Raw genomic sequence first — 144,179 nt, forward strand, 5'->3', positions numbered from 1 at the left:
TATATAGTATGCACGGGATCAAAATATGCATTAATATAATGTTTAGTGTAAATAATTAACGTGTCGAAATTTGACAAATGATAAGTCACTTACTCTTTATCATGCACCTCTTTCCATTCATTTAGAGAAGCACCCCTTCCCTTTTGTCTTCATTGTTATAGAAAATTTTGTGCCTGGCAGCATCGGGCATGAATTGTCAATAATCCAAGGGATCCAAAGTCCCTAAACATGATGTTCCTACCCCTAGAGGAACAAGGTCAACAAACCAACAGCTCTCAGATCAGTTCTCCACCTGAAAACACTCAAAAACAAGCAATCCTGAAATCAAAGCAGGTGCTCCACTAGGCTTCTGCGCTGAAACTCAACTCCTCCATGGTGTACCTGCGTTGCAAAGCAGGTAGAACAAAGACCACCTGCGCTGAGCGAGATGGGACAAGTGGCACACTGAGTCATTGCTCTGGAATCTTCCAAAAATGACACTTGGATCAGGGATTTCGCCTTGTGATGAGTCAGAGGCTCTGTTTCTCCAAGTGGAAGCAAGGTTCTCGAAGTGGACTCAAGAACTGAAGAGAGAGAGGACACAAGGCAGCTACACACCAGTTGCAAGCTGACTCATCCTTTCTCAATTCATCTATATATTGAGCTCTCTCCTATGAGCTCAGGAGGCTGGAATCTTGTGCAAAGTAATGATATGCTGTTGGTTTCACTATAGAACTATTGGGTGATTGCTTGAAGGAGGTGAAGAGGAGAAATTCTTTCTGCTGGGAGGTGTTGCTGGGTTGGGGCCTTCAATGGTTGTAACACTCTCAGAACTTTACTTCTTCCATTAATAAAAGCTATTGAGGTTCTTCTATATGCACTTGTTTCAATGATGTATTGTGATAATTGTATATTTGATTTATGCTAATCCTTGAATCAGTTATGATTGCATGCTTCTTGTAGTTTCCTTCTTGGTTATTTTGCAGGATCTCATTGTAGCTGGGCCAGCAAAAGAGCAAAGAGCTAGGAGCAAGCAGCAAAGAGAAGAGATTGGAGCAAATATTAAGCGCAAGGCAAAGGTTAGTGCATTTCTTCATTCTCTCTTGCTTTCATAAAGAAGTAAACCTTAAGTAGTTTTCTTTACAGTTGTTGCTGAGGTACTATCACCCTTAGAGTGGGATAGGGTCATCCGAGTCGGATACTTTTCCCTACAACAAACTGGCGACTCCGCTAGGGATCGTATCTGTTTGATTGTTTGTAGTATTTTTCTATTCATTTCCTGAACAAAAGAGTACCAAATCGAAAAGCTTTTGACTATATCAAAAGCGAAGTAGAGGGCAACTACTCTAGCTCATTTCTGAGCATGTTCATGATTTGAAGAGCTGATCTACAAGGATCCTTGTAAGCTCTTAGTGATAGCTTTTCATGTTCCTTGTCATCCCTTAGTGTGTGCTTGACTGATAGCTTCTGATTTGAGCAAAAACTGTGAATTTTTGAGAAAATTGTGACCCGGAAACTGAGAAAACGCAACTTTCGTTTTCCAAAGCAGGTAGTACACAGGCTACCTGCTTTGCAACGCAGGTCCCGAAGGGGTTACCTACGCTGAGAGCCAGACTGGCTGTGCAGCACCTGCGTTGGCCCAATTTTGCCTTCTGCATTTGGGGTTTCCTCCCTTTTTCTTGCCTGTTTTCAATATAGATTTTGCAGCCAGTTACCAGTCTTGTACCTATTCTGAAACCAACCTTACATTGCCATCATTCCGCCTCTGTTATATAACGAAATTATACTTGTTCTTTTGTATTTCTTACATCATTTACAATTTCCCATAACGAAAGTGAACTAGTCTTGCTTTGGCCTCTTAGATCTGAACCTGTGTTAGGCATTTTGCTGGTCTAAAGAGTTAGCTTGTTTGCTGTCCATAGCTAATTAGTCTTTTTACTTTCGTCATTATGGTTTGATTTCATGCATTTCCAGTGTTTAAACAAGTAAATCTTAAGGTGTCTTTTGATTTTGGACCAGCTTGTTTACTTTCGCTTGAAATCGAAATCAAAGTTATATAACAACTTTCTTTTTGTAATACATCAACATTAAGAAAGGGAAAAGAAAATACATGCATTGTGCATTTTGCATTTGAAAAAGTTTGCATGATGATTTAGGAGAAAATGCATTAGTTTGTGTTGTATGAACTGTGTGAAAAGATATGCCTTTCTTCTCCCTCAGTAGTTAAGATTTTCATCAGTCAAAAAGATTTGAAAAAGCTTGCTTCTCATCTTAGACTGCATTTAGGAATTTGTATCAAACATCTCGTGGTGAACCTTGAAAGGCAAACTTTAAAAAAGATCAACTTAAAATATATTGAATGAACCTAACAACGCTTTGAAACATAACGCAAGCACATAGAGGTCTAAGTTAGAGACGTGTTCAGGCGTCGTTAAACATAGTGACTGTCGATCTCGACGAAGGTGGGTGATTCCTCCTGAGAGTCGGTGGCACTAATACGGACTTGTGCTCCCACGTACCGTCGCGTATATATTGGGAGACCCCTATAGGCATATATCTTTTATCCATAGGAAGCCATGTCGACCGCCCTACTGATCACAATGCAGTGAACACAGCATTCACGAAGATCGACCATCCGTACCGTAAAACGTATTCTGTGGTTTTGTGAAAGGTTTGGCACACCCTCTGCCTAGATCTCCAGAGCAGTTTCTTTTGGCCTTTTTCAAACTCTATAACTGAAAAAGTCCATCTGAGCATTTGTCACTTCGGGCTCGTTAAAACATCGAAGGAGACTAGAGTCATCTTTAGCTTTTTCTCGACTCTTTAAAACTGAAAAAGCAAGTTGTGTCTAAAGCGTCGTTATAAAATTTATTTTAAGCGGAATAATCATCACCCTTCCCTCGTTGATCTCCGAAGTTAGTCCACCACAAGTGGAAGTTCCTGTAGAATCGCTAAGAAATCTTTTGGATAGACTAGATATGTCTGAACAACCGTCGACATCTAGGACTGTGTCGTCCGACACAACAGCAGCAGAGCCTCCTGCTGCTACTCCAACGATGTTCGCTGGTATACCATCTGTCCCGGCAAATTGTCAACAACAAGCCGGAGTCCCATCAGGGACGATGACATGGTTAGTTCCTATTTCTTCGTCCGGATTATCATCTGGTATTTCTTATGTTGAAACTCAACAAATCAATCCAACGTGTCTTCAAAGGCCAATCTACCCTTTAAGTACTGGATTGCCACCATATGGAGGACAGTATGCCTTTTCATTGTTCCCCTGGAGAACAACCATATGGGAGTTTACAACAAAATTCAGGTCAAACTGGAATTACATCCAGCGGTTGGGTACCAATACTGCCTCAACAACCAAGAGTTGCATATTCAATGCAACCAGTACACCCTGTGTCGAATGTTGCCACTATACCTGGTATGGTGATTGCGTCGCAAGTACAAGCGCTGCCTACTGTATGTCAACCCCAAGTTTCTCAGGTTGCCATACAACAGCCTCTTGTCTCGACATCTCAATCGCAACCTCAGGTCAGTGCCTCCTTATCCGGAGCGACTCAGGATCAAACAAGTACTGTGACTCCTCATCTTGGTCAATCATCTAGTATTGGGCATCAGCAAATGGTCCAACAACCAGAGCTGGTTCAAACTCAACAACCGCCATTCCAGCAATCATGTCAAGGACCTGAGCAACAAGTCTTTGTAAGTAATGGGCAACCATACTATAATGGTTATGCCCATCAACCTTGTCAAAGTTGCCAACATTATGCTGGTATGCAAAGACCCACTGCTCAGGCGATTCCATCTTATCCTGGATATGCTTCGCCTAACCTGAATCAACAGTTGCCCTTTGTAGCAACTCTAGAATTACCAGATCTAAAACGGCTGACGAATGATCCAATTGCTTATGCCCCTTGGTGGCCAGCGATTCCGCATAAACTTCCATCAGACATTCCTAAATTTAATGGAAATCCGGGTGAAGATCCGTCAAATCATGTGATGACATTCCATCTATGGTGTTCATCGAACACCCTAAATGATGATTCGATAAGACTTCGTCTCTTTCAGAGGAAGTTAACGGGTCCAGCGGCAAAATGGTACATTGAATTGCCTAGAGCTTCGTTCGACAACTTCAGTACCTTAGCCACAACCTTTTTAACCCATTTTCAATTACCGATAAGGTATGAAACGGGAACAGAACTCCTTACCAATTTCAAACAGACGACTGCCACCCACATATCTGATCATATACATGAGTGGCGACGTCGTCGTAGGATGGTAAAAACGTACGTTCCTGATCAGCTATTAGCTGAATGGTTTATCAAGTCGTTACTTCCCGCTATAACGGAAGACGTGGCAAAGGGAGGAGTCGTAACAGAAGAGCAAGTTATCGCTCGTGCGCAATATCTAGACTTGGTCTATACTCAGTCTGGCACGCTCTACGACAAAATACCTGACGCCCCTAGACCGGAATTCTCTATTCCTCCTCCTCCTAAATCAAACAATGACACTCGCGCCGGTAATGGCGTGATTGGAAAGCACAAAATTTCTAGTCAAAATGCAAATGAAGAACTTCTTGCCTCAGAAGTAAATGCCATGTCGACCGACAAGGGCAAAAAACTGAAGCAACCAGGGGGCAAGAAGAAAAAGACAGGGAGAAAAAGGAAACCCCCGGCAGGGTGTCATATATGCGATGAGGATCATTGGACGAAATATTGTCCACATATAGCTGAAGTTAAGAAACTCTTCAAGAGTTCAGAAACCCCAGCAGTATTGACTGATCCGTTTCCTAATCCAGGTCAAAATCTGGTTGCTAATCAAAATGCTTCCGGATCCCAAGTGCTTATGTTGTCTACCTAAAAGCAACAGAATAATGCTTTGACAAGGAGTAAAGATTACGGGAATCCAAAGCTGTCGAACAACAAGGTTAATGAACGACCTAGTAGTTCAACAACAACTTTGACCGAAGTTGTGCCACCCATCGTTCCTGAGCCAATGATAAAGTCGCCAAAGGGAGTAGTACACAAATCGACATTTAATCCTCGTGCCAAAGGAGCACAGAATTATAATATAGTAAAGGACCTGGCCCAATCGCCGTCCACTATGTCGACACTTGAGGTACCACAAAATTGCCCCTCCCAAGAGCAAGCTTTATCATCAGCAATAGGTGGGATTGGCCCAATGGATTCCAATCTTGTGGCCTTTGATCATAAAGGATATGACCCTCAGTTACCAGCTCAACTAGCTTTCCTTATTCAAGTGAAAGCCCTCAACAAAACTGTTCATCGAACAATTATTGATGAGGGGGCATCTACATGTCTTATGTCGATGAGTTGCTGGAAAGATTTAGGCTCACCACCCTTGTCGAAATCGTCAACGACGTTAAAAGCATTTGATGGACGATCATATACTCCATACGGGATTTTAAGTAACTTGCAAGTTGAACTGGGGGGCAAAACAGTAGGAATTGATGTTGAAGTAATTGATGGAAACCTCGATTACAACATCCTACTTGGAAGACCATGGATCTATGCCATGGCCGCAGTTGTGTCGACCTACTTCAGGAAGATTGCATTTCCCTTCCAAGGAGGAATTACAATCGTCGACCAACAAACTTTTCTCCCCGGCAGTCCACAAGTTACAGGAAGCATTCCAATGATCCATGGAAGGAATCATTCGCTCCAAAATATCGGAGTAGGCCTCCTAAAAGACCCTGCCTTAATGGGTACTTTCGCCCTACCGCCTCCAAATAATCTGGCGAGAGTGGCCACGGTGGAAACCTACAAAATGAAATCTAATCCAATCTTCTGGTTGGATTCGGAAGATTCCTAAATATTTTTTCGGCATGGATCATCGCCCTAATAGAAATACTGTAAATACAGTGGGCTCCGAGGACGGTTCTTATCTTGTGTCAACCTCGTTAAAAAATGAAACAAGGAGCCGAGGACGATTCTTATCTTGTGTCAACCTCGTTAAAAAATGAAACAAGGAGTCGAGGATAGTTCCTATCTTGTATCAACCTCATTAAAAAACGAAACAAATCCCCGAGATAAACCTTCATTCCAACCACCGAGTTGGATGCAATGAAGCTTGGGGGGCATGCACCTCGATTTGCATTATTATACTGGGGGCATGCAAACTTATCTTCGAGCAGTTTTAGCACATAGTTCATGCTCGTTAAAAAATAAACATAAGTTGTGAGCAATCTTCCCCTAGAGTTCAAGCTCACCCAGAAAAAATGAACCGGTAAATAACCTTGGTAAATGTAACCTTTGACAGCCATATTAAAGCCCTTGGTCATGTTCTTGCAGTCTCACCTCCATCCGTTCATTTGGCCAATCGTTCATCTCCATATGTTTGTTTACCCATTTTGAGGAACAGTTGCGAAGAGTGATTTCACTAAGCCATCCTTGTGACACTGCCGTGATTGGAATATTCCAACCTGTACCTGGAATCTGCTGCTGCCCTGTTCATCACTCGTTCCTCAAGAGACGAGTCTTCTTTGAGCTCTTTTTCACTGACTCGTAAAATATGAAAAGTTTGCCGAGTTTTGGCCTTCCAGCTCGTTAAAGCAACCGAAAGAGCTATCCCCCCTCTAGATTTTAATCTTTTTGGACCTGAGGGATTATTGCACAAAAAGATCGAGCGCTTGTTTTGTTCGGCTCGTTAAAGAAATCGAAAATTCATCCCTTTTGTATTGTTTTATACTTTTTCGGACTTAAGGGATTAGATGAAGAAAAAGGAATTCTGGAGTTGACTTTATGTACCTTTTCAGACTCTCTAAAAATGAAAAGGACCGAGTCATCCTTGTCGTTAGACTCGTTAAATTCATTAAATAGCGACAAACTTGTCTTTAGACGAGAACGAGTTTCCCTATCGCTAGGCTCGTTAAAACATAGCGATGGGCTTGCCCGAAGGGCAGGTTATAGAACAAGCATATGTTATCCTCCTCAAGCTTGACAAAAATAAAGAGGTACTGGTCAGCAATGACTGGGGAAAAATTGGGAGAACCTCACAGCTTTAATGGTAGCAAGTCGCTCTTGAACATGACACTTTGTCCTCCGTATCACATCGGGTTGGGTTGTTTCATTCACCGGTCTCATCACCATGGTCCTCGCCACACCATCCACATTTGGGGTAATGCTACCGATCCATCACATCAGTGTCGTTATATGTTCAAGAGATGTTGTTCTGCAAAGAGTCAACAGTGTCCCATCCACTGCCATACATTGTCCTTCATCCATTTCATGACCGCCACCCTGAATCATACATCACAGTTTGTTTTCACCTCATCACAATCACTAGCTCCGTTCCGTGTCACTGATGTGGGATTCATTAAGGCCCTCCTTTGACGGATCGCTCCTTGTCGACATCAGCTCATTATCCAAGGAGTTGATCTAGGAACAACCCCTTCAGTACTTTGAAGCTTGCATGCCTCAATGGCAAGTTTCTCACTTCCGGCGACAGGTATACATCAATGACCTTCGACCAGAAGATTTTGCATGGTGGTCGACGCCAAGTCCTTTATTCCCACCATGTGAATTGTACTGCCGTACCTTGAGGGTCATCATCCTTATCGGTGATTCCTCTCGCGCTTGTTAACGGTTTACATCATTGACCGGTAATCAAGCGATGTCTTTCCATGTTCGACTTCAAGAAATTCTCACATGGATCGACTTGTACATCGAGTGAAGATCGGAAGAGATTGAAGACCCCGGATCTAGTTTCATCCATCCGGGCTGCGATATATATTCAGGATATAAAGACATTTGATATGTACATCATTGCAGCAGATGATCATCCTTCTCAAAGGATGATAATTTCAGCAGAGAATTATCAGTCTATCATCAGACGATCGTCTGTGCTATGTACCAAAATGAATTTATAAAGCTGAGCATGGGAATGCCCGCCTCAGCTAGATCATGAAAAAGAATGAAAAATAATGTATTGTATTGTATCTTATTACAGGACACTTCTCAGCAGATTGAATGAACTTCAGATCCTCCTAATAAAGCATTTCACCCGATAAACGACCTCATACTTTAGGGGGCATCTGTTATAGACAATTTTGTGCCTGGCAGCATCGGGCATGAATTGTCAATAATCCAAGGGATCCAAAGTCCCTAAACATGATGTTCCTACCCTAGAGGAACAAGGTCAGCAAACCAACAGCTCTCAGATCAGTTCTCCACCTGAAAACACTCAAAAACAAGCAATCCTGAAATCAAAGCAGGTGCTCCACTAGGCTTCTGTGCTGAAACTCAACTCCTCCATGGTGTACCTGCGTTGCAAAGCAGGTAGAACAAAGACCACCTGCGCTGAGCGAGATGGGACAAGTGGCACACTGAGTCATTGCTCTGGAATCTTCCAAAAATGACACTTGGATCAGGGATTTCGCCTTGTGATGAGTCAGAGGCTCTGTTTCTCCAAGTGGAAGCAAGGTTCTCGAAGTGAACTCAAGAACTGAAGATCAACTGAAGAGAGAGAGGACACAAGGCAGCTACACACCAGTTGCAAGCTGACTCATCCTTTCTCAATTCATCTATATATTGAGCTCTCTCCTATGAGCTCAGGAGGCTGGAATCTTGTGCAAAGTAATGATATGTTGTTGGTTTCACTATAGAACTATTGGGTGATTGCTTGAAGGAGGTGAAGAGGAGAAATTCTTTCTGCTGGGAGGTGTTGCTGGATTGGGGCCTTCAATGGTTGTAACACTCTCAGAACTTTACTTCTTCCATTAATAAAAGCTATTGAGGTTCTTCTATATGCACTTGTTTCAATGATGTATTGTGATAATTGTATATTTGATTTATGATAATCCTTGAATCAGTTATGATTGCATGCTTCTTGTAGTTTCCTTCTTGGTTATTTTGCAGGATCTCATTGTAGCTGGGCCAGCAAAAGAGCAAAGAGCTAGGAGCAAGCAGCAAAGAGAAGAGATTGGAGCAAATATTAAGCGCAAGGCAAAGGTTAGTGCATTTCTTCATTCTCTCTTGCTTTCATAAAGAAGTAAACCTTAAGTAGTTTTCTTTACAGTTGTTGCTGAGGTACTATCACCCTTAGAGTGGGATAGGGTCATCCGAGTCGGATACTTTTCCCTACAACATTCATCCCTTTCGTCGTCCCAAATTGTCGCACCTGGTGTGTTTTCAATCTCCTTGATGGAATCACTGACATAATAGAAAGACTCGTATGATATATACCCCTCTGTCATAGACCCCTTAAGTTTTGCATTTTTTCGAACAAAACCTTTCAATTTCTTCATGTACCTCTCTAAGAAGAACATCCAATGACAAGAAACCACGCCAACTAATTCAACCTCATTTACTAGGTGAATTAAAAGATGAACCACGAGTCCATGAAACTTGTCGACTGTTCCTTCTTAAATATATAAACAATCTCAGCTATCTCTTAATGCCAATGTGGAATGCTATCCATATGAATCTCCTTTGATGTGATCCAACATACAAATGCGGATAATTTAGATATGGTACATCGCAGATCTTGGGGAAAGTCATGGTTCACACACCCACGCACGAGCAGAATATAATTACATGTTAACGGTGCTGGACCCGCCAACATCGGGGGATCTCCCCGATATGAAGTCCCAACTAGACCTCACACTATTTGGTGTAGGAGTCCTATCCGGTACAATGGCCCGATTGCCATTATCTTAAAGATTTGCCTCAACTCTTACTTGTCAGCACATGAGAATGGTTTGCTTTGTCTTATGAGAAGTGAGGTTCATGTGCCTGGTGAGTGTAAGTGTCACTTATATCAGTGGTTCTTTCACCATAGAGGGAGAGGGTGGGAGTGAGTCCTAAGTTGGTTGGGAGAAGTCCCAACTCTGCTAGGCACACACAACATAACAGGACATCCACAGCTTCCAACTGAACAATCCACATGGATGTGGTAGTCACAAAACACAAGGGAAGATAACACGTATAACACTCAATAGATTAGTCCGCGCAAGGACAACGATTGTTATAGCAAGTTCCATCTGAAAGGTTTGTCTGATGTCTGGGAGAGTATTCTGCACAGGTGAGACAATGTTAACAACATATACAACACATTTTCATTAACACATGTGTATTACAACAAGTGAATTAGTTCAAGTGTTAAACACAGGTTCAAGAAACATGCATTACAAGTGTTAAATATTAGTCTTACAACATATACAATACATATGTGACAACGTGCTAGCCTATTAGTAGGCTTATGAATTGAGCGAAAGTTCCAAGACACATCGTTACACCATACATGACTAACCCCGTGTGTGGGGCATTGGAGCCACTACTTACTCCTCAAAGAAACGATTATAGACTCTCTTGGCTATGTGGGAGGAGTTGAGGTGAAAATTCCTTTGCATGTACAAATGAGGGCGTATTTATAGCCAAGGGCGAAACTGACCCTTCTAGCTGTTCGACTACTCTCATGACTGTTTGACTTCCATGACTCTTTATACAACAAGTGGGTCTCTTGGACTTCCATGTTACGCTAAATTGTTTGACAACATGGGCCATAGTAGATATGTGGGTGACATGAATCATGACATGACTCAACATGACAGTGATGGTACATTCCTGCTACTGCTGGAGTGCATGTCGAGATGCAGTGCTATTGGGTGATGGATGTCTTCATGGTGTGTCATAGCTTCACCTCCGGATGGCAAGGTGCACGGAGCCTTCGATGCTCGTTGGTTCACTTGATGTTTCTTTGGCACATTGCTACTTGCTTGTATGTTGGAAGGCTTGATAGGTTCGTCTACTCGCGAAAGGCGCATGTTTGTCCGTTTGTCTGTCCATGAACACATCTTGCATGTTTTCTTGTCTGTCTGTCAGCGAACACATATTTGCATGATCATCCGTTCATGAGCACATATCTTCGCATGCATTATTCATTCGTTTGTTGGTGGACCTATCCTTCTGCATGCGCTCCCTTCATTCATCCCATTTGTCGTCGTGCCATGTTTTTTATTATACCTGTACCTGTAGTCACTCATGATGAGATGACATCAAATCCAAAAACCTCTTAGTCTACCATGACACATGATCATTTCGGATGTAGGTGATCGAGAGAAGCAGCAAGGTTGCAAGGCAGGATGATGGCTCCATGTACTGCTCATGAAAAATATGCAAGAGTCACTGGGTGATGAAGACGGACAATTTGAGTCGACAATGATTTTCTTCGAGGTCTGGCTCAGCTGGAAGGAAAAACTATGCAAATTTTGGGAGGGACAGTCCGGGCTATAGGGAGGCAAGGAAGAAAGAATTTGCACATTTTCAGGAACGAGTGGGTAGTCGAGGCTTGAAAAAAAAATTTGCACAATTTTTAGAGGAACAAGCCGAGCTGCATGGAGTATCAATATGCAGAAATTGCATAGTTTTTTGGAGGAACTGGCTGGGAGCCTGGCAGAGGAAATTGCCCAATTCCCAAGGGGAATTGGTAGTCAGCTGGTCAGGTCACTGATAGCATAAACTGTGCAATTCCCAAGGAGAATTGGTAGTCAACTGGTCAGGTGCTTGGCAGCAGAAACTGCACAATTCCTGGAGGGAACTAACAGTCTGCTGCTGGTGAGAGAAACTGCACTGAGGCTGGGACGTCGGCATGCTGATCATCTCCGCACAATTTTTGAGTTGAGCGGACTGTTGGGAAACAGAGGGCCTGCTCATGAAAATTACGTAATTTTTTGGATGAGTAATCAGTTCACTGTCGGGAGGACTGACTAGAAAAACTGAGCAATTTTCTGAAGGAGACAGGGATGTGCACTGGTTGTTTGTCTGACCTGTTTGCGCAATTTTCCCAGCCATCAGAGCGGTCAAGGTCTACAGCTTCTATGCAAATTTTGAGGGGAATGTGTCCCAGGGTTGCTGTTGGGTCAATCCTCCGATCGACCAAATTGAAGGCTGATTGATATGCTTGCGGGCAACGTAGCTTGAAATGAATTTCTTGATGCTTCTGCACTGTTCTGGGTGACAATCGATCAAGTCGATAGCGGGGTGATGGTTTGGTTGTGAGAGGGGAGTTCGTTCGCCGAAACTTTAGCAAAATGACTAAGTGTGTGAATGAGTGAAAGATGCACATGTGATCTTTCAAACACACACCAACATGACTTGATGACCCAAACCATTCAGACACACATGCTCAACATGACTGGCTGATGGTGTGAGCGATAAGCCCGACACTTATGATTGATCGTTGATTGACCGTGAAAACGCTTGTGCAACAGTGAGTGTGACTCCGTGTGTGAGTGCGACAGATGATTTCATAGTGAACACAACATGTACACATGAAGCAAAGACCTTGAGCATGACGTGAACATGGCCACAAGCATGACTTCGATACCAACATGAAAAAACTTGGATGAAATAAACAAGCAAGGTTGCTGAAAATACTCACACGAGCTCATGGAGTGAACCCGAGTGTGTGTAGTCATCAAGTGAAACTCTCAAGGGAGGCTTTGAATATGGGTGCAGGCAAAAATTTTGGAGGGTGGTTGTAGCTATTACAACACTTGGCGACACACTAGTAGAACTCCAACTTCTCTGTTTTGGTTCATTGATAGAATAGGGCCTTAGTCTTTTGGGGAGTATTGAATCGCTGTGCGGGTTACTTCGGTTTCCCCACTTACCCCATGGACATACATGGTTCACCTTTAGCCAACCCAATCAAACATAAACAAAAGTTCAATTTGATCGTAGTGTTTTGAATCCGGGAAGGGTAGTTTAGCGCACGAGTCGAAGTTTTTTAGAGCATAAGTTTTCATCTCTGGTGTTGCTCCACTGCCAGCAGGCCTGGAAAGTACCCCAGCGGAGTCACGCAGGAACACACACATTGCTCCACTACCAGCAAGCCTGGTCGGTACCTTGGTGGAGTTGCATGCTTCACCTCTCTTCATAGGAATCCTTTCTCTTCTTTTTCCTTTGTATTTTTTAAAGAGGATTGTGCATAGGCACTTATTTATTTTTGGGGAAAAAGAGGGATCCCGACTTATTAAGAGAAGAAGAGGTTGTTCCTTCAGAGAAGCATGTAAGTCCTATGACATAGGTTTGCCCATTTATATTTCCCCTTCTCCATTTCTACTAGTTGGATGAGTTTGAATATACAAAGTAGAAAGTTGAGTACATGCATGAGGCTTCCTAGTGTGGACACAAGTTCATGGTTGGACCAAAAATTCCCTTGCAGATGGATCGTACTTTCCATTAAGACTTTATCAGCCGAAGGTTACAACCAAGCACAAAGAAGATGAATACAAGACAGGTCAAGTGCTGCAGTGTCACACGTCTATTCAAATCTCAGCCACGTACTCTATTCAAAAGCCAGAACGTAGTAGTTGGCAACACTTATTTCTGGAAAAAAAAATAGTAAGGTATTAAACAAACCAAATAAACGAAAACAAAAATAGTAAGCAAATCAAACAAAGTGAAAACAACAACAAGCAATCACCAAGTCAACAAGTAAAAAATCATGCAAACCAGAAAGAAAAGACAAGCGAAAAAGAAAACACTACTCCTACTCCTATGTTAAATGGTCGAGGTTACGTGAAATGAAATTTCCAATAAAGTCACCGTAGGTGTACCTGACTTGGAGTCGCAAAGATACGAGCGATTAAAATAGATAAAAAATAGTGTGCAATAGAAAATGAAAAAACTTGCAAAACTTGCACACGAGAGAGAATGTCTCGCCCGTGGGCGGAAGAATGTGTCACAACCACCCAACACACATGCTTACCTCTTCCGTGACTACTGTTTTTCAACAAATCTCGGAGGCCTCTTGCGAGTGTGTGCTGTTCTGCACCAAGTTTCTCAGCGAGTACGAAGAAGGACTGAAGCTTGTTACCTGCAACACGACTCACCAAGTAAGATTGTTCTAGCCATTCAACTATTGGATCATAAAATTCATGATTCAAGAGAGGAGATCATGATGGGAATGTGATACGGATAGATAGATCTGGTCATTCTCATCAGTCATGTCAAGATAGTGAGGAATACCATAGCCATTAGTGCAGGTCGAAGTGCCTCACCTGCTTGATAGAAGTCTAAGAGGAAAGATGTTACATAGTTAAGATCACAGTGTGCGAAGTGACTGTCATTGGATGTATTGTTGGGAAAATGATAAACTGCATGACAGCCACCCAAGATAGAAGAGAAATCAGACTAGTCAATCGAGATGTTGGATTCCCAGTTTGACATGAAAAAAGAAACCTTTTGAACAATCGTGCGAATGCTCTGAATGAGGGAACTAAGTTCGTTGTGTGCTAGGCATGATAGAACACCCACTTGCAACTGGTGAAAAAGTTCATAGGCATCATAGTAATCACATAAATGTAGAAAGGATGCCAACACTATGAATGTGTGAAACCGGTTGGGATGTGGCGAAATGAGAGTAACTTGATTCACGCGATAGGTTGTGCACTCGTCATCACACAGGGATATTTCTGGTGTGATGAGTGGGCAGATTTGACGTGCAAAATTTGCAAAAATACCAAGGAGCTGATTACAAGAGAGAACATATGATAAGTGTGATTCTAGATAGAGATATTCTTTGAGATGATCAACTTCACTGTCCCATGATTGGATGAGGGATAGACACTCCCAACCTGAATTGGATGTAAGAGAGGTGCATGAAGATGAACATGTAGTGACAGACTCATGGATTCGATCATTAGCGAAAATATGAAATTTTGAAATATCATACCCTGAATAGTAAATATTCCTTACACGGGGATCCACATCGAGTGCAACCATGCAGATAGATGGATTGTGTGTGAGAAACAATATCTAATTATGTTTGATGGGCTTACGAGAGTTGTGAGGTCCTGACATAACTATCAACAGATGTTGAAGTGCCTCGACTCCCTCGCATGTCCCGGAACTTTCCAGAATTGAAAAATTGTATTTTACGATGTGAACCAGATCATGCATGGATTGAGGATGGATGTTGTGACTAATTTCAAAACTTCTCTTAGGATGACAACCATCTATGTCATAGGCTTCATCAAAATTTTCAGCAAGCTGACTTGACGAGTTGTCTTCATGCAACACATAAGATGATGACGAGTGGGAAAAGTCCTGTTTGTTGAGATTATTTTCATCATGGAAAACCTCATTGCCTTGTGTTGGTCGAGGAGATAACTCATAAGGTGAAGAAGCAAGAGAATGCGGAGTGTCTCCAATGCATGTTGATGCACTGTGAATGATAGGACACACAGGAAAGTGAGGTGCAGAGGAAGCTTTGATATGGATGTATTCTTTGACTGGCGCACATTCCAGATTTGAGTTAGAGTGTACATGAGATGACAATAGATCATATGATGTGCTTGGGCATTCATCATAACATACGAAAGCATGGGAGTGATGAAAATCCAAGACTGGAGGTTGATCGAAAGAATTGATTGTGCATGATGTTTCACCAAGATTCGCGGATCGAGGATCGATCAAGAATGGAAGCTGAATGTTTTGAGAGGAATTGATTATGCCTTCACCATCTTTATTCTCACCTTGTATGATAAGACTGCCTTGCACATGACTCCAACTTGAGCCAGCAGCTTGAGAATCAAGAGAGTGCACATAGCTAGCATGTGAAGTAGATTGCTCAAGCGAGTCATGGTGCAAGGAGTCATGTCTTGTATATGATGGAGGATGGCAGAGATGAATATTAGACTCAAGACTTGGGTTATGAATGGTGATGTCCTCTTGTGAATTGAGGGATGATTTTTTCCCATAGGCTTTCTGAACCATTCTAGAATTTCCTCCATTGGGCGAGAGACAGTCAAGCATATGTGTTGGGAATATGCTAAGAATATTTCTCATCTTTGCAACTGCTGCGAGGGGGCACCCTCTTCGGGACATGAGGTGTCTCATGATCCACAAGAGTTGAGGAAGAAGGAAAATCAGGAATTTCACTGTTTCGGGAGACATGAACCAAGTGTTTTAGCTCTTGGCTCATGAAGTCAAGGTCCACAAACTACTCAGGAATTTCGTGACATAGGTGAAAGAAGTGTGTAGAAAATTCCTCAACTGATTCACCAGGCTTCATTCTTAAATGAGAGATTCTTTCATAGATATCTTGGTGGTCATACTCATCGAAGGCTTGATGGATCTCCTTGAGAAAAGTGAGAAGGGAATGGATGGAAGCAGGTGGCATGGTATGACACCACCGATTAGCACAACATTCAAGGGTGAGGAATAAGAGTATGCAAACAAGCTCATCACTATCAATTTCACGAGATTCACAGAAATGAAGAAAATCAGAAATGTGCTTGGTTACAGACGTTCTGTCCTCATCGTCAAACTTTAACAAGGCTAAGTAATCGAGAAGCTCATCGAGGATTGATAACTGAATAAGGGAGAAATAAGAGAAACACCCCAGGATCACGAATTGTGTATTATTCATGGGTAAGATATTCAAACCAGATGTATGGAATCAGCTTGTCATCTAGCCCTCCTTCCAGTGCCAAAATGTTGACGGTGTTGGACCCGCCAACATCAGGGGATCTCCCTGGTATGAAATCCCAACTAGACCTCACACTATTTGGTGTAGGAGTCCCATCCGGTACGATGGACTGGTTGCCATTATCTTAAATATTTTCCTCAACTCTTACTTATCATCATAGGAGAGTGGTCTGCTTTGTCTTCCGAGAAGTGAGGTTCGCGTGCTTGGTGAGTGTAAGTGTCACTTATGTCAATGGTTCTTTCACCATAGAGGGAGAGGGTGGGAGTGAGTCCTAAGTTAGTTGGGAGAATTCCCAACTCTACTAGGAACACACAAAACAATAGGACATCTGCAGCTTCCGGCAGAACAACCCACACAGATGCGGCAGTCAAAACACACAAGGGAAGATAACACATATAACACTTAGTGGATTAGTCCACGTGAATACAACAATTGTTATAACAATTTCCATGTGAAAGGTCTGTCTGATGTCTGAGAGAGTAGTCTACACAGGTGACACAACGTTAACAACATATACAACACAATTTAATTAACATGTGCATTACAACAAGTGAATTAGTTCAAGTGTTAAACACAGTTTCAAGCAACATGCATTACAAGTGTTAAAGATTAGTCTTACAACAAATACAATACATGTGTGAAAACATGCTGTCCTGTTAGCAGGCTTCTGAATTAAGTGAAAGTTCCAAAACACATCGTTACACCATGCATCACTAATCTCGTGCGCAGGGTGTTGGAGCCACTACTTACTCCTCAAAGAAAAGATTACAGACTCTCTTGGCTATGTGGGAGGAGATGAGGTGAAAAGTACTTTGCATATACAAATGAGGGGGTATTTATAGCCAAGGGTGAAACTGACCCTTGTCGCTGTTTGACTACCCTCATGACTATTTGAATTCCATGACTCTTTGTACAACAAGTGGGTCTCTTGGACTTCCACATTACATTACATTGTTTGAAATCATGACCCATAATAGAGATGTGGGTGACATGACTCAACATGACAGTGCTAGTACATTCGTGCTATTGCTGGAGTGCATGTCGAGTTGCAGTGCTGTTGGGTGATGGATGACTTCATGGTGTGTCATAGATTCACCTCCGCATGGAAAGGTGCGCAGAGTCTTCGATGGTCGTTGGTTCGCTTGATGTTGCTTTGGCACATTTCTACTTACTTGTACGTTGAAAGGCTTGACAAGTTTGTCTACTCGCGCAAGGTGCATGTTCGTCCGTTTGTCCATCCGTGAGCACATCTTGCATGTTTTCTCGTTCGTCTGCCCGTGAACACATATTTGCATGATCATCTGTTCACGAGCACATCTCTTCTCATGGATCATTCATTCTTCCGTTGGTGAACCTTTCCTTCTACATGTGCTCCCTTCATTCATCCCGTTTGTCATCGTGCCATGTTTGTTAGTATACATGTACCTATAATCACTCATGACGAGATTCCATCAAATCCAAAAATCTCCTAGTTTACCATGACACATGATCATTTCGGATGTAGGTGACAGGGAGAAGAAGCAAGGTTGCAAAGCGGGATGATGGCTCCAGGTACTATTGATGAAAAGTGTGCAAGAGTCACTAGGTGATGAAGATGGGAAATCTGAGTCGACAGTGACTGTCTGCAAGGTCTGGTTCAGCTAGAAAGCAAAAATGCGCAAAGTTTGGGAGGGACATTCCAGGCTGCAGGGAGGCAAGGCAGACAAAATCTACACTTTTTTTGGAACGAGCGGGTAGCTAGGGCTTGACAACAAAATTTTCACAATTTTCTAGAGGAACAACCCGCGCTGCATGGAGGATCAACATGCAGAAATTGCGTAGTTTTTTTGGAGGAACTGAATGGGTGTCTGGAAGCAGAAACTACACAATTCCAGTTATATGGCTGGGTCACTGGTAGTAGAAACTACACAATTTCCAAGGGGAACTGACAGTCAGCTGGCTGGGTGCTTGGCAGTAGAAATTGCATAATTCCTGGAGGGAACTGGCAGTCTGCTGCTGGGAGATGTTGGTGAGAGAAACTACATTGAGGCTGGGAGGCTAGCTTGATAATCATCTCTGCGCAATTTTTGAGCTAAGCGGACTGCTGGGTAGCAGAGGACCTACTCATGAAAACTCCACAATGTTCTGGATGAGCAGCCAGTCGACTTTCAGGAGGACTAGTTGGAAAAACTGCACAATTTTCTGAGGGAGACAAGGATGGGCACTGGGTGTCTATCTGGCATGTCTATGTAATTTTCCCAGCCAACGGAGGGGGCAAGGTCTACATCTTCTATGCAAATTTTGATTGGAATGAGTCTTAGCATAGTTGCCGGGTCAAATCCTCCAATTGACAGCTTGAAGGATGATTGATATGCTTGCGGGCAACGTAGCTTGAAATGACTTGCTTGATGCTTTTGCACTGTTCTGGGTGACAGTTGATCGAGTTGATGGTGGGGTGATGGTACGACTATCAGAGGGGAGGCCAGTCGTCGAAACTTCTGCAAAATGACTAAGTGTGTGAATGCGTGAAAGATGCACATGTGATATTGACAACACACACCAACATGACTTGACGATGAGATGACCCAAACCATATAGACACACATGCTCAACATGACTGACCGACAGTGTGAGCGATAAGCGTGACACTTGTGATTGATCATTTATCAACTGTGAAAACACTTGTGCGACAGTGAGTGTGACTCCATGTGTGAGTGTGAGAGATGCTTTCATAGTGAACACAACATGTACACACGAAGCGAAGACCTTGAGCTTGACCAGAACATGGTTGCAAGCATGACCTTGATACCAACATGCAAAAAATTGAATGAAATGAAAAATAAAGGCAGATACAAAGACTCACACGGGCTCACAGAGTGAACCTGAGTGTGTGTAGTCATCTAGTGAAACTCTCAAGGGAGGCTATGAAATTGGGTGCAGGCCAAAATTTTGGAGGGTGGTTGTAGCGAAACAACATGACACAACAAAGTAAATAGTACATTACACAAAGAATAATTATAAAATATCCCATTGCATAAAAATAATAACAAAAAATAAAATCATGTTTTTGACATATGTACTCTTAGAAGGTTGAAATGATCATGCAATTTCAACTCTGACAAATGGTATTCCACAGTAAATCAATGTCGTAGTGAAGACCCATATAAAAAAGACAGAATCACACCCATTATAAATTCCTTTTCCAAATAAATGTCATCTTTCTTTAAAATCCATGGGACATCACCTCTTTGAAAGACCAAAAGGGACCAACCTCTCGTCTATTTTCTTGCCTTGACCAATATTTCTTTTTAGTTTTTGAAGAAATAAGATCTCTCCTAACAACCAATGTGTCATTTTATTTCAATCATATGTGCCTCCATAAAGAATATGAAACATTTTTAGATATATGCATGGGATATATTAAGTGGACAATCTTAAGATGCTCGTAACATGGGAGCTCATAAAAGACAAATTTCCTTTTCATCCCAATGGGAAATTTCTCAACATAGGTGTCGAAGAATTCTAGATCATCAAACATAGGCTCCCCATTTGAATTAGACATTTATGCAAACTCCTTCTCTCGCTCATATTCTCTAGGCGATTCAGCTAGTGTCATTATTGTAGGCCTTTGGGTTCTCTTTGGTTTACCATTAAAAGGAGATGTTTCTCTTTTGTAAGGGCATTCTTCTAGGTGAAATACCTTGGAGCAATAATACACTGCATTTCATAGGTGTTCAGACCACCTAGCCTTTAGATAAGGTCCACAACATTTATATCCATGATACCCTTTTGTTACAAGATCTGCGAAAATATTATATATAGGACACGTTAGTGATCACGAAGATCAGAACAACTATAGAGAATTAAATTAATATGTGAAACAATATTGTTACGTATATAAACAAATCAATAAAAATGTAATTTACTAGAGCAAACTCCTAAGCTTGGATAATCATGTATGGTGTAAGTACATATGCCATACAATGTAAAACTCCTCTCTATTGCGATGGGTCTTGATACATCATAGACATGTATCTCTTCCCATAATTCCTTCAATTCATCTACCAATGGTTATAAGTAGACATCAATATTATTCACTTGTCTTCTACTAAGGACTCTGAGAGCCAACATAAGATGTTCATTCTTCATGGGAAACCATGGGGGGATATTGTTATTGATCACTACTACATGACAAATAGAATAGTTATTATTTTGGAGGGAATATGGGTTGACACCATCCATGGCTATGCCAAGTCATAGAATTCGTACTTCATATTTGAATTTTTCAGGCCATGTATCCTCTATATGCTTCATGGCTATTGAATATATTGGGATTTTCATAACTCATGACTCACTTCTATGTGAGGCATGCCATCTTTATAACACACCTAATTCTTTGTAAGAAAGAGCCTTTGAATCCTTGCGATTATAGGCATGTTCCTCAATATCTTATGAGAAGGACCATGTGATTTACTTGTTTTTAATTATTTATGGTACCTATCATGCCCACATTTCAAGCATATCTCTTTGTCTGCATATTCTCCTCTATATAAAATGCAATCATTCAAACATGCATAATATGATATGCACTCAACACCAATGTCAATATTTAATGTTCACAAAATCGACCATTTTTAATGTTGATTGTGTGACATGTTTTCTCAAAATATAAGGGACTTGATTGATCATGTAGGTCAATTACCTCAATATTTATGAGAAACATGCATTCGACATGTTAAAATTTGCTTTCAAGTTGTACATTAACATCTTTGTCTCCGTATGAGTAGAATTTGACTTGCTGCTAAGTCCAAGGAGAGGGTTGGTGGAAGCAGATTTCAGGTTTTAAAATAAGGCATTAGTGATATGAAAATTATTCCCTAGCTTGTTGCCTTGGAATGCATCTAGCAAAATTGCCTCCATGTCAATCATATCCCATAAGTAATCATCCATACCAACCTCTATTTGATTGCCTCCATTACCAACTTGTGATGAAGAACTACTATTGTTGTATTCATCCTAATTGGTTAATATGGACATAGTGGGAATTGAATAAATCGTTGATTCAACCATTATTTGTATGCTCCCTCTCCGAGTCTTGCTCTTAATGCACCGTTCTCGCAATTTTATGTTGTAGTGGGGTGCATCAGAAGATGGTAGGGGGGTCTCTCATCATCACTAGAATCCTAATTTCAAAAAATATTGAACATTAGTACATCAATGCTATTAGTAAGCATGTTAATACAATTGATTTATTGAAATTACATTATACCAAACAATTATTACCATTGTTGGTCTAGGATTCCAGCTAGAAGATTCCATGTTCCAATTGGTAGGGTGAAGCAACTGTCCATTTCATATACCAATTTATTGCGATATGCTGCTCCTGATAAGAGCTTCCAGCATTTTTGAAATGGAGGATTATTTTCTTCATTTGAACTCGATTTCAAATCAAGATCCTGCAAATTTGGATACATTTATATTCAAATTGACATGGATAAAAAAAATTCAATTCAATTAGATAATCAAAATATAAATAAAATTTGAAATTTCTCGAAGAACTTTGAAAAATATGGAACATGCTAGAATTTGAAGAATTGAGTATGGAATATGCCATTTTATGTAAAAATAAAATTTCAGATAACTTTTAAACCCTATTGTTTCTCTTATCATGAATGACCACACCGATGCATTTAAATAATAGCCACACTGGGGCGTTAAATTAATAATCGCACCAATTTTTGGATTTTGAAAATAAGAAAATACTTTATTATATCATTTTTTTTTAAAAATAACACCGTTTCGTTTAAATAAAAACAACATCAATCCACACCTATTTCCAAGATTTTGAAAATGAAGAGGAATCATACCATGTCAGAGATCTTATAATAATTACAACATTGATGCATTTAAATTTAAACCGCACCGTTGCGTTAAAATGTTAACTACACCGTTTTGAGATTTCAAAAATAAAAATAAAAATTCCATCATGTCGGTGCATTTAAAAAAATTGACGCACTAGTAATTTATTGTAGTCGTTTCACTTTACTTGTAAATACAACAGTGCTCCTTACTATCAAACGCATGGATGTTCAGATTAAGTAAAAAAAAATCTCAAGTTTTTTTTTTTTTAATTGAAAAATGAGCGGCAATTGGTTTTTTGAAATCTAATTTCATAAAGTCTTATCAATAGTAATAATTTATTCACTGTTTCATTATTTTTCGCAAAATTTCAAGGGAGAGATTTACAGGAGAGACATACTGGGAGAATTATGCAGAAAAATAATATTGTGGAGCAACAAAATTGTTCAAAAGATCAGAAGTTGAAAGGTATGGTGATTCACTCAAAACCATAGTAAAAAATTTAAATTATATTGTTGATTTTACTAATAATTTTTGTTTACAATTTCTGTTAGGGTTTAATTAAAAGAGAGATCCTATGCAAAAGAAAAATACTAGGGGCACTATGGAGAAACAATTTTGGAACTGCAAAAAGATCAAAATTTGAAAGGTATGGCGATTCACTCAAAACCCTACATAGATTTTTTTTGAATTTTACTGTTACAAAATTTTACAATTTTTGTTAGATTTATTCAGAATTGAGAAAAAAAATTAAAAACCCTACATAATAAAAAAATTACTATTGATTTTACTAGTAAAAATCTTTACGATCTCTGTTCCTATTTAAATTTAATTAAAATTCAAAATAAAAATAGAAAATTCAATACTTACCTTAAACCTTTCTTTTGCTTATGTGACTGCAAAATTTCACCTTAGGGTTTAACTCCCTCTACCACTTCACAATTGAAGTATTTCATTTTAGGTATTTTAGATTTAATGGGTTTGTGTACTTACTATATATAGAGAATCTGACATGTAAAGTAGGAGGGTCACTTATTGAATTAGATCCAAACCCTGTCACCCCTATTTGTTTTTTCTAAAATGTTTGTTGCACGATGCGCCTTGTGTAATCTAACACACAGGTGTTGGAAATACTTCTATTGCACCGAATCCTGTCGGCCCTATCCATTTTTACAAAATAGGGCCTGCTTATCGATGCACCTGGTGTAATATAACACACCGACTTGCCTCTACGAAATATCACCATTAAGTGGCTTGTATTTAATTTTTTATGTGTTTGTTTTTTAATATGATGATAGTGCTTTTATTGTCACAAATCACATCGTCATAATTTAAATTTGTTTTAAACAATTAATTTTCGTTGTCAATGTTAAACAATTAAACCCCCAGTGTGTTTAATAAATTAAATGCACCAAGGCATTTTATTAAACTCACCAGGGCGTTTGGTTCAAAGAACCGCACCAGTTAACAAACCTCTCTTTGGCTGAAAATTATTTAATTTATGTATAAAATATATTTAATGGATCTATATCGAATGACATAAGTTGTATATTGATAAAAAATTCTGAGAAGTTGTCAAGTAGCAAAAATATTTCTTGACACATTTATAGCGCATAAAAAAAAAACAGAAAAGACAAGTTCTTTGTAAATTCTTTACAAAATTAATATGTTTGAACTATATGTAAGTTTATATAATATGTATTGGTTGGTGTGTATCATGCAAAGCCACAAAATGATGAAGTTCAATAAGATTATTTCTAATCTAAGTGCAGAAGAGCATAAAATCCTGATAGAAAAATTGCGAAGGCCGATGAATAAGGTGAATGAAAAAATACTATTCAATATGAGTTTTTTTTTTTTTTTTTGAATTTTCATTAATAATGTACTTAATAATATTAGATAACATGTTTCAAACAATCTATTACTACATATATGTTTAATGTTGTACAAGGAGCAACAACGAAGAAAAAGATCAATGTTGTTATAGGAAAAGAAAAATGATAGAACATGTAAATGACGATGAATTGGTCCTTAGCTCATTTGGAGCAGTGCTGGAGGTTAATGAAAGGGTTTTTTTTTTTTTTTACAAAACTATGAGGGATATAGTGGAATGAGTATAGACGTACTTTATACTTACGATACAAAAATCAATCCAATGATTACAAGAACCAAATTATATCAAAACTATAGGAAGCATTTCCAGAGAAATTATTGATGTGACTTGTTAGACTTGCAATAGCAAAAACATACAACAACAAAAATAAATAATTCAAAATGTAATTATCCTAATTAAAATGATTTTATAGAATTATATGTACATATTATTACAAACCATTCATTTATTAATATTAATTTTGTTATATTTAGTTTTCACATATCAATATAAAAATAGTTTATTACTTTTTAAAGAAGATTATGAAAAAAACCAAAGGATCAATGAGTTGATATGCAAAACATGCCAGTGGGAATGTCCAAAAAAATGTACAAGGATATGGTGAAAGAAATGGACATAATTGCATCACAAGAGGAGCCATCTCAACAACGACATTCGTTAAATGTATGAAATCATGATTGAGTTTATGATGATGATGACGATGATGATAATGATAGTGGTTAACGTCCACTAAGACCAAATTGGTCTATCAGACCTATAATTTTCTTAGTTTTTAATTGTATGACTCCTCGTCTTTCTTGGCGAGATTGGTGTTGTAGCTTTCTTTTTTTTCTCTAGTCTTCCAACTTCCTTTATCTTGCATCTCCTTCATCTCTTCTGGTTCTTGGGACATTGGTGTCTTAGATTTGCGATCTAATGTGTTCGTCCTTTTGAAGATAGTCAGAGAAGAAGTCTGGTCTAGGAGATCTACTTTGCTGTTAAATGAAGATTTATTTTGTGTGGTATTCGAATCCTCATAACTATTTATGCTTGAGGGGTTGTCGAGTTCACTTTTTTGTTGTTGGGCGGGGCTTTCTCCTTGCTTGTCTTGAAAGTTGTTTCTTTCTTGCCCGATTTCTTGTGATTCAGAGTTTTCTCTAGAGTATTCTTCTTTGATGACAGTGTAGTGTTCTTTTTGTGCTCCTTCCCACCATGTAGATCTGTGGTGGTTTTTTCTAGCATAATTTTTCTGGGAGGCTTTTGGGCAATTTTTGGCTAGATGGCCTGTCTCAAAGCAGGATCAACATCTGAAGAGGACACTTTCATAATTGAGTTTTTGGTTCCACACATAGTCTTTACTTGTTAGGTTTATTTTAGCTGGGAATCCAACACTGAAGTCCATTTCCACACAAATGCGTGCATAGGTGGTTCTGGCATATTCCTCTGTTTCTGGGCACCTGCAGTAAAATTTCCCAATTGCATTTCCAATGGATTTTAGCGAGGAGAGATTCCAAAGATACAAGGGTAGGCTTGGAAACCTCACCCAAATTGGTGCTGAGGTTATGACTGCTGTTGAGGGATCGAATGATGGGTTCCATGGCTTCATGAATAGGCCTGAGTTTTCCCAAAACCAAGGGCGAGAATCTAGAATACATTATCTGCTTTCAAGATTTTCAAAATCTACTATAATGAAACCCCTAGCACAGGGGTAAATATTAATTTCATCAGAAATGATAAGCTTCCATACCTCCAAGATCCTATTGTGGAGAGCTATCAGCTGCGGCCAAAAACCATTGAACCGACAGATTAGGGCACTTTCAAAAAACTTCAAAACCTCATCGAGTGAGGCATGGACCACCTGGACAATGGGAGCTGGGGCTTCATTGATGATATGGGCAGGAGCTTGCTCTCCAGAAGCGGACGGAACTGAGCTAGCAGCTATTTTCACGAAGCTGGGAGCCATATTTTCTCGTAGAATTAGAGAAATAAGGCAGAACATTAGATCTAGATCTAGCCGCAGAAGATTGAATAGGTGGTTTGTCTATGAAATTGGTTGTTTCCTTTGACAACCCCACAATGTGAGACAACGGAGAGTGCCAAAACAAATAATTATCATTAAATATCAATTTTCAAGTATTTTCTTACAGAAAAGAAAAACAAAATGGAACTCATTTAGCACATAAAACAAGACGACAGGGAAGAAAAGGGTTGATATCAAAGTTTGTGAGTAATTGATAATATTTCCTTATAACAATTCAAGATTTCATTTTTGTCCATTTTAAGTTGTTTTACAATAACCATCCCTGAATGTCTTCAAATAGGCGCCAACATACAAAGAAGGTCCATCAGAAGAATTGATTGACATTGGGTTAAATATTGGTTGTGAATATATGTTGGAATATAAAAAGTTAATTGTGGAATTTGTAAGTATCTATGTTGTTTTACTTCTCTAAGTTTATAATTAATAGAATAAAAAAACCCTTTATATTAAATCGATGATTTTTAATGGGGTAAAAAACTTGCAGAAAACAAAGTATGGAACTATGCCAATAAAAGACTTGTTGCAACAAGACATGAGACTTGGCTTTGAAACTATGTGTACATTTCACGAGTCACTTCATGCTATGGTATATTGCTATTTGATTTACATTGATGTATATTATTTAATTCAATTTTAATTATTATCACCAATGTAGATACACTCATTACACTTTATTTTTATGTTTGTAGATGGAACATGATCAAGAAGAGGAAAACAATTGATGCAATCAACAAAATATTCGTCCAAATAACCCAAGTCATGGATGTAGCTCAAGCAGTGACAATAGTTCCAATGAAGAATGATGATCTATTTGGATATCAATGCAAGCTGTTGTATTTTTTGAAATATTTGTTTTTAAAAATCATAAACATTCTTTAATGTAATGGACATAGTGTCAATTGAAAGACAAGGAGTTACCAATAACTATCCCATTTTGTATGAAAAAGAGCATCTTATTGATATATAATAAAATACATTTTAAGTTATTCTATTGCATTATCCAATGTCACTGTGAAATGTTACACCACTGATTAAATATATGGATGATTAAATATTATAATGAAGAGATGCGAAATCTGATGATATAACAAATTAATCCAAACATAATATATAAATGAACTAATCAAAATTTAATTTATATGAATATTGTTATAAGATATATGTTGATTTTCCGATGAATAAGAATTAAAAAAATCACAATAATTTCACTATCACAGGTCGATGTTTCTAAAAAAAAAAAAATCTCATACAAAATACTGGTGTGTCTATAACATAAACACGCACTGATGTGTTACTTTATCTAAAAACACCGTTACTTCAAGATTTTTGCATGGACGGTGCCTTTTCTGAAAATGACAACACTGGGGCATCATATTCTTCAAGCATGATTGTTGTTTGCATTTAATGCCCTAGTGCACTATAATTCTTAAAGCAACAATGCTTTCATATAACTAACGATCCAATGCTACATAATATTATTTGCAGACTCGGTGCATGATTCAAATTGACAACACTGGTCTTGTTATACGAATAGCATGCCGATGTTTTTATTTAAATCATATGCATTGGAGATGAGAGTTTAAATTAAAGCGTGAGGTCTATAATAATTTTTGCATGCCCCGGAGTCGTTCCTGAAAAGAGCATCTCGAAGCGTTTTGTTAATGTATATGCATCTGGGTGGTATACATTTTAGGCACTAATGTTATTTTCTTTTTGTTATGCATACATCCCGATGCTTTTATTTATTTAGTGCACTAGCGCTATTATTTCCATGAAATGCACTGTTAAGAAAACATCTACTAAAACCTCTTAACGCCCAATTTTTTTCAGTTGTGATGAAGTTTCGTTATCATCTCTGCTAAAAAATTCGCTATTGCAACTGTAGATTTTTTTTTGGACAAATTTTGCTTTTATAACGCTAAAAGCCTCCATTATAACCTCCACTAGAAGGTCGTTTCCTTATAGTGTGAGGATTAACTTTTTCACATTGTCTCAGATTCAGAGCTTGAGATTGTTGGGGCAAGGAAGAATTTTCCTCTGCCGCCAACCATTTAATTCATTTTTCATTTGTATATATATATATATATATATATATATATATATATATATATATATATATATAATGAATGGTGAAAACCCATTTGGGGAATGGTTAAATAGGTTTCAAGTGAAAACAAACTTGGTAGTAATTGATACATCACATCTTTTTGTCTGTAGTATACTTTAACAGTAACAACTTCACAATTTTAGGTGTTATTACATTTGTTATTGTTACATTTTATTATGATATATTTGTTGATACTAAATACCATATACTACTATTGATACTGATATTGAAGGCCATGAAAAACTGTTATTACTGCCATTGAGGACTAGTTTTTGTTACATTTTCTATTACATTTTTTCGTTACTACACTAGACACTACTGATATTGAAGAAGTACGACTGCTAATGCCACTTCAACTGCATAAGGGGACCCACTGAAGATTCCTACCACAAGCTTTTCTAGTGTGTGATCCTTGCTGAGTCAACGCCATCCTAACCAATTGTTGCATCATCATAGCCGATAAGTACCCAAAAGATATACCTCTCTCATTGATTGTATTACTACATTTTGTGTGACATGATCCACCCTTCAACAATGGCTGATGATGACCTCCATCTCAGTTGGGAGGGGGATTTCACATCATGCTATCATATGATATACCATCAATTTTGGCATTTATATCTCTATTTCCAATACTATTCATCATTTAACACTTTTTATCATTATTACTCTGATTTGATTTTCAAAATATGTTTGTATATCCTAGATCACTTGTCAATTATGACAACCTATGTACTAATTAAATATCCTGTTACAACTAAATTTTCCATATTCTCCAAACTTGACATTCTTCTACCAACAAACAATTGCATGTCACGATTGTTGGACCTATAACAACACTTGTACCAATAATTGAAGCTATGTGGGGGAGCTATTGTGCGTGATGATCCCAACTCAAATGATTCACTAAATGACTATCCAAGAGTATATAGAATTTTCCAAAGTCAAGAATGACTGGTGTATTTTAATAAGTTAAGGGGATTCAATGAGGAAGTTTCCTTGGAATTCACATAAAACATGACAGAACAAGGCTTAACTATGGGAGGAGTTCAATTCACATTTAAAGAAGAGGTAATTAATAGAGTGACAGTCTTGCTAAAAATAGGGGTGTGTTGGTTTAGCAAGAAGACTTTAGTTCTAATAGCGAAAGCTAATTTTCTTCAATAAGGGGAATGTATTAGGAATAAAGGAAAAGGGGCATACATAACTTCACTCCCACATTCATGGGAGGATGTGGCCTAATCCATTCAAAAGTACCTTACCTATGAAGGTTATTTTGGAGTGACCTTTAATTATTATTTTCAACTATTAGCCCATTTTTCTAAGGGAAACTGATTAATATGTTATATTTTCTCATGGAATCACTAAAACATACATCCAATTCCATTCTACAGACGAAGTATCCAGAGACTTGTGTGACAAGCCATGGGATAATTAAGTTCATTATCATTGACACATTGGAGCGATAAGGGAGAACTTGGGCAATATTTTTGGCCACTACAAGAGGGACAACTCGAGAGGAAGTAGAGAATGAGTATGAAGAATAGAGTGAGGATGTTGATATGGAGGAAGTATGACCAAGCAAAAGGAGTGACACTAAAAGTTCCTCTACTGACACACATGTCCATGAACCTTATCCTAATACCCCCAAGGAAGGTTTCCCTGCTAACACATCTTCTAAAGACTCTCATGTTGATAACTTTCTTCATGTTGACATACTAGTCAACATAACTAGTGGACAGTCAGAGAGTTCATAATGTGGTGTCTACTCTACTGTAGAGGAACAACCCTTGCAAGAAATAATCAATAAAAGTTTGTTGAAAATTCTTGTAGGTGGAAAGTTTTCGAAAAATGAGGGTTAGGACTACTATAAAAACAATGTCTACTCAATCATTTAAAATGCCAATTGATACAGATGATCTAAAGGAACAACCGAACAAGGAGAAATAGTAGGAATCCAGGCAGAAAAAAGGATGACATCTCTCCTTCTAGTAAGTCTGAATTTGACCCCCTATTTCAACAAGTTGATAGTTTAAAGAAAGAAAATGAATTAAGAAAACAACTTTCAATAATAAAAGAGAAAATTTTGACTGAGAAACCCTTAGGTTTAGACACCTTAGTGAGGTTGTTGAAATGGTGAATGCATTTTTTCTCCCCTTTGAAACTAAATACACTGAGAAAATGATGTATAAAGTTTGTGGGGAAATTTTCGACGAGGACGGCTATACATGTGAAGAGTTACAAAATCTAGATTCTATCTCAGTGGGAGTTAAAATAGAGTTTGAAGAAGAGGATATGGAGTTATAGGCTGCTACATAATAACCTACCGAAAATACTACTTTCACACAAGAACCAACATTGGAGGCATAGCAACCTATGGAAGATCAACATGATAGTACACAAGAAGCTATTGACGATATTGTTGTTACACAAGAACCAGTAGCTGAGGTAAAGTAGCTTGAGGAGAATCAAATTACTGGTACACAAGAACCTTCCAATGATACTAATGACACACAAGAATTAGTAACTGAGGAAGTAAAGTTGGAGGATGAAAAGAAAATTGAAATCCAAGAGGAATAAAAAAAATATGTCAAAGACAATGCTATAAAAGTAGTTGAGATAGTGTGACCTAAAATAGGAAAGGGTGATCATTTAAAGAAAATGTTTTTATTTGCAAAATTGAATAATTGAAGGACAATTTAGCTATATCATTACAAAAAGGGGTATTCCCAATGAGTGAGCATAGGAGGATTATTTATAATCTTAAAGAGGCTTGGGATAAATAATTAATGATCCAAAGACTCATAGGGGGGAAGGTGAAAGAGTAAAGGGAGAAAGAAAGGAGACAAGTGTTGGAATTGTAAGAGAATGTCTGGTAGTTATAGGAGGAAAAAGTGCAAATATGAAACACTGTACATGAAACACTGAGCTGTAGGAATATACGCCTTATTTATTCAGGAGAAACTTCTTCTTTTTTGATTGATAGCTATCAAATAATGGAGGCCATATAAAATAATCACCATTATGCATTTTCTTGAGGTGTTCAAGAAAAGTAACTTTCATTTGTTGACGTGTTTTGAACCAACTAGTGTGGTTCATCGTCAGGACAAGTTGTCCTGACGATGAACCACAATAGTTGGTTCGAAACGCGTCGACAAATAATAGATCTTGTGATTTTCACCGAAAAATCTTTCGTAAACCTGATATGGATCACATAAGCCTCAATTCAATAAAAGTAACTTTGTAGAAATTTTTTTGTTGTGGGAGCTGTATTTGCACGAGTTTGTCTATTATGGAGAAAATAGCTTCAATTTCTCACCTTATATGAGAAATATCTAGCTAACAATATTTGCCTCATTTGTGCAAAATCAGATAAGCTGGAAATTAGCCTATAAAGTTGTAACAACAAACCAGGAGAATAGAATGTTGTGCATCCGAGAAGAAGTAGGATTTTTTGCAACTATTGTGAGAACATATGGAAACTTTTTTTAGTCCATAGATAGAAGGGATAAAGTAAGTTAGGTCCACAATAAAGTTTTAGACCTTTATTCTAGGAGAATTGAGCAATTAAGATAGAGTGCACTAGATGGTATCAAGTTAAGGTGGGAAGTGTGTGACACTAAATAAGGATATTAATACCCATACTCCTACTTAAACTTCATACATGAATTTTAAATAATACATGTGTATGCTATTGCATCATATGATGTGGGCATAATTGGCTTGGGTTGAAGTTTAGATTTCCTTTGATTTGGATTCCAAAACTCATGTATGATTCAAAATTATTTCTAGTTGAAACATGCAGAGGAAGAGACCTAGTGGTTGGATTTGATTTTTTTTGAGGGATACATAACTATCCCTGAGGATGCAACAAAGGCCTATAATTTTATTGAGTTGCATTCACAACATGCATTGAAGGCTTATTGAGGGGTTTACATGAGGGCATGAAGTTGCTTGATTTGGGGGGAGATGTTGGGTCTAGGAATTGGCATATTTTATTATTATTATTTCCATACCTTTTCGATCACTTTCACGTTTACAATTGCATCCTTTTACTCCTTTAATTACTTTTTTGACCAAAGTAGTGGCTATTCTCTCATGTCACCTTAACTCCTACAGTTTTTCTTGTATTTGATGAGATGATAACTATTTTGGTGTAACTTTACTAACAAAGTGAGGGCATGTTTACAGGGATGGCCCAACTTATTAGGATTCCACTACTCTCCTTTTCCTAGATGATGTTATGCTCCTCTTCTAGGAATTTTGCAACAATGTCACACTAGGATAGACTTTTTTTGGTTTCTACTTTATTCCATGCCAATGTACAAAATGTTTTCTCAGTGCCATTTTTGAGGGTTGATATGGATGCTTCTACTTAGCTATGTCAACTATGATTGTTGTGTGAAAAAGGATTTGACTTCCCTTGAAAATTCAATGAATTCAGTTGTAATAGTTACAATCCTCCATTTTAGTCACTCATTAAAATGAGATACCATTATGGATTTACTTTTATTTCTATTAAATTTTTTTAATTTGGTAAGAAATGACTGTTAGTTTGAAAAATATGAGAAACAAGAGATTCTCATGGATAATTTTGGCACCAAGATTACATAGGAAGAAAAACTATAAGACACAAACCCTTTATCTTGTGTGAGGGGTGGCGCCATCATTTTTGAGAACTGTGCATCTTGTATGCTATTTCTCAGAATTAACAAAATCTTTTATGGTTTCATCGTTTATTCATGGTTTGTTGTGCTAGTCAACGGGTTGTGATTACCAACTCCATGCTAAGGAGGAAGGGCCCTCCTCTTTAGTAAGGATCACTATGTTAAAGAGGTAACATATTCATTTTACTTTAAATTAATTGCAAGCTATGTTAATTCAATTTTTGTTATACTTTTAGTTATCACTATTATAGATTCTTGTTGTCAATACATTTTCATTAGTATTGGTTGAACTAGTTTCCAAAATATATGATATAGATTTCTTGCATCATCAATCCTTACTAACAATATGATGTCACTGTTAAATCGCTGCTGCAACTTTATAATTCAATGCTGATGCAAAATGTTATTTGGTTGTTGTTACATTTGTTATAGTGTGTTATTTAGTCAATGAATGGTTGATTCTTATTTGATTGATGGTTGTGCAATTTAGATTTAATTGTTTTATGCAATTGATTCAAGAGTTGCTAGTTCCTTTCTTGCAAGAGTGATCTAAAATATGTGTCATTTTATTCTGCAAGTTTGTTTTCATTTCTAGTATTGCGTCAAGTTTTATTTTTATGCAACTGATGTTTTACAATGATGTTTTTGTTGAATTATTTTCTATTCCTACAAGAGTAACTGTAACAACCACAATTTAAAAGTTCATGTAATAAAATTTAATAAAGGAAAAGTAAGACCATGGGCAAAGGGAGACTTATTCCAAGCTGAATGTTGGGCAAAATATCCTAGTGGGAATCACTTGTTGTGTTTTATGGCTAAGGGGAAAATGACAAAGGCAATGGATAAGGCTTTGGAAAGGCAAAAAGGTACTTATGGCACATTATTTATGAAAATAATGGAAATTAGGAGAAAAGGAAGGTGAAAGGTCACAGGTTTCATGTGAGAAGGAAAATAAAGGAAATAATGGAAAATTGAAGAAATTAAAGGCTTCATCAATAAAAATATTTCAGAGCATCAGTTGGTAGCTTTTGTCAGCCTTTTTTCAGTTAGTGTTAGAATTTGTCTGATAGAGGAGAAAGCACTAAGGGGAGAAAGAAAGTAAGCAAGAAAGGAAAGGAAAGGAAAAACAAAGAAGGACAAGGAAATCAAAGGAAGACAAGGATCAAGAAACTTCAATGGGAATATTTGTAGGTAACAAATTGCATGTGTGATTTCCTTGCTGGTTTTGACATGCATGGTATGTGCATGTTGGTATTTGGTCCTTTTGTTTTCATTGGCATGGATTTTGTCGAAATTGGACAATAGATTTTACCCTAGCCTTGCTATTTCCGAATAGCCATGGTGTGATGGGATTATTTACCGGTTTGAGCTTTGGATTGCTGGACATTTGTCAAAATATGGAGTAAGGTGGTCTTTGGAAAATTCCCAAAGGCCTAGGAATCCCTTGAACGGTAATGGTGGGATACATAAAAAAGACTGAGGGTAGAGATGGGAAAATTCTTCAAGGATGGTGAAGAAATTTTGAGGCATCCAAGATTAGTTTTGGTTTTTTGATCTCGAGACCAGTTTAGGTGAGATCACGGTATGGTGAGGGTGGAGGTGGTTTAACCTATTGATTCCCTTGGTTGTTTAAAAATTGGTTTATCCCATGAGATCCCACATTCATTCTTGGAATATGACACAGGGGTAACTGGATGAAAGAAAGATCTGGTTCAACCAATCTATGGTCGAGTGGAATGTGGAAGTCCTGAACCCAGTTGGTAATTGTCTATGGTTAAAAACAGTTAATTTCTCTTTCTTTTGGTAAGGAAATGTACTGGTTATTATGTGGCTTTAGTGACTATTATCTTATGGTTATTTGTTTGGTTATATGCTGGTTATAAGCATGGTTTTATGATAGATCCTAGTCATGTCCCTTTTCATGTTTTCACTCATAACTAAATAAATAATGAATGCAAGACCTAATTGATGTTATGGAAGCTAATGTGAGAAGGTAGAGACACTTCTAGTTAAACCTTAGTTAAGTTTTTAGTCCCTTACATTCAGAATTACATTCATGACCTGTAGGTGGCATATCTACCAAGTGTTTGACAGAATTTCAGTCACGGTTAGGGATGGTCAGGTCAAGTGCTAGTTCCAGTTTTTGGTTTACAATCATTGTATTCATGTATTTTATGAGTTCTGAAAGTTTCATAGCTTCCTGGGTAGAGGCTAAGTTCCAACCTTGGAAAGTAGCCTTAATTCTCACAGTCACTAGGGTTGGAAGAAAAAGGCCAAAGTTTCACTGATGCAAGCCTATGGGAGCGAATGTAAACCCATAGTCACATGGAGGCCTTGGAAAGGGAGAGACTAGGGCTCTAGGTAAAAGAAAAGGTGAGTTGTCTCAGGGGTTATACACCTGGAGGGTTTGGGTTACTCCTAAAGGTCCTGTGACACCTTAGGGAGGTCAGTAAGTTCTTGTTGTATAAACTCCATTTCCTTAACGTCATCTAGGAGGTTTAGTTGTATCATAGTAATCCCTAATATCATGTTTAACCTGGGTAAGCTGGTGAAAGTGGGTATATGTGATAGGAGGCGATGTAGCATGGTGGTATTAGAACAGGTTGTGCTCTCTTTGGGTCATATTTGATACGACAGAGTTGTATCAGAGTACCACAAGGTGGTATCAGGGCATGTTTTAGCTCTCTTTGTGTAAGTATGATGTTGTCAAGGTTATGCTTGTTATGCATGCGATTCGGGTATACAATTGATATGATCATGCATGATGCTGTCGTGATGTTATGTTATTACATGTATATGGTAATGATTATACATGTAAATGCTAATATGGACTGATCTTGTAGATGAGATAAGCATCCCCTCAACATAACTAAGGTATGGATTTGGTTTTGGTATCTATTTTGTATATCTGACATGGTATAACTGTAGGAAGAAGAGAATTTAGGATGACAATAAAAATGGTAGACTATAGTTCCCATGACTCTCCCTTCAAATCAGTTGGACAACAAGGAGACGAGTATTCTTCCGATATAGCAGATACATTAAGGAGCTTGAGGGAAAACATTAGAAGTTGCAAAGTAGACAATGACAGGTTGGTTGAGGCTCAGGAAAGACTTGGAATGTCTTAGGAGAAGAAGGTAGAGGTTAATGCAACAATCCTTTGGAGTTTGTCAAAGTTATAGAGACAGGGAAGAATAAGGATCGGTCAAGAGCAAGAAGAGAAAAATAATGGAGCCTATGGTAGTAGGTCTCGATCCAGATACAGGTTGGATAGGGGGGACAAAGTTAGAGGTGGCAGATCCTTGAATAGACATGACAAGAGGAATGGTATGTATGGGCATCATTCTAGTTCCTCATCCAGGAGACATCATCACAGTCATCACCATCATCATTTGTTATGCAACCAACTCACAAAAAGATGGAAAAGAGAGATCAACGACTTCAAAATCAACCTCTTTGAGAGGGAAAACTCCTTTACATTACACAAATGGAAAATTCTTGGATGATTCAAATGACAAAACCTCCTTTATATATATAGGAATCTAAGGGTTCACAATATAATCAGAGCCGATATAACAATAATAATGTAAGGGCACAACAATAAAAATAGTGGGCTTCTATGGGGCACAACAATAACAATATGGGGACTACATGGGCACAACAATAACAATAAGGGGGCTACACTAATAATAATTAGGGAATACACTAGTGTTGTAGGGACCTAACATGCCCCTCTCCTTCAAAAGTGTTGTCCTCAATGCTTGAGTAGTTCTGAATGCTTCAGTATAAAATTATCATCCTCCCATGTGGAATCTTCCGCAGGTAAGTTCTTCCACTTGATGAGATACTCTAAAATTAATTGATTCCGTAGCTGTCGAGGTATTGTTTCCATGACTTCTTCAGGTTCCAATATTTTTTTCCTTCCTCGTCAAGTTCTGGAAATATTGATTGAACTGGAAGCTTGTCACCTATAACCTTCTTTAAGCATTAAACATGGAAAACTGGGTGCACTCGGGAAGATGTAGGAAGCTCCAATTTGTATGCCATAGTACCAATATTTTTCAACACCTTGTAAGGACCATAATACTTTGGTTATAATTTATTATCATTCTTAGCTTTCTTCAGGGAATTTTTTTTGTATGGTTGTAGCCGTAAAAATACCTAGTCACCTACATCAAAACTTATTTCACTACGATGTTGATATGCCTATTGTTTCATTCGATTCTGTGCTAAAGTGAGGTTATCCTTTAAAAGTTGTAGAACTTGTTGTTGATGCTCGATGCGATATTTAACCCCATTTATGGCACTGTATGGATATCATACACCATCCATCACATCATATTTAAGAGAAGTAAGAAATGAACCATATCTTGTAGTGCATTGGCAGGAATTACCACTTGTCACCAAGTCATTTTTCACGAAGGAAGTGATAGCACATTATGAGGATACAAAAAGAAACACCTTCTTTAGCCAATTGATAAATCTCAAACAAAAGGGTTCAATGGAAGAGAACATTAAGGACTTCCAGAAATTGAATATTACGGTAATTGATTCCATAGGAGCACATGATTGATGTCTTTATAGGGACCTAACATCATCCTTGTAGGAGGAGGGAGTATTTACCTGAGGAGTTCAAGAAAGTCAAGCCTCCTACATTTGATGGAGAGATGAAGAAACCAGAATATGCAGAGGCATGGTTGCTTGGAATGAAGAAATTCTTCAGATTGCATAGCTATTCAGAGAACATGAAATCTAAGATAGCAACTTTCAGTCTTAAAGGGAAGGAAAATATCTGGTGGGAAGATGTAAAGAATGTCAAAGGTATTCTGGAAGAAGACTTTATTTTGGATGAGTTTGATAGGATCTTCAAGAAGAAGTACTTATCATAGAGATACTATGTTGATAGAGTTAAGGCATTTTATGAGTTGTAGATGGGTTGTATGATAGATGATAAGTACACTAGCAGATTCTTGGAGTTGTTGAGGTATGTGTCATATCTCAAGGAGGAGAAGGCTAAGATTCAGAGATTCATCAATGGATTTCCAACAACATATAGAGAAAATATCGAGTTTGATGAGCCTAGGTCGTTAAAGGAAGCCATCCATAAATTGAAGCATTGTTATGAGTAGTCAAAGCGAAAAACTGAGCCTAAATGTGACTTGAAGGGAAATGAGAAAGTAAAATGAAAATGGCCACCGAAGTGGGGAAGACCTCAAGATGCAGGTGAGAAAGAAAATGTTTCTCCTTACAAGAAGTTCAATGCAGTTGAGAAGGGGCATGTGTCACAGCCTGGTGATAGTAGAGCACCGTTGAAGTGTTGGATTTGTGGCAGAGATAATCATAAGAAGGATTGTCCATTGTACCAGGAAGGTAGGCCTCAAATCTATAATTCTCGGGAGGCATAAACAACTGGGGATGTTGGTCATAGTATTCCTCGGATTTATGTGGCTGTAGACAATAGGTAGGTGGATCACCAAACATCTATCATTGAGATGAACGGTAAGCTTTGTGATCAAGTTATTTCTATTTTGATTGATCCTAGATCCAATTATAGTTATGTTAATCCTGACTTGGTGGATAATTGTGGCTTGAGAAAAGAAGTGCATGTAGAGTTTTGGTTGGTGCAGTTGGATACATGTACAAAGAAGAGAGTTCATCACTTAGTAAGAGATTATGCATTTGAGTTGAATGGTATGCCTACATCATCACATTTGAATGTACTTCCATGGGGATCATATAGTATGATTTTGGGTATGGATTGATTGTATCTTCATAGGACCAAGGTAGATTTCTATGATAAGACTATTGAGTGCCTGCGTGATAATGGAGAGAAGAGAATCTTGCAGGGGAAGAAGAAGCCTACATCAGGAGGATGGTCACAACTATGTAGGATAAGCGCAATTTCATAAAAGGGTGTTTGATGTTTGTAATTCATATTTCTAGTGATGAGGGTAAGGATATTGAGGATGCATAAATATTCAAGAGTTATCCTATATTGCAACAGTTTCAGGATGTGTTTCCAGCAAAGATTCCAGAGTTTCCTCCGCACAAGGAAGTAGACTTTTTTATTAAGTTAGTACTAGGGGAAACACCAGCATCAAAGGCACCCTAGGATGATATTTCCAGAGTTCGTAGATTTGAATTTGTAGTTGAAGGAAATTCTTGACAAGGGATACATTAGGCCAAATGTATCGCATTGAGGTGCACTATTATTATTCGTAAAGAAGAAAGATGGTACTCTCAAGTTGGGCATTGATTATAGGTAGCTTAACAAGGTGACGATCAAGAACATGCATCCATTAACGAGGATCTATGACTTGTTTGATCATTTGAAGGGAGAAACAATTTTCTCAAAGATAGATTTGTGATTAGGCTACCATTAGGTACACATCAAAGAAGAGGACATCTACAAGAATACCTTCAAGGCTAGGTATGGGAATTATGAGTTGTTGTAGTTCCATTTGGTTTGACTAATGCTCCAACTACTTTTATGTGTTTGATGAATAGTGTGTTGCGTCCTTATTTGGACAAGTTTATTATTGTATCCATTGACGATATCTTGATATATTCTAAGAATGAGGAAAAGTACGTCGAGCATTTAGCAACAGTGTTGAGATTTCTAAGAGAGAATCAGTTGTATGATAAGCTTAGCAAGTGCAATTTATTTTAGATACGAGTACACTACTTGGGACATGTTATTTCCAAGAATGGCATAATAGTAGATCCAAAGAAGATAAAGGATATCATGGAGTGGGAATCTCTTAGAAATGTGGAGGAGGACATATCAATCATGGGCTTAACAGGTTACTACAAGAGGTTCGTCAAGAAATTCTCACACATTGCATATCCTATGACATCATTGCAGAGGAAAGGTAAGAAGTTTGAATGGAAAAAGGAGTGTGCAACCAATTTTGAGCAGTTGAAGCAGTTGTTGACAAATGCTCCAGTGTTAAAGATTGTAGATCCATATTAAAGAGTTTGTATTATGTACAGATGCTTGCAAGAGAGGGCTTGGTGGAGTCCTTATGAAGGAGAGACAAGTGACATTCTATGATTCTAGGAAACTGAATGAGCACGAGAAGAACTACGTGACTCATGATATTGAGTTGAAAGCTATTATTCATGCCTTGAAGATGTGGAGACATTATCTTCTTGGCAGGAAGTTTGTGTTGATGAGCGATCATAGTGGACTAAGATATCTATTTGACCAACCAAATCTGAACAATAGACAAGCTAGATTGTTGGCTACCCTTTGTGAGTTTTACTTTGAGATCATGTAAATTAAAGGAAAGGAGAACAAGGTTGCAGATTCTCTCAGCTGGAAGGTGCAGTTGAACCATGTTGTAGAAGTGAGATCATATAGGACATATTTAAAGGATTGAATCTTATAGGCATGACACCATGATGACAGGTACAATGAGCTTATACTTAGGTTACAATAGAGTACATGTGGTCAAGATGTGTATTATCATCTTATAGCAGATGGCTTCGTGAGATTTAGGGATAGGATCTATGTGTCAAATGACAATGAACTCATGAATCTTATCTTAGGGAGTTTCATGTAAAACCATGTTCAGGCCACCCAGGATATTAGAAGAAGTTGATAGCAATAAAGAAGTTCTTCTATTGGTTGAATATGAAGAATGAAGTGGTAGAGTTCGTGGAAAGATGTTTGGACTATCAGAAGGTCAAAGTAGAGTGTGATGCAGGAGCATTCACCCAAGAGAAAATCGTTGTAATTAAGTAGACATAGGGGGTCATGTATTTTTAGGAAGTTGGATTCCTAAGTGATGAATTAATGTAATTTAGGATTTTTAGTGCATAGAATAGGAATAAATCAGATAATGTGAGGATTTTGTAAATGCTCTCAAATAAATGAGAACATGAGTGGGAGTAATGACAAAAGAGTTCAAAATCAAATATATCTTAAACAATTCCATGATTCGAGGAACTAAGGAGAACCCTTAGGAATTAAATAGGAGATTAGAAGTGGATATAATGGACAAAGGATTTAGGAGTTAGTTCAGTAGATATAGGAGTCGAACTAGGATTAGTTCAACAGAACTCTTTGGCATATATGTAAGCCTATGGGCAAAGTCAAAGACAGAGGCCACTGATAGTAGAAGATCAGGCTTGTGCGAGACAGAGAAGTCTCGAGTGTAATCTTTTGTTTTTACATATATATACAGAGTTTATTCCTGATTGTGTCAGATTGTGTGAATTAGGTATTTCATGGATGAATTATTGGTGAATTCGTAGGCTTTGCAACAGGTTGCAGGCAGAATTCTGAAGGACGCAGAGGAACATAGTTGATTCAGAGGAATCGTAAAAGGATCCCTGAATCAAATTGAGGAAAAGAGTGAAGCTTTGGGGTGGAAGCGAAGTGAGATTCGCAGAAGAGTAAAGCTTAGGAGGAATCGCACAATAAAACTGCAAGAAGGCCGAAACCTTTGAAGAGGAGCAAACCATAGAAGAATTGAAGACTAGCACAAAAACTAAGTGAAAAAGGAAGAACAGAGAAGTGAAGTGCGATGCTCAACAGCTGTTGGATCTAGAAGATCCATGGTCTAGATGATTTTGCTAAGGAGCAAGGTGAAATATTTCATCGGCAGAGTTTAATTCATAGTCTAAGTCTCGCAAGCCTCAAAACTGATTTACATTGGAAATCGGCACAAAACATAGTCCGAGTCTAGAAACTGGACTTGAAATATTATGAAGGTTGGTCTGAACCCTTATCGGGTCCAGAAGTTTGATCGGATCGACGATTTTTAGGTGAAGGGTTCCGACCATGGAGGGAGCATTTGTGATAGTGCAATAGATCCTGGACCATCGAATCGAGAGTCTAGATCGACAATCCAGATCTAATTGCTTATCGCATATCGGGAGGACAAAGGGCTAACAATTTATGAATGTTGCGATAGTGCGATGCAATGGAACGTCGATACGCCGATAGTGATAAAGTTGATTAGCAATTGGAGATCGGCGTGATCGCTTATCGAAGTTCGGAGGATTGGCGTAGCGGAAGGTTAACATAGAAGGTGGACCCGACGACATATCGTGGCAAATGTATAAGATTTGAAATCCGTCTATGTATGAGTCAGAGTGGGATTTCAATGTATTTCTTTGTATTTGCGTTCAAGTGGTGCGGCCCGGTATTAAAGGAAAAGGCATATTGGAGTCAGAAGGTGGTGAGGCTTATATGCATATCTGATCGCTGAAGAACCCGATTACGATTGTGATGAAGGTGCAACATCGAGAAATGTGCAAAAACCATACAAAGGGTGGAAAGGTATGTTTTGTGTGTATTTTCCTTTATAAAAGGGTTATAATGTACAAAGAGCACCAATAGTGTATTCATGTGTTAAACCCATATGTAACCAATGTTATAAAGGGGGATGGTTATATATATTTGAATTATGGGTTATATAAAGGTTCTGAAGGGTTTCTTATGTCCTGATAAGAAGGAATAACGAAAAGACTTTAATCAAAGTCTTATACGAAGGATCAAGGGTTGATATAGTCCCGATAGGAGGTTTAGGCAAGGCCTTACCCACTTATGGTTTGAAGATTTGACTCCTTTGAGAGTCAAATACCTGGGACAGTTGTGTTTATGCATTTTATGCATACTGTGGGTATGTGCGGGGGTAACCCTGCATCATTAGTGGTATCAGAGCAAAATTGCTCTCAGATCATGTTTGTAATCAGAGCAGAATTGAAATCAGAGTGGGGAAGATTTCTGCGAAAAGGAGTTTGCACACAGAAGAAGGTCATGTGCATAAGTTAATGAATGAATGGTAGAAAATGTAGCTGAAGACTGTAAGGGGAACTTTTGGAGTTCTTGGGAGACTGTAGCAGTTCCAGTAGAGGATTGGAGTAGACAAGAATAGAGGATTCCTTGAAGGAAAGAAAAAGGAAGATTGCTTAATGCAAGTTCCGAAGGAAAGAGGACTTGGAGACAAAATAAAGGACAATCTATTCAAAGTACATGTGGAATGGTGAAACAATATCATGCTGAGATCTTGAAGGTGAGACAATATGTTCTGTTTTAAATTGAGAATGTTTTTTTTTATACTAATGCATGGGTGATAGCAAGAGAAGCTATGAGAGGAAGAACCAGATGTGTTCTTGAAGACAGAGTAAGGAAAACACTCTAAAGTGGCAGTGAGGATATCTGAAGTGTTCTCAAGAGAGAGTGAAAGATTGCAGAAGCCTAGAAGGAGCAAAGGTGTTGCTCAAGAGGAGGTTACAGATAGAGGACCGTGCTTACCAAAATACTAAGTGAGGAGAGCTTATTGACGTAAGATTGCAACAAGGTGGACTAGCTGTTGCAGAGGCTTGTTGCAGATAAGTGAGGAACTCATGAAGAAAGAGAAGAAGATGACTACTAATAGTCATAGTAGAGGTTCAGACAGAAGCCACAACAAAAGAAAGATGAGGAAAGAGGATGCCAAGGCAAATGGCAAGAGGATGAGTCAAGAGGAGATTGAAAAAGAGATTGCCGAGTTAAAAGAACAACTCGATACATTAAGGAAAATACTAGAGGAAAGCTAGAGACTAGGTTGGGTCTTGAGGAAGAAGCCAGTAAAGTGGCATGAGATGCAGATAAGGCTACAAAAAAATAAAGTGAAGTGGCTGATGGAAAAACTCAAGGAAGTTGAGTTAGAAATGGAAGAGTCCATTTGTGAACTAGAACAAGGAGAAATTCTGGGAGAAAGTGAAGATGAAGACTTGAAGACTGAAACTTCAAGTGAGGCCAAAGGGTCACATGGTTTTAAATTTTACAAGTTGTGTATGTTCGCAGGTGAAACATGTAAAGAGGGACAATTTGCTGATATTGTCATGAAGAAGGGAGAAGACAAGCAGAATTCAAATTCTGTTTTGGAAGAAGATGAGATAGATAGGTCTCATATACAGTTGGAGAAGGATATCAAGCAACCAAGTGAAGAGCTTCAGGATATTGAAGAAGAGACCATCAAAGAATTTCTAAATCATATGAAGGATTTGGAACAGCAAGGAGATATGATGGCTGAAGCATCAAGTGAGATCACAAGGTCTTATGTTTTTAAAACTGATAGTTTGTGTATTATAACAGGTATTGCAAGAGAAAAATAGCCTCTTGAAGATATCTTCAGAGGAGATAAAGAACTAGAAGCAAAAGGTAACAAAGAAAACTTTTTAGAGGAAGAAGAATTTGACTGCATAAAGAAGAAAAGGTCTATGGATAAGTCTATAGAAACTGTCATGGAGATGAGGAATCAGGATCTTATTTTGATGAAGAATGAAGAAATATTGTCTCAGAAAGGTAATCAAATGAGTTTGATTAATGTTATTGATGAAAAAAACGTTTAGGAGAATGTTAATGAAGATGGTGAGACAAGGATAACTATGGGAGAAGAGTTACAGAGGGACAACAAGATAAAACATAGTGAAGAAGAAGGACATCTACTAAAAGATGTTGGGGAAGAAGAATTCTATGCAAAAGACTCAGCAAAGGGAAAAAGGACATCTGATGATCCATCCATAACAAAGGAAGGTATGGATAATTATGTAAAATTTCCAAAATCCACTCCAATTGAAGTTATTGAGTTATATAGAAAATTATATTTTCAAAGAAGGGAGTTGGAAAAATAGAGAATGGATGTTCAAGATAGACTGCTGAAAAGGGAAGACAAAAGAATTGTCATGAATGATAATTACAAGAAAAAGGAGATGATAATGAGAGTTTAGCAAATTGACACTGCAAGAGAAGGAGTTTACTATGGTGGACAAGAGCAGGAAGGCATCACTAGGACTGATGGTGTGGAAGAGAGGCTAATGAATAGTCTCATGAATTCTTTTGAGAGTTCAGAACAACATACTAATGTGCTAACAAAGGAGAAAGAAACAAAGCAACAAACTGAATTGTTGCCAAAGAAAGATAAGGCACAACAACCTTATGTTTTTTATTTTAACAAGTGTTTTGTGGGTGCAGGTTTTGTTGCAATTGTTGGAGGAGATTTGGTACAAGTGAATAGCCAAATAAAGGTGAAAGAAGAGAATTCTATGGAAGAACTCAATCCATGGAATAGAGAAGTTAATTTGCTGGATAGAGTGCTAGACAAACATGATTCAATGCAAGAGGGTAAGGATGATAGGGAGGCAGCAAGAAAAGCAAGAGTTAGAATAGAAGTCAGCATAGCAAGCAGAGCAAAAGTTGGAACAAGAGCAAACGAAGAAGAAAAAGTAAACCAACAGTAGTTTAAAGAATTAGGAAATAGCACCAACAACTTGAAACAAAGAGAAGGAGGTAGAAGTAAGCAACAAAATATGAACCAGTCTAAAGATTTACTGGAAACAGAGATTGAAGAAATGTGGCAGCTGATGATGAAGCAGTCCAAATGTTGGAAAATGGTAGCAGTAGGAAGCAAGATCAATTAGAGTTTGAATCTGATTAACAAGAAGAAGAACATGGAGCAAAAAACATCATAAGTACAACAACGACAAGGGAACAAAGCATGTGGACAGTTACAAAACAAAGTGTGGGATCTAGGAAGACCAAGATCAGAAGACACATGATCAGGAGATCATGAATATTTTCTACTTCTGGAGTCTGATGCAGGAAAATTCACCCAAGAGAAAATCATTGTAATTAAGTAGACATAGGGGGTCATGTATTTTTACGAAGTTGGATTCCTAAGTGATGAATTAATGTAATTTAGGATTTTAAGTGCATAGAATAGGAATAAATCAGATAATATGAGGATGTTGTAAATGCTCCCAAATAAATGAGAACATGAGTGGGAGTAATGATAAGAGAGTTCAAAATCAAATATAACTCTTAAACAGTACCATGATTCGAGGAACTAAGGAGAACCCTTAGGAATTAAATAGGAGATTAGAAGCGGATATAGTGGACAGAGGATTTAGGAGTCAGTTCAGTAGATATAGGAGTCGAACAAGGATTCTTTCAATAGAACTCCCTGGAATATATGTAAGCCTACGGGCAAAGTCAAAGATAGAGGCCACTGATAGCAGAAGATTAGGCTTGTGCGAGACAGAGAAGTCTCGAGTGTAATCTTTTTTTTTACATATATATATATATATATATATATATATATATATATATATAGATATATATATATATATATATATATATATATATATATATATATATATATATATATATATATATATATATATATAGAGTTTATTCCTGACCGTGTCAGATTGTGTGAATTGGGTATTTCATGGATGAATTACTAGTGAATTCGTAGGCTCTGCAACAGGTTGCAAGTAGAATTCTGAAGGACGCAGAGGAATGGAGTTGATTAAGAGGAAGCGTAAAAGGATCCTTGAATCAAATTGAGGAAAAGAGTGAAGCTCTGGGGTGGAAGCGAAGTGAGATTCGTAGAAGAGTAAATCTCAGGAAGAATTGCGCAATAAAACAGTAAGAACGCCGAAACCTTTGAAGAGGAGCAAACCACAGAAGAATTGAAGACTAGCACAAAAACTAAGTGAAAAAGGAAGAACGAAGAAGTGGAGTTCGATGCTCAGCAGCCGTTGGATTTGGAAGATCCACGATCCAGATGATTTCACTAAGGAGCGAGGCAAAATATCACATTGACAGAGTTTAATTCATAGTCTAAGTCCCACAAGCCTAAAAACCGATTTACATTGGAAATTAGCGCAAAACATAGTATGAGTCTGGAAACCGGACTTGAAATATTATGAAGGTTGGTCTAAACCCTTATCGGGTCTGGAAGTTTGATCAGATCGGCGATTTGTAGGTGAAGGGTTCCAACCATAGAGGGAGCGATTGCGATAGTGCGATAGATCCTGGACCGTCGGATCGAGAGTCCAGATTGACGGCCCAAATTAGATAGCTTATCGTATATTGGGAGGTCAAAGGGCTAAAAATTTATGAATGTTGCGATAGCGTGATGTGATGGAACGCCAATATGCCAATAGCGATAAAGCAGATCGACGATTGTAGATCGGTGTGATCGCTTATCAGAGTTCGGAGGATTGGTGCAGCGGAAGGTTAACATAGAAGACGGACCCAATGACACAAATAGTGGCGAATGTATAATATTTGAAATCCGGTTATGTATGAGTCGGAGTAGGATTTCAATATATTTCTTTGTGTTTGCGTTCAAGTGGTGCGGCCCGGTATTAAAGGAAAAGGCATATCAAAGTCAGTAGGTGGTGAGGCTTATATGCATATATGATCCGTGAAGAACCCGATTACGATTGCAATGAAGGTGTAGCATCGGGAAATGCGCAGAAACCATAAAAAGGGCAGAAAGGTATGTTTTGTGCATATTTTCCTTTATAAAAGGGTTATAATGTACAAAGAGCGCCGATAGTGTATTCATGTGTTAAACCCATACGTAACCAATTTTATAAAGGAGGATGGTTATATATATGTGAATTATGGGTTATGTAAAGGTTTTGAAGGGTTTCTTATGTCCCGATAAGAAGGATTAATGAAAATAATTTAATCAAAGTCTTATATGAAGGCTCGAGGGTTGATATAGTCCTGATAGGAGGTTTAGTCGGGGTGATTGGGTTCCGATAAAAAGGAACCGAGGATAAAGGGGCCTTACCCACTTATGGTTTGAAGATTTGACTCCTTAAAGAGTCAAATACCTGGGACAGTTGTGTTTATGCATTTTATGCATACTATGGGTATGTGTGGGGGTAACCCTACATCAGAGTAAAAGCATCCTGGTGGGTTTCTTTAGCCGATTCCGATTTGAGAGTGGAAATGGGAGGTCATTTCCATGGATTTCATTACAGGTCTTCTGAGGACATCGGGTAGCATGATTCTCTCATGGTTGTGGTAGACAGGTTCAACAAGGTAGCTCACTTCATTCCAGCGAAGACTACTTATTCAGCTAGTGAGGTAGCACAAATCTTCATCAGGGAGATCATGAGATTGCATGGTGTTCCAAACAATATTGTGTCAGACAGGGATGCCAAGTTCACTTGCAAGTTTTGGAAGGATTTGTTTTCATTATTTGCGATAGATTTTGCCTTCAACATAAATTATCGTCAACAGACAAATGGACAGACAAAGAGGGTCAACAGGATATTAGAGGACATGTTGAGGATGTATTTCATGCATCAAAAGAGGATATGGGAGGAGTACTTTCCATTGGTTGAGTTTTCATAAAAAAACGGTTATCAAGAGTCACTGAGGATGAGTCCATTTGAGGCACTGTATAGACTAATTTGTAACACTCCCATCAACTGGAGTGATCCAGTGAACATGGTACTTATTGGAACGAACATGCTAGCAGATATGGAATGAGAAATGTAGGTTATAAAGAAGAATCTAAAGGCAACACAAGACGAGAAAAAAATTTATGTGGACCAACACAAGGCATTTAAGGAGTTTCAGGTTGGGGATCATGTGTATTTGCGCATCAAGCCCAAGAAGAGTTCCTTGAGGATCGGATCATGTACTAAGTTGGCACCACAGTATTGCAAGCCTTTTGAGATCCTTGAGAGGATTGTGCCAGTGACCTACAGACTTGCACTACCTCCGATAGTGAAAGTCCATGATGTTTTTCATGTTTCATTGCTTAAAAGATATGTAAAGGATGTTGATCATGTTATTGATTGGCCTGTATTGTAGGTGGATCAAGAAGGAGAATTCCAGACAGAACCCTAATGCATATTGCAACAGAAACATCTTGTGCTCCGGAACAGAGCACTTGAGCAGGTTAAAGTGTAGTGGAAGAAATTTGGGTCTGATGAAGCTACATGGGAGATGGATGATCAGATGCAGGCTATGTATCCTTTATTGTTTTCCAATGAAGTAAAATTAGTCTTGGTATTTGTAGATATTTATTTTTTGTTTCTGTTGTAAATTCCACAATAACCTCAGTTATAAAGCTCCAATAAGAAGTATGGTTGTCATGTTGTCATGTTTTACATGATGATTTTTCTTTTGAGCAGGATGTTATTGTAAATACTGCAACGAGCTAGGTTATAAGCTCCATAGGAAGTATGTTTTTTCTCTTCCACGGTTTTTTTGGGTCTAGGTGTGGTTTAATACCGAGGTCAATGTTACCCTAAGGGGGAGGAGTTTGTAAGAACCCCGGGTTAAAATTTCATGTAATAAAAGTTAATAAAGGTAAAATAAGACCACGGGAAAGGGACACTTATTCCAAGCTTAATGTTGGGCAAAATATCCTAGTGGGAATCACTACTTGTGTTTTATGGCTAAGGGAAAATTGGCAAAGGAAATGGCCAAGGCGTTGGAAAGGCAAAATATATTTTAGGCACATTATTTATGAAAATAATGGAAATTAGGAGAAAAGGAAGGTGAAAGGTCACAAGTTTCATGTGAGGAGGAAAATGAAGGAAAATAATGGAAAATTGAAGAAATTAGAAGCCTCATCAATAATAAAAAGGCCTCAGAGCATTAGTTGGTAGATTTTATCAACCTTTTGTCAGTTAGTGTCATAATTTGTCTTAGAGAGGAGAAAGCACCAAGAGGAGAAAGAAAGTAAGAAATCAAGGAAAGGAAAGGAAAAGTAAGGAAATGAAAGGAAAAGAAAAGAAGGACAAGGAAAGCAAAGGAAGGTAAGGATCAAGCAACTTCAACGGTAATACTTGTAGGTAACAAATTGCATGTGTGATTTCCTAGTTGGTTTTGACATGCATGGTATGTGCATGATGGTATTTTGTCCTTTTGATGTCATTGACATGGATTTTGCTGGGATTCAACAGTGGGTTTAGCCTATCCTTTCCATTTATGGCTAGCCATGGTGTGATGCGATTGTTTATCAATTTGAGCTTTGGATTTCTAGATGGTTTTAGAATCCAGGGTGAGGTGGTCTCTAGAAAATTCCCAAAGACCTTGGAATCCCCTGATCGGTAATGGAGGGGTACACGGTAAAGCCTGAGGGTGGATATATGGAAATTCCTCAAGGATGGTGAAGAAATTCTGAGGCTCCAAAGCTCGGTTTGGTTTTTGTGATCTTGGGACTGGTTTAGGTGAGATCACAATATGGTGAGGATGGAGGTGGTTTAACCTCTAGATTCCCTTGGTTGTTTACAAATTGGTTTATCCAATGAGATCCCACATTCATGCTTGGAATATGGCGTGGGGGTGATTGGCTTAAAGAAAGATCTCGTTCAACCAATCTATGGTTGGGTGGAACGTGGAAGTCCTGAACTTGGCTGGTAATTGCCTATGGTTAATAAAAGCTAAGTTTCCCTTGCTTTTGGTAAGGAAATGTATTGGTTATTATGTGGCTTTAGTGGTTGTTCTCTTATGGTTAGTTTGGTTATATGGTTGTTATAAACATGGCTTTATGACAGATCTTAGTCATGTCTTTTTCATGTTTTCAATCATAACTGAATAAATAATGAATGTAAGACCTTATTGATGTTATGTGAGCTAATGTGAGAAGGTAAAGACCATTCTTGTTAAATCTCAGTTAATTTTTTAGTCCCTTATGTTCAGAGTTTCATTCATGACCTATAGGTGGCATATCTACAAGTGTTTGAAAAATGTCACTCCTATTTGGGGATGGTCAGGTCAAGTCCTGGTTCCAGTTTTTGGTTTACAATCATTGTCTTCATATCTTTTATGAGTTCTGGAAGTTTCATATCTTTTTGGGTAGAGGCGAAGCCCCAACCCTGGAAAGTAGCCTTAATTATCACAGTCGCTGGCACAACACTAGCAGAAAAAGGGCACAATCACACTGATGTAGGCCTATGGGAGTGACTGGGAACCCATAGTCACATGGATGCATTTGTAAGGGAGAAAATGGGGTTCTGGGTTAGGGAAAAGGTGAGTTGTCTCAGGGGTTTGACATCTGGAGGGGTTGGTTTACTCTTAGAGGTCCCGTGGCACCTTAGGGAAGTCAGTAAGGTCTTGTTTTGTCGACTCCATTTCATTAAGGTCATATAGGAGGTTTATTTATATCATAGTAACCCCTCATCTCATGATTACCATCGGTAAGCTAGTGAAAGTGGGTAGATGTGAGAGGAGGCGACATTACAAGTGAACAATTATAATTTTTTTTGTTTGATTGAGTGCCATTTTCTCATGAATAATTAGGTATTAATCAATGTTAGATATCAATTGTTTCATGTATATATAGTTCTTAATAACCTTGAAATAAACATACCTTCCTTGGTTGACAATTTATGTGCAAGCAATTAATTTGTTTTATTAAAGACAATTAGTTTTTGCAACACCCCAATGATACCTTCTCCTCACAATGCCCCTTGCCTCTAGTTTCCTTCCTCACTGATATTTTTGAGGTCCAACAACCCAATGAAATGTCTTCATGTTCTAGGGAGAAAAATAAACTATCAATTCACTCAAATCCATTTGTTGTTCTTTTGAGTTTTGCGCATAAGGAGTCACATGTAATAAATGTCAGACAACACACCACCCACAAAAGCAAGCATACCATGACTAAAGTTAGTGTTAAAATTTATTCCATAAAAAATATCCCAATAATAAATTTATTACATTAGACATATTTATACACAATCTGTCTATGCTAACCAAAAATCCCCAAGCTCAAATAATGATATAGATTGGACATATACATACATTGAAATATACAGTGATTTGAGGCATTTCATTGTAAGAATTATTATGAACATTAAATAATGGCATAACATATGGGTGATATTGTGTTCTCTCAAGGAGTTAAAGTCTAGTATAAGTGAAGTCAGATACGTGACATCAAAATTTATATATTTCTTTTAAATTTTCATTTCTATGAATCTCCCTTGGTATTATATTTTAAGGTATATCAAGTTTAATGTCTAGTATTGTTGATATATAATGATCTGAGGCATTCCATTATAAGAATTATTATGAGCATTAAATAGTGGCATAGCATATTGGTGAGATTGTGTTCTCTCAAGAAGTTAAAGTTTAGCATAATTAAAGTAAGATAAGTGGCATCAAAGTTTCTATATCTCTTTTAAACTTGCATTTCTATAAGTATCCCCTATTATCATATTTTAAGGAGTATCAACTTCAATGAATAATATTGTTGATATATATTTCTATTTATGGTAAACAATGTGTAATATTTCTAATTGGAAAAGTAACAATAATGACCAAAACATGAACTAATAATAGAAGATAAATTTTTTCCATGCAAGCACCAATCAGTACACCAAAGAAATAAGACAAAAGTGTTGAGGCATTTTAATTAAGCATAAGGGACATACTACATATAAGTGAGAACGAAAGAACTTAGTCTTGCTTCTACAAGCACTGCAAAACCAATGTGAAAAGGTGAAGACCCAAGTGTTGGAAATGACCCAAATAGGTAGCACGCACTACCCAAAAAATACTTCTTCTACCGCTGTAGAAGAATTGGTGTTTCTACCCTCAAAACTGCTAAGAAATGTCTAAAAATTTAATCCAAATCTTCTCACACCAAACCCATAAAATATCACAAATGGTTTGGCTTAAATCCAAGCCAAGATGAAGCCCACTAGTTGGCATGAATAACTTAGCTTACCAATAAAATGTACTGTTGAAGAAATGTTGATTTCTAGCTCGAATACTACCCAAAAAATTATGAAATTTTAACCACAGACTCCTCTCACAAAACCCAAAAAATCTTAGAATAGTCTTGGGTAAATTCCAACTAACTCGGAAAACCCCAAGTAGTGCGAATTCCCGTGTATGCCCAACCCTGTGCACTACTCCAAATAAGATAAATTCATACCATAATGCTCCAATTATTCTGTCCTACAAGCCCACTTCAAAATCACCATATCAAATGAGAGAAATTTCCTGCAAAATCTCTTGTACTCCTTCTGTAGTTGTTTCTCAAATGGATACTTCGAATTGCTTATGCGAACAGAAAATGCACAAAACTAGGTAAACACCTGCAAAAAGCTCTATGGAAGCCTGAAAATGGACTCCCCAACTTCCTCACTAGGGATACACTCGACGTTCTATGAAATTAGGGTGGAATTCTGTAATATCCCTAAGGTAAAATTAACAATAAATAATCAAAGAAAAATAGACAACACATCACAAAAGTCGAAACAGACAATGAGACCACAGAAATTCTTCCACAACAACGATATCTACTCATTTTATTAAATGGGAAAGGTGTACAATCAAGGTATTGGAATGTGTGCACCTAGGCTTGCTTTTAGCAAGCTAACAAAGTCTTCAATGATCGCCGAGTCACCCTCCTTCAAGCTCTGTCAACTCGGCCCAACTGTTGCACTGTAAAACCCAGTGTTGGTATCATCCTAAGACACTTTTTCCTTCCCAAAAACATATCATTTATCCATACATTTTCATCATATATTCCTCAAAACCCTTGAATATTGATTATTAATCGTTTTATAGTTATTAAATTGCATAGAAATTAATTTAGGGGTTTTATGTTCCAGAATTAGAGGTTTTTGATGACATGGTTACAGGAAGTACCCACATCCTGTAATGAGCTTACCGTTTGACATGTGGCACAGCAGAAGAGCTAGAACGAAAGGCATGGGCGAAAAGCAGAATGTCCAAGCATGGACAAACACCTATCTCCCAGCCAAATCGAGCCTCCTATGCATGCGGTCAACTTAAGTCAAAGCAGGGTACTCTGGCAAATAAAAGCAGTAACAACATCGTTCTATTTTTCATTTTTGATTTTTGTTCTTTTTGAAACATATAGCATGGAAACATTTTGAAAAGGCTATGTAATAAAAGCGGCAACAACACTATGTACATTCATTGTATCGATGACATGGCTGTGCGTACGCATAGGTAAATACAGTTAGTTTAATGTTTGAAGGTTAATCGTTGAATCGTTTTCTCAGAACAGAGTTTTAGTTTTAATACAAGGACATATTTACAGTCACAAAGTGTGTATACCCTTTGCATTGGTTTGATTGTTGAACGGTGATAGCCAGTATATCCTTAGGACGCGGACGGGCCCTGCGTTCTTCGATTGGTATACTGTCCATTCGTTTTGTTACATTTCAGTTCTTATATGTTGCACAGCGTTTGTATTGGATTCGATTTATATATATCATATGGTTTGCATCACAGTTTCGATTTACATAGCTGTTGATTTACATAGCATACGGGTTGCATAACATTTATATAAGCTTTCGATTCCTCTATCCTTTGAATTTCATTACATGTATATGGTGTGCGCCTATGAAGGGTTTATGGTTATGTTGAATGGTCAGCACTAGGATCTGGAACGGGAGTCTTGTAAGGGATTCGGTCCCTGTGTGACTTATAGATGCATTCTCATAAACTCTGCTTCATTTCACAGTCCATTTATGTTCTCTTTATATAGTTTAATAGTGTAAATATCTTGCATGCTGTGTGTGTTTACCAAGCAAGGGTTTTCTGAGTGATACCTCTGTACGGAGGTTAAAATCATTGCCACAGTCATACAGAGTACTTAGATTCATGATTTGATTTGATAGATGCATCTCATACCAGCATTGTAATCAAGTATAGCAGTAGAGTAATCTAGGTGTGTGAATGATAGGCTGCATACTCCGGTCTTCTGTAAGGAAGCCTTGTAACCTACCTCATAATCACCTGTAATTCTTTATGTCTATATATTTTAGACCACGCCTCTAAGATTACGCACCTCGGTCGATATTAAATATAGAGTCCAGTCTAGTACCCTAGCTGGGACCACTACATTTTGGCGCCGTTGCCGGGGAGGCGTACGTAAAGGATTCAAAAAAAAAAAAAAAAAATTCAATACACAAAAACAACCAAAAACACAGTTAGAAATCATGTTCATTTATGCCTAGACTTAGAGACAATCAAGGGAGATTTGTAAGAACCCCCCACCATCTCAACACTAACCCATCATCATTAAGAGAAGACTCTCCAGGGAATACAACACCAACTGAGGAGGATATTCAAACAATAGCTGAGGAATTTTATTCAGGACAACACATTACTCTTGCTGAGAGGGAAACTCTGTTTGCACATAAATCACAGCAACAACCCTTTCCTAAATCTTCTACACAAGGGAAAAGTAGCACCATTACCAAACAATATTCCTTTCCCTCTTTTCCACCAAGAGACACTAAGAGACCAAGTAGAATGGTTGAGGAGGGATCTGGATCAGTTCCCCATCAAGAGGAGGAGGAATCAACTTTTAAATTCCCTATACAAGAACCACAGGAGGATGAGGAGATCAAAATGAAAAATATACCTCCATCCGTGCTACCCAATTTCTATGGTATGGCTTCAGAGGATCCGGACTCATTCTTATTCGAGTTCGATATTGTGTGTCGAACTTATGGCTATACTGATGATGCTCACAGACTGAGATTGTTTCCAGCCACATTAAAGGCAGCAGCCTTGAAATGGTTTATGGGGCTAGGTGAGCATGCCATAGTGGATTGGGATGGCATGAGGAGAATATTTCTGAGGAAATATCAGCCTTATTGCAGATCCAAAGACTCTAAAGATGACATCTTTAGAATGAGTCAGCAGGAGGATGAAACCTTAGAAGAATATCTAGAACGGTTTGTCTATAACTTGCAAAAATCTAAACACTGAACAATGCCTCCTGATCTAGTCCGCACAATATTTTTGAAAGGTATCCGGGAAGAATACATGGATGATCTCAACTTAATGGGAAAAGGTGATATCTCTGCCTTACCCTTTGAAGAAATAGCTGAATTGTGTGAAAAATATTCAAGAAGTAAAGCCAAAATGGGAAAGAGAACCTTGTCATCTAGGGTCACAAAAACTGCCTCTGCTAGTGTCACTCTTGCTGAAATTGGTAATCTTTTAGAAGAATTCAAAATAGATTTGTTGATTACTCTAGGAAACCAAATTGATACCTTAAAAGCCAAAAAGAAACAGGAGGAAGAAGACAATATCATGGCTATTTTCTGCCCCAAGTGTTGCAAGAAGCATGCATTAAAAGACTGTCCTCTAGAGAATATCCAAGTATGTGCTTTCTGTACTGAGCATCATGATATGTTTAACTGTCCTAAAGTTAAAATTGTGCAGAACTGTAACATGGCAGCCAGCACAGAGATGGAGAACGTGTACTACATGGGTGCAAAGCGACCATGGCAGCCAAGGCAAGCACCCTAAGGTATGTTTCCTAATCAAAATATGCAATTTCCTATGAATGATCAGATGTATGCACAAAACTCATGGAATATACCTATGCCATGGTAGCATGGAAACCAATCACAAAATCAATGGAGACCGTCTCAACAGTATTCCCAATCCTACCATCAGTATCCTCAATCATACCCACCTTACTCACAGCCATATCAGCAGTACCAACATCCATATCCATCACATTCACAGTCATATCAGCAGCACCCTCAGCCAGTTGTTTATCAGCCCCAACCTTCTCAACAAACTCTGCCTGCTCCTCCACAAATAAATGTACCACAACTTCAATTTCCAACTAATCCACAACCTCCCAGACCCACACAAATACCTGCTCAAACTGTCCCAAATCCGAACAATAGAGCAGAGAGGCCAGCCTATAATGTAGAGGAAGGAACTTCCTACTCCACACTGCCTTTACAAAACATTAATCTGAGGTCTGGTAGGGTACTCCAAAAAGATTCTCCAATAACAGACCAACAAGAAGAAAACTTAGAAAAAGAAAATGAAATGACAACTCAAACAAAACCAAGCAGTGAAACCAAAGACAAACAGATGCAATCACTGCAACCACCTTTTCCAGACCGTTTGGTCCAAGTAAAACCACCATTGCCTCCACAACAATTTGATGTCTTGGATGAACTTAAAAATGTTTACATAAAAATCCCTTTGCTGCAAGCTATAAAGGACATTCCTATTTACACCAAAGCCATCAAAGACATGTGTCTCAAGAAACCTTCTAGAAAGAGGATTGATCCTCAGACCATTCATGTTTTAGGAAATTTAGCAGGCCTTATGACCAATACCATCTCCATGGAGAAGTATGTTGATCCAGGCATTCCAAAAGTTACCACCATCATTAACAACATACGGATCCCAAACACTTTGATAGATCTTGGAGCTGCAATCAATGTCATGACCCTTGAAACTATGAGAACACTCCAACTCATGAATTTGCAACATACCACAATTGTTCTTGAACTAGCTGATAGGTCCAAAGTCATTCCTGAGGGGATTTTGGAAGATATCATCGTCTCACTGGACTCTTGGGAGTATCCGGTGGATTTCCTAGTTCTTCAACCCAAATCCAATCTAGGAGGACATCCTATCATTCTAGGTAGACCATGGTTAGCGACTGCTGATGCATTTATTGGATGCCGATCAGGTAACATGATTATCTCTAGAGGGACCGAAAGGAAACAACTCACCCTCTATCCATCGACACAATCACCTGCAGTAACACATAACTTGTGGCTTGATGACAAATTTAATGACAAAGAGGAGGTACAATCTGTTTTTAGCATTGACCAGATCTATGATTTCCACGAAGACAATACTGATTTGGTAGAATTATTTCTTTCACAACCTGATATATCTGAAAATTTGAGAAATGAACAATATAATGCTGCAGATGTACTTCTAGCTCAAAACTTTCAAGAAACATGCACTATCCATTCCTTGCAATCTACATTTCATGACATCTTTCCAGTTCAATCCATCACCAATACACAGAGTCAAGTCATAGAGATCAGTCCAGGCAAAACTTTGAACATAGGCAACCACCTAGACTCATCTCAACAAGAAAAATTGATTAGGCTCTTGACGAAGTACCAAAAAGCCTTTTCTTGGGATTACACTGACATGCATGGGATTCACCTCGACACATGCACTCACCACATTTACACTGATAGCACCATTAAACCGGTGAGGCAACCACAAAGAAGAATGAACCCCATGCTCCAAGACATTGTCAGAGAGGAGTTGCAAAAACTTTTGAGAGTCAACTTTATATATCCTATTTCTGATAGTCAATGGGTATCCCCATTGGTTATTGTGCCTAAGAAGAATGGCAAGTGGCATATATGTGTTGACTACAGACAGCTGAACAAAGCCACGCTCAAAGACTACTTCCCACTGCCATTCATCGACCAAGTGTTAGACACCCTAGCTGGCAAATCATCATTTTCCTTTCTTGACGGTTTCAGTGGCTACAACCAGATCTGGATTGCCTCTGAAGACCAGGACAAAACCACCTTTTCCTGTCCTTTGGGCACCTATGCCTATAATGTTTTGCCATTTGGACTTTGTAACGCTCCAACTACATTTCAACGAGCTGTGTTAGCTATCTTTGCTGATTTGATTCATGATTGTGTTGAAGTGTATATGGATGATTTTTAAGTATATGGCAATTCTTTTGAACATGCATTAGAAAATCTAGAGAGAGTTTTGAAAAGGTGTATTGAAGCTAACCTGTCCCTTAGCAACGAAAAGTGTTTCATGATGCTAAATGAAGGGATAGTGTTGGGCCATTATATCTCTTTTCAAGGCATCCAGGTTGACCCAGCCAAGATATAGATTATTGCCGATTTGCCTATTCCACAGAACCAGAGAGAGGTAAGAAGTTTTCTCGGGTATGCTAGCTATTACTGCAGATTCATTGAACATTTTAGCAAGATAGCCTTACCTTTGTTTAAACTTCTAGCCAAAGATGTATTTTTCAATTGGACTGAGAACTGCCAACATGCATTTGAACAACTCAAGAAGAAACTATCTACTGCACCAGTCCTGAGAGGGCCTAATTGGAGCTTACCATTTCATATTTTTATCGATGCATCTGACACTGCCATAGGTGCATGCTTAGGCCAAAAAGAAGAATCTTGTACATATGCAATTTATTTCATTAGTAAAAATCTCACACCTGCCGAGCTAAACTATACAATTACAGAGAAGGAAACACTTGCCATCATTTATGCTGTGAATAAATTTCGCCATTACATAACTGGTTATGAAGTCTTTGTACATACTGATCACTCTGCCATTCGACATCTCATGAATAAATCAATAACTTGTGGCAGAGTTACCAGATGGTTACTATTGTTACAGGAATTTAACATCACAGTGTTAGATAGACCAGGCAAAGAAAACCAGGTGGCAGATTTCCTATCTAGACTGCAAAATCTAGGTGAGATTGTTCCTGTTGAGGATTCTTTTCCGGATGAGCACTTATTTGCAATTTCCATAGTAACTCCTTGGTTTGCTGATTTAGCTAATTACTTGTCTACAGGTAGGACACCTCCACATTTCACTGCAAAGGAAAGGAAAAGACTGATCAAACAAAGTGTTAGATATTCATGGCTCAATGGCGATCTCTTTTACACTGGTTTTGATATGATCATTAGGAGATGTGTACGAAATGATGAGGTAATTTACATTTTAAAATCTTGCCATGATGAACCGTGTGGTGGGCATTTTGCAGCGAAGCGGACAACCTTCAAATTTCTTACTCTTGGATACTATTGGTCATCCATTTTCAAGCATGCCAAGAAGTATGTAAAGAGTTGTGATAGCTGCCAACGGATGGGCAGACCCACAGCTACCGATTAGATGCCCCTTCAGCCCCAAGTTCACTTGGAACCATTTGATAAGTGGGCTCTGGACTTCATAGGACCTATCAACCCAGCCTCTAATGGTAAGAAGTACATCTTAGTATGTACTGATTATGTCACAAAGTGGGCAGAAGCAAAAGCACTGGTAAGAGCAACCGAGCACACAGTAGTCAATTTCCTTTTTGAGGAGATCTTTGTGAGGTATGGAGTGCCAAGAGAAATTGTCACTGATCAAGGTACCCAATTCACCTCAAAGCTCATGAAGGACATCACAGACAAGTACCAAATAAAGCATAGGAAAAGTACCCCCTACCATCCACAGGCCAATGGGCAGGTGGAATCCACCAACAAGACTTTGGAGGGGATCATTACCAAAACTGTTGCAATGAACCGCAAAAACTGGGAAGAAAAGCTCAAGGAGGCACTCTGGGCTTACTGGATTACTTGGAAAGATACCACCGGATTTACACCATACCAATTGGTGTACGGTAAGGATGTCATGCTTCCTATTGAATTCCAAATTCACACTTTTAAATTAGCTGCAGATTTACTAATTGATTTGGATCAAGCACAAAAAGAGAGAATCCAGCAGTTGAACCAGCTGGATGAGATGAGGCAGCAAGCAAAACAAACCACCACCCTCATGCAAAAGCACAGGAAGCAATGGCATGATTCACACATTAAGAAGAAGCACTTCAAGGAAGGTGACTGGGCTCTGCTTTTTGATTCAAAATTCAAGGATCATAAAGCTAAGTTCACCACCCATTGGATGGGGCCCTTATGAAATTGTTCAGGCTTATGACAATGGTTCAGTAAAACTCCAAACTATTGATGGCAAAGGTCATTCTTTCACAGTCAATGGTCATCGCCTGAAGCTGTACAACAAGCCCATCAGCAAGCAAGATTTTTTGCATACACTATCTCAGCAAGAAGAGGTTGAGGTACTGCAGCCCTCAGCTGCAGTATCACTGCCTTAGTTTTATTTCCTTTCAATTTCAAAATCAAGAAGAAAAATACAAAAAAAAAATAAATAATAATAATAATAAATAAATAAATAAAACAAAAACTAAAAAAAAATAATAATGGGTTAGATGTGAAAACCAGTATCTGGCACAATCTAACCCCAAATTCCTACCTGAAAACCAATTTATTGGCGGGTATGAATTCTATTTCTGTTGTTCATTGTTTCATTTCTCAGTTGCATCATGACTTGAGGACAAGTCAAACTTTCAGTCGGGGAGAGGGAGACATCTGTTCTGTTACTTTTATCTCTCCCTTGTAAATTCTTCAGATTTATTATTCTATATTTCACTGTAAATTTCCAACAGCAGCTTGTTACCAGCATTCCAGACTTTAACAAATAAGTTGTTCTGTCATGATTTTCAGAGGGACCTGGTTATAAATATTTTGCAGGGGGACCTGTTCTGTTCAAGACATCTATGCTATTAACACCAGCAGCAATGGGACCTGTTTAAAACATTCAGTTGGGACCTGTTAAAAAAAAAAAATCTTGACATCAAAGGCTACTTCAACAGACTTCCACCAAGCTTTTACAAGGATTTGGGCACCAAGACTTCCAGCAAATTGCAAGCTCAGTGAACCTGTAACAATACAAAGAGCTGCATGAACATCTTCAGTTTTTCCAAGGGACCTGTATCTTCAAATTTTCTTAAGGGACCTATTGCATCTTCAGTTTTCCAAGGGACCGATTACATTTTCAGTCTTCAAAAAGGGACCTGTACATTCCAATTTTTCAAAGGGACCTGTTACATCTTCAAAACTTTTCTCAAAGGACCTGTGTATTCAACCTCCCTCAGAGGACCTGTCAAAAAGAACAGTCAAAAGGATTAGCAACTCAGCATGTCAAATGATCAACAAAAGAGTAATGTATTTCTGTTCTTGGGCATTTAATTTCCTAGATTAGTTTTTAATGTAATTTTGGTGACTATAAGCTGTTGTAATTGATTTCAAGGACACCTTCATACATCCACTTATCACCCTTATCCCACCAAGTTTCATCATTTCCCTACATCAACCTATCCCTAAAACCCATCACCAACACATTCACCATGTCATATACCCTACAGGCATACCAACATTCTCTACATGACCGAGTATAATTGAAAAGGGCACGTGGTGAGCTGTGTGTTTGTTTTTAAAAAAAAATACAAAGGATGAGATAGAAGCGGCCTATATATATATTCTTCACCCCATACAGTCAAATCATAACAAGCGGCCTATATGTTTTACACCACACACACCCGAATCATAACCTCGCCACCCAGCATTATAGCTCAGCACTATGGGTACGCTCTCAGCGTTCTTATGCTAACATGCATACAAGCGTACAACACTCTGTTTTTAAATGAATGATTACATTGTAAGGCGAGTACAGGTTATTTCACATCCTTTCCACCCTCGGTTCCCATAACTTACAAAGTGAAAGAGTGAAGCAAGGAACGCGAGGAGATTGTTATCATTTGAGTAGAGTTACAAAGTGAAAGAGTGAAGCAAGGAACGCCGAGGAGATTGTTATCATTTGAGTGGGGTTAAAAAGTGAAAATCTGAACAAGGAGCGCCGAGGAGAGTATCACTGTTTGGGGTCGGTTTACACAGTGAAACCGGTGAGCGCCAAAAAGGGAAGCATCACCATTCTATCTCTAACTCCCACCACAGTCACATCGACCAGCCAAGCACCATAATTGAAGACTGAAGGAAGCGATATATGCCAGGTAACCAACTTGACATTTATGTGTTAAAATTTTAAGGGTATAGACAGAGAAGGGTTAGAGGCACAACCCTCTGCCATCACCATAACTAATAGGGTCGAACCCAGTACATTCGATAGCTCACAATACCATCAGGACTGTATTGAGATTCTTAGAGAAACACATTGGCTACCTTTTCTAGAAAAATTCCATGGGAGTAATGAAGAAGTCACAAAATAATTTGCCTTTACCTTTAATGGAGAAAAGGCCCTAATAGGCAACTTCTCCTTCATAATCTCAGAGGATACTATAGCTCAGGCAATTGGAATCATTCCTGAAGGAGAGAAGTACTTCAAAACCAAGCAATTCAAGGAGAAATCATGGACACAGTGCATTTCCAGATCTAGAGTTTCCTCAGTAAACTGGAAGAAGGGAGTTCCAAGAAGCTGGTTAGTTCATCCTTGGGATGAAATGGTTTACATTCTTCAGAAGTTTATAACCTGTGAAGGTAGATACAACATTGTTTATCTATACCACATCAAGCTACTCCTCCATTTAAAGAAACAATGTGTAATCAGTGTGCCATATTTTCTGCTGCAAAGTTTAACAAAGATGGCCAAAACTATCTAGAAACAAAAAGGGAATGAGGACAAAAGCCTGTACCATTTTGGCCTGATTAAAATCCTCATTGAACATGAGTTGCAGAAGTGAGGGAAGCCATGGAAATAATTCCTAGCTGTCAACCAAATCAGAGATGAGGAGGAAAAAGAAGAAGTGCAAGAAGATTCTGGGTTTATGAAGGACATAGATGAGGAAATTCCAGTGTCCAAGGCCAGCAGAGCACCTCAACCTGTGGGCAGCATAAGGACCAGGAACATGCAAAAAGAGGATGCCAAGAGGGCTGAGGAAGACAAAATTTTTACCACCTACTCCCGAAGAACAAGGAGGACACCAAAAACTCAGCTGCAAGAAGACCAATTTGAATCTCATGCCCCTGCATAAATGGATGTTGAAAGTGGTGATCATTCACCACCAGCACCAGAAGTTGACATAGAGGTGGAAAGCCATAACAAACAGGAAAAATGTTCACCACCTCCCACCAAAAGACAGAAGAAGTTAGAAAAACAAATTGAAGAATTGAAAGAAGAGCTCATGGAAGCTAACATGTTGGAAAAGGTTATTAAAATAGAAAATGAAATGCTCAGGGCGCAAAGCAAAGAAACACAGAAGACAAATGAAAAGCTAAAGGAAAGAATTAGTGAGTTAGAGACTGAGCAATCTGAGATTTCCAACTGGGCCACTAAGTGGTACAATCAGAAGAAGGCTCTTAAAGAGAAATATAAAAAGTTAAAGCAGGAGCTCAAGGGACAGAAGGATCACCAGGTGAAGAAGAATGTAGATACCTTGCTCAAGGCAGTAGAGATCCATGCAGGCACAGAGTTCAAGGGGAGTACTTCTGGGGTAGCATGAGGACATGCTAAGTCCTTAAGTCGGGGAGAGATGTTGGTATCATCCTAAGACCCTTTTTCCTTCCCAAAAACATATCATTTATCCATACATTTTCATCATATATTCCTCAAAACCCTTGAATATTGATTATTAATCGTTTTATAGTTATTAAATTGCATAGAAATTAATTTAGGGGTTTTATGTTCCAGAATTAGAGGTTTTTGATGACATGGTTACAGGAAGTACCCACATCCTGTAATGAGCTTACCGTTTGACATGTGGCGCAGCAGAAGAGCTAGAACGAAAGGCATGGGCGAAAAGCAGAATGTCCAAGCATGGACAAACACCTATCTCCCAGCCAAATCGAGCCTCCTATGCATGCGGTCAACTTAAGTCAAAGCAGGGTACTCTGGCAAATAAAAGCAGCAACAACATCGTTCTATTTTTCATTTTTGATTTTTTTTCTTTTTGAAACATATAGCATGGAAACATTTTGAAAAGGCTATGTAATAAAAGCGGCAACAACACTATGTACATTCATTGTATCGATGACATGGCTGTGCGTACGCATATGTAAATACAGTTAGTTTAATGTTTGAAGGTTAATCGTTGAATCGTTTTCTCAGAACAGAGTTTTAGTTTTAATACAAGGACATATTTACAGTCACGAAGTGTGTATACCCTTTGCATTGGTTTGATTGCTGAACGGTGATAGCCAGTATATCCTTAGGACGCGGACGGGCCCTGCGTTCTTCGATTGGTATACTGTCCATTCATTTTGTTACATTTCAGTTCTTATATGTTGCACAACGTTTGTATTAGATTCGATTTATATATGTCACATGGTTTGCATCACATTTTCGATTTACATAGTTGTTGATTTACATAGCATACGGGTTGCATAACATTTATATAAGCTTTCGATTCCTCCATCCTTTGAATTTCATTACATGTATATGGTGTGCGCCTATGAAGGGTTTATCGTTATGTTGAATGGTCAGCACTAGGATCTGGAACGGGAGTCTTGTAAGGGATTCGGTCCCTGTGTGACTTATAGATGCATTCTCATAAACTCTGCTTCATTTCACCGTCCATTTATGTTCTCTTTATATAGTTTAATAGTGTAAATATCTTGCATGTTGTGTGTGTTTACCAAGCAAGGGTTTTCTGAGTGATACCTCTGTAAGGAGGTTAAAATCATTGCCACAGTCATACACAGTACTTAGATTCATGATTTCATTTGATAGATGCATCTCATACCAACATTGTAATCAAGTATAGCAGTAGAGTAATCTAGGTGTGTGAATGATAGGCTGCATACTCCGGTCTTCTGTAAGGAAGCCTTGTAACCTACCTCATAATCACCTGTAATTTTTTATGTCTATATATTTTAGACCACGCCTCTAAGCTTACGCACCTCGGTCGATATTAAATATAGAGTCCAGTCTAGTACCCTAGCTGGGACCACTACACCCAGAAAATGGTGTTATTGCCTGAAATGAAGAGCTGCTAGAGCTCTCTCTACTGCTCAAAAAATAATGGAAATTTAATCCTGCCCTCTACTCAAGAAACCCAGAATAACCCACGAAGGGTTTGGCCAAATCTTGACCTTGGAATTTTGACCCCCTTGAGCTTGACTAGCGAGTTGGGAAATTCAGCCTCCTGAATGATTTTATATTGAAATTCCTCCAAAATACCTGCAAACCTTGTTAGAAGGCTTCCCAAGCCTTCCCACCAATTCTCCACCTCAAATTACCTTATCTCCCCACACTCTTGGAATGCCCCTATCAATGACTACGTAGTCCCTGCGCTGCTGTGGCTTTCCCTACTATTGCAAATCGACCTCTTTTTGCTGGTGTGGATTATGTTGAAGAAAAAATTCCTCCTTGGGTTGGCACTCGAAGTCCACTGAAGTAAGGTTTAGGAATTTCGCTTAGAAACACCTGGTGTGCTGAACAACACATGTAGACTTGGCTCACTGCTCAAGAGTGCTCTTGTCGAAGACAAATTCGAAAATGATGAATGATAACAAAAAATGAGAGCTCTTCCCTCTTTTATCAAAATGCCTCCAAGGCTTCCCATGTGGGCCCACATACTCTTCCACCCACCTTCTTCGAGCCAATGAAAGCATATTCTCCTTGTGGGCAAAAAATTGTTGGGTGTGGAGCCTGATTATCTTCTTTATTCAGAGGTATCACTGCATTGGACCCTAGTTCGTAATGTGGCAAAAATTCTGCCTGTAATATTTGTGTTGCAAGGGGGGTCCAGGGGAGGGCAACTGCGATCTTTGGGAGCCCCCCCTGGAGAGGGATCGGGGGTAGTGCCCCCGAAGCTAAAAATAGATGTAAAATTGCCTTGTAAAATGTTGTAATTTCGTAGCCAATCTGGGCCGTTCATTAGGAGGAGATTTGACAGTAGAAGTTATGTTTAGTTTAGGGTTTTCTTTCCTAGAAGGAAACCCCTCACTATATATGAGGGAATTATATTGTGTCTACGTAGATATGTATTCTGAGTGAGAAAGAGAGAGGAGATTGTGTGAGAGCGAAGAAGGAATTACAGTGGATCTACTATAGGTTGTATCTCTTCAGTTTGCTAGATAATATAAAATGAAGGACTGGTTGTTTCCCGTGGATGTAGCCCAAATTGGGTGAACCACGTATATCTGTGTCTCTCTTGTTTTATGTATTTTACGTGTTTATATTTCTGCAATATATTTTATGTGTTCCATTGTTCTGTAATATATAATTTTCTAACAAAAATGCCTTCGTGGTGGCCCCCACATTCCACCAAAGCCACAATTTTTCACTTAGCCTATAGTTGGTGTGCCTCTTAGGTCAAAAATCATATATGGGTCCCCTATACCTCCTTTTTCCTAAGTGAGATAATGTGAGTGCCAAAATTGATCAAAATTTTGATATTCCCTTAGTGAAACACTAAGCAGGAATATCGTGATAGTCCTCCCCACCAAAAAGTTGCTTGTCCTCAAGCAACTGCAAAGAAGGATGTTATAGTATCTGTTCCCCCTCCTAGCTGGCATCCTCATCGGGTAGATTCCTCCATTGAATCAGAAATTTCCTGATGATCCCATTACACATGTGCCTCTATTTGGAATCCAAAATGGCCTCTGGTTCCAGCACCAAATGGCCTTCATCATCCATATGGGGTAACTCTGTAGCAGTTGTGATCTACTGCCCTAGTGCCTTGCAGAGGCAAGACACATGAAAAAAGTTGTGCACCCAGCACCCTAGTGGTAGCTCCAACTCATATGCTAACTCCCCCAACTTTCGAGCGACATGATAGGGCCCATAGAAGCGGTTCTTGAGTTTTTCATCCCCCTTATGCTTGAATGTAGAATACCAGTACAGTTGGAGCCTAAAAAAGACCAAGTTCCCAACTTCAAACTTCCTCCCAACTCTACCCTTGTCTGCATAAATCTTCTATTAATTCTGGGCCATTTGCAGATTCTCTTTTAGAGCCCTTAATATGTCTTAGCTATCTTGTATCTAATTCCTGGCCCTTGGGGTGCTGCTGTCTCCAAACATAACGTTAGCAAAAGATAATGCATCATAACCATGTATGGCTCAAAATGGCGACATACGTATAGACTTGTGATGCATAGTGTTGTAGTAGTATTACCCCAAATGCAACCATCGTATCCATGCCTTCTACTACCCTGTCACATAGTTATGCAAGTAGCCCTCCAACCACTTGTTAACTATCTCCATTTGGCCATCTGTTTGTTAGTGGTGACTGGTACTCAGGGTGAGTTCCATACCCACCAATATAAACAACTCCTCCCAAAACCCACCCATGAACCTGTTGAACCGATAACTGAATTTTGTCTTGGGGACACTATTAGGATATTCCGACACATAGGAAATAGTTAAGTATAACTTGGTCTACTATAGAGTTAGATAAAGTGTGTTTCTTTACTATGTACTTTTGTAACTTACAATCTGACAGTCACGATATGTAGTGATCCGACGGTTCATTCTCTCCTCGTTATTACCGACACTTGATCCGTGGCTTAACAATCGATTGGTCCATGATCTCTATTTAAAGAGCATGGAGGGTCATTTGTAAGGTGACCGTTCATGAGAGAATCTTATGTAAATTTTCATTCTTTTATTAATAAATTTCCTAAAGTGGTTGCGTTGGCTCAAGCCGTGGACTGTTTCCCTCTTTGAGGGTTTTAACCACGTCAAGAATACTAGTGGATTGATCTGTGATCTGTTTGTGAGCGATGTCCTTTGGTTTTCTATCTGAGGAACTTACCTTGTAAATTCCTACATGGTATCAGAGATATTTGAGGGCCGCATCCATTGGTGATCCAAATCGGAAGACGGTACAACTCCATCCAACTGTCATTTCCTAGACCTACTATTTCTGATTGCTTTCGGGCTGAGGGGACTTCTCTATTGTGTTAGGAGCATCTGTTCCAGTGAGGAACCCCTTTTGTTTCATGCGAAAAGGTTTCCGATAGCCCTAGCTACGTCATTTTTAAGATCTGGAGGTATATAGTGTTTATTTGCAGTTTTAGTTATTCTCTCTCTATTTTATTTCGGTTTATTTATCTCTCTGTTTTTTTATTACTGGATTTATACCTTTCATTTTTGTGTATTCTCTTTGCCCAGCGACTCCGTGCGATCTGGGCAAATAAAAAACAGAAAGGAAGGATTTTTCTCATGCGTATGCTCTTTTCCGCCCTGCCTTAGTGTGATCTCGGAAAATCAGAAACATTGAGGAAAATATTTAGTTTCCAGCAAAAAATAACTTCAAGCCATAAGGTTTGTTTTTTTGTATGTACGTGTTGGGTTGTGTGGTTTTTTGTTTTGTAGGAAAAAAGACCTTTTTCGAGTAAGCATGCACCCCAAAGCTTCAGTGACAAAAAAAAAAGAAACAAAAACAAAAACTCTCCTTCCTCTTTTCCAAAAATTACTCACTTTTCAAACTAACTCACTTGGTCCAAAGTTACATGATGAGAATAGAGGTCTTGAGTTCAAGTCTTTCTTTTTGTTGAGTTACTTTTTCAAAAAGCACATGTAACTTATGTTTTAAAGTTACTCTATGTAAAAGTGTTTTCATCCATTATAAAAAGTGAGTCACTTATAATTCTAAAGTCTCTTTATCTTTTATTTAAAGTTACAATTTAGTGAGTATCTCATAAAGTACCTTTGTAAAAGTGACTTTCACCTATTTATAAAAGTGGGTCACATAAAATCGTTTTTTAAGTGAGCTAATTGGATTAAGTTTGGAAGAGGAGAGATTTTTTTTAATATAACATTATCATCCACTTCCACACATTCACGCACTTCGTTGTCATCTTCAACAACATTTCTTCAAAAAGCCATAACTTCTTCATGCGGAAGCCGTTTTTAGAGCTGTTTTTTTTTTAATCAGCCTAATTTTTCGAGATATTTCCATTGGAACACTTAGTTTCAACATCTACAGCTTTAGTTTCAGTTAAAATGGAAAATCCATGCCAAGTAATTCTTGAAAACACTAACTAATTCCAATGGTGGTCCTACATTGTGGATTTACTTAGAAGCAAAGGTCTTTACAGAATAGCCTCATGCCAAGAAGCTAAACCTAAAGATGAAGATAAGACAACTAAATGGGAAAATAGGCACGATTAAACATGTGGGTTGATAGGGATGTCTATTTCTCCAGACCTTAGATTCCATATCGTAGAACTTGATACCCCTAATGAAACAACTCACTAAAGTTTTTGGAATTAAAAACGAAATTAGAGCCCATCAACTCGAAAAATGAGTTGCTTATGTTGGACCCCAATAATTTTTCTTCCATTGAAGATTTTTTGTCCAAGTTCAAGACCCTTATACTTCTCTTGGAAGGTGTTAAGGTTAAGAAAGAGGATGGTAGCCTTATTTATTCCATTCTTACTAAGTTGGGACCAGCCTACTCTGTGTTTGTTTCCATCTTCCATTCTACTAAAGAAACCTTTATTTCTCAAGGACAAGACTACAAGTCCCCCTCTTTTGATTCCTTTTGTGATTCTTTAATAAGAGAACAAGAAAAACTCTTACATCTTGGTCATCTTAATCTTGGAAACTCTTTTAAGGAAGCCTTAGCCACCCAACAACAACTAAATTCAAAGAATCCTAATAAGCAGTATTCTAAAAAGAATGGTTCTAAACCAAACAAGGGTCCTAAGCAATTTCAATCTCAAAATGAAAAATCATTTCAACAAAATGATAAGTCAAATAAAAACAAAGGGAAGAACACTGATAGACATTGCAACTTTTGTAGTCGAGATGGCCACTTAGAATCCAAATGCTTTAAGAAGATGGAAGCCTTGGAAGTACCAATGAAGAAGCATAACATCCATTTGGATCATTCTTCAACTTCAACTTCATCTTCAGGAATAACACTTTCTGCATGTGGTTGTCAAGCATCTCATTCTGGTTATGCACTAAATGCATCTTCTTCTTCTCATTCTCATGAGTGGCTCATTGATTCTGGAGCTTCTTATCACATGGCTAGAAAAAAAGACATGTTTCCTTATTTAAATGATTGTAACACCAAAAATATATATGTTGGTGATGATAGATCTCTTAGTGTTGTAGGGACTGGAACTATTCATCTAGACTGTTGTAGCATCCATTGTCATTTAAATTTCATTTTCAATTTTATCGCAAAAAACAAAAAAATAAAATATTATGCTATAACAAAATCAAAAGAGAATGTAGAATTCCGAAAGAAATGGTTTGTTTTATATTATTGATGGCTTTCGAACGCGAGAAACCTAGGAGAAGATTTGAACCATTTGATTGATATGCAACATATCTAATGGTAATTGCGTGCTAATAAGCACGGAAGATAACTCCAAAATCAGACATGAGAAATTATAACACTGAGTTAAAACCTCAGTTAATCAGGGATGTCCGCTTGAAGGATTAAGATCCGACAATAATCGCGTGATTAACAAGGATGAGGTTTAATTTAGAAAACAGATGCGATGGTTTATGGAATGTGATTTAATCCATTGAAGGCCAGATTGATCATAGCTGCTCATCAAGAAGGGACAAGATCCGACGGATATCGCGTCAAAAAGTGCACAGGTTTTATTATAAATTTCGGACTCGAGAAGTCTATGAACTGCAGTTTTGTTTCCATTCAGTTCCGTGGGGAAGGTAAAGGTTTGTGGAAAAGGAAGACATGATGAGATTATGAACTGGAGTCTTAATTCGTTTGGTTCCGTGGTATTTGAAGGTTTGCCATATTTTGCATAAATCAACCAATTCCGTTGTTTTAGCAGAATAACTAAAATTAGAGACTGATGACTATTGGTCGCGTTTCTTTGTGGTTCTACCAATTAGAACACTTCCGATGGATACATGGGCCCATAACCCACAAGTCCACGCATGAAACTTTGTAAAGATGCAGTTTTGTTGTGTTAAAGTTGTTTAGCTATCATTAGAACATCTACAGGGAAACTTCATCAGCAGTCAAGCCACATATTTGGAGAGCGAGCAACACTCACCACTCATATTCTAATTTCTGTTACTTCTTGTTATTTATTTTTCTTGAGAAGAATGAGGTGTCTTTACCCTCCGATGTAATATTCTGTAATGACTTTTACTTTAGACAGTTAGGAGATAGTTAAGCAGTTTGACAATTTTGGTGATTACCAACTGTCCCATGATGTATAAAAAGAGGCAAAATTATAGAAAAAATGGTCTGAATTTTGAAGAGACTGTAGGCTATGCTATTGTATTCTTGATAAAATTGATGATTAATGAAAGAATCAGGAGTTTTCCACACATTGTTGGGTATGATTTTGTAATTTCTTTGTTATGTGTCATCATGTGTCTTCCTTTCTTTAAGTATGGTAATGAAGCTGCAGGTATTTGTTTACTTATGTGAATGAAGTTAAAATTCATTAAAAGAGCGCTCTTGTACTAAAAATTCCCACTTCTACATTTCTTCTAAGTTACAGATAATAGTTTCTGTGAAAAAACAACATATTGTCTCTAACTTCTCAAAGCGTTACAGATAATAGTTTCTGTGAAAAACAACATATTGTCTCTAACTTCTCAAAGCATTCTTCAGTCAACATTTATATCCAACAACTATATGGCATTATGAGACTTTCATGTCAGCTAAATATTAAGGGTTAAAATTCAGGCCCTTCGGGTCCTTCACTTGAGGATACATCATACAAATAAGTGACAAGAATAATAAACATTAATGCCTTAGGCACAGTTTCTACACAGCCAAGAAATTGGTTTCTTAAGGGACAACATAGACAATGGTCAATTTAATGATGTATTATGTGTTCCAACCTTATCCTACAACCTTCTATCTATATATCAGATAACTCATTCAGGTGAAGGTAAAATCGTTGAATTTTCACCTCACGATATTGTAATTAAGGACCCAAGAGATCCTAGATAGATTTTAGCTATTGGCATTGCTAATGATTCTACGAGGTTGTATAAGTTTAACAAATTTGGGTCATCAACTCTTCCCTCGGTATTTGTTGCTCATAATGATGAAGTGAGTAAACTTTGGCATGAGCGATTTGGTCACTTAAACTATCGCTCCCTTCAAAATCTATGTAAAGAAAATATGGTGACAGGTCTTCCTATGGTATCTTGCAGAGATGGTGTTTGTTCCAGATGTGTACTCAAAAAACATCATCTGGATAGTTTTGAAAAACATGCCTCTTGGTACGCCTCAACCCCTTTACAGTTTATGCATAGTGATTTATGTGGTCCACTTCCAGTTGTTTCATTCTCTGGCTACAAGTATTTCTTAACTTTCATTGATGATTTCTCCATACACACTTGGGTATACTTCTTAAAACTAAAGAGTGAAGTATTTAACATGTTCTTGGCCTTTAAGGTCTTTGTTGAGAAACAATCTGGACATCAAATTCTTAAGCTAAGATCTGATAATGGCGGAGAATATGTTAACAACAAATTCATCAACTTTTGCAGTGAGCATGGAATTCAAATGCAACATACTGTTCCATATACTCCACAAGAAAATGGTGTAGCTGAAAGGAATAACTGCACCTTAAAGGAAATGGCTAATTGTATGCTTCAATCTAAAGGACTTAGTCTTAATTTTTGGGCATATGTAATTAACTGTGCAAATTACATCGTAAACTGCACTCTTACTAAGGTTTTAAAGAATATCACTCCAGAAGAAGCATGTAGCTCAATTAAACCAGATATAAGTCACTTTCGTGTTTTTGGAAGTGAAGCATGGGCCCATATTTTAGATGAGAAACATAAATCTTTAGAACCTAAAAGTGAAAAATGTATTTTTGTTGGATATTCTGAAGATGTCAAAGGATATAGACTTATTCCAAAGTCCAAAAATGTTATCATTAGAAGAGATGTAAAGTTTGTTGAAATATATATCGTCCTATGAGCCTAGTTCGGCGGATGTGCCACCTCTCTCTATCCCTTCTACTTCTGAAAATATTTATTCTTCAGATGATGACAAAGAGGATGACAATCCTCCCCCACCTTCTCAGGATGCTCCTTCAGCTCATCATCTTCCAAAATGGGTCTGTGCTACTAGGGATGCAACAAGTTATCTTGTAGGTTATCCTACAGATCAACGACGTACACATTCTCAATTCAATGGAGCCTCTTCCTTACTGGCTCAAGCTTCAACAAATTATAATCCTGACACCTTTGAAAAAGCTTCAGGCTATCCAGATTGGGATGCAGCTATGAATGAGGAATATTGTTCATTATTGGCAAATGATACTTGGGATCTTGTTCCTCTTTTAAAGGGACGAAGACTTGTTAGATGCAAATGGGTTTACAGAACCAAGTTTGGACTAGATGGAAAAGTTGATAAACATAAAGCTCGTCTTGTTGCTAAGGGTTTTTCACAAGTTGAAGGCATTGACTATATTGAAACCTTCTCCCCTATTTCCAAAATGAACGCTATCCACCTTGTTCTTTCCCTTGCTGCCTCTTTCAAATGGGAAGTCTATCAGATGGATGTTAAATCTACCTTCTTGCATAGGGACTTGCATGGAGAAATCTATATGGAACAACCTCCTAGCTTTATACAAATAGAATCTAGCCTTGTATGTAGGCTTAAGAAATCCTTTTATGGTCTCAAGCAAGCCCCTCGGGCTTGATATGCCAAAATGGATAGCTTTCTTTTAGATACTGGATTTTCTAGGTGTCATTCTGACAATACTGTCTACACCAAGAAAGTGGGTAAGTCTCTTATCATTCTTGTTCTTTATGTTGATGATCTTATCCTTACTCGTAGTGATCCCAACCTTGTAAAACATGTGAAGTCTAGCCTTAAAAAGAAGTTTGAAATGAGAGACTTAGGACACTTTCATTATTTTCTTGGTCTTCAAGTCTTGCAATCCAAGGAAGGTGTTTCCCTTTCCCAGTCCAAGTATGCCTGTGATCTTCTACACCACTTTCACATGGAAGAATGTAAGCCAGCGCCTTCTCCCTTTTTTTCTAGAGCCAAAATTTTAGTCACTTGTACTTCCCCTAAAGTTGATGCTACCTTATACCGTCAGCTTGTAGGAAAACTTTTGTATCTGACCCATATTCGTCCTGATCTTTCCTTTGATGTTGGCCTTATTGCTCGATTTATGCAAAACCGACATGAGAGTCATTGGAAATAAACTAAAATAATACTTCATTATGTTCAAGGCATAGTTCAGTTTCAGATTCATTTCAGTGCAGAAGCATCTCCTCTATTGGTTGGTTTCACTGATTCCAATTGGGCTGGTGACCCTAATGATCGAAAGTCTACTGCAGGTTATGTCTTCACTCTTGGTTTTGGACCTATTACATGGGCTTGCAAAAAACAAAGTGCCATTTCTCTTTCTTCAGTAGAAGCAGAGTATTGTGGCGCCATAGAAGCTAGTAAGGAAGCCTTGTGGCTTCATCAGATCCTGTCAAAGTTTGGTTTTCAGCATGAACATCCGACTACACTTTGGTGTGATAATCAAAGTGCCATTCAACCGTGCAAAGATCTAGTCCAGCACTAGCACAACAAACACATTGAACTACACATGCACTTCATCAGAAATCTCATTGATGACCATGTTCTTGAAGTGAAATATTGTCCAACTGATGATCAAGTTGCAGACACCTTTATAAAGGCTCTCACAGAGGTGAAGTTTACTAAACTTTGATTTATGGTTGGAGTTCAGGAAGTTGTCACTAAGGGGGGATAGGCTCTAATGCCTGCTTCCTTCTCCTATTATGTCATATTTCTACATCCTTCAATCCTATCCCAAGTTGTTGTTAAGGGGGGATGTTAGGATATTCCAACACATATGAAATAGTTAAGCATAACTTGGTCTAGTACTTTACTATGTACTTTTGTAACTTACAATCCGACGGTCATGATATGTAGTGATCTGACGGTTCATTATCTGCTTGGTATTACCAACACTTGATCCATGTCTTAACACCCGATTGGTCCATGATCTCTATTTAAAGATCATGGAGGGTCATTTGTAAGGTGACCATTCATGAGAGAAGCTTATGTAAATTTTCATTATTTTATTAATAAATTGGCTGAAGTGGCCACGTTGGCTCAGGCCGTGGACTGTTTCCCTCTTTGAGGGTTTTAACCACGTCAAGAATATGGGTGTATTGATCTATGATCTATTTGTGAGTGGTGTCCTTTGGTGTTCTATATAAGGAACTTACCCTATAAATTCCTACAGAGACCATGTAGCAAAACTACCTCCCTAAAAAACAATTCGGCCACCTGTGAGACCAAGTACCAGGCTAGAATGTCAAATAAATGAGTGTACTTTGTCAAGCAATCCACCACCACATATATGCAATCCTTTCCCTATACTGTGGGCACCCGGGTGATGAAGTCCATCAATATGCTTTCCCATTTTCCCTCAGGAATGGGAAGCGATAGTAGAGTAGCGGGGTGTGTTTGCTCTCCCTTGTTCCTCTGGCATGTGTCACACTCCCATATATGCCTCAGAACATCCTCTATGAGGCCCTTCCATGTAAAGCACTCCCTAATGGTCTAATATATCTTCGTAAACCCATGGTGCCCTGCTAGTGGTGAATAATGGGAAACTTGCAAAATCTTCTCTCTCAGTGGGGAGTTGGGTACCAAGTAAATCCAATATTGGTAGTAGATCACCTCGTTCATCACCCGATATTGGTCATTCATCACCAACCCATCAAGATCTCGCATGCAAAATTTTCCTTGGAGTACTCAATGAGTAACTACACCCTCCAGTCCGGGGCAATGTTCATCAAGGACAAGGTGGCTGGTCTCTTAGACAACGCATCAACAACTACATTATGCTTCCCTTTGACATATTTGATGTGAAAGTTTTATGCCTGTAGTTTTCTCACCCACTTTTGCTGCCTCTCTTATAATTGTTTTTGCTCCAAAATGAACCTGAGGCTATTGTGGTCGGTCTTGACCTTGACTGCATGAACTTGGCCAACACATGCATAATGGTCAACATATCCTTTTCATAGATCGAGTAGAGAATATCATGGGGCAATATCTTCCTACTTTCAAAATCTATGGGGTGCCCCCCCTGCATCAATACAGGCTCCCACACCCACTCCTGATGCATCACACTCCAACACAAAAGGCTGAATGAAATCAGGGAGTGCCAACACTGGAAAACTACTCATGACCTTCTTGAGGCAATTAAATGCCTCATGCACTGTAGTGGTACACTTGAAAGCCCCCTTCTTTGTCAAATCAGTGAGGGGTGCAACCAACTGTGAGAAACCCTTCACAAATTTCATGTAATAGGTGAAAATGCCCATGAACCCCCTCAACTTGGTCAAATTACGGGGCTCTAGCCATGCCTGGATAGCTCTGATATTATCCTCATGGACTCTAACACCATCCTCCCTAATGATATGCCCAAGGTAGATCATCTCAGTTAGCCCAAACTCGCACTTGGATAATTTGGCATAGAATTGTTGCTCCTCCAAGATGCACAAATATTGTCTCAAGGTGCTATAAATGATACTCCCATGTCTAGTTGTAGATCAATATGTCTTCAAAGAACACCAACACAAACTTCATCAACTTTCCATGAAACACATGGTTCATGCATGTTTGGAATGTGGCAAGTGCATTGGTCAGCCCAAAGGGCATAAACAGGAACTCAAAGTGACCATAGTGGCACCAAAATGTTGTCTTTGGGACATCTTGGTCCCTCACCTAGATTTGATGAAACCCCGACCATAGATTAATATTTGAGAAGAACTTCGCTTCCCTCAACTCATCCATCAACTCATTTATATGGGGAATAGGGTAGCAATTCTTCAACGTTTTCTTGTTGAGAGCCCTGTAGTCAATGCACATCTGTAAGGACCCATCCTTCTTTTTCAATAGCACAACTGATGAAGCAAAAGGGCCAGCGCTGGGTCTAATCTGTCCTAGTTCCAAGAGCTCATGGATGGCCTTCTTAATCTTATCCTGTTAAGCCTTGACATGTCTATAAGGGATGGTGATGACGACCTGTGCCCTTGGATCCAACTCAATGGTGTGCTCAAACCCCCTGTCTGGAGGTTGTCCCAGTGGTATGTCCCCAAACACCACTGGATACCTATCAAGAATAGCCCATATCTTGGGATGTGGTGACCTGGGATTTCCCCCAGCCTCTAAGATCCTCAACTCCACAGCCCACTCGATGTATCCATGTCTCAAGTCAACCTCCATCCTATGGGTGGAGATATTCTATGGGGGGTATGAGTGCATCCCCTAAAGCAACACGATATTTCTGTATGGACCTATGAACTCCATCTCCAACTTATACCAATTTGTCGTGACGCTACCCAATGTATAGAGCCACTAGACTCCCAACACAATGTTGGTGTCCGGTACATCCACCACAAAGAAATGATCTATCATGGAGTAATTCCCCATGGTAACTATCAAAGCTAACACATAGTGGGTGCACTATATGGTCTTGTCCCCAGGCATAAGATTGAGAATCCCTCAAACTCCTCAGTTGTGATGCCCCTCCTCTAAACCAGATGCAAATCAATGAAGTTGTAGGTAGCCCCATTTTCCACCAGTACTGAGACACGCTGCCCCTGAATAGTGCCTCAGATCCTCATAGTAAAACATTTGGATACCCCTTGCAATGATGCAAGTAACCCTCCAGTAGGTGTGAAATAAACTACCCTTGATGGTGGTGGTGGTGGCAGTCCTCCTCCTCCTCCTAGTGATGTTGTGCTATCCTATACTGGCATCTCAAAATAAGTCTCCTCCTCTGCATCACTGTCAGAGAAGACCTCTATATAGTGAGCCTTTCTCGCTGCACGCATGTAGCCTAATGCCCATGGATTTTGACAAGTGAAGCACAAATTCCTCCTCTTGAGGTCTCTTTTGGTCTCATCATCCAACTGTGCATGCCCCTGATTGGATCTCGGTGGTGGGGCCTTGCTATCCTTCCCCTTATGTTGGAAGCCCTGTCTAGGGGGAAATGGTGCCCTTGTCCTAGGTAAGGAATCTTGTAGGTCTTGGGATCTCCCTATGACATCTTGCAATGTAGTGGGCCTGTAGGACCTTACCAACCCACGTAATGGCTCTGTTAGCCCATCAATAAACATGAAAATCCTCTTAGACTCTGACAACTCTGGGACCATCACTGACAAAAGAAGAAACTCTAAGACATAGGTGTTTGCGCTCCCGGTCTTCCTGAACTTAGTTAGCTCCCCAAAATACTCATCTGGATCCTTCCTCTCAAACTACTCCAACACCCTCATGGTGAACTCATCATAGGCAGTCACTCTGGCATGCCCCAAAGTGGTCAATCCGTGGAACCACTAGTCGTGGGCTTCCCCTTCCAAGTGTAATGTGGAAATCTTGATTGCCTCACCTTCTATCATTTGGTTTAGCTAGAAATAAACATCCAACTTCTCGACCCAGGCCTAGGCTGAGCTCTTGGAGGACCCATCGAAAGTTGGGAGAAATAGCCTCCCCACAATGCATTTCAAGTGTGTCTCCTACACATAATTTCCTCCATTCTATCCCTTGGACTTGTTGTTTCCCTTCAATTGACATAAATATTTGAAAGTAATAGCCCTCCCAAATTCAGGCCCATAGGACTGATACTCCAGGAAGTAGTCTCCATAGGGTGCTTCCTCTTGCTCTGGTTTTCCTCCTGCTCCAGATTGTAGGAACATGGTAATGGTGGATCTAGGGGGTGTCTTTTGGACCAATGGCATGTTGGCATGGAGATGTGCATGGCGGTGTGATGTGCCAGACCCTTCTTTATAGTGGAAATATCCTTGGACTCCTTTTCCCTTGTTGCCATTACAATTTCACTTCCCCATCCCTTCAATGTTCCGAGACAAATCCTACACTGCCTTCAGTAGGAGTTGGAAAAACTACTCCTCATCCCTTTTGTCTCCCTCGTTATCCCCCATGTTGGGTTCCTCTACCTCTACTTTTGTCACCATGAGATCAGGGGTGATCTCTAGCTGTCGTTCTTTGCTCCTGTACCTTTGTCTCCAGTATGTCACATTATGCCTATCCTTCGGTGTCATAGACTGTGCTACTCCCACAGGCTGTGCCAATTCTATATCTCTGATACCACAGTAATATCCCTAAGGGAAAACTAACAGTAAATAATCAAAGCAAAATAGAAAACACATCACAAAAATCAAAATAGACAATCAGACCACGAAAATGCTTCTTCAACACTGCTATCTACTCATTTTATTAAATGGGAAATGTGTACAATCAAGGTGCTTGAATGTGTGCACCTGGGTTTGCTTTTAGCAAGATAGCAAAGCCCTTAATGATCCCCGAATCACCCTCCTTCAAGCCTTGTCAACTCAGCCCAATTGTTGTGCTGAAAATGGTATTGCTTCCTAAAATGAAGAGCTTCTAGAGCCATCTCTACTACTCAGAAAATTACTGGAATTTAATCCTGACCTCTAGTCAAGAAACCCAGAATAACCCACGAAGGGTTTGGCCAAAGATTGACCTCGGAATTTTGACCCCCTTAAGCTTGACTAGCTCTCCAGCTGGGAAATTCGGCCTATTGAATGATATTTTTCTAAAATGCCTCCAAAATACCCGCAAACCCTGTTAGAAGGCTTCCTAAGCCTTCCCGCCAATTCTCCACCTCAAATTCCCTTATCTCCCTACACGCCCAGAATGCCTCTATCAATGACTGGGCAGACCCTGCGCTGCTGTGGATTTCCATGCTACTGAAAATCGACCTCATGTTGCTGGTGTGGATTATGTTGAAGAAGAACTCCCTCCTTGGGCTGGTACTCGAAGTCCACCGAAGCAAGGGCTAGGATTTCTGCTCAGAAACACCCGGTGTGCTGAACAACACATGTAGACTTGGCTCAATGCTCAAGCTTTCTCTTGTCAAAGACAAATTTGAAAATGATGAGTGATAACAAAACATGAGAGCTCCTCCCTCTTTTATTGAATTTCCTGCAAGGTTGCCCATGTGGGCCCACATCGACTTCCACCCACCTTCTTCGAGCCAATGAAAGTGTATTCTCCTTGTGGGCGGAAAATGCCTTCATGGTGGCCCTCACATTCCACCAAAGCCACAATTTTTCATTGAGCCTATAGTTGGACCGCCTCTTAGGCCAAAAATCATATATGGGTCCCCTAGGCCCCCTTTTTCCTAAGTGAGATAATGTGAGTGAAAAAATAGATCAAAATTTTGATATTCCCTTAGTGAAACACTAAGCAGGAATATCTCAAATTTTGCCTAGAATTCCCGTGCTAAACAACACTCTAGACCTTGTGCTAAACCACTCTAAGAGAAGATGAAATGTGAAGTGTAATAATCAAAATATGCCCAACAAATGAGTCTCTCCTCATATTATTCCTCTCAATGCTTCTAGACTTATTTTTAATATTAATTTATTGGTGGGGAAAATTTTCCGCTTAATAACTTTTGGCACCATTCTTATAAAATAATATTTGTTTCCATTCTCCAATAAAATAATATTTCACTGCACATTTTTAGTGAAAATAATCTTTAACCTCTTTTAATCATATTTGGGAAAAATCCCTTCGCAATTTTTCACTCACAAAAAATTGGAATACTACAGTCCTCCTTGCCAAAAGTTGCTTGCCCTCATGCAATTCTCAAACAAATGCTCCTTCTCTTTTATGACCTAAATTATCACAAAAAAAAATACTGAGGTCCCTATAACATGCACTATCATGTCATAAAGGAATCCCTTGATACCAAGATCTCAAGACATCCTAATCAATGTGAATCACCCCTTACTCTACCCACCATGCAACTATGTATAAGCTCCATAAGCCATCCCCATACTATTCATGAGTAGAGGATAATGATATTATAATTCTCGATGAACCCCTCATGAAGCTGCCCTATAAGTAGTCAACCTCATGCAATTCAGGAGTAGGCTCTCAAAGATACAATCCAACCCCTATGGATTTCAATCTCTGCCTACATGAGCTCCCCCTGGTCTCCTCCTACTGATCTCCCACCATGTTGGTGAAGTCCTCCATGCCCATAATAAACCATTAAAACCTAATGGACGATCTGAATGCTTTTCCCTTGTAGGAAACAACTCATCCCTAAGGGTAGATGAACTTCCAAATTCTATGACGCCAGGATCCCATGCCCATTGCAACGTGAGACTGTCGTATTGACACTGCAAAACCCCAGTCACGACTGACTACTCAACATGCTCATATCAGATTCTCCTCTCCTGCAATGCTTGACCACAATACCTGTCATTATCGAAGTTGTGCCTTACCTACAAGGGAACCTCAGTAATGCTAGAGTCTACCATTCCATGGCTAGCCTTGATCCTGAGCAACAACCTCCCTTGCCATATGATGAAGACCATAAAAATCCCCCATGTGTCAATCGAAGAATGAACTGAATCACCTACTATCATGGTCGTACTCACTAGGAAGTGGCACAATCCATCAGGCAACTAGATCCCTCGATCCCATAGCTACAATGGAGGTTCACAACTCCCTCTCCTCACTAGATGCCTCTATGAAGCCCTGTTATCTACTAGACTCCATTTGTGTCTCATCCTTGACTCTTGTATGTAATCAAATGGCTACTAGTCATCAAGAACAAGTCTTATACATGCCAAACTACTCTGATCCTGGTAGACCACACAACGAAATTTGTTATCCCAACCGTAGATCATGCACCTGGACATTGCCTAGAGTTTGGACACCCTCTTGTAGATGAAGTCTTCTATCCACTGTACCTTATGCTCATATATCACCTCAGTCTATCCTACCAAAAGTGCATCACATGGCTCCCTTACGATCATCTTCTTAAGTGTGAGTTAAGGGGTGGAACATATGATACCTCTATGGTAAATGGCATAATCCCCCAACCTATATCCGTAATCTTGCACCCTGACCAAAAATGCCACCATCGAGAAGTCTCTCTTTAGATACATTGTGTCCCATCCAAATGTCTCGAATAAGCCTCTCTCATCCTTCCCCCTATACTAAGAGCATCAAGGGGAAACAACCAAACTTTGTACGGTTATAAGCAATACTAGAGAGTGATAGGTGTATAGATCCCCAAGCATAGGACAATTATCCCATATGGATACTCAAGGGTATTCTTATGGATATCCCTCTCTCTACCTTGGATCTATTGATAACTCAATCGAAGTCCTATTTTCACTGAACATGATGTCACCATATGCTCTTCTATCCCCTCATTAACATTGGGTAAGTCAAACCCAATGGTATGCTTGACATCCTTGTTCGGAGTCCTCCTTAGAGACAACGCTCCAAGATCTCACAGTGCAATACCATACGCCAATGCACACAACCATGTGTCCCTCTACATTCCTATGTACCCTTGTGCCTTGTGGCATACCGATGTACACCACTGAATGCCACCACCCACTACTGTGTCACTTCATATTGTTTGGTGTCTCGTATGCATTGACGCATCTATCACTCCACCCACAAACCTAATGCGGTGTGATTAACTCCTCCTACTCCATGGTGCAAACCCATGCACCACGACACACCACCATACACCTTCATGCTCCTTTGTAGGCCATTGCTCATCACTGCATACCCCTATACATCATCTCCATGAGAGAGGATCATCTCCACATAATTCCCTATTCGGTGGCCTACCCATGCCACCTCCTCTGACAAGATCCTACTAGAGTATATTAATCATCCCATGACCCCATGCACAACCAACATGCTCAAACAACCCATGTAGTTTGATCACAAACTGACTCACCACTAGTGCTGACTAGAACTCCTCTAAAGAGTGCATGCACTCAATTTCTAGGTCAACTATACCACCAATGTTGTAGAAATATTGCATTGCTAGTATATTATAGTAGGAAGCCCCACCTGGATCCCAATGCCAACCCGGTCCTCCAACATCCCCAATGTCTAAAAGCTTCTATTGAGCTTCACTCCAGATTACGATCATATCCATAGGTCTAGCCCACTCCACTGGGTACCAAATTAGAATTTCTTTCCATCCAACCCCAAGGGAAGGATTGAATGCACGTGTACCCATACATGCAACAACATAACATGAAAATGCTACGCCCTTTGCAACTCATGTCGCCTCATCTCATTATTTTGGTCAACACATGAGATCTGACTAGGCAAATCTACCTCTATCTCTCCAATGTGTAGAGGTAATCTAATAGTGTTTTAAGCCCCATCTATGTATGCTTGAAGAGGGATGCTCTAATGCTCCAATATGTACTCTATTTGTACGTTAGGGAATATAAATATTCCCAAATTCGAGTAAGTTTGGCCACTGACTCAACACAAACCACTTTTATGCCTTCTAGCTCCTCATTCTGCTGTAGAATGGTCTCTCGGACTATCACGACCTTCTTTTCAATGCTAAAATGTCATCCTAGAGCTATTTAAACTATCATGGGCAGCTATCATATGTAAACTCAGTCACAACTCTGGATACCTCTGTGTCTCTTGGTACCTCACCAATGATGGATATGTCTCTTGCACCTCATCAATGGTGGACACCTCTGTGTCTCTTGGCACCTCATCAAATTTATATGGGTGGGCATCGTTTGGAAACTCGATCACAACTACAGGGACATCATCAATGGATACCTCATCAATGGAGGGCCCTACGAGTGTATGCTCAACTATCTCCACCAATTTGTCAATCAGGGCTATCAAAGGAATCTCCAACAAAGATGACTCCTGTGTCACATTGGGTATATCTATGTGCTCTTCACAATCCCACATGCCTTCAGCCTCATGCTCAAACTCCTCCTTCGGCTCATCGTTAGTGTACTTGCATCCTAGGCCCATTGATATCAAGTAATATCTCCACCCGGTTCCATCATCTAACTGCTCTCATCCTGTCCACTCCCTTTGAGGAGGTTTATTACCCTAATTTTGTTGACTTTCCCCACATGGTGTAAATGGCTTCACCCCCATGGCAGGCACACCTATAGAGTATCTATCATAAGGATGAAGATGGAACTGGTCCATCATCTTCCTCAACTAGGCCAACCTCTCATCATTCCTACAAATCTCATCCCAAAGTTCTTGTATTCTCCTTTGCATCATTGGTTTGTCTGTGGATCCACCAAACACTATGCATGCATGCCCAACTCTTCCATGATCTTTCTAACTTCCCCAAAAGTGGCCAAGACCATGCTCTGATACCACTGTAATATTCCTAATTGGAAAATTAAAAGTAATTACTAAAACATGAACTAGAAACAACAATAAAATTTTTCCATGCAAGCACCAATCAATAAACCAATGCAATAAGATGAAAGTTTTGAGCCATTTTATTAAATATCAAGAAAATGGTACATATAAGTGAGAACAAAAGAACCTAGGCTTGCTTCTACAAACAATGCAAAACTAGGCGAAAAGGTGAAGACCCAGATATTGGAAATTACCCAAACAGGTAGCACGCAGTGCCTAGAAAATATTGTTGCTATTGCTGAAGAAGAAATGATTTTTCTGCCCTCAAAATTGCTAAGAAAATTTTGAAAATTTAGCTAGAGCTCCTCACACAAAACCCACAAAACCCAAAAATGGTTTGTCTTAACACCAAGGAAAGATCAAACCCACCAAGTGGTGTGAATTATCCAGTTTACCAATAAAACAAACTACTGAGGAATGTATATTTCCAACCCGAATAGTGTCAAGAAAATTCTAAAATTTTAACCATAGATTCCTCTCACAAAACCTAGAAAAATCTAGAAAAATCTTAGGCAAATTCTAGTTGATTAAGAAAGCCCCAATTAGTGTGAATTCCCCTTTCTGCCCAGCTCTACGCACTACTCCAAATAAGATAAATTCGTACCACAATGCTCTAACTCTTCAATCTTGCACACCCACTGCAAAATCATTTGCTCAAATGAGAAATATCTTTCAAAACCTTCGGTGCTCCAACCTTCTGTAGTTGATTCTCAAATGGACACTTCAAATTGCTTCTGTGAAACTTGGTAAACACCTGTGGAAGCCTGAAAAATGGACTGCATAACTTCCTCACTAGGGAGACACTCGAAGTTCTTCGAAATGAGGGTGAAATTCTGCCTGGAATTCCTGTGCTAAACAACACTGTAGATCTTGTGCTAAACAACGCTAAGAGAAGATGAAATATGAAGAGTAATAGTCAAAAGATGCCCAACAAATGAATCTCTCTTCCTTATATATTTTCTCTCCATGCTTCTAGACTCTTTTTTAATATTATTTTATTGGTGGGGGTCATTTTCCACTTAATAACTTTTTGACGCCATTTTAATAAAATAATATTTGTTACCATTCTCCAATAAAATATTATTTTGTTGCACTATTCTAATAAAAATAATATTTACCCCATTTTAATGAACTTTTGGCAAAACCCCTCAACAATTTTACACTCACAAAAATTTGGCATATTACACAATGACAATAATATTATAATCTATATACATAAGTAGATAACAACAATATCTCTATACATAAGTCAAATTTGTTAGACATTGGATAAACTAGCGCTTCTCACTTATTTCACAACATACACTTAATTCCGTTAAGTCCGACAATACATCCGTTTACTAACACCTGTATGTGTTAATATAATAGAAATCATAATTCCAACAAAATTATATAAAATTTCATTTTTGAATAAATTTATTTAAGTTTTATTTAATCTCACTAGTATGTTATTATTTTTTATTTATTTACGAAAAATAATAATAATAAACGTTATCGTAGTCTTTTGTTAAAAAGTAGAGATCCATGATGTGACGTGATATATGAAAAATTGATGTATATTATTTCAAAAATGATCTCTAACCAAATTTCATGATGTACAAAACCTAACATCCTTAAATATAACATGAAGTCAAAATACATATTTTTAAATATAACATGACAACCATATATATATAATAATTTGAATGAACCAATTTATAACAAGCTATTTAGAGTTTCTCAATTATGTCATGTTCCAACCTGAATATGGAATAATTCAGTTTCTTATAAGACCCCATATACAGGCAAAGAGATTTTCCTATTTCAAGATGCGCAAATATATGACGGGGTAACATCTCTGAATTAATTATGGTACTTTTTATACGTGGACTTAAATCTACTTGTAAATTTATTCATTAACACATAGTGTGAACAAAAAGGGACTTCTATTCAATATAGGATTAAAAAATGTTGCGAGGAAAAATTAAATGCTTAACTAGTCAAAATTAATTATGGTAGAAAAACAAATTTTTTTTTTCAGCGGAGGGGTTTAAATTTAGAGGGGTTAAGATGTAGATGTAAATGTATTTATCAACACAAAATAAATAATAAATTTATTTTCAAATCTATTTTTACTCTAAAAAAGGTTTGCATATCAAGGATTTGATCCCTCTCCCCGCTTGATAGATAGAATTAAGATAATTCTATACTGGTTTAATCCCCTTTAAATAGACTATATTCCACATGAATACTATAACCTATTTTTATTTAATTTTTATAGTATTATTTTTTTCTTCTAAATTTTTATATATTTTGACTTGGGCAAAATGTTAAACATTGACTAGAGAAATTTGGCAAAAAAATATGCAAAACCATTTCATTATAAGTAATTTTTTTTATCATCTAAAAACAATGAAAATATAGTATTTTTATTAAACATGGCACTTAAATTTTTTTCTCAAATTTCCCACTTTTTCTAAAATTTACATATAAACTTTTTGAATTTAAATTTGTGTCCTTTACACAAATTCATTGCAAACCCTTTAAATTCCATATTAGGTCATTCAAAAAAGAGCGTAGATATTTCTTATAAATTCAAAGCTTTTTGAATTTAAATTTGTGTCCTTTACACAAATTCATTGCAAACCCTTTAAATTCCATATTAGGTCATTCAAAAAAGAGCGTAGATATTTCTTATAAATTCAAAGCTCCATATTGATGCATTTTTCATTGTAAAAAGCTAAGAATCACTCTACTTCTAAAGAAGAGTGTGAATGATTCCTGTAAATTTAGAGCTCCATTTTGGTGCATTTTTCAAAATTGTTCTAGTTTCTCTTTAACTATTTTCTCTTTGCATGTGTTTTTGCTTCATCAAATTGCATTCCATAATTCAATTATTGAGTATTGTAAAAGTTTTGATCCTATTATTTACATATATGAATGTCGCATTTTAAAGCATGGAATTTGAAGCACTACTTTGTGTTTCATGAAGTTTTTTGAAAAGAAAAAATTTAGCTAAATTACCATTAAATCAATGGCTTAATAAGCATCACATTTTAAGAGTATGGTATTAACACAGCTATGAAGAAATTATTTATAGTGTTTACTTAACAAGTATTTAATTATATTTTAGATAAACTGTTTGATATTGCTAGGAATATGGACAATAATTTAGTGCCTTCCCACATACTATCTACAAGGTTGTGATTAAATTCTTAGACCATACCATTTAAAATGGAAAAGAAAAATAATATGCAAGTAAAAAAATCTAATGGTTGCAAAATAATTTAACCAATTTATTAATTAAACTTCAAAGCATTTTCTTTAGTGCCTTCCCATGACTATCCACAAGGTTGTGATTAAATTCTCAGACCATACCATTTAAAATGGAATCAGAAAAAATAACATGCAAATTAATAAACACCTAATGGATGCAAAATAATTTAACCAATTTACTAATTAAACTTCAAAGAATTTGCATGAAAGCTTCAATTTTTTTTTAGTGTCACAAACTTAACATGCAAATTAATAAACACCTAATGGATGCAAAATAATTTAACCAATTTACTAATTAAACTTCAATGAATTTGCATGTAAGCTTCAATTCTTTTTTAGTGTCACAAACTTTGGGTGTACTCTAACGACATTTCATTGTAATTTAACAATGAGATTCTTAGTAAGATTGTAATGTTATGCGATGTCACTAGTGCCAATTTTTCTTTAATGCATCACCACCATATTTATGTATTTACTTTTGAAAAAAAATGTTCATAGTTGACTCATTCCAAAAATTCTCTTTGCCAAATTTTCATGCACCATTATCCATCAGTGATTTTAGCCTACTCTATTCATAAAAAAAAATTGTCCATAGTTTGGAATTCCAATGGATGGTTTTCTCAAAACCATGTGTCACATAAAAACATTCCTCCATACCAATCTAAACCCAATCAAACATTTAAACAAATTCTCACATGAAATAAATTCTCTTTGCCAAATTTTCATGCACCATTATCCATTCGTGATTTTAGCATACTCTATTAATCAAAAAATAATTTGTCTATGGTTTGGAATTTTAATTGATGGTTTTCTCAAAACCATTTGTCCCATAAAACCATTCCTCCATACCAATTTAAACCCAATCAAACATTTAAACAACAATTGATTTAATACAACCATTTTCAAACCAACACATGGTTTTCTGAAAACTAATCAATAATTTCTTTAAAAAACACTAAATCTTCCAAAAACAACTTATAATTTTAATACCAATTTAAACCCAATCAAACATTTAAACAACAATTGATTTAATACAACCATTTTCAAACCAACACATGGTTTTCTGAAAACTAATCAATAATTTCTTTAAAAAACACTAAATCTTCCAAAAACAACTTATAATTTTAATACAAAACACATGATATATTAAAAGCATGTGACAGTGTTCAACCACCCTTAGTTTATAAGCCAATTTGAAGAAGCCAACCCATATTTAATCATCAACCATTAATTTCAGAAACAATGATTGCGCTTTCATGCTGGTGGCCTATGGATAGTGAGTGGAAAATAATCCTTAATCGGTCTAATAAACTTGTGAATGGTAAATAACATTAAACTTCCATCAAACATTAAAACCCCAATGGTCAAAAAAATATGTTCATACTCCAGTTGCATTATAAAAGCATGTAGCAATTATGATATCTATAAGCCCCTAAAAAGTCTTTACAAACCCAAACCACCTTCATATACTTTGAAAAATCACTTTCACATACTTTGACCCAATCTAATGCTTTACAATAAGGTTGATTCCTCCGACACATATTTAATTACAGAGATAAAACACAAAAAAATGATAATTACAACTCACTTTATTAACAAATTCATAATATAGAATTTACATGGCCCCATATACAACATGGGCTCACAACTTTGGCCTACTCTCTTCTTACTACACTGGGTGCCTTTAATGCTCGGATTACATCTTTATATAAATATGGATAGATCACAATATGTTTGGGTACCGGTTTGAATTCTTAAACAAATTCTCAGATTCCATAATCACTCAACAACCATCCTAGTTGAGATCCACCTTTCAAGAGTAGATTTGATTACTATTTCAATTAAATCAATTCGTTAATTATTATAGACTATCATCTTATCTAAAATCAATTTAGAAAATCAAATTTATTTACATAAATTTCTTACGAATTTCATGACCCCTCTTGTATTTTGACTTCACAAGTTTGATGACTTGGAAGTGAAAGATGCTCTTGCACCAAATTTTCATAATAGAAAAATTTCATCGACTTTTGTTTATGAGGCTTACCAGTTTTCTGTAATAATGTGACAGTTCCTCGAGGATCCTAAACTTTGCATTATTGTTGATCATTCGTCTCATCATGTTGTTGTCTTGCTGCTTCTCGAACTTCACCATGATTCCATACTTGCTTTTCTTGTTGCTTACAATCATGCAAGATAATCATCTCTACCTTTCCACTTCTCATGATGCTCCTATTCACCATTTCAAGTGGAATTTTTCCAACCACGAAAACAATCAAAAGAAGAGTATACAACCCAAAAAATATGCCTTCACACTTACTCTTGTTTTCACTTACTTGTAGAGTTGGTGCTCAAACTCTTTGTCATGTTTCAATCTGCTGGTTGAACTCTGTTTTGATTATGTTAGTAAACCCTTTAACATTTGGATTTGTTGCAACCTCCTCCATAACAACTTTTGGAAGTTGTTCATCTTCACATTTTGTATCACTTGCATACATGTAATCAACTTGAGAGATGAAAATCATTTCTACTTCTGGTTGTGATTCTTCATCACCCTTCAAGAACATTGTGTTTAAATATTGCTCTTCATCTTTGCTTAGAACAAAATTCAGATTATGTTCTCCTCTAGTTTCCTCTATCTTCATGACAAATTCAAAGGGTTGTTCTTCACCTACAATCTCACACAAATCATCATATTTAAAAACATAATCTCTTTAGCCTCATTTGATGTCTCAAACATCAAGTCTCCATCAACATCATCTCCATCCTCTACGAGAATTCCTCCTTGCTTAGGTTCACATATGTGAGCTGCTTCCTCATACTCAGTTTCCCTGAGTTCTTCCTTTAACCTATGTCTCGACTTTCATATCAGCTTTCTTGCAAATAATTTCTCAATAGGCCATTTGACCCTTTTCCTTATATTCCACCCACTTCTCTAGTTCTCCTCACCTTGTTGTAGCAACTTCATAAGCACATTCAAATGTTCTTTCATCTCAAGGAGTTCCTCCTCAAACTTTGTATCACTCATCTTCCTTATCTCAACTGTTGTGGCATTGATGTGGCTTCCTTAGGAATTCTTTAAATGACTATCCCTAGTCATCTTCATCTCCTCCTCTTCCTCTGTGGGATTTTCTATTCCCATTATGAACTACGAATAAACTCTGTGGTAATAGGTCACCTCTTTGCTACACAATACCTCACCAAGATTCACACTTGGCCTTTTGGCATTTCTAGTTCCCTCCTGTGGAACCCCTTGAGAACTCTTTGCTCTTTTGGGTTTATGCAGTCACACTTCCTCTTTCCACAACAGCTACACTAGCTAAACAAATTCTTGCCACAATTCTCATATCATTTGCTGCCACTTGTCATTAACCATTTCACAATTAATTGAAAAACGTCAATACCAAATTACCTGCACGTTCCGATTCTACATTCCTTCATCTGATTGCAATTCTTAATTAACAACCTCATTCCAAAAATCTTACCAGCTTTGATACCAAATGATGTAGCAATTAAATTAGTGCCAAATTTCCTTGAGTGCATCACCATATACTATGCACTTATTTTTGAAAAAAATGTTCATGGTTGACTCATTCCAATAATTCTCACACAAAATAAGTTTTCTTTGCCAAATTTTTGTGCACCATTATCCATGCATGATTTAGCATACTATATTCATAAAAAAAAAATTGTCCATGGTTTAGAATTCCAATTAATGGTTTTCTCAAAACCATTTGTCCCATAAAAAAATTCTTTGATACTTATTTAAACCCAATCAAACATTTAAACACTAGTTAATTTAATAAAACCATTCTCAAACCAACACATAGTTTTAATACATAATATATTAAAACCATGTGCCAATGTAAAAAAAAACCATGGTTTATAAGCCAATTTAGAAAAACCTACCAATAATTAATCATCAACCATTATCATTCACTTAATTTGAGAAACAATGATTACGCTTTCATGTTGGTGGCCTATGGATAGTGAGTGGAAAATAATCCTCATTAGTCCAATAAACTTGTGAATGGTAAATTAAATTAAATTTCCATCAAACATTAAAACACCAATTGGTTCACACTTCATTCACATTATAAAAGCATCTAGCAATTATAAAAATATCCCGAGCAGGTAAAAAGGCTCTACAAACACAATCCACGTTCTTCACACACTTTCACAAATCACCTTTCAAACCTGCATTAGATTTATCCAGCATACACTCTGCTCTTTCTCATGGGTATAATCACAATGCTAATCTTTCAATTGTTTCCGAGAACCTAAAACATTGGATCAATAATACAATTTCAGACTAACTTGAGAATATCACTGTAATGCTTCACAATAAGGTTGGTTTCTCCAACACATATTCAATTATAATGCTTCACAATAAGGTTGGTTTCTCCAACACATATTCAATTATAATGCTTCACAATAAGGTTGGTTTTTCCAACACATATTCAATTATAGAGATAAAAGAGAGGAAATGATAATTACAACACACTTCATTGACAATTTTAGTATACAGAATTTACATGGCCCCATATACAACATGGGTGCATAACCCTCGCCTCCTCTCTTCCTACTACACTTTGCTGCCTCTCATGCCCATAGGCTTACATCCTTATATAAACAAATATGGATATATCACAACTTGTTTTGGTTCTTATTTTAAATCCTTAACAAAATCTTAGATTCTACAATCACTCAACCACAATCTTAATTGAACTGCACCTCACAAGTGCAAATTCGATAATAATTTCAACTAACTCAATTTATTAATTATTCTAGACTAATGAATCACCCTAATTTAGAAAACCACTTTATTTGCATAAAATTCTCATGAATGTCAAGACCCCTCTTGTATTTTGACCTCCACAAGTTTGATGATTTGGACGTGAAAGATGCTTCTGCACCATTCTGCCATTTAAATTGTGATTTTGAATGCAAAAATGAATTTAACATCATTCAAAACTCTTGGAGTTCTTGGATTTTGCAAATTCAACAACTTAAAATTACATTTTTCGCAATTTCTTATTGGATTTTAGGTAAAATCGACTAGAAAATTTGTTCGAAAAGGACCAAAAATTTGCCTCATTAGACTCATCCCAAACTCTTGGGTAATATACCTTTCAAACTATCAAAATAATATCCTTGTTTTTCTAAGCCTTGGTGATGATACAATGGGTTTACCAAGAAATATCTTCTCCAACCTGGGTTTCTTCCTCATTTTTGTTGATCTCCTCCTCTTTTCTTGCTCTTCCTTCCTTATTATCTTTGTGGATGGTCACCTCAATATGCCAAATTTCTTTTCATTTATTCCCCTAATAGAAACACCAACCACCATCTTCAATATTAATTGAATTTTCTCATGCACTTGGGTGTGTGAAGGTGTTACGTACCTCTTGACACACCTCCTCCCAAAATTGAGGGAACAACAAGGATGAAAGAGCATAGATGGTCGAGATATACCCTTCTCTCTCCTCCTTTGTCTCTCTTGCTTATGCATCCCATTACATGAAATGAGAAGAGTTATAAGGTACAAGGGGTCTCATCGATGTGGAGGACTATGCTTGTACATTATAATCCACTTGTAAAAAGAGAAGTTATCACCTACTCACGATATTGTTAGTAAATCCATGTGATGGCAACATGATTTAGTCTAAATCTTCCTTTGAAATCTAGGCGGTTTCTTCTAAGTGTTGGGGACTAAGGGGAACCTGAGAACATATAAAAGATAACATAATATAAGATAAAATAAATAGAAGATAAATAATACTCCAAGATGGTGGATGGTGTTTAAAGACACCATTACAACACTTAAGCACACTGCATTATGCTAAAAACGTCATAATGCATGATAACAATAATTCCTGACTTTCATCATTCACTCGATTCATATTTGATCCATAGGGTCTTTCTTTTATAGTATCAAAATATAACCAACTTCTTTGAATTGTGGAGGATTTGGTCCTCTAACGAGCATTAATTTTTGTGTCCATTTTCGTGAAATCCATGCCATTTCAATGGCTAGTTAACTATTCTACTTGACTTGTCTATCTTGTTGATTCTTTCAACCATGTCAATTCATCCGATTACTTTGTCAATAATCCCGCTAGTCGATCATTTTACCAACTATTTGCTAGTCGGTTACTTGAACAATCTGACAACCACTCAGTGGGTTTCTCTACTAGTCGACCACTCGACTGATTGTTAGATGTTAGTTGATCCTTTGACTAGCTATCTCCAAAATGTCCATAGGTGTGATGGATTAGTATAATCTTAGGTTCCAACAATCCCCCATTAGCACAACATTCTGGTGGTTCATGAGGTGAAATTATGTTTGCAGGAAATGTTGAAAATGAAATAAGAAAATCCTAATTTAATTTGTCCTTCAATTAAATTAGGAATTAAATTGTAATTCCATATCTCATGACAACTTGTAATAGTTAACTAAGTTAATTTGACTTAGTTAGCTCAGTTAATTTGAGTTGAGGGTCTAACTAGAATCATGTAGAGTGTCTCCTACAATTAGGAGCACTAGATGAGTTTATTTTGAGTTTTAATTATTTAATTCAGTTTAACTGAGCTAAATTCAGTTAAATACTTCCAACTGATGGAGGAATTAGTGGGAGATTAGAAACATTGGGGTGTAACCAACAAAGATGGGGTGTAACCAACATTAGTGGGGTGTAACTTACTGCAGTGAGGTGTGACTTACTGTAATGGGGTGTGACTTAATATAGTGGGGTGTAACTTGCTGTAGTGGGGTGTAACCCGCAGTAGTGGGGCCTAACTTGCAATAGTGGGGTGTAACCGACACTGATCAATAAACTAAAGATTCACTCATAATTAACTCATGCGTGTCAGATCAGAGGAATACCTAGTTGAGATTAGAGTTTAGGGACAATGTACTATTAGTTGTATAATCATCCAAATTGTACAGGTGGTGCATGAAATCAAAGGAATACCTATGAGGATTGTGCAATTCATAATTGTGGGATTTCCCTATTAAATATGGGATAATTCCCATGGGAACAACGAAAGGAAGTAGGAGTTTGGAAGGCTAGGAAATTGGTTAAGTGTTGCCCAGAGTCAACCTAGAAGCAGTGATATAGATAGAGATAGTGCAAAGGTTGCTCAGGCTTGAGAAAAGCATTGTAATCTTCTCATATTTTTTGATTAATGTAATATACAAATAGTAGGTATTTTTAGCTGTGGATTTCCTAAGAAAATCATTGTGTTATGTGTGATTGAATTCTTTCTCTTATATGCTTCGTGATTTCATAGATCGTTTATTCTTTCTGCTCATGAATAGAGTAGATTCAAGTAAATTGTTTTAGCATATTACAATCTACAATTTGAATCTATAAGTAATTTCTACATGGCATTGGAACTGAAATCACTATAGAAGAGGAGAACACAAGTTTTTCTTTTGCAGGAGAAATCAAATTTGCAGTATCATACTTCAGAGCTAGTAGGATGTCGTTCTATGAATTGAGACTTGAATATGGCTTTGAGGGTAGTTCAAACTATATTTCTTGGAAGGATAGGATGGAGGCAGTGTTGGAAGTCATCATGCTTAAGGAATTCATAGACAAAGATATTCCTAAGCCAATTGATGCTCAGGAGTTGGAAAAGTGGAGAAAGTGTGTGGAAAAGGCGAGAAGGATTATCCTAGAAGGAGTTCAAGATCATATTGTCTCGAACCCCCACAATAAGGAAACTCCATTTGCAATGTGGAAGGCCTTTACATACCTATTTCAAAATAGCAATGAACACAAGTCACTGATACTAAAGGAAAAGATAAGAAATATCAAGATGGAGAAGGGAAACTCAATACCGAAGTACTTGACCAAGTTCACCCAATGTTGAGATGAGATTGGAAGTGTTGGTGTTACAGTTACTGAAGACAATATGGCGAGCCTAATGCTTCTAGGCCTTCCCAAGAGCTGACATAGTTACCAGGACTCGATTAATGAGAGGAAGAAGCTACCAGAGTGGGAGTGATTGTGGTCTGACTTGGTACAAGAAGAGATTCGACGGAGGACCAAAGATGGATCCTCATCCAAGCAATATGATGAGGAGAACTGTGCCTTAGTTGGAAAGGTGAAGAAAGGGAAAGGGAAGTCATCCCATTCCAAATCAGATTCCAGTAAGGGTGGCAAGAAGAAGGGATTGTTGAGGATTAAATGTTTTCACTGTCATGAGCTAGGACATTATGCCACAAAGTGTCTGCACAAGAAGGTCGATAAGAAGCCATCAAAAGGAGTGGCAAGTGAATTTCTTGATTCACAATTTGAGTTGGATTTCACCCTCATCGATTGCATGGTGACTGTAGAAATTCCCACTGTAGATCACCAGATAATGCAATATACTAAAGCAAAATACTAGATCTACTTCTACAACAAACTTCGCAGAAGCTTAATCAATTTGAGCATGATCAATTTAGAACACATATAAATGAGAATGAGAAATCAATCACACATAACGTAGAAGAATAACCTAGGGAAAGCCTCAGCCTAAAACCCCAATCTTTGTATTATCATACAAGTGGAAATATGTTCAAGTTACAAAAAGAATCAGTTCACATGCTATCCTGCTCTCTCTGCAATCAAACAATACATCTCACAGACTGAATAGACACTAGATATGCTTTCCCTCAGCCCTCCAAGCCTCCTATTTCCTTGCACAGTTTTTCTTGGGGTCCAATGATGCCACTTGTGTGAATTGGCCTCATCACACTCACTAAACTGAAGAAGTAACTGCGCAATCCTGAAGGAGATAATTCCTTCTACATGGATGAGTTTCCTTTATAAGAAAATTTCTCCAACTAATAGTACACTGTCCCTTCCTTTAATCTCAACTGGGTCTTTTTCTGAACTGACATGCATGAGTTATTTATAAGAGAATATTCAGTTATCTGGAGAACACTAGTTGCATGCATGCATGCATTAACTGACTGAACTCACAATTAGTTCCTCCAATTGTTTGGAACTAATCTAACTGGACTTAACTCAGTTGACTGAGCTAACTAATCACAAGTCATCCTTATCTCCTTAATTAAGGGATAACTTCCTCAATCAAAGGGATAACTATTGCATGTCTTCACATAGACTTCATGTTTGATTTTCTCCAACTAATTAACTCAAGATGAATTAATTAATTATTTTTCAAACAACTAGTGAGACCAAATTCGAATTTTAATTCTCAATTTTAATTCAGGGACTAATTAAAATTGGAATTTATCCTGAAATGCTATTTATAGCAATGCTATTTTTAGCATTTCTATTTTTTGTTATTTTCGACAGAGTTAGAGTATATCCTGAAATGTTATTTATAGAAATGCTATTTTTAGCATTTCTACTTTTAGCATTTCTTGTTGCTATTTTCAACACTCCCTCTCAACAAGAAAGGCATTCAACTCGAACCTGATCCTGAACCTTTGGAATGTTCTGCATGCAAAACTTCTCTCAAGTTTTGTTGCTCCAGTAACTCTAGAAATAAAAAATATCCAACCTGAATCAGAATGATGCCTCTATCATCAAAGTCTCTGACTGCTATTGCCTCTGTCGACTGAAAACTCTGCACCTCTATGCCCTTCAGTATCTAACTGCTCTAGCCTCTATCACTTTGATCTCTGACTGCATCAATCACACTAATTCCTCCTATTGCATCCATGCTGTTGCTGGTCCTATCTCCCAACACTGCATCGGCACTGCATCTCCTCTCATCATGTTGCATCATGCTGCCCACTACTACACTGCAACTCAGTTACTGAGATGTAAGTAACTGATCTCCCAACTGACCTCCTTGTTGAGCTAGAAACACCCTCTGATGCTGAAGCTTCCTCTACTGCTGACAAGTGCTCCCTATCTGACCTCTACGCTACTGCAACAACTCCTTGCATCTCGCACTATTGCACACCTCTCTGTGCCATCGTGCACTAGTGCAACACTCCTGTGCCTCTTGCATTGCTGTAGCCTGCTAGCCCAACGCTGTCTTGGGACTCCTGCACTGTAGCTCTCTCTGCCGCTCCATATGCATCTATTTCTACACACTCATCCAGTCTTGCTACTCCTCGTCGGGGCTCTCGTAGCAAGGTCTAATCAAAGAGGCTGGGTACCTCAAGGATCCTACCCCTATTTAAGCCTTCTTGGGACTATCACTCCACATCGCCCCACCTCCCACTTGGAGGTATGGATATATGTGATCCCTCTACCCACTTGGCTCGAAATTTCCCCCTACTGGAGGTCTCTACATGAGTGGATGCCTCCACTCAATCTCCTCTTGGCTTCTCCAGTTGTGGCTGCTCCATAACCTCCTGAAGTTGCTTCACCAATTGTGGCTCCTCCACAATTATCTGAGACTTCTTCTCGCGCTTCATGTTGAGAGGTAATGTACTCTCCCTCTCAACCACCAAGTCTCTAACATTTGCCTTGCTCCTCAAGGATTTGCATGCATCTTGAATCTCAAGAGCATACAAGTTCTTGGCTAGCACACCAATTTGTTTCATCTTTCCCATCGTCACGAAATTTTCTAGAAAAAGAGCTGATTTCAAATCAGTGATATCTCCCTCATCTGAACTCTAATTCAGCCGATTTTTTTTTTTTTTGAATTTGGGTCTTTTTCCGCAAGGAATCCAGATCTGCTATTTGTTTTTGTAAATTTTGCACAAAAAATTTCAGATATGCTCTGAAAACTAGCGGCCCATTATTTTTTTTTACTTCAAATTTTCTTCTTTGTATACTGTTCACTGCTTCGATCACCTTTGCTCCGATACCATGTAAAAATTCCCACTATAGATCACCAGATAATGCAATATACTAAAGCAAAATACTAGATCTACTTCTACAACAAACTTTTCGGAAGCTTAATCAATTTGAGCACGATCAATTTAGAACACATATAACTGAGAATGAGAAATCAATCACACATAACACAGAAGAATAACCCGGGGAAAGCCTCAGCCTAAAACCCCAATCTCTGTATTATCATACAAGTGGAAATACGTTCAAGTTACAAAATGAATTAGCTCACAAGTTATCCTGCTCTCTCTGCAATAAAACAATATAGATCACAGACTGAATAGACACTAGATATGTCTTCCCTTAGCCCTCCAAGCCTCCTATTTCCTTGCGTAGTTTTTCTTGGGGTCCAATGATGCCACCTGTGTGAATTGGCCTCATCACACTCACTAAACTGAAGAAGTAACTGTGCAATCTTGAAGGAGATAATTCCTTCTGCATGGATGAGTTTCCTTTATAGGAAAATTTCTCCAACTGATAGTACAGTGTCCCTTCCTTTAATCTCAACTGGGTCTTTTTCTGAACTGACATGCATGAGTTATTTATGAGAGAATATTCAGTTATGTTAACACCTAATCATCAGGATTGGGTGAATAACTGAAAATGATGTAAATAAATAATAGAGAATATGAATAGTCACCAGGAGATGAAATGAACAGTCTCTCCCTCATGTATATAATAAACACCAACCTAAATGAAATCAACGATTTTTTTTGAGGAGTTACTACTTGGTCTCACATGGTATCAGAGCCAACACTATTTTTGGCTTCCCTCTGCTTTTTAACTCCCTATTCTGGCTATGTTCTGCCTTACATATAGAGCGCTGCTCCTTTGCTCTTCTCTGACCGTTTTTTATTCATAATCACCCGCATATAATACACTGCTCTGCTCTATAATCTTCCTTACATGCGCCGAGTTTTCTGTCAAATGTAATACTGACTGAAAAATCCTCCAATGCCTCTGGCAACATCCAGATATTCTAGAAACAGAGGATTTGTCGTTGGAAACCACCAGTCACAGCATCCTCTGTTGCTCAAGGTGCGAGATGGAGTGTTGATGGCGGGTGGAAGCGAGGAGAGCGTTCCGACGATTGTAAATCCAGTCTCAAAGAGTGGTTGGCGAAGGGTTGTCTTCGCTGTTCTAGGAGACTAGCGAGCAAGAATTGGAAGAGTGGTAAGCCTGGATTTCATTTTGTTTCTAATTGACAGAATGGTGCGTTGAGCATGGAGGTGATACGCTGGAATGATACGATGGAATGGTGTGTTACTGTTTTGAATGGGCTTGTATTTCATTGAGTTCGGTCGTGGCTGCGTTGACTGTGGTTTATTCCCATACTCCGCATCCATAACCCGCTCCCAGTTTGGTTGGTCGTATTACATGCTGCATTTTATATTACATACCGCCTATATATATATATATATATATATATATCGCTTGATATCATTACCACTCCATGTTGCATTGTAGTGCGACTGCGATACCATTCCAGGCTACGTTTTATGTTACATACCGCCGTATCACACACCTTCGCTTCCCATTTTTTAATACACTGCTCCAGGTTAATACATTTCTGCTTCCCATTTTTCAATACCTGCTCTAGGTTAATACACTTCCACTCCCATTTATTACATTAAATGTTATTGTTGCGTTTTTAATATAATTGTGGTATAATCCAGCATACCACAGTCCTCTGCCACTGCGTTTTTTTAATATAACTCTGGTATAATCCAGCATACCACAGTCCTCTTCCACTAGTTCATATAATATAACAACACCATCTCCTCCCCTTGCCACAATATTAAACATTCAACACATTTTGCCAGCAGAAGCTTTTTTTGTTACAGTATGCATTCAATTATATCTATTGTGGGAATAGTTCTCACTGGCAAGGAGAACTATCCTGAGTGGTCCCGGATGATAAAAAACACCCTCATTTTCAATGAGTTGTGGAAAGGAGTGTGTATTGGAGACAAAGACAAAGAGCCAGAATAGCCTACCTTAGACAAAGAGCTCACCATTTGGGAAAATAAGAACAACAAAGCCTATGCATTAATTGCAGCATCTATAAGTGAAGAGGTGAGTCACCATATTTCGCCATTTTCAATTGCTTTCAAAACCTTACAAAAGCTGAAAGAACTCTATGACTCACATTCTGCACTTGAAGTTGTTCAACTCATGATTAAACTCTTCAGTCTTGAATTGTAAAATAATGATCCTCTTGCTCTTGCATCCGAAGTAAAATATATAATGCATGATATCAAAGCCACTAAAATTGAATTGGATATTCCTTTTATCACTTTTCTCAAGGAACTTTATCCTACTTACTCGAATTATCTTGAGTCATTGCAAGAAAATGGAAATCTCAAAGATATTACCTTTGACTCTCTTGTGAAAAAAATTGCTAAAAGAGAGAAAGCTTTTGGAAAGAAGATAGCCCCTGAATCTTCTAAAGAGGCTATGTGCCTTGCTCATATAGAAAAAAAATATTGCTCAAGATTCTTCCAGAGGAAGAGGTGGTCGAAGAGGAAGAGGAAGATATTTTAGAGGCAGGGGGGCAAACACTCTCAAGGAGAAAAGGCAGATTTGCACTGCATACGTTGCAAAAGAAATGGATCACATGATGCCTCTACATGCAAGTTACCATGGCACAAAATTGAGAAGCAAAGAAACCAATAGAAAGGTAAAATTAATGATACAGAAAAAGGTAAAGCACCTGAATCCGCTCATTATGTGGTGGCACAATGTAATATTGGAGTAAATGAAGATTTATTTAATGCTTCACTTGCTTCTTGGAAAAATGATTGGTTGATTGATTTAGGAGCAACTTGCCACATGACTCATAGAATTTTTTTTTTGAAGAATTTACTGAAAATGTTGATGGAGCAGTATACTTTGCAGACCAATCAAAAATCAAGCCATCAGGACTTGGCACAATCAGGTTTAAATTGCCTGGTCTTCCAGACTTCCTTCTGCATCATGTTCTATATCTCCCACAGCTGAAGACAAACTTGCTGTCCTTGGTCCACATCCACCAGCAAGGTCACTCCATTCATATGTTTGATGGCAAGCTTGAGGCGAGAAAATAATCTGACCACTCACTTGTCATGAGGGGAATAGAAGGAGAAAGGCTTCTCAAGCTGCAAGGTACCTCTGCTTGTGCATAACATTTCTCATACAACTCTCATTATGAAGAAGGTACACTTCCATCAAGTCTATTATGGAATGCTAGATTTGGACATTTGAACTATGATAGCCTCCGCTTGTTGAAGAAAAATGGTGTTGCTGGTTTGCCTACAATTCCTAGGAAATTTAAGCAATGTGATGCTTGCATTCTAGGAAAGCATAGCAAACAGTCTTTTCATGATTCACATTCAAGAGCACATAGAAAACTTGAACTCATTCATTCATTTATGTGTTCCAATGCCTGTTCCTTCTGCAAATGGAAATAAATATATGATGACATTTATTGATGACTACACTAGAATGTGTTGGGTTTATTTATTGAAGAACAAATCTGATGCTTTTTAAACATTCAAGAACTTTCATAAATGGATTGAAAATGATGCACAATCTCATATTGGGTCTATTCGCACTGATAATGAAAAAGAATACACATCAAATGAATTTGAAAACTATCTCCGCCAACATGGGATCAAACATCAAACAACTGTGCCTTATAATCCCCAACAGAATGGTGTAGCTGAAAGAATGAATAGGACAATCTTAAATATGGTACACTCCATGCTCTTCTTCAAAAATGTAAAAATAATGTTTTGGGCTGATGTTGTTCTATATGCTGCATATATAAAGAATAGATGTCCATCTAATTCTATTAGAAACAAGACTCCATATGAAATGTGGTATGGGCATATTCCTTTGGTAAAGCATCTCAGGGTCTTTGGTTCCACCTATTATGCCTTGATACCAAAGGTACATAGAAACAAACTTGGTACAAGAAGTCATAAGTGTATCTTCCTGGGGTATTCAAACACCTCCAAAGCATACCATCTCTATGATGAAGTCAATAAAAAGTTTCTTGTATCTAGAGATGTAATTTTTCTTGAATCATCCAAAACTGACAATGTTGTTGAGCGGCAACTTGATCACTTGGATAGATTCGCAAATGCAAAATCATTTCAAGAATTTGATAATCAGATTCCACATCTTGAAGGGGGGATTCCTATACTAGATCAACATGTGGAATCTTCTTCTGAATAACTCTCTCCCCCGAATGAAACTCCAACAACGGATGATGCTTTAAGTGATGTGATTGATAGAATTGGGAGACTCAATCTTGATTCAGTCCCAATTCAATCAACAGAGCAGCCTGGACCATCTGAGAAAGGTCCTCCAAAGTGGCTGATAAAGACACTTGAAAGTGTTCATCCTGATGAGGTTGGAAAGACAGGAACTAGAAATTCAAACCGAAAAATGGAGGTGATGTAGATGACTCTAATTCACCTGTTGATATGGATGTTTCTTATGATTGTGAATTGAATTTGTCTATAGATTTTGAACCAAATTCCTTCAAAGAAGCTGCTTCTAATGATGAATGGAAAGAAGCAATGCAAAAGGAGTATGATGCCCTGATAAAGAATGGCACTTGGAAGCTGGTTGATCCTCCATTAGGAACCAAACTAATTGGCTGCAAGTGGGTCTACAAGAACAAGCATAAATCTGAAAGCTAGGCTTGTGGCAAAAGGTTTTGCATAGAAGGAAGGGGTCGATTATGAGGAGACTTTTGCTCCCATAGCAAAATGGGCTACCATCCGGACACTCTTTGCCCTAGCAGCTCAGAATGTTGGAAATTCCATCAAATGGATGTAAAAACTGCTTTCTTGAATGGAGATCTTAAAGAGAATGTTTTTATGTCCCAGCATGAAGGATTTGCTGTGAAATTACATGAACATAAAGTATGCAAACTTGTGAAATCCTTGTATGGCCTCAAACAAGCACCGCGAGCCTGGTATGAAAAATTAACTGAGCATCTTTTGAAACTCAATTTCAAACATTATGATCTTGATGATGCAACTTTATTTGTCAAGAAAGTTGCCAAAATAGTTGTATATCTTGTGGTATATGTAGATGATCTTTTGATGACAGGGAACAATGAAAGCTACATTGCATCCATAAAGAAGGAATTGGGGAAAAGTTTTGAAATGACTTATTTGGGCTATGTTCATTACTATCTTGGTATTGAAGTAACTCAACATCCGAAGTCCATATTTCTTTCTCAAAAGTACATTGGAGATTTATTGAACAGGTTTGGCATGATAGAATGCAATCCTCTTACTACTCCAATGGAACAAAACTTAAAGCTCACATCTATTGAAGGAAAAGAATTTGAGGATGCAACAAAGTATAGACAGCTTGTAGGAAGTCTCAACTACCTAACTACTACCAGACCAGACATTTCGTTTGATGTTGGAAGCCTCTCCAGGTTTATGCAAAAGCCTTGTGAGGGACATTGGTCTGCTGCAAAAAGAGTTCTAAGGTACTTGAAGGGAACTCAAGACTTTGGAATCAAGTATACACAGGTGGACGACTTCAGCTTGATTGGATACTCTGATTCAGACTTCGATGGAGACAGAAACTGGGGTATCTACTTCAGGATATGCTATGAGTCTTGGATCAGGAGTTGTCTCCTGGAGATCACACAAACAATCAGTTCCAGTAGATTCCACAACAGAAGCAGAATACGTGGCAGTAGCTGAGGCAACAAAAGAAATTGTGTGGCTCAGGAAAATTCTTGAAGATTTGCAGGTCAAACAAGTACAATCAACTCCACTCATGATTGAAAATACCTCTGCAATAAAGTTTGTCAAGAACCCAAAGTTCCATGATCGAACGAAGCACATCAATACTAAATATCATCTGATTCGACATCATGTTGAGGCCAAAACAATCCATCTCTGCCATTGTTCCATGAATGAGCAAAATTGCAGACATCTTCACCAAAGTGCTTGGAAGAGAAAAGCTTGAAAGATTCAGAACGATGCTTGGACTCATGAACATCCCTTCAGATTAAGGGGGGAATGTTGACACCTAATCATCAGTATTGGGTGAATAATTGAAAATTATGTAAATAAATAATAGAGAATATGAATAGTCACCGGGAGATGAAATGAATAGTCTCTCCCTCATGTATATAATAAACACCAACCTAAATGAAATCAACGATTTGTTTTAAGGAGTTACTGCTTGGTCTAACAAGTTATCTGGAGAACACTAGTTGCATGCATGCATGCATTAACTAACTAAACTCACAATTAGTTCCTCCAACTGTTTGGAACTAATCTAACTGGACTTAACTCAGTTGATTGAGCTAACTAATTACAACTCAAATACAACTCATCCTTATCTCCTTAATTAAGGGATAACTTCCTCAATCAAAGGGATAACTGTTGCATGTCTTCACATAGACTTCATGTTTGATTTTCTCCAACTAATTAACTCAAGATGAATTAATTAATCATTTTTCAAACAACTAGTGAGACTAAAGTCGAATTTTAATTCTCAATTTTAATTCAGGGACTAATTAAAATTGGAATCTATCCCGAAATGCTATTTATAGCAACGTTATTTTTAGCATTTCTATTTTTCGCTATTTCCAACAGAGTTGGAGTATATCCTGAAATGCTATTAATAGAAATGATATTTTTAGCATTTTTTGTTGCTATTTTCAACAGTGACATCAGTGATGGGTAGTGTGTTGTACCTGGATAGTGGAGCCTCATTCCATATGACTGACAACAAAGAGTTCTTCAGTGAATTGGAGGAGAAGGACCTCCAGATGCACATCGAGATGAGAGACGATGCAAGGTATAACATGTACAACATGGTACTGTTACCTTTCAGAGGGAGTTTGGCACTCCTCTCATATTAAAAGATGTCATGTATGTTCCAGGTTTGAGGAAGAATTTGGTTTCAGTTGCCATGTTGGAGGACTGTGGCTACGATGTGATATTTAGCAAGGGAAAGGCTTTCCATCATCACATAGCCTCAGGACAGGTGAAGTGGATCGGGGTTCGGGTGAAGAACCTCTACAAATTGGATGTAGAAGATTGCGCTTCTTTGAGCACAAAAGCAGAGAAGGTGCAGAGCTGAGACAATAGTGAGTTGTGGCATAGAAAATTGGGTCACTTGCAACATGAAGCTTTGAATATCATGCAATAAATTCCTACATGACTTCCCAAGGGTACACTAGAGCAGAGAGACAAATGCAAAGGGTGTACATTGGGGAAGTACACCAAAGCTTCCTTTGATGATAAAGACAGTTGAGTGCAAGTGATCCTTGATCGAGTTCACTCATATGTGTGTGGACCATTCTCGACAGCCTCCACAAGCAAGAATAGGTATTATGTAATATTTGTTGATGTTTTTTCTCGTAAGTCCTGGATTTTCTTTATACAGAAGAAAGATCAAACGTTCGCTAAATTTTGTGAATTTAAAGAAATTTTCGAGAAAGATACAGGCAGGAAATTTAAATGTCTCAGAAGCGATAATGGTGGAGAATACATGTCAAATGAATTTGAGAAATTATGTGCATCAAAAGGAATTCAATGAGAGTTAATAACACCTCATAACCCACAACAAAATGGGGTGGCTGAAAGGAAGAACATAAGTATTGTGGGAGCTACATGGGAAATGTTACATTATCAGGGCTTACCGTTGCACCTATGGGCTGAAGCATGCAACACAACTCTGTATTTGCAGAACATAAGTCATCATCAGATTCTCGGGATGAGTACACTAGAAGAAACATTTTTAGGTAAGAAACCAGATGTGGCACACTTCAGGATCTTTGGTTCATCAACCTACTGTCATGTTACCAAGGATGCATGGAAAAGGATAGAGTCAACAACTGAGTTGGGCATATTTGTGGGGTACAATGATACACCTCACAACTATCGAGTGTACCTACCATCCAACAAGATGAAAATGGTTCATGGAGGTGAAGTTAAATGAAGAGAAGGCCAAGAGATTTTACCTTAAGAGGGAGATCCAATTACATGCAGATGAGGATATTTTAGCTGTAAAGGAGGAACCTTAAGATGATGTGGAGCAGCCACATGGAGAGGAGCAGAGTGGAAGCACCCACTCATGCAGAGAATTCCAAAGATGGAAGGAAGCACACCAGAGAGGTTGACAGATTGATGCATGATGATAGAGAGAACGTGGGAGCACCCACATCACAACGCAGGTAGAGGAGGTCACCAGATCGGTACACTAGCTACATGGCTCTGATGAGCAAGAGTGTAGAGGTTGAGCCATCCTCATTCAAGGAAGCAGTAGAAAAACCAGTATGGGTTGATGCCATGGTTGAAGAGTATGACTCCATTATCAGAAACAATGTTTGGGAAGTTGTCCCAAGATCAGAAGACAAGTTAGTGGTGAGTTCTAGATGAATTTACAAGGTAAAGAAAGAAGCATATGGGGGTGTGGAGAAACAAAAGGCCAAATTTGTTGCCAAAGGATTCTCACAGGTGGAGGGAATTTATTATGATGAGACATTTTATCTAGTAGCAAGATACTCTTCAATCAGATCTATTCTAGCATTGTCAATGCAGATGGGATGGAAGCCTAGATTAGAAGGATGTGAATACATCATTCCTCAACGACATGATTGAGGAAGAGGTGTATATTGAGAAGCCATAAGCATTTGAGACGTTCAACAAAGAGTTGCATGTGTGTAGAGTCAAGTGAGAAATGTATGGACTAAAATAAGCACCCCATGCTTGCTACACCAAGATTGAAAACTATTTCATCGGTTTGGGCTTCACCAAAAGTGATGCAGATGAAAAAATTTACCATATTGTGGTTAAAGGTAAATTTTTTATTATAGTATTATATGTAAATGATTTGATTCTAACAGGTGATGAGAAGGTGATAAAATCTTTCAAAGAGGATCTTGCAAGAGAATTCGAGATGAAGGACCTGGGGCTCATGCATTAATTCCTTGGTGTGGAAGTATGACAAGGAGACGGGGAACTGTTTGTTTCTCAGGGAAAGTATGCCAAAAATATATTGAAAAAGTTCCACATGGAGAGAAGCAAACACATGGAGACTCCTCTAGCAGGTAATTAGAGGAAGGAAGATGCTACTTTAGGTGAAGTAATGGAGGCTATTATTTATAGACAACTTGCAGGTTCGCTTATGTATTTGGTGAACACACGACTGGACACATGTTTAGAAGTTAACCAACTTAGTCAAGCCATGGTTAAGCCAACCAAAATTTATTGGAAAGCAACTAAACATGTGTTGAGATACCTTAGATGCATCACTTAGTATGGTCTTTGGTACAAACGGACAGAGGGAGTGAAGCTTCAAGGCTTCACAGATGTAGATTAGGCAGGGAGTCCATCTAACATGAAGAGAAAATCAGGGGGAATCTTCATTATTGGTTCAGTAGCAGTTTCTTGGTATAACGAGAAGCAGATATCATTTGCACTCAGTTTAGCAAAAGTAGAGTACTTGTCTACTAGTCAAGAAGCTTGTGAGGCTATCTAAATGAGGAAGATCCTTATTGGATTATTTGGTCAGCAGATGGATCCTATAGTGATTTAATGTGACAATACAAGTTGTATCAAACTATTTGAGAATCCATTTTTTCATGGTCGGTCCAAGAATATCGACATCCGATATCACCATCTACGATATTGTATGTAGAGGAGAACCATGTTGCTCGAGTACATTCATATAGAGGAGCATGATGCAAATATTTTGACAAAGGAATTGTCAAGATGAAAATTCGAGTTTCACAAAGGCAAGATCGGGGTAGTAGATAATCCATTTCTTGTTGAGAGGGAGTGTTGAAAATGCAACAAGAAATCCTAATTTAATTTGTCCTTGAATTAAATTAGGAATTAAATTGTAATTCCATATCTCATGACAACTTGTAATAGTTAACTAACTTAATTTGACTTAGTTAGCTTAGTTGATTTGAGTTGAGGGTCTAACTAGAGTCATATAGAGTGTCACCTACAATTAGGAGCACTAGTTGAGTTTATTTCAGGTTTTATTGATTTAATTTAGTCTAACTGAGTTAAGTTCAATTAAACTAGTTCCAACTGATGGACGAATTAGTTGTAGATCAGAAAAAGTGGGGTGTAACCAGCAACAGTGGGGTGTAACCAACATTAGTAGGGTGTAACATACTGTAGTGGGGTGTGACTTACTACAGTGGGGTGTGACTTATTACAGTGGGGTGTAACCTGCGGTAGTGGGGTGTAACTTGTAGCAGTGGGGTGTAAACAACACTAATTAGTAATTTGAAGATTCACTCATAATTAACTCATGCATGTTAGATCAGAGAAAGACCCAACTAAGATTGAATTTCAGGGAAAATGTACTATCAATTGTATAATCATCCGAATTGTACAGGTGGTGCATGCAATTAGAGGAAGGCCTATGAGGATTTCACAATTCATAATTGTGGGAATTACCAATTAAATATGGGCTAATTCCCAAGGGAATATCGCAAGGAAGTAGGAGCTTGAAAGGCGAGGAAATTGGCTAAGTGTTAGTCAGAGTCAGCCTAGGAAGTAGTGAGATATATAGAGATAGTGCAGAGGTTGCTCAGTCTTGATCAAAGCATTGTAATCTTCTCATATTTTCTGATTAATGCAATATACAGATAGCAGGGGTTTTCTTTTTATGGCTTTCCCTAGAAAATTATTGTGTTGTGTGATTTAATTCTTTCTCTTATATGCTTCATGATTTCATCGATCATTTATTGTTTCCGCTAATGAGTAGAGTAGATTCAAGTCAATTATTTTAGCATATTACAATCTGCAGTTTGAATCTACAAGGAATTTCTACAGGAAACATCCACCAATAATTGTAGCTTCTTGAAGCTTAAGCATACCATGCAACTTAAGAAAATTGGCTCCATCCAATGGTTTCATATTGATATCAACAAGTTAATGTTCTTCATTAGACGGGAGTGATAATATTATCTTTAACAAATAATTGTGAACAATGAGTGTGAAGCTCAACATGCTTCATTTAACCGTGTTTAATAGGATTGTAAACAATTTGAGTTTCACTTTGATTGTCAGAATAAATAGTAGTTGAGGCCTTAATAGGAAACCCAAACTCTTCCAAGAGTTGACGAATCCAAGATGCCTCTATCCCTGCATTAATAACTCCATTATATTATGCTTCTATAATCGTGAGGGATACTACATGTTGTTTCTTGTATGACCAAATCAGGGGTCCAATACTGAAGTGAAATAGAATATAGGAGTTTTGAACTACGTTTCAATGCCTATGATTTAATTTGGTAGAACATATTCCAATCTCATAATAATTATAAAGGAAAAATTAATTTTTGTTTTGCATTAAGAATCCATATCAATGAATTATGTGGATTTCAATCCCTCAATTGTGGATCAAATTGTAAGATAAAGTTTCAAAGACTTGGAAAACAATTGCATGGTAAACACCCACAATAAATGCCAATGTAGTGAACAAGCATTGTTAGGTATACATAGAAATAGAATAACACTAATGGTGGGGAGTCCTCACGAAGAAAATGATAGAGAATATTGAGAGGTTATATTTTCTCAGTTGGAGCAGAGCATTTATACACTAACAAAGATGGTAAGATAAACACTAGTAATGAAAGGTAAGGAGGCCAACAACATGACCAAGTCAAGCTTGGTAAACTCACCTCCTGAGACCCTTTTCAAGAGATATTTTGGCTTTGAAAAACATAATAGAGGCATTTTTTAAACACTCATGAGGAAAATTGGGTATTATAGCCAAGTTCTAGTTAATGAAGGCCAAGGGATTCTAATCCCCAGTGTAGCTTAATAGAGGCCCAAGCATGAAGGCCTATGATTTAGTAGATAAGAAGATGCACAAGTTTAGATCAAACACCCTTTTTGCAAGTATAGAGAGATTGGAAAAGAAGCAATTCCATAGAGAAAAGGAAATTAGAAAAGGAGTGTGCAACAAGCCTCTAAAATCTACTTATAGAGGGTCTAAAGAAGTTAATGAATAGGTGAATCTTCCATCCAGATCAACTGCAACTCTTACAGGATCAAGAAACCAAGACTGACAATCATCATCACAAACTAAATAAGTGTGGCATAGTTTGTTTTATTTGGAATAAAATGGGTCATAAGGATAGCAATTTTTGACACTCTGGAAAGCAAATAAAACCATGTAGGAACTATTGCTAATCTTCTAGTTTGACTAGGAATTTGGAGGCCAAATGTTGAAGATTCAATCAAAACTCCATCCCAAGAACCAAACAACCAAGACTAAAGCTTGGAGAGTCAATACCAAAGGTAAAGAGGAGCTGCTAATACTTGAAGCCCAAGAAATAATGGTTTTCCAATGAACTATTACAATGGTTAATGCCATAACTAGCCATGAGATAAACAATAGGTTTATGCAAAAGGCATCCCTTATTGGGAACTCTTAGATTTTAGCCTACAATAGAGGAACCTTTTATTGGAGATTTTCTAGAGTCTTCATGGTGATTAGAGAAGAATATCGAAGGGAGTTGATTATTTTGGGTACCAAAATACTATAAATTGTTAGGTCTGATCCAAGTTAGATCCTCGCTAAAATTTGTAATAAGAACCTAGTTTCTTTACATATTGTAAAATTTGTAAAAATGTTTTTTTTTTTGGAAAATTTGGAAGTGGAAATGAACCATTGTGATGGTTGGCCTTCCAAAGGTATCCCATTAAAGCAATGAAGGCCACAGTGAAGACATCCACAAGTGAGATGCAAGGAGAACTAAAGGAAGATAGTAGAAAAAATAAGAGCTTTAAGAGGTTGGACAACATACTTGCAGATTAAATGATGAAGGAGGTAAGCCTATTACGTCCATAATAAGTGAAGTTTCCTTTGAGCCATGGCCATCTACAATTTTTTGTATGATCTTTGAATAAAAACACACATATATGTATAGCTCACCCCTTTGCATTTATCTCTTGAGCTTAATAAAATGCCAATTAAATGTTTAAATATGTGTGTAATTGTCTTAGTTTCATGGATTTGGTTTCGGTTTACAGGTTTATTATGTGCTTGAGCACTTTTGGCTATGGATGTTTCATGCAAGCTATAACAATCTCATTCCTATAAACACAATGTAGGAACCCTACTCTATTCATTGGTTTAAGAATTCTGATTTTTCTCACTCCGTGAGTCAAATTGGTATTCGTGGACATTTTTCCTTTGCCCATAAATATTCATAGCCATCTATTGTTTGTTGGGCATTTTTGTATTTTCTCACAAGTCATCCACAACGATCTATTACTTGTTGGGAATTTTTCTTTTTCCCACAGACCATCCACAAGATTTTGTTAATTGTTGGGTGTTTTTCCTTGCCCATAGGCCATCCACATCATTAGGTAAATGGTTCTAGTGTATGGGACAATTTATTTTCCCTCCCATTTTCTTCCCCTGAAGTAGGGAATACTACTATATGCATACTCTATCCACAAATTGATTTTTACATTCATAACAATTGTTTTTCTTAAACTCAATCCACAAATCCTTTTTGGCACACATCCAAATGGCAATTCCATCTTTGATTGATTATGTTGTTCCCTTGTATGATAAAAAACCAATTAGCAAATACTCTTTATATGGATTGAAAATTCTTTAGAAATATTTTTTTTTTTATAACTTAGAGTTGGAGTGTAGAGTGGAATATTTTAATTTTTGAAGTGTTGATTTTTGTTCTACAACACAATATTTAATTTCCTTTTGAGATGGAACTCATAGTGGCTATCAAGTAACATAAACAAAGGAGTTTAACACTAGGGCTAAATACCTATGATTTAATCAAGTAGAGAATATTCTAATCTAATAGTAATTGCAAAAGGAAGTTAGAAATTGTAGCAAGAAAGGATAAATTTGACTTGTGCCTTAGTCAAATTTAGTAATTCGATTTTCCACATCAACAAGATGACTTGGATTGCAGTTAACTTGTGTGACATTTATTTGTCTACTTGTTTACTCAATAAATTCGAGTTATAGGCTATAAGTAGAGTTGTGCATGTAGTGGTTTCTAAACTTTAGCAATCTAGTTCAGTTATTTTCAGTTTGACTCAGTTAATTGAGCTCAAGTAACTAGTTGAGTTAGTTGAAGGTCAATTGAGTAGTAAAACTATTGTTAACTCAGTGATCTCTCAGTTAGACTAGTAAATCAACCAAAAGATAGGCTAGACATGCATGTACTTCTAATTAGCTAGAGTGGAGGAAAATGCACATTGTAATTATCAATTGTATACTACTTGAGTGTACATGACTGGAAGTTAAGCAGGTGAATCATTCCTTGGGAATTGTGTAAGAAAATAGGAGAAAATTCCTATCTTTTAGGAGTTAATTTCCTCTAGGATCGCATGAGGAGATAAGAGAAAGTTCGGGTCTTGAATTGGTAAGTGTTGGCCAGAGCAGGACAATCAATAGGAGAACAACTTTACAACGTAGGTTGTGCTTTAGGACCGAAGCAAGACATTGTAATAATTTTTCATTCTCATCTGATTAATGAAAAGCAACGAAGGGTTTTTTCCCAGTTGGTTTCCCATATAAATCATTGTGTTCTTGTGGTGTTTTAATGGTTGCATGTCATTGCATGTGTTTCTAAATTGTGATTTCCATTCTGTAGAATAGTAGAGGTGATGAGCCTCATCATTGGGTAACTATATGGACCTTAATTCACCTCCAAGCTTACTAGAATCAACTCTTCTCATAATTCCTTACATGTTTTAATTATATTTTTCTTAACGAGATGAGTAAAAGTAAGATGTTATGTCTAGTGGTCTAATGTGCATTGATTGCAGGTTTCTGAGAGAAAATCATGGCAGTTTTGGCTAATTAAGGGTAGAAACTTGAATGAGACAAGGAGGAGAGATTATAGGAGATAGATCCTCCTCATTAAATCCTCACTCATTCAAATATTCCTCAATCAAATCACACTAGCTCGGAGTTGCAAGCAACTGAGTTAGGGAAATTGTGGGCAACCGAGCCAGTGACAGTTAAGAACCAATTCGTTTTGAGTTTGGGAGCCAAGCCTCCCTAGATTTAAGGAAGTTGTTGGAGACTTTAGTTGTATAAATAAGGAGGCCTAGAGCCTCATTAGGATTCAATTTTTTAATGTAAGAGCACTAAGCATTTTCGAGTTCAAGTCTTGTGGCAAAACATTGTTATGTAATTTTTCTAATATGATAATGAGAATGAGCATTTCCTTGATCCAGCACTGAGTTGACTCAGAGGGATGAAGCTCTTGGGTTAGGGCCCAACCCTAGAATAAAAGTCTCCTCTTCTTGTACTTGTATGTTTAGGTTATTTCATAGATTAAGCGTTGAATTGATTTTATCATTGTTTCATTGTAAGTAGTGGTAAATTTGATTAGTTTGATTCCATTTGTGCATAACTTTAGTAGTAGTTTTAGAGAGGTAAAGGAATACCAAAAGGGCTGATAGAAGGTGGATTTGGCCTCACTCCTCCCTTCAGGGACCATGGTTTGAGGAAAAACTCCTATTCAGCCCCAAAAAGACAAAATTCTAATTTCTTATGGAATTTAGGGTTTTCTACTACTTAGGCCAGCATCTTTTCACTTTTCAATGTAGGTTTTAACCCCATACAGAAATTACCTGCATACGAACTCTAAAACACATAAAATAAACAATGCGAGAGAATAACACATAAAACACATATACACAGATATTTTCCCCTGGATCCCAAAACCGGGACTACCAGCTTGATTTTTCATTATGTTCCTTTCAATGTTATAATACATATTTATACATGTCGAAGCATCCAATACCATGGAATGAAAACCATTGCATCCAAAACCATGGATCGAAAACCATCACATCCAAAACCATGGACTGAAAACCATCATGTCCAAAAACATGTGCGAAAATCATGCACAAAACCATAGGTGGGTCCACCAAACCTAACATAGGTTCCAAAACCAAAATTTTTCGGGGCACTGCCCTGAACCCCATAGAGTGGGGTTACCTATACCCCTCAAACCCCCTGTGACCCCCCCGCTATGCAATCGGCACAACGAAGGGGGGGCTCTACCCCCCCTCTAACCCCCCGGTTAACTAAATGGGCTAGTCATGGAAAGAATATAACACAACCCAACATTCTCCCACTTGTTGTTTTCTTTCCATAAGGGGCCACAAGAGATCTTAGTCATTTATCCAGCCCTACAATGTCCATTGTTTCTCTACACCAAGAGAACTTCTCAGAGCTCACATATTTTGTCAATGCATCTACAATATTCTTCAAAGTGTCCACCTTTACCAGCAACACCTTTTTGTCATCTATCATATCCCTCACAAAGTGATACTAAACATCAATGTGCTTTGTCTTTGAATGATATGCAGGTTTCTTTGCCAAGAAAATTACACTTTAGCTGTCACAGTCTATCCTTATAGCTCCTTGTATTAACCCCATACTTGAACACAATCTCTGCAACCAAACTACTTCCTTTCTTGTATGAGTGGCTGCCATGTATTCTGCCTCTGTAGTTGATAGTGCCACTACAGATTGTTTCTTACTCATCTAACTAACTTCACCTCCAAATAGGTTAAACACATACCCACTTATAGATCTTCTCTGATCCAGATTTCTAGCCCAGTCTACATCAACAAAGCCACGAATATCCAACACTATGTCCAATCCTAGTATTCCTTGGTATCACAAGCCATAATCACTAGTGCGACGCAAATACTTGAAAACCTGCTTCACTGCTGTCCAATGCTCCTTTCCTGGTTTTGAAATAAACTTGCTCAATACTCCCACTACATGTGCAATGTCTGGTCTAGTACAGACCATTGCATACATCAGGCTACCGACTGCACTTGCATATGGAACACGGGACATGTCCTCTTCCTCTTCTTGTGTCTTGGGACACTATTCAGCAGATAAATTTACACCTACAGGAATAGGAACCTTCACCGGTTTACTATCCTGCATATTAAATCTTTGCAATATTGTCTCGACATACTTCCTTTGGTTTAGCCAGAGCTTCCTCTTTGCCTGATCTCTTTTAATTTCCATGCCCAAAATATAGTTTGCAGCACCAAGATCTTTCATGTTGAATTTGTAGGAAAATTGGGTCTTCAAATCCTGGATAATTCCTTTGTCATTTCCATTCAGCAACATATCATCCACATACAAGACCAAATAAATAACATGGTCAACAATTAATTTAAAATACACACAATGATCTGCTTTGCTTCTCGTGAAGCCAAGTCCCCGTATAAATGTATCAAATTTCTGATACCACATCCTTGGTGACTGTTTTAACCCATACAGAGACTTCTTTAACTTGCATACCAGTTCTTTATTCCCCTTCACTGCAAAGCCTTCAGGTTTCTTCATGTAGATTTCCTCTTCCAAATCCCCATGAAGAAATGTTGTCTTCACATCCATCTGTTCTACCTCAAAATCAAAAGCAGCAACAACAGATAAAAGTAATCTAATAGAAGTTACATTGGCAAAAGGAGAAAAAATATCACCAAAATCAATTCCCGACACCTGGGAATAACCTTTTGCTCCCAACCAAGCTTTGTATTTCTCCACCTTTCCTTCTGCATTTGTCTTCTTCTTGAACACCCATTTGCTGCCAATGGGTTTCCTTCCAGCCAGCAGCTCCACCAGATCCCAAGCCTCATTTTTGTGCAAAGATGCCATTTCATCAACCATGGCCTTTTTCCAGAGTTTTCCATCCTCTGAATCTACTACTTCCTTCACAGTTCTGGGACCATCATCAGTAATAGATCAAGCAAAATTTAAACAGAAAGTAGATGGACTATACCTTTATGGCTGCCTTCTTTCTCAAACTGATCTTCTCACACCCGGAGTTTGTGGCTCTTCATCTTCTGATTCCTCCTTTGCTATAGAGTCTAATTCTTCCTCCTTTAGTTCAAGCTCTATCTTCTCAAGTTCCTTTGGTTGGACTTCATGTTTAATAACATTTTTCACCTCTCTGAACACCACATCTCAGCTGCACACAACCTTCCTTGTTACTGGGTTCCAAATATTATAACCCTTTAAACCATCCTTATACCCAATAAAGATGCACTTTTCAGATTTACTATCCAACTTGGTTCATTTTACCTTTGGAACATGTACATATGCATCACATCCAAATACCCTTAGATGTGAAAGAGAGGGTTTCTTACCAGTCCATACCTCTTGTGGAGTTTTATCCTCCAATGCTGATGAAGGTGATCTGTTGACCAGGTAACATGCTGTCTCCACCGCTCTGTCCAGAATTCCTATCCTAATCCAGCACCACTGAGCATGCTTCTTGCCCTTTCCATCAACGTCTTGTTCATTCTTTCTGCAACTCCATTTTGCTCAGGTGTATATGGAGTAGTCTTCTGCTGTGCTATACCACACTAAGTACATAATTCTTCAAATTCCTTACTGCAAAACTCTCCACCGTTATCTGTCCTCAACACCTTTATCTTCTTCTATGTCTGGTTTTCCACCAAAGCCTTGAATTCTTTAAATCTGTCAAAGACTTCAGATTTATTCTTAAGGAAATATAACCATGTATTCCTTGAGAAGTCATCTATAAATGATACATATTACATAGACTTACCTAGTGATGGAGCCTTCATAGGTACAAACACATCACTATGCACAAGCTCTAATATATGTTTCGCCCTCTTACCACCAGAGGAGAAACTCACCCGATTCTGCTTCCCATATACACAATTTTCACAGAAATCAAAATCCAAAGAGCTATTACTCATACCTTCTACCGTACCTTTACCATGAATTATTCGAAGGTCGTTCTCTCCAATATGTCCAAGCCTTTGATGCCACATCATGGTCTTCTCTCCAGAGACCACTAGATTTTCTACTCCACTTTTAGGAACGACAGAACTGTTGCACCCATCAACAACCATGCTACCTTGTAGCTTGTACAGAGTTCCAATCCGAACCCCCCGCATCAATACCAGTGCTCCCCGAATCATCTTGTAGGTATCCTTCTCGAACACTATTTTTACACCTGCATTATCCAACTTTCTTACAGAAATCAGATTTTTGGCCAATGTAGGAATACGCAGAACACCTGGAAGTGTTCTAACCCTTCCACCTTGCAAATTCAAGTTTACTTTTCCACGACCAATGATTCTAGCCTTCCTATCATCCCCTAAGAAGACATCACCACCATTGTATTTCTCATACTCGCAGAACCACTCTCTATGGGGAGTGAAGTGAAAGGATGCACCTGATTCAATCAACCATGCCTCATGATCTACATGTGTACTTGAAGAAGCCAAGTACACATCCATACCTCCATTTGAGGTGGTTTTCACCTCTGTAGAAGGAGCATCATTAGATCCCTTTCCTTTATTAGGAGCTCTAGATTTACAATCCCTTTTGTAGTGCCCTTCCTTTTCACATTTCCAGCACACCACCTTTATAGGTTTTCCTGGAGATTTAGATCTCCCTCTAGATTTAGATCTCCCACTCGATGAATTATTTTTGTTTCTGTTTTGGGACCATCCTTGTACAAACAAGGCATCACCATTCCGTCTCTCCATATTTTTCCATCTCATCTCCTCCGTTAGCAAGGATGAGACTATTTCATCATACTGCAAGGCAGTTGCATTGCTACCTATTGCAATAACCAGCCTATCCCACGAATCTGGTAGAGAACACAACAAACTGATGCACTTATCTTCATCTGAAATTTTAATATCAACATATTCTAACTAACTTACCATAGTATTAAATGCGTTTAGATGCTCTGTAACCAAGTCTCCATCTTTCATCCTCAGGTTATATAGATTTTTCTGTAGGAATAGTTTATTCACCAGAGACTTAAATTGGTACAAAGTCCCTAACTTATCCCACAAAGTCTTCGTCGTAGCTTCCCCTGATACATTCAACAATACTGAATCTGAGACGCACAATCATATTGTGGTCTTTGCCTTCCGATCCAACTTCTTCCATTCTTCATCGAACACTCACGTTAGTACTCGGATTTACCGCGATCCACTAATCTCTATCCACCAACAAATCCTCCATCTTGAGTTTCCACAACTCAAAACTCTGACCATTAAATTTCTCGATCTCTATCTTTCCATTGCTCGCCATCTTCTCTCACCATTAGAATCGATCTCGCAGATCTCCCACTGAACAACATCTACCACAGGCTTGAGCGAAACCCCTCAGCAACAAAGGCGTCCTCTTGAAGCCAAAACAACTCTGATACCAAATATAGGTTTTAACCCCATACAAAAATTACCTGCATACGAATCATAAAACACATAAAATAAACAATGTGAGTGCATAACACATAAAACACATATACACAGAGATTTTCCCCTGGATCCCAAAACCGGGACTATCAGCTTGATTTTTCATTATGTTCCTTTCAATGTTATAATACATATTTATACATGCCGAAGCATCCAATACCATGGAATGCAATCCATCGCCTCCAAAACCATGGAGTGAAAACCATCGCGTCCAAAAGCATGTGTGAAAATCATGCACAAAACCATAGGTGGGTTCACCCAACCTAACATAGGTTCCAAAACAAAAATCCCCTGTAGCCCTCAAATCCCCTGTGACCCCCCCCGCTATGCAATCAGCACAACGAAGGGGGGGCTCTGCCCCCCCTCTAACCCCCCGATTAACTACGTGGGCTAGTCATGGAAAGAATATAACACAACCCAACATTCAAGAATAGGTTTCAGTTGTCATTCTGATATCTCCAACTTTGTATTAGATCTCATAATGTTTGACAATATTCTACAAGTATTTCCATGCACGAACTAGGCAACTCAATAATGGATTTACGTTTCTTATGTTGATTAGAAATTTTCTTTGTTTGACATGATTCTTGGGTAAATGCTAGTGATGTATGTGTGCATGAGATTTCAATAGTGCAGGAAGATCTCATGTCAGCAACCCCAGCCTAACCTCATCCATCCATGATCACCAAATTCCACTAAGTCCATCAACCAATTCATCATCCCATAAGAACAACTTTCCAGGTTTGTTGAGAAAATCCAACCATCTTACAAACTCTGTTGTGAAATCTGAAGAAGTCCTAGCCACTCCCTTGCCTTATTTCTTCCACCCTTCAACTTCCCTAAGCCATATACCACCTTCCAAATCAATCCTATTGTTCTCGGCCAAATCCTTTAGGAATATAGGGGATCCTGTAGGAGTATTAAGACATCCTGTAGGAATCATTAGGACATCCTGTAGGAATCATTAGGACATCCTGTAGGATGACCTATAGTGGCCTGTTTTGAGGCCGATTTGTGGAAAAAGCATACAGGAAGATAGGAGAAGACCCCCACTTGCCTCCCAAGACATCTAACCTTTCACAACCCCTTCTAACGCACTTGCCACATCACCAAGAATATTTAGCATTCACATTTTCACAAAAAAAGGACAAAAATGAAAAAGAGTTATTATGTTCATTCATATGCACAACAGTAAAATGTTTGGTTATTTTTCAGATTGCATGCCTAGGATAGTTAGGATTACACACATGTTAGCTTAGAATTCTTCTAAAGCAAGATCTCTTAACAAGTAGTTAGATGAGTGGTGTGTTTAAAGCATTTATTTTAGTCTTTCATTACTGCAGTAGACAATATTTCCATTCTTCTAATTAGGGTAAAATTCCCCTTTCTTCATTGGTAATCAAACTTCTTCTGAATCAATAGAAGGCAGGTTTGAGAAACCATATTGGTCTATCGCTAGCTCAACAGTGAAAAAGAGTGGACCCATTGCATCTGCTTATGTATACAACAACGTCACCTCCAATTTTGTATGAACACCGGGTTGATAAAGTAAAGTTGGTAGCCCCAGGAGTTGCAGCATTCTTGCTGCAATACTAGTGCTCATTAAGAGGAAATTTGTAATATCTTGATTTTAGTTCGATTTCATCACTAGTATAAAATTTCTATTAATTTCTACATGGTATCAGAGTAAAAATCACACTAGAAACTAATCTATATGGCCTCTTCTTTAGAGATTTTGATTTGCAGTTTCAGTGAAGCAATTTTCTTCCACGTGGGAAAATTTATTTCAAAAAATTGAGATTGGAGTATTCACTTGAGGGAATGTCAAATTTCATAGCCTAGAAGGACATGATGGAAGAAATGCTTGATGATAATGGTGTGCTAGAGTACACCAAAAATTACATTCCAAGGCCAACAATATTAGATGCACAACAGTTAGCCCAGTGAAAGAAGGATACCACAAAGCTAGGAGGATCATCCTAGAGGGTGTGAGAGACCACATAATATTGAAGTTACATGGAAAGGAGACTCCCTTTTCTATGTGGAAGACCTTCACTAAGCTATTCAAAAATGGTAGTGATTCTAGGAAATTGGCATTGAGGGACAAGCTCAGAAACATCCACATGCAGAAAGGAGAAACCATTCCACATTATCTCTCTAGTTTCACTCAATATCGAGATGAGCTTGGAGGAGTTGGAGAAAACATTCCCTCTTCAGAACTAGTGAGCCTAGTTCTCCTAGGCCTTCTAAAATCTTAGAACATCTACTGGGACTCTGTAAATGGAAAGGAAAAATTACCAAATTGGGAGAGACTTTGGTCTGATCTGGTGCAAGAAGAAATTCAACGAAACAACAGAGATGGACTAACATCCAACATGAGGAGGAAAATCATTTTTCTTTGGCTATGAAGGGAAAGAAGGCCCAAAACAAGATAGAGTCCAGCTAGCAGAATGGGAAGAATAAGGACCTAATCAAGATAAAATGTTTTCGCTACCACGAATTTGGTCACTATGCAACAAAGTGTCTGAAAAAGAAGAGGTGAAGCACTTGCCTCACAATTCGAATTAGACTTCACCCTGATTACATGCATGGCAGACACCGTAATGGGGAGTGTGTGGTATCTATATTTAGGTGCTTTGTTCCATATGATATGATGCAAATAATTCTTTAGTATCCTAGAGGAGAAGGATCTTCATAAGCACATAGAAATTGGGGATGATGGTCGGTACATTACCAAAGGAATCGATATTGTAATGTTTAAGAGAGGGTCAGGCTCCCATATTCATCTAAAAGATGTCATGTATGTACTTAGGCTGAATAAGAACCTGATCTCTATAACTGTATTGGAGGATTGTGGATATGATGTTGTTTTCAGTAAGGGGAAATCCTTTTTGAGACATGTAGCTACTGAGAAAGTGAAACAGATTGGAGTTCGAGTGAAGAATCTCTACAAAATTGAGGTGGAAGCTTATGTTGCACTATGTATCATGCAGAAAAGGTGTAGAGTTAAGATGTTGGAGAACTCTGGCATAGGTGCACGGGACACTCACACCATGGGGCCTTAAAATTCATGCAATAGATTACCACCAGTCTCCAAAAATGCACCCTTGACCAACATGATGTCTCCAAGGGTTGCACATTGGGGAAATATGTCAAATCAACCTTCCAGGGCCGAGATGACAAAGCTAGAGAAATCTAGGAGCGAGTCCACTATGATGTATGTGGACCATTTTCTACAACCTATACAACGAAACATAGGTATTATGTATTTTTTGTTGATGAATTTTCTAGAAAATTTTGGATCTTATTCATGTGGAAGAAGGATGATTTTTTCTCAAAATTTGTTGAATTCAAAGCATTGGCTGAAAAGGAGACTGGTCAGATATTGAAAGCCATAAGAAGTGACAATTGAGGAGAATATGTTTCTATCACCTTCAAGGTATTTTGTGCCAAAGAGGGTATTATAAGAGAATTGATAGCAACCCATAACCTACAACAAAATGGGGTGGATGAAAGGAAAAGAAGAAGCATAGTGGGAGCAACAAGATCCATGTTGCATGATCCGGGGCTGCCATTACATCTATGGGTAGAGGCATGCAACACCACAGTTTATTTGTAGAACAAGAGTCCTCATAGAATACTTGGCATGATCACACTCGAAGAAGCTTTCTCTCAGAGAAATCTAGATGTACCTCATTTTAGAATTTTTGGAGCTACTACGTATTTGCATGTATCCAAGGAGAGAAGGAAGAAACTCAAGCCTATAACTAATATGGGAGTCTTTGTAGGATACACAAAGACAACACATTAACTATAGGGTGTATTTTCCCTCACTCAAGGTGACAGTATTGAGGAGAGATGTCAAATTGATGAGGATAAGGCTATGAGATGCTCTCTATAGTGAGAGATGAGTATTCCACCAGAGGAGGAGGTTCTAGTTCCTAAGGAGGAGCCTCAGACAGAGCTTTAGAATGTTGTGGAGCAACCACAAATGGAGGAGCAGACAAGAGGTTGAGTGGAGGCACCCACTCAACCAAAATATTCCAGAGAGGGGAGGAAGAGAACCAGAGAAGATGATAGATTGGTACATGATGCATGGGAGCATGTGGGACCTCATACATCTCAACACATGTAGAGGAGGTCACCAGAAATGTACATTGGGTATATGTCTCTCATGACATAACTCATTGAGAAAAATACTTCTTCATTTGAGGAAGTAGTTTCTCAACCAGTGTGGGTTGATGCCATGGTGGAATATGACTACATCATGAAGAAAAATGTATGGGAGGTGGTTCCAAGACCAAAGAATAAGTCAATTGTTGGTTCTAGATGGATCTACAAAGTGAAGTATACAAATGATGGGAGCATCAAGAAGTACAAGGCCATATTTGTGAACAAAGGCTTCTATTAGGTAGAGGGAATGGACTATGAGGAAAGATTTTCCCCAATAAAAAGATATTTCTTGATTAGAACCATTCTATCATTAGCGTGTAAATGGGGTGGAAGATCCATCAGATGGATGTGAAGATTTCCTTTCTCCATGGTGTTGTTGAGGAAGACATTTACATAGAGAAAGCAGAGGGATTTGAGAAATATAATAGGGAGACACATGTGTGTAGACTTAGGAGAGCCTTGTATGGTGTCAAACAAGAACCACGAGCATGGTACACTTAGATTGAAACATATCTTAGTGGATTTGGCTTCACCAACATTGAAGCAAATGCCAATATCTATCACATTGTGGTGGATGGAAAGCTGCTTATCTTGGTTTTGTATGTTGATGACTTGATACTTATAGGGGATAAGTAGTTGATCTAGTTTTGCATGGAGGACCTTGCGAGATAATTTGAGATGAAGGAAATGGGCTTGATGCATTACTTCCTTGGGCTAGAAGTATGGCAGGGTGATGGTGATTTGTTTGAGAGTTAAGGGAAGTATTCCTTTGAAATACTTTGGAGATTTCACATGGAGAAATGCAAGCCTATGGACACTTCTATAACTACAAACTAGAGGAAGGAGGATGCCTCTTCAAGAGAGGTAGTAGATGCTACCATCTACAGGCATCTTGTGGGTTTCTTGACATATATGGTGAACAAAAGGCCCAACATACGCTATGCAGTTAATAGGTTGAGTCAAGCCATGGTGAAGCCTACCAAATTGTATTAGAAGTAAGAAAAGCATCTGGTGAGGTACCTTAGAGACATAAATGAGTATGGATTATGGTACAAGAGGACAGAGGGAGTGAAGCTCTAAGGCATCAATAGCTATTTTGGGTGCTCAACTAGTGTAACATCGGTTCTAGACCAGTATTGAGTGTACATGTGTTGTATGAATTCAGATGATAAGCCTAAGGAATTGCACAATTCAATTTGAGTAATTTCCTAAATAATAGGGGCTAATTCATCAAGGAACACCGCAAGGAAATAGGAGCTCAAGCCAAGGAAAAAATTGACTAAGTCTGGGTCAGAGGCCTTCAATGAGCAAAGAGATAGGTTATGCACTTGTAGGGTGTGCTTTGTTGAGAAAATAAATTGTAATAAATCTCTATTCATTTGAATAATGCAAGCAAACATTGGGTTTTTTAGTAGATTTCTTTCCCCAGATAAAAATACTTGTTGCATGTGTGTTATTTCTTCCTGCTTGTCTAAGATTTTTGTTCTAAATTGTGAATTAATTTCCGCAGAGCAATAAAGTAGGTTTTCATCTTGTGATTTTGATTAAAACTTCATGATAAGCTGTAAATTTACAACCTAATTTATACATGGTATCAGAGCATTATTCAAATTAGATCAGGAATTTTGAAATTGGTTCTCAGAGGTTCGAATTTGAAGATCAATGTAACATGATTTCTTCAGACCTGAGAATATGGCCTTCAATGTACTAATGCTAGAGTATGCCTTAGAGGGCACCTCAAAGTTGCTTGCATGGAAGGACCACATGGAGGAAATATTGGATGACAATCGATTACTTGAATATATCAAGTCAAGTATTCCAAGAGCACCAACAACTGATGTCTAGGACCTTGCACATGGAAGATAGATGTAGCCAATGCGAGGAGAATAATCTCGGAGGGAGTATGAGATCATATTGTCTCGAATCTCCATGGAAAAGAAACTTCATTCGCAATGTGGAAATAACTGACATAATTGTTCAAGAATAGTAGTGACCACAAGAAGCTAGCGCTCAAGGATAAACCTTGAAGTATCAAGATTCAAGATGCAGAAGAATGACATTATACCACAGTATCTGAGCAGGTTCACATAATGCCATGATGAATTGGGTGGGGTTGGTGTTACTATCCCTGAAGATGATTTGGTAATCCTAGCCGTTTTGGGCCTTCCCAAGAGCTGGCATAACTATCAAGATTCAGTGAACGGGAGGGAGAAGCTACCGAATTGGGAGCGCTTATGGTATGATTTTGTATAGGAGGAAATAAAATGGAATACCAAAGACGGGACTTCATCCAAGGGTGAGGATGAATAAAAATTTGGATTGGATGGAAAGGAAAAGAAGGGAAAAGGAAGAAATCCCAATCCAAACCAAAACCCAGTCAAGGGGGAAAGAAAAAATAATTTTCAAAAATAAAATGCTTCCATTGTCATGAATTCAGGCACTATGCCACGAAGTGTCCACAGAAGAAGACAATAAAGAAGACCTTAGGAGGAGAAGCAAATGAAGCTTTGGCTTCAAAATTTAAGCTTGAATTTACCCTCATTACATGCATGGCTAGCACAATGATGGGAAGCATGTGGTACCTAGACTCAAGTGCATCGTTCCACATGGCAGGGAATAAAGACTTTTTCAGTGATCTGGAGAAGAAATATTTATAAATGCACATCGAGATGGGGGAACACAGAAGGTATAGCACAACCAGGATTGGTACAATCACCTTTTAGAGGGAGTTAGGATCCCCCCTAAGGATCAAGGAAGTCATGTTCATTTCGGGCCTAAAGCAAAATCTTGTCTCTATTGCAGTTTTGGAAGACCGTGGTTATGATGTAATCTTCAACAAAGGAAATACATTCTTGTGACACATAGGTGAAGCAGATCAAGGTTCGTGTGTAGAACCTATACAAAATATAGATGTAGAGGATTCTACTTCATTGAGAACAAAGGCAGAGAAGATGCAGAGCTACGATGTCGATGAACTTTGGCATACAATACTTGGACATTTGCATCATGGCGCTCTAAATATCATGCAACAAATAACCACATGCCTCCCCAAAGGAGCACTTCATCAGCAAGATGTATACAAAGGATGTACCTTGCGGAAGTACACAAAATCCAACAAAAGCACATGCACATGCAATCCTTGAAAGGATCCGGTCTGATTTCTTTGGAACTTTCTCGACAACCTCCACTGCCAGGCATAAATATTTTGTCATTTTTATTGATGCCTTCTCACGCAAGTGCTGGATTTTCTTCATGTAGAAGAAGGATGAGATATTCTCCAAGTTCATAGAATTCGAGGCACTAGTTGAGAAAGAAATGGGCAAGAAGGTGAAGGCTTTCAAGAGCGATAATGGAGGTGAGTACGTGTCGAATGAATTTAAAAATTTCTCTACAAAAGAAGGAATTCAATGATATTTGACAACACCCCACAACCCACATAAAAATGGGGTCGCTGAGAGAAATAATTGTAGCATTGTGGGAGAAGAGAGGGCATTGTCGCATGATCAAGGCCTACCTATGCATTTGTGGGATGAGGCATGGAACACAATAGTCTATTTGCAGAACCAAAGTCCTCATCAGATTCTGGGCATGATTACACTAGATGAGGTTTTCTTAGGGAGAAAGTCAGATGTGTCACACTTCAGGACTTTTGGAGGCTCTATTTACTACCATGTCTCCAAAGAATCAAGGAAGAAGCTAGAGATGACAACAAAATTGGGGTATTTATGGCTTGCACAAAACCCCCCCACAACTACCATGTGTACTTTACATCCCTTATAATGATAGTTGTGTTGAGCTAATTTATGTTCCTAAACTAACACAATTATTTACTATCAATCCGGGTTGTTTATTCTTTGAGGCAAATTCACTATTTGTGAAGATCTAATATAACCAAACCTTGAAAGATAAATGATTAAAAGCTAAAGAAAATATATCTAATAACTCTAATTCAATCAACTCAAAAGAGAAAACATTGAAAGGGTTCTTGAACTCAAGAAGTCCACTTCCACCTCAGTTATTACTTAATGAATTAGAGATTGTAACCAAAAACTCAAGATGCATAAATTATACATGAAAGAGGCTCTTAACTTAAGAGACACTTAAAGTTTTCCATCATAACTCATTCATCTTAAGATATAAATCTAAATGTAAACAAACTATTTGCATGTAAACAAAAGAGACTAGTTCTGATTCACCATTTCATAGAGGGAATGCCCAACTTGAACACTTGTTTTCCAACTCAATTAGATGATGAATAAACCATTAACAAATGAAATCAATCACTATGAATAACCATAAAGCAATCTGAAATAAGACTTTGAAAAACTAAAGCTACCATCAACCAGATTTGCAATGAAATAAAACTAGTTTAACTTGGAAGTGTACTTAGCTTGGAGTGGGGGCCCTCCACCCTTGCCTTGCACACTTTTGAAGATGATATCAGAAGCTTTATATCATTCACACATCCATTTATTGAGCAGAAAAAATGAGAGTAACACAAGTCTTCAAATTAAGTCTTCAAACCAAAAATATTACAGCATAAAAGTATCATAAGTCAATGTGTTGAGCCATCAAAGTGTGGCTCTTAAATAAGGAGTTTCATGAAACCAACTGATCTACATTTAATATAACAATATTATCTACTCTAAGCCACCTATCCAAGTCGAATCCACTCCTCTCATCCCAAGAAATATGACTAATATCATGGAATCTCAAAACTGCCCTACTTAGATGGGATTTCTGGATGACTAGTCATGATTGACTAGCTCCAAATAGGCATAATAAAGCTCGTTCTGTTGGAACCAAGCATAGGTGGCTTGGTCCTAGTTCCCAAGCTTTTCATTCATGTATCCCTTTCGTGCTGAAGTGGCCTGCATCCATATCAACCATGAAGTGATTACGGGAATTTCTGAAATTGCCAAAATTGCACTTAAAATCAAACTTTTTATAAAAACTTTAGAAATTGACAAATTAAAGCTAAATACCTAATTAGACATCAAATATTCATTAAAATGGAATGGATGGAGTGAAAATGAAGGATAAATGGGTGGTTAGGTAAGTTTCTCAAAGCAAAATAAAATCAAAACTGAGGCCCAACATCTCTCCCATGCTTATGATCAAGCATGCCCCCATGCTTGCTTGCTTCTCTTGGACCTTCTGCCCTCTGAAGTGGATGCTGTACCTGTAGCTGTTTCCCTGTTCAAACAATCAAATTCTGATTCCTGCTTTGCCTTTAACATTGCTGCTTTAACCTTTTATTTTTCATATTTAGCTTGCCACATATTTTTGTCCTTTAACCATTGGAATGCCTGTTTGGAAAGCAATTCATTTGTCCTTTTCAACCTGCTTATTTCTTCTTGTAACTTTTCATTTGTTTTCATTAGATTTGCATTGTCCTTTTTCTGTGCCTTATTCTCTGATTTTAATTGCTTTTCCACAATTTTTCTTATTTCTATCTGATCAGTTAAGTTTTGGATTTTGGCCAAATTAATTTCCTTTTCAAAATCCTGGGTGGTTTTCATTAATGATTCTCCTGCATCATTATCATATATGGAATCCCTTTCAAGGGGTTCTTGTGCTATATCCTGTTCTTCTGGTTTTCTAGGAGAATATGCTTCTACTTCTTTTTATAGAATTTCTATTCCTAGGAATAGACATAACAGATGTTTCAGTCTCATGCATGGCCATATTTCTAGCTCTTGTTCTTGGATATAGGGGAGAATTCATCATGCTTCTGTTTTCCTGCTCTACTTTGTCCTGTATATCAATAAGCTGTTCAGTAAAATGATTTTTATGCATGAATTCTTTCCATTCTAGGCCCTTTGATTTCACCTGGTGTTCCACTAAGATTTTAATTAACCCCTGATGATATATCTGTGCTGCCCTTGGCCTATGCTCTTGTTTCACTGTTTCAATCATTTTCACAAGACTTTTGTATAGGAAATATGGTAAGTTAATCCTATCATCCCCTTTGATATGCTGTAGTAATCTAACATGATATAAGTGAGCAATGTTGTATCCATGATCACAAGTCAAGAATTTTTGAATAACCAAGACCAGTTCCCCCCATGGTTCATTAAACCACTCCCTGGGTATCCCTTTAGTTCTATCAAATGTCCCTTTTCGGTTCTTCTCGAGGAAGAAAGTCCACGCTTTCTCCTTGAAGTGTAAACCTTTATGATACTTTTCCCCTATCATTGGCAACTCTAAGGCTTTGGATAAGTACTCTTGAGTTACGGGGACAATGATTTCTCCTACTTGAGTTTGGTCTTGGCTGAAATTATTGATGAAATCTTTAGTTATCTGCTCAGAATGGCCATTAAACTTCTGTAGAAATCCTATCATCCCTGACTGATACAGTTTTTCTACAGTTTCTTTTCCCCAGCTTTCTATTTGAAATCTTGGTTCTACCCGGTTTGTCATGATTTCTGTGAACCAATCAATATAATCCTCTGCTGTTACTAACTTCATTTTAACAAAAATTATGACTATTGTTTTTAAATGAAATTGTAGAAGCAATGAGGCTTACCTTCCCCCTCTGACTCAACTTTAATCTGTTTGACTCTGTCCTCTTTAACCTCTGCTGTCTTTCCTCTGCACAAACTCTGTTTCAATTCCCTGTTTAAGGCAAACAACACCTGAATATCTTCTATCAATACACTGTTCTCTGTTTGTTTTTGAAAATTAAATACACATGCAGCAATAACCATGTTTTCTTAGCTCAAAATAACATGCGTTACTGTGTATTTAAACAAAAAAACTTGAAAAATTTTGCTCTCGGCCTCTCAACAGATCCTCAAAAACATTCTCTGCCTAATCCCATTTTATCATTTTTTTTAAAAAATGATTGTGTAATGCAACAAATTGCTCTCGGCCTTTCAACAAATTCTAAAAAAAATGACTGTATAATGTGGCAAATTACTCTCGGCCTCTCAACAAATACTCCAGAACATTCTCGGCCTATCCATTTCATCATTTTTTCACAAAAATATGACTGTGTTATATAGCAAATACTGCACATGGATTCAATTGACAGAGTTATAAGCCTAGAGGACTAATCACATGCGCTCGGCCTCATCATTCTCACTGCTTATAACAAATGTCAAACAATTAAAAAAAAAAAAAACACAGACTATAAAAACTCTCGGCCTCAAGACACAAACAATGCAAATTTTGACATTCAACTCAGTTCTGCAGTCAACATAGCATGTATGCAGGCACTCCTACGCATTTCAATCCTCTGTATATGGCACAAATACATTAAAATTTCAATACACAGGGGCGCATTAAGGCATGAATGCATTTGAAATGTGCGCAATCTACAGCATTTCTCTGTTTTACATTTGACAATCCACCCCTCTCGGCATATACCAATGCGTTTCTCGGTTTGGCAGCCCATACACATACAACAACGCTCAACAATCTGTTTTAATGCGTTCTGTTATCACAAAATCAGGTACTGAAGGCTGCCAATCAGTAAGACTCTGTGTAACTGTTTCAAACCAAGCTTTTAACTAAGGCTTAGCCTCCTTAGTTCGAGAGGGCTCTCTCATAGGTTATTGATATTGAACAAGATGGCTAACTCTTACAAGACACATGAAAAATGTACTGGCTGGACAGAATTGCTTCCCATTGGGCTTATGGAGTCACTAATATCTCAGTAAACAATAACACTATCCTTTCATAGAAATCAGGGCACTTTACATCTAATGTTCAAACATAACTTACATGAAACACAGTTTGCCTAAGCATACAGGAAGTCAGAGCATGATTCATGAGTTCTGAGTGATTATGCATTAACCAAACTGTAAAAGAACATTAAAGAGAATAAACCATCATACATTTGAACAATAAGATCTATTGTGAATCCTGAGAAGAAACAACAGTCATTTGCATTACTGAAATCTGCTATACATAAACCAAAACAGTCTTCTCCAAAAACATCCAACCCCCATTACATCCAAGTTTGATCTATATATAGGGATACATTCTTAACCACCTTGAGCTTCCTCCTCCAGCATGAGGGGAGATCAAAGACTGCTATTAACTACTCCTATCTATTGTTTAACTAATTCATTAAATACATCAAGTGCTGAACTGTAATTACAAAGAGTCCTAATTTAATCAAAAATCAAATTCTGTCCTCCTCGTAGCATGATTCCTTCTTGATTCTTGACACCTGTCTTCTTTTTGTTTTGGCCGAGATAGCTTAGAGGAGAATGCAATGAACAAGCTGGCTTTGGATACTGGATGCGTTGATGGTTCATTAATCATCAAGATAAGTCCCCTGTTTTCCCGGTACTTGTCTCCCATCATTCTTCACAAATTAAGTAACATGTTCCCAGCCCTTTAATTCCTCAAAAACTATGAGCATCAACATATTCCCCAATGTGCTGGAAGCCTTGTTGATTGAACATGTGTATAAACCAAAATCTCCGTATGCATTTCCTATCAGAACCCCAACAACCGGTAATAAAGTACCTTTATCAAAGCTTTCACTAAAGACAAAATATTTCACCTTTTAAAAAAGGCACACTTGTCATTCTCTGAATAGCTAGGATAGCCTCAAGTGGTCTCCCTTATGTTCCTTAGGCGTTTCCTTCAAAAATTTGCTGATCTCATCATTAAACTCTTTGTTTTCATCATAAAACAACACCTACAGCAGTTTCGTAGCGCGCTACGAAACTGCTGTTTTTGCTAAAACAAAGTATATTTACATTAAGGCGTCTTTTGCTTGAACTTATGACTCTTTAGACTTCTTCTACAGGTGTCAGAGACTTAAATGACTTCAAAATAATGGAGCTTAAACAAAATTGACCAAAACTAAGAATGGCACCTTTTTCTTCAAATCAGTGAGCTAGTTGACCTAGCTGTATCTTCAAATTTGCAACCTCCTTCTTTAAGGCTTTGTTTTCAGCTCTCAGGCTCATGTTCATTTTTCTAATGAGTTTAGCTTGCTTGAGGGCTGGAACCGTCCATGTATACACATCAGCCACTGAATCTACCTGACCCACTAGGTTTTTGCTACCTTTTAACATAGCTCTTCGATAGTTGGCATATCTAACTGCAAGCTCCTTAGTAACATTCTTCACCTGGACAACTTCATCTTTTGCTGCTCCCGCTTGGTTCTTTATGGCTATAACATTTCCTTCTTGGGTAATAATAACCTTTCTGTTCTTGTCTTTATGCTTGACTGCCTCCACTGTTTTGGTCAATACTTCAATTACCTCTGTTCTGGGCATCTTCCAGACCGATGCTCCTTCTTCTCCATTCTGCTTTTGAAATCTTTCGCACAAAGAAACACCACCAGCCTCAACTCAAATGGCAAATTCAAATTTTAGAACGCAGGCTCACTTGCAATCAGGCTCTCTTGAAGAAGAAACTCGGGCTCATTTGCACTTCAATTGTCTTATCATCCAAGCGGGTCAGTTTATGCATCATTAACAAACATCATAACACAACCATGCATGACAAAACCGTTTGAATGATTTTTATGTGCGTGGCTATGAACCTATTGGTGGAGTGATGGCTCATAATTGCTTGGAAAGAACGCCAACTGACAATAACCGGATGGACACAATGACTCATCCCTAGACATGACACTTTAAGAATCTGCGCTGCAAAATCCCCGAATCCACGATTTCGTAGCGCAGATAGTTATAAATTAGAAAAATGCGCTACGAAATGGCTGGATACTGACGCGCTGCGAAAAGGCTAAAACATCATTGCGCTGCAAAATCAACCAATAAAACTGCGCTGCGAAAATGCGGAAAGGACCAATGATGTATACAAGATAAGACATGTCTTATGCAATCATGATGGAGGATGACTAACGGTATTTGAAAATGATTCACATCAATATCCTTTAGAAACATGACCCCTAAGTAGTAAACATAAGACAACAACCATTTGACACCCATTTTTGACAATGAAATTTTTTTGGACAAAATTTATGTACATGTGACTGCAGTTCTAGGTGATAACACGTTCAACACACATATGACAACACTCCGTGATTTAATGCGTTCCTCTGTTGGCAGCCAATGACAATTGCGCACAACAAAAAGGAATATGAAACAACAGTAAACAAGCAGTGCGTACATAAATAGCCTTTAACGCTTCTTACTTTTCCTACTCAAACTAACTCTCCGAGTTTACGGCTTCATATTCCATATTTAACTCAAAATGACTATCGTGTTATGCATGCAATGTTTAAAACTTAAATGCTGGGCGATTGACCACTGTTTCTACACCATAATTTACGCATAAAAATCTGTTTAGTTTATCCATACATGCTGCACACTTGGAGTTATCCCGGTTTTAGTGTTACCTGACTGTTACTGGCCGTGTGGGATGCAAACATGCACTTCAAATCCCTCCTTCTTCGGTCAGTCGAACTGGTGGCAAAGCAACAAAATCTGTGAGTTAATGGCGAGGACTCATACCTATCTACAGTCGCCGAGCGAAATAAACTCCAGTCTTACCTTGTTTGCTTGCAAAACTCGGCTTTCTCCACTCATACGACTCAGATTTTGTCTTTAAAATCACCTCAATACACTCCTTTCTCCTTTTACTATGTTTCGGCTTCAAACACAATTTTCTGAGCTATGGCAATGAGGAATTGTGGTTTGAACAGCGCAGGGGAGGTTGGTTTATGACCGTTTCTCTGCTGTACCCTGCGCTTCATTCATTGGTGCTGTTATGCGTGGTTACATGGCCGTCCTCATTGACTCAGTCGCCCGACTGAGTCATGAGGATGGCCGTATGGTTGTTTCATACGCATATCTTCCGCCGCTCCATCATCCAATACCCATAAACTGCCATAACACCGTGTCACAACCGTACCTGTGTGTTGGCCTGCGTGGCGCTTATGGTCTATCGTTTTATTCATTGCTGCAACGTTTGTTGATTATGGCCACCGTCGTGCCCTTCATTGCAATGATATTTGATTATTATCATTCGGCTGGTTGCAAATAATATTCCTTGCATTCCTTACGATATGCGCCCAAAGCTTATGGTTTAACTTCATAACCTTTGCATTTTAAATGTTATACCATAGTTTGGTGCTTTTGAAATATATTTGCCATAACTTGTTTAAATATCATCCTCTCTCACCATCGTATTTGAATGCTTACGGCCTCCACTATGTATCATTCCATTACCCTTTATAACTATGTTATATGCGCATTTGATTTGTGTATATAAGCATCTCCATATGGCTAAAGTATATTTGGAAAATAACTTTAGCGCTCATATATAAACTTTATAAGCATTTCCACTAACTTATGTTTAATGCTTTTTTACTTATATAACACATATTTACGGCCTCCACTAACTTATGTTTAATGCTCTTCTTGTTTCTTTTGACTTATATAGCGCATATCTTTTATAACATAGCTTTATAATTTTAAAATGACCATTGGGGTCATGTTTAAAATTATAATCATTCTAATGCTCTGAGTTCATGTGCAGGTGAAAAGAGTTGTCCCAGTTTGATCTTTTTGCGTTTAAGGAAAATACCTAGGGTTATAAAAATATGTATAGGAAATGTGTGTGAATGAAATGGAATATGAATAGGGAATGTGGGGTATATATTGGGAATGAATATTAATGAATATTTGCAGATACTAACTTCAATTAGATCAAAACTAGAAGTTTCTAAAAAAAAAATTGAATTTCAAGCACAAAATGGCTATGAATATACTCCCTTGAATGTTGTTTGTACAGGTGGAATGTTGAATGTTATTTGTCTAGGTGGAATGGAATCCAAAATGTTATGGATAGATGAAAAGTAGACTTTTATTACTGCTTCTTGTTCACTATGCTCCATTTCTTGAATTGTTCAGGTCCCTTTAAATAATGTTTTCCTTTCAGGTCCCTCTGCAATGCTTCTAGAATGATTTGATCTGTTGCAACTAGTTTGCTTCAGGTCCCACTGCAATACTATTTCATCTCAGGTCCCTCTGCAATGCTTCTGGTATATTGTGTCGGCTCTGATCTGGTTCTGCTGCAACAAGTTTGCTTCAGGTCCAAAGTGGACAACACAATCCCTTAGCTGTGGCAGCTAAAAGCTTGCTACAAGACTCTCCCTTGCTGAATGTTTGACTTGTCCTCAAGTCAATTGTGGAAAGGTCCTGCATTGAAATTGTGTAAGAATAGTAAAACAAGAATATAGAATTCATAGAGTCCAGGTTTCCCTGGTTTTCCCCTATGAATTCAAGTTTGCATGGTTCCTGTTGCCTGGTTTTCACCAGAAAACCAATTATTTTTTATGTTTTGTTTTTTTTCATATATCTTTTTCTCTTTTTTTTTTTATGTTTTTTTTATTTTTTTTATTATTTTTCCGAACTAGAAGATGGCAGAGCCATAATTTCCAGTCCTGATTCTTCTACTAGTTGTTTCATGAATGTCTCTTTACTAATAGGCTGATGATAAACTTTCAGCCTATGACCATTTACAACAAATGAGGTGGGGTCCTGGTCAACGGTCTTTATCTTCACTGCTCCATTATCAAAGATCTCCTCGATTTCATATGGCCCTAGCCAGTGTGTTGTAAACTTCGCTTTGAAATCCTTGAATTTGGAGTCAAATAATAAGGCCCAGTCTCCCTTATGAAATGTCTTTGTCTTAATGTATCTATCATGCCATTTGATTCTCTGTTGCTGTATTAATGCTGTCTGTTCAACTGCTTGTTGACGATGTTCGTCCAATTGGTTAAGTTCCATGATCCTTTGTTGTTGTGCTTCAGTCAGGTCCATGCCCAATTCTGCTGCTAGTCTATAGGTTTGTATATGAAATTCGATAGGCAACAAGGCTTCTTTCCCATAGACCAACTGGTATGGACTAAAACCAGTTGTGTTTTTCCATGTGATTCTGTAGGCCCATAATGCATCCTTCAACTTTTCAGACCAATCTTTTCTATTCAGCTGCACTGTCTTAGTCATGATAGTTTCTAAGACCTTGTTTGTGGATTCTACCTGACCATTTTCTTGAGGGTGATATGGAGTAGACTTCCTATGCTTTATCTTATATTTCTCTGTCAGATCCCGCACTAACTTTGAGGTAAATTGCGTTCCTTGATCTGTCACTATTTGTCTTGGTACTCCATATCTTACAAAAATTTCTTCAAAGAGGAAGGTAACCACTGTGTCCTCTGTCGCTCTGCTCACTGCTTTGGCTTCCACCCATTTGGTTACATAGTCCGTGCACACGAGTATGTACCTTTTTCCATTTGATGGTGGATTAATGGGTCCAACAAAATCAAGTGCCCACTGCTCAAATGGCTCAATGAGGACCTGCGGTTTGAGCGGCATTTCATCTGACATGATGGGTCTCCCTATTCTTTGGCAACTGTCACATTACTTGACATATGCCTTAGAATCCTTGAAGACAGATGGCCAGTAATAGCTGAGTTGCAGCACTTTATATGCTGTTCGTTTGTCTGCAAAATGACCACCACATGGTTCGTCATGACATGCCCTGAGAATATCTAGTATTTCATCTTCACGCACACACTTTCTAATCATTAGATCTGAACCAGTATAAAACAAATCACCATTCACCCAGCTGTACCTAGAACTTTCTCTAACAATTTTCTTTCTTTGCTTGCTAGTGAATTGAGTTGGAAATTTTCCAGATGACAAATAATTAGCAATATCTGCAAACCAAGGTGTTTTAACTGTTATGGCAAACAGATGTTCATCAGGGAAGTTGTCTATCACAGGATTTGGGTCTTCAGGTGATTGTATGCGGGACAGAAAGTCAACCACCTGGTTTTCTTTACCTGGCCGGTCTTGGATTGTAATGTTAAATTATTGCAATAACAGGAGCCATCTAGTAATTCGTCCATTAGTGATGGGTTTGTTCATCAAGTATTTTATTGCTGAGTGATCTGTGTGAATAAAAGCTTGATATCCTGTGATGTAATGCCTGAATTTGTTTACTGCATGTATGATGGCTAACATTTCCTTTTCGGTGACTGTATAATTTGTTTCTGCAGGTGTCAAATTTTTACTGATAAAGTATATTGCCTAGTTGAACAAATTTTCTTTCTGCCCCAAAGAGGCACCTATTGCAGTATCTGATGCGTCAGTGGAAATATGAAAAGGCAAAGACCAATTTGGTCCTCGAAGTATGGGTGCTACTGACAGCTTATCTTTTAAAATTTGAAAAGCATTCTGACAGCTATTCGTCCATTGGAATTCAACATCTTTTGCTAATAATTTAAACAGGGGTTGAGCTATTTTGCTGAAGTTTTCTATGAATCGTCTGTAATAGCCCGCATAGCCCAAGAAACTTCTAACCTCCTTTTGAGTTGTAGGTGGCATTAAGTTAACTAGGACTTGAATTTTGGCTGGATCCACCTTAATTCCGGAGCCGGAAATATGGTGTCCCAGAACTATACCCTCTGTTAACATCATATAGAATTTTTCATTACTTAATGACATATTTGTTTCGATACATCGCTTCAAGACTTTCTCAAGATTGTTCAGACAATCATCATATGTGTTTCCATACACTGTGAAGTCATCCATATAAACTTCTACACATTCATGGACTAGATCAGCAAATATCGCAAGCACTGCTCTTTGAAAAGTTGCAGGTGCATTGCATAAACCAAATGGCAAAAAATTATATGCATAGGTTCCCCATGGGCAAGTAAATGTAGTTTTGTCTTGGTCTTCTGTTGCTATTCTAATCTGGTTGTACCCACTAAACCCATCCAAGAAAGAGAAATATTTCTTTCCAGCCAAAGAATCTAGCACCTGGTCAATGAATGGTAAAGGAAAATGTTCTTTTAAGGTAGCTTTGTTTAATTCTCGATAATCTATACATACCCTCCATTTTCCATTTTTCTTTGGTACTACAACTAGTGGTGAAACCCATTGACTATCTGAAATAGGATAGATGAATCCAACATTTAACAGTTTTTGCAATTCCTCTTTCACTATTTCTTTCATCATAGGATTCATTCTTCGTTGAGGTTGTCTAACAGGTTTAAGTTTATCATCTCTATAGATGTGGTGGATACATGTGGTAGGATGGATTCCTTGCATGTCAGTATAATCCTAGGCAAATGCTTTTGAGTATTTCTGTAGTAATGTAATTACCTCTTGTTCTTGTTTTGATTGCAGCTGGTTTCCAATATTTAAATGTTTTCCAGGATGTACCTCAATTGTTTTGATTATTGGGTTGCTAATTGTGTTTACAGGAAAGATGTCTCCCAAAGAATTCTGCAAAGTTCGAATAGTACATGTTTCCTGAAAACATTGATTCAAAAGTTCATTTGCAGCTTCATATTGAACTTTCCTAAGCTGCTTTGAAATGCTTGGTTATGAGATAAAAAGGTCCATCAGATCTTCATTCTCCTCCTCTTCTCTAAAATGAAAGAATTGATTGATACTTAAAACTGCTTTTGTTTGTTGCTTTTCCTGGGTTTCAAGTATTGATTCTAAAGAAGTGGTTTGTGCAGGTGAATAAAGAGTGACATGCTTCCTCTCATCTCCATGTGAAATTATCATACTTCCAGATCTGCATCCTATGAAGGCATCTGCAGTGGCTAACCATGGTCTGCCTAATATCAGAGGATGTCCTCCCAAGTTTGTCTTTGGTTGCAAGATCAAGAAGTCAACTGGATATTCCCATGAATCCAAGGAAACTATGATATCTTCTAACATTCCTTCAGGAACAACCTTAGATCTATCTGCTAATTCCAAGACTGTTGAGGTTGATCTAATGTTGTTTAATTGCAAAGTTTTCATTGTTTCCATTGTCATTACGTTTATAGCTGCTCCCAAGTCTATTAATGTGTTAGGTACAGAGAAATTATTTATTGATATGGTAACCATTGGGATACCAGGATCAATATATTTTTCTATTACAGTTTGAGTAGACATGAGACTTGCTAATTTACCAATGACTTGGATTGTTGCAGGATCCTTTTTCTTTCTTTCTTTCCTAATGCACAATTCCTTTATTGTCTTTGCATATATCGGTATTTATTTAATGGCTTTTAATAAAGGAATCTTAACATATGCATTTTTTAACTCATCTAAGATATCAAATTCAGGAAGGGTTATTTGATTTTGAATTTATTGTTCTACCAACCTTTCAGGATAAGGTGGTGTTTGTGTAATTTTTGCTCCTTTCTGATTTTGTTCCTTAGTTTGTGCTGTTTCAGATGATTCTCCTTGTTCAGCTGGTTCTTCTATAATTGGAGGAGAATCCTTCTTAAGTACTTTTCCAGACCTTAAATGGACATCATAAAGAGGAAGAATTGAATATGCTGGATAATATGCTGCTTCCTCTACTGTATATGCAGATTTGTCCGCTTTATTATTTGGATTTGCCACTGGTTGGGATGGTAATTGCGTTGGTCTGGGTTGATTTGAAGGTAACTGTAACTGTTGTGGTTGTGCTAACAATGGTGGTGGATTGTGCTGCTGGAATGGATATGAAGAATTTTGTTGCGGAAATGGCATGGATGGAGGATATGGTGGGTATGAAAATGGCTGTTGGTACTGTTGCTGGTAATGTTGTTGATATTGTTGAGACTGTTGAGGTTGTTGGTTTCTATAACCATATCCCCTCCAACCTTGTGCAGGTTGTTGTGGATATTGGTGTGGAGGCCAAGCTTGCCATGGCATTGGAGGGGTCCAAGGATTATAAGATGGATAAGCATAGTTTTGCTGAGGGATTTGTTGCTGATTTGGTTGAGGCATTCTAGGTGGCCATGGTCTTCTTGGTGCAACGTAATAGAAACCTTCTGCTCCTTGCATTTCTTCCATTGAATTAGTTTGCAAGTCTTTCAATGTTACACAATTTTCTGTGGAGTGATTGCCTGTACAAAGACCACACACTTGAATGCTATCTAAAGGATAGTCTCTCAAAGGATGTTTCTTTTTACATTTTGAACAAAATATTGCTAAGGCTTGCTCTTGTTCTTCCTTTTTCTTATTTGCCTTTAGCACATCTACTTGTGTCCCTAATGTACTCAAAAGCTCTGTTTTGAAATTTTCCAATAGACTTCCTATTTCAGCTCTTGTTATCCCTCTTGCAGCTAACTTTGCTGCTTTAGAACTTACTTCCCTTCTTCTGATTTTTGATCTTCCTCTAGAATATTTCTGACATAACTCGACAATTTCATCAAATGGAAGATTTGAAATATCTCCTTTACCCATTACATTTAAAATGTCAAGGTATTCATCTCTTATACCTTTGAGGAAGATTGTGCGAACAATTTCTTGATTTAGGGAATGTTGTTTAGACTTCTGAAGATTATATGCAAACCGTTCTAAATATTCTTCTAGATTTTCATCTTCTTGCTATGTCATTCTAAACACATCTTCCTTTGAATCTCTAGATCTACAATAAGGCTGATATTTCTTAAGGAAGACAGTTCGCATATCATCCCAGGAGGCTATTGTTTGTTCTCCTAAACCCATAAACCATTTTAAGGCTGCTGCTTTTAATGTTGCAGGAAAAAGACGGAGCTTATGGACATCATCAGTATAGCCATATGTTCTACATAAGATATCGAATTCAAACATGAATGAATCCGGATCTTCTGTAGACATTCCATAGAAGTTTGGCAACACAGAAGGTGGAATGTTTTTCATTTTTACTTCTTCTCCTAGTATTGCACTTGTATCTATTATTGGGAAACCAAAAGTTGATTCTTGGTCAAGTCCATCTTCTTGTCTTTTCCTGTCATTTTCTACCTTCCTATCATTTTCGTGTTTCCTTTCTTCCTCTCTCTTCCTCCTCCATTCTCTTTCTTGTCTTTCATTTTCAGCTCTTTGTTCTTCATCATTAAGATGAATGGATCCATGTCCTTCTGCCATTGTTTGAGTTGTTTCAATTTCAGGTGGAGGTTCAAGTTGTGGGAAGATAGGAGGATCGATGGATGGAAAAACAATTTGTTTCCCTTTCTCTTTTGGTTTTCCGGAAGTGGAGAATTTTTGCTTTGCCTCCCAAGCTGACAAAGTTTGCCTTTCAATCAAGGTTAATCTTTGGCCACTTCTTTGTTTTTCAATCAGTTCTTCAATGATTGGATTACCAGTAACAGGTGTATGTGATGATCCTATCTCTACTTGTGGGGGGTTTTTGATAAATCTACCTTGAGGATCTCTAACTCTAGGCATAAAGAAACATAATTAAAGAAATGAAATGTAACTAATGTTTTTGTTTATTTTGGATTTTATCTCTCTATTGACTATGCCGATATTTGCCTCCCCGGCAACGGCGCCAAAATGTTGAGCTAATTTATGTTCCTAAACTAACACAATTATTTACTATCAATCCGGGTTGTTTATTCTTTGAGGCAAATTCACTATTTGTGAAGATCTAGTATAACCAAACCTTGAAAGATAAATGATTAAAAGCTAAAGAAAATATATCTAATAACTCTAATTCAATCATCTCAAAAGAGAAAACATTGAAAGGGTTCTTGAACTCAAGAAGTCCACTTCAACCTCAGTTATTAATTAATGAATTAGAGATTGTAACCAAAAACTCAAGATGCATAAATTATACATGAAAGAGGCTCTTAACTTAAGAGACACTTAAAGTTTTCCATCATAACTCATTCATCTTAAGATATAAATCTAAATGGAAACAAACTATTTGCATGTAAACAAAAGGGACTAGTTCTGATTCACCATTTCATAGAGGGAATGCCCAACTTGAACACTTGTTTTCCAACTCAATTAGATGATGAATAAACCATTAACAAATGAAATCAATCACTATGAATAACCATAAAGCAATCTGAAATAAGACTTTGAAAAACTAAAGCTACCATCAACCAGATTTGCAATGAAATAAAACTAGTTTAACTTGGAAGTGTACTTAGCTTGGAGTGGGGGCCCTCCACCCTTGCCTTGCACACTTTTGAAGATGATATCAGAAGCTTTATATCAGTAACACATCCATGTATTGAGCAGCAAAAATGAGAGTAACACAAGTCTTCAAATTAAGTCTTCAAACCAAAAATATTACAGCATAAAAGTATCATAAGTCAATGTGTTGAGCCATCAAAGTGTTGCTCTTAAATAAGGAGTTTCATGAAACCAACTGATCTACATTTACTCTAACAATCTTATCTACTCTAAGCCACCTATCCAAGTCGAATCCACTCCTCTCATCCCAAGAAATATGACTAATATCATGGAACCTCAAAACTGCCCTACTTAGATGGGATTTCTGGATGACTAGTCATGATTGACTAGCTCCAAATAGGCATAATAAAGCTCGTTCTGTTGGAACCAAGCATAGGTGGCTTGGTCCTAGTTCCCAAGCTTTTCATTCATGTATCCCATTCGTGCTGAAGTGGCCTGCATCCATATCAACCATGAAGTGATTACGGGAATTTCTGAAATTGCCAAAATTGCACTTAAAATCAAACTTTTTATAAAAACTTTAGAAATTGACAAATTAAAGCTAAATACCTGATTAGACATCAAATATTCATTAAAATGGAATGGATGGAGTGAAAATGAAGGATAAATGGGTGGTTAGGTAAGTTTCTCAAAGCAAAATAAGATCAAAACTGAGGCCCAACAAGTTGTATGAAGGGATGTAAAATTTGATGAAGATAAAACCATGCATGTTTTCTTTGAGAGGGTGCTTCAAATCCCACCGAAATAAGAACTTTTAGCTCAAAAGGAGTAACCTCAAGAATTTATGGAGTAACCATAAGTTGAGGAGCATAGAGTGGAAACAACACCTCAAGAAGAACCATCCAGAGAAGGATGAAAAAGGACCAGGGAAGCTGAGAGACTTGTGTAGGATGCGAGAGAGAATGTGGGTGATCCTTCAAATCAGTGCAGGAAGAGAAGGTCAACAAATCACTACATTAGCTACATGGCTCTAATAACTAAGCTTGTAGAGACTGGGCCATCCTCTTTCGAGGAGGCAATAGATAAACCTGCATGGGTTGATGCAATGGTGGAGGAATATGAATACATTGTAAGGAAAAATGTTTGGGAAGTGGTCCAAAGAACAACAGACAAATCAATTGTGGGTTGGAGATGGATCTTCAAGGTAAATCATGCAACAAACAAAAGCATAGGAAATTACAAGGCTAGATTTGTGGCCAAGGGGTACTCTCAAGTTGAGGGGGATTGAATATGAGGAGAAATTTTCTCATGTAGCAAGGTACTCATCCATTAGATCAATTATTGCTCTAGATGAATAGATGGGTTGGAAGATCCACTAAATGGATTTAAAAACAACATTCCTCAATGGAGTTATTGAGGAGTAGGTGTATATCGAGCAAGTAGAAGGATTTGAGACTTCTGATCGAGAGTCTCATGCATGCATACTCAAGAAATAATTGTATGGTATCAAACAAGTACCCCATGCTTGGTACAATAAGATCAATAACTATCTCACCAGTTTGTGCTTCACCAAAAGTGAAGCGGATGCAAACCTCTATTAGATCTTGGTAGAAGGTAAATTGTTGATTATTGTCTTATATGTTGAAGATTTGATTTTAGTTGGTGATGGAAAACTTATCATATCTTGCAAGGAGGACCTTGCAAGATAGTTTGAAATGAAGGACATGGGTCTCATGCACTACTTCCTCGGATTGGAAGTATGGAAAGGAAATGGGGAATTGTTTGTCTCTCAGGGAAAGTATGCCAATGAGATACTTCAAAGGTTCCACATGGACAGTTGCAAACCCATGGAGACACCTCTAGCAACCAACTAGAGGAAAGAGGATGCCACTTCAGGTGAGGAAGTGGATGCTACTATTTACTGATAGTTGGCAGCTTCACTAATGCATCTTGTGAACACATGACCGAATATGTGCTATGTAGTCAACCAGCTAAGCCAAGCTATGGTTAGGCCAACCAAATTATTTTGGAGGGCATCTAAGAATTTTCTACGGTACCTTAGAGGCAATACCCAGTTTGGACTATGGAACATACAAACAAAGGGAGTGAAGCTATGTGGCTTCACAGATGTAGATTGGGCAAGAAGTCCATCAGATCAAGAGAGTAAATTAGGTGGGATTTTCAGTGTTGGGTCTGCAACAGTTTCTTGGTAAAGCAGGAATCAAAGATCTATGGAACTCATCTTGGCAGAAGTAGAATACATGGCTTCCAGTCAAGTAACATGTGAGCTAATTTGGGTGAGAAAAATACTTATTATATTGTTTGGCCATATGATGGATCCGACTGTGATCTATTATGACAATCAAAGTTACATCAAGATCTTTGAGAATCCTTTTTTTCATGATCAATCCAACCATATAGATATCCGATATCACCATTGTACAGAGTCGGATAATGTTGTTGGAGCACATTCTGACAGAGGAACAAGATGCTAACATTTTGGCAAAGGCCTTCTCAAGAGGGAATTTCGAGTTCCATAGATGTAGGA

This window comes from Pinus tabuliformis, chromosome 2_2 (assembly GCF_031772625.1).
Source record: "Pinus tabuliformis cultivar Carrire ecotype Pingquan chromosome 2_2, CPIR1, whole genome shotgun sequence".
Taxonomy (NCBI): Eukaryota; Viridiplantae; Streptophyta; class Pinopsida; order Pinales; family Pinaceae; genus Pinus; species Pinus tabuliformis.